This window comes from Ovis canadensis, chromosome 22, assembly GCF_042477335.2.
Source record: "Ovis canadensis isolate MfBH-ARS-UI-01 breed Bighorn chromosome 22, ARS-UI_OviCan_v2, whole genome shotgun sequence".
Classification (NCBI taxonomy): Eukaryota; Metazoa; Chordata; class Mammalia; order Artiodactyla; family Bovidae; genus Ovis; species Ovis canadensis.
The window spans coordinates 9,284,445-9,424,567 of NC_091266.1; positions in this window are offsets into that span (position 1 = coordinate 9,284,445).

Genomic DNA, 140,123 nt, shown 5'->3' on the forward strand with positions numbered 1-140,123 from the left:
TCAGCGGAAATGGGCCTCATCTCGCCAGGAGGGCAAAACCTCCTGGATTTTCTCGAGTTGCGGCAGGTGCTCTCGACTTACGACGGGGACCTCAGGGACCCGCTCTGGTGGCCTCAGGAAAGGCCAGTCCCCATGCGAGTTCCTCGGGGGCCTCTCGGGATTCCTCTCCCGTCGATGCCGGGGCCTAAGACCTTGTGTGGAGTCGGGGCCGGAACCTGAGGATTCCTCTCCAGTGCTGACATGGATCTTGGGGTACTTCTGGAGTCTCCCCAGGGGAGTCAGTCCTCGTCTCGAATGCGGGCATGCACTTGCGCTTTCCTCCAGAGCGGTAGCAGCAGTGTCACGCAGTCCGCCTCATGGACAAAGGATCTATGGTTTTCCCTCGAGTCTTTCCCACGAGGCTTTCCCACGAGGCTTTCCCACAGGGCTGTCCCACGTGCACACGTGGTGGGAGTCGATCCTCGGCTTGAACGTCAAGGCAGTGCATGGAAAACAGGTTCCTCTGGAATGGACTGACACATCTGGGGGACTCTTGGAATGGTGGCACGACCCTGGAGTTCCTCTCGCCTTTCCTGTGGAGAGCGCCTCCTCTTGAGATGCGACGGGAACGCCGGGAATTCTTTCCCTACGAAACAGGGAAAGGATCCCTCATCTCGAGCTAGGAGGCGGAAACGGGGCTTCCCTGGATGTGTGCGGGACCCACGTGCTTCTTCTCGAGTGGAGACGGGTATGTCGGGGAACTTCTTGAGTTGCAGCAAGGGTGTGAAGGACCCTTTGGAAGTTCCAGTGGTTAGACGTGATTAGCCTCGAGAACCCTCAGCGGAAATGGGCCTCATCTCGCCTGGAGGGCAAAACCTCCTGGATTTTCTCGAGTTGCGGCAGGTGCTCTCGACTTACGACGGGGACCTCAGGGACCCGCTCTGGTGGCCTCAGGAAAGGCCAGTCCCCATGCGAGTTCCTCGGGGGCCTCTCGGGATTCCTCTCCCGTCGATGCCGGGGCCTAAGACCTTGTGTGAAGTCGGGGCCGGAACCTGAGGATTCCTCTCCAGTGCTGACATGGATCTAGGGGTACTTCTGGAGTCTCCCCAGGGGAGTCAGTCCTCGTCTCGAATGCGGGCATGCACTTGCGCTTTCCTCCAGAGCGGTAGCAGCAGTGTCACACAGTCCGCCGCGTGGATCAAAGGATCTATGGTTTTCCCTCGAGTCTTTCCCACGAGGCTTTCCCACGAGGCTTTCCCACAGGGCTGTCCCACGTGCACACGTGGTGGGAGTCGATCCTCGGCTTGAACGTCAAGGCAGTGCAGGGAAAACAGGTTCCTCTGGAATGGACTGACACATCTGGGGGTCTCTTGGAATGGTGGCATGACCCTGGAGTTCCTCTCGCCTTTCCTGTGGAGAGCGCCTCCTCTTGAGATGCGACGGGAACGCCGGGAATTCTTTCCCTACGAAACAGGGAAAGGATCCCTCATCTCGAGCTAGGAGGCAGAAACGGGGCTCCCCTGGATGTGTGCGGGACACCACGTGCTTCCTCTCGAGTGCAGACGGTTATGTCGGGGAACTTCTTGAGTTGCAGCAAGGGTGTGAAGGACCCTTTGGAAGTTCCAATGGTTAGATGTGATTGGCCTCGAGAAGCCTCAGCGGAAATGGGCCTCATCTGGCCTGGAGGGCAAAACCTCCTGGATTTTCTCCAGTTCCGGCAGGTGCTCCCGACTTAAGACGGGGACCTCAGGGACCCGCTCTGGTGGCCTCAGGAAAGGCCAGTCCCGATGCGAGTTCCTCGGGGGCCTCTCGGGATTCCTCTCCCGTCGATGCCGGGGCCTAAGACCTTGTGTGGAGTCGGGGCCGGAACCTGAGGATTCCTCTCCAGTGCTGACATGGATCTTGGGGTACTTCTGGAGTCTCCCCAGGGGAGTCAGTCCTCGTCTCGAATGCGGGAATGCCCTTGCGCTTTCCTCCAGAGCGGTAGAAGCAGTGTCACGCAGTCCGCCGCGTGGATCAAAGGATCTATGGTTTTCCCTCGAGTCTTTCCCACGAGGCTTTCCCACGAGGCTTTCCCACAGGGCTGTCCCACGTGCACACGTGGTGGGAGTCGATCCTCGGATTGAACGTCAAGGCAGTGCAGGGAAAACAGGTTCCTCTGGAATGGACTGACACATCTGGGGGACTCTTGGAATGGTGGCACGACCCTGGAGTTCCTCTCGCCTTTCCTGTGGAGAGCGCCTCCTCTTGAGATGCGACGGGAACGCCGGGAAATCTTTCCCTACGAAACAGGGAAAGGATCACTCATCTCGAGGTAGGAGGCGAAACGGGGCTCCCCTGGATGTGTGCGGGACACCACGTACTTCCTCTCGAGTGGAGACGGGTATGTCGGGGAACTTCTTGAGTTGCAGCAAGGGTGTGAAGGACCCTTTGGAAGTTCAAGTGGTTAGAAGTGATTGGCCTCGAGAAGCCTCAGCGTAAATGGGCCTCATCTCGCCTGGAGGGCAAAACCTCCTGGATTTTCTCGAGTTGCGGCAGGTGCTCTCGACTTACGACGGGGACCTCAGGGACCCGCTCTGGTGGCCTCAGGAAAGGCCAGTCCCGATGCGAGTTCCTCGGGGGCCTCTCGGGATTCCTCTCCCGTCGATGGCGGGGCCTAAGTCCTTGTGTGGAGTCGGGCCCGGAACCTGAGGATTCCTCTCCAGTGCTGACATGGATCTTGGGGTACTTCTGGAGTCTCCCCAGGGGAGTCAGTCCTCGTCTCGAATGCGGGCATGCACTTGCGCTTTCCTCCAGAGCGGTAGCAGCAGTGTCACGCAGTCCGCCGCGTGGATCAAAGGATCTATGGTTTTCCCTCGAGTCTTTCCCACGAGGCTTTCCCACGAGGCTTTCCCACAGGGCTGTCCCACGTGCACACGTGGTGGGAGTCGATCCTCGGCTTGAACGTCAAGGCAGTGCAGGGAAAACAGGTTCCTCTGGAATGGACTGATACATCTGGGGGACTCTTGGAATGGTGGCATGACCCTGGAGTTCCTCTCGCCTTTCCTGTGGAGAGCGCCTCCTCTTGAGATGCGACGGGAACGCCGGGTATTCTTTCCCTACGAAACAGGGAAAGGATCCCTCATCTCGAGCTAGGAGGCGGAAACGGGGCTCCCCTGGATGTGTGCGGGACCCCAAGTGCTTCCTCTCGAGTGGAGACGGGTATGTCGGGTAACTTCTTGAGTTGCAGCAATGGTGTGAAGGACCCTTTGGAAGTTCCAGCGGTTAGATGTTATTGGCCTCGAGAAGCCTCAGCGGAAATGGGCCTCATCTCGCCAAGAGGGCAAAACCTCCTGGATTTTCTCGAGTTGCGGCAGGTGCTCTCGACTTACGACGGGGACCTCAGGGACCCGCTCTGGTGGCCTCAGGAAAGGCCAGTCCCCATGCGAGTTCCTCGGGGGCCTCTCGGGATTCCTCTCCCGTCGATGCCGGGGCCTAAGACCTTGTGTGGAGTCGGGGCCGGAACCTGAGGATTCCTCTCCAGTGCTGACATGGATCTTGGGGTACTTCTGGAGTCTCCCCAGGGGAGTCAGTCCTCGTCTCGAATGCGGGCATGCACTTGCGCTTTCCTCCAGAGCGGTAGCAGCAGTGTCACGCAGTCCGCCGCGTGGATCAAAGGATCTATGGTTTTCCCTCGAGTCTTTCCCACGAGGCTTTCCCACGAGGCTTTCCCACAGGGCTGTCCCACGTGCACACGTGGTGGGAGTCGATCCTCGGCTTGAACGTCAAGGCAGTGCAGGGAAAACAGGTTCCTCTGGAATGGACTGACACATCTGGGGGACTCTTGGAATGGTGTCACGACCCTGGAGTTCCTCTCGCCTTTCCTGTGGAGAGCGCCTCCTCTTGAGATGCGACGGGAACGCCGGGAATTCTTTCCCTACGAAACAGGGAAAGGATCCCTCATCTCGAGCTAGGAGGCGGAAACGGTGCTCCCCTGGATGTGTGCGGGACACCACGTGCTTCCTCTCGAGTGCAGACGGGTATGTCGGGGAACTTCTTGAGTTGCAGCAAGGGTGTGAAGGACCCTTTGGAAGTTCCAGTGGTTAGACGTGATTGGCCTCGAGAAGCCTCAGCGGAAATGGGCCTCATCTCGCCTGGAGGGCAAAACCTCCTGGATTTTCTCGAGTTGCGGCAGGTGCTCTCGACTTACGCCGGGGACCTCAGGGAACCGCTCTGGTGGCCTCAGGAAAGGCCCGTCCCCATGCGAGTTCCTCGGGGTCTCTCGGGATTCCTCTCCCGTCGATGCAGGGGCCTAAGACCTTGTGTGGAGTCGGGGCCGGAACCTGAGGATTCCTCTCCAGTGCTGACATGGATCTTGGGGTACTTCTGGAGTCTCCCCAGGGGAGTCAGTACTCGTCTCGAATGCGAGCATGCACTTGCGCTTTCCTCCAGAGCGGTAGCAGCAGTGTCACCCAGTCCGCCGCGTGGATCAAAGGATCTATGGTTTTCCCTCGAGTCTTTCCCACGAGGCTTTCCCACGAGGCTTTCCCACAGGGCTGTCCCACGTGCACACGTGGTGGGAGTCGATCCTCGGCTTGAACGTCAAGGCAGTGCAGGGAAAACAGTTTCCTCTGGAACGGACTGACACATCTGGGGGACTCTTGGAATGGTGGCACGACCCTGGAGTTCCTCTCGCCTTTCCTGTGGAGAGCGCCTCCTCTTGAGATGCGACTGGAACGCCGGGAATTCTTTCCCTACGAAACAGGGAAAGGATCCCTCATCTCGAGCTAGGAGGCGGAAACGGGGCTCCCCTGGATGTGTGCGGGACACCACGTGCTTCCTCTCGAGTGCAGACGGGTATGTCGGGGAACTTCTTGAGTTGCAGCAAGGGTGTGAAGGACCCTTTGGAAGTTCCAGTGGTTAGATGTGATTGGCCTCGAGAAGCCTCTGCGGAAATGGGCCTCATCTCGCCTGGAGGGCAAAACCTCCTGGATTTTCTCGAGTTGCGGCAGGTGCTCTCGACTTACGACGGGGACCTCAGGGACCCGCTCTGGTGGCCTCAGGAAAGGCCAGTCCCCATGCGAGTTCCTCGGGGCCCTCTCGTGATTCCCCTCCCGTCGATGCCGGGGCCTAAGACCTTGTGTAGAGTCGGGGCCGGAACCTGAGGATTCCTCTCCAGTGCTGACATGGATCTTGGGGTACTTCTGGAGTCTCCCCAGGGGAGTCAGTCCTCGTCTCGAATGCGGGCATGCACTTGCGCTTTCCTCCAGAGCGGTAGCAGCAGTGTCACGCAGTCCGCCGCGTGGATCAAAGGATCTATGGTTTTCCCTCGAGTCTTTCCCACGAGGCTTTCCCACGAGGCTTTCCCACAGGGCTGTCCCACGTTCACACGTGGTGGGAGTAGATCCTCGGCTTGAACGTCAAGGCAGTGCAGGGAAAACAGGTTCCTCTGGAATGGACTGACACATCTGGGGGACTCTTGGAATGGTGGCACGACCCTGGAGTTCCTCTCGCCTTTCCTGTGGAGAGCGCCTCCTCTTGAGATGCGACGAGAACGCCGGGAATTCTTTCCCTACGAAACAGGGAAAGGATCCCTCATCTCGAGCTAGGAGGCGGAAACGGGGCTCCCCTGGATGTGTGCGGGACACCACGTGCTTCCTCTCGAGTGCAGACGGGTATGTCGGGGAACTTCTTGAGTTGCAGCAAGGGTGTGAAAGAACCTTTGGAAGTTCCAGTGGTTAGACGTGATTGGCCTCGAGAAGCCTCAGCGGAAATGGGCCTCATCTCGCCTGGAGGGCAAAACCTCCTGGATTTTCTCGAGTTGCGGCAGGTGCTCTCGACTTACGACGGGGACCTCAGGGAACCGCTCTGGTGGCCTCAGGAAAGGCCCGTCCCCATGCGAGTTCCTCGGGGGCCTCTCGGGATTCCTCTCCCGTCGATGCCGGGGCCTAAGACCTTGTGTGGAGTCGGGGCCGGAACCTGAGGATTCCTCTCCAGTGCTGACATGGATCTTGGGGTATTTCTGGAGTCTCCCCAGGGGAGTCAGTCCTCGTCTCGAATGCGGGCATGCACTTGCGCTTTCCTCCAGAGCGGTAGCAGCAGTGTCACGCAGTCCGCCGCATGGATCAAAGGATCTATGGTTTTCCCTCGAGTCTTTCCCACGAGGCTTTCCCACGAGGCTTTCCCACAGGGCTGTCCCACGTGCACACGTGGTGGGAGTCGATCCTCGGCTTGAACGTCAAGGCAGTGCAGGGAAAACAGGTTCCTCTGGAATGGACTGACTCATCTGGGAGACTCTTGGAATGGTGGCACGACCCTGGAGGACCTCTCGCCTTTCCTGTGGAGAGCGCCTCCTCTTGAGATGCGACGGGAACGCCGGGAATTCTTTCCCTACGAAACAGGGAAAGGATCCCTCATCTCGAGATAGGAGGCGGAAACGGCGCTCCCCTGGATGTGTGCGGGACCCCAAGTGCTTCCTCTCGAGTTCAGACGGGTATGTCGGGGAACTTCTTGAGTTGCAGCAAGGGTGTGAAGGACCCTTTGGAAGTTCCAGTGGTTAGATGTGATTGGCCTCGAGAAGCCTCAGCGGAAATGGGCCTCATCTCGCCTGGAGGGCAAAACCTCCTGGATTTTCTCGAGTTGCGGCAGGTGCTCTCGACTTACGACGGGGACCTCAGAGACCCGCTCTGGTGGCCTCAGGAAAGGCCAGTCCCCATGCGAGTTCCTCGGGGGCCTCTAGGGATTCCTCTCCCGTCGATGCCGGGGCCTAAGACCTTGTGTGGAGTCGGGGCCGGAACCTGAGGATTCCTCTCCAGTGCTGACATGGATCTTGGGGTACTTCTGGAGTCTCCCCAGGGGAGTCAGTCCTCGTCTCGAATGCGGGCATGCACTTGCGCTTTCCTCCAGAACGGTAGCAGCAGTGTCACGCAGTCCGCCGCGTGGATCAAAGGATCTATGGTTTTCCCTCGAGTCTTTCCCACGAGGCTTTCCCAGGAGGCTTTCCCACAGGGCTGTCCCAAGTGCACACGTGGTGGGAGTCGATCCTCGGCTTGAACGTCAAGGCAGTGCAGGGAAAACAGGTTCCTCTGGAATGGACTGACACATCTGGGTGACTCTTGGAATGGTGTCACGACCCTGGAGTTCCTCTCGCATTTCCTGTGGAGAGCGCCTCCTCTTGAGATGCGACTGGAACGCCGGGAATTCTTTCCCTACGAAACAGGGAAAGGATCCCTCATCTCGAGCTAGGAGGCGGAAACGGGGCTCCCCTGGATGTGTGCGGGACACCACGTGCTTCCTCTCGAGTGGAGACGGGTATGTCGGGGAGCTTCTTGAGTTGCAGCAAGGGTGTGAAGGACCCTTTGGAAGTTCCAGTGGTTAGACGTGATTGGCCTCGAGAAGCCTCAGCGGAAATGGGCCTCATCTCGCCTGGAGGGCAAAACCTCCTGGATTTTCTCGAGTTGCGGCAGGTGCTCTCGACTTACGACGGGGACCTCAGGGAACCGCTCTGGTGGCCTCAGGAAAGGCCCGTCCCCATGCGAGTTCCTCGGGGGCCTCTCGGGATTCCTCTCCCGTCGATGCAGGGGCCTAAGACCTTGTGTGGAGTCGGGGCCGGAACCTGAGGATTCCTCTCCAGTGCTGACATGGATCTTGGGGTACTTCTGGAGTCTCCCCAGGGGAGTCAGTCCTCGTCTCGAATGCGGGCATGCACTTGCGCTTTCCTCCAGAGCGGTAGCAGCAGTGTCACGCAGTCCGCCGCGTGGATCAAAGGATCTATGGTTTTCCCTCGAGTCTTTCCCACGAGGCTTTCCCACGAGGCTTTCCCACAGGGCTGTCCCACGTGCACACGTGGTGGGAGTCGATCCTCGGCTTGAACGTCCAGGCAGTGCAGGGAAAACAGGTTCCTCTGGAACGGACTGACACATCTGGGGGACTCTTGGAATGGTGGCACGACCCTGGAGTTCCTCTCGCCTTTCCTGTGGAGAGCGCCTCCTCTTGAGATGCGACTGGAACGCCGGGAATTCTTTCCCTACGAAACAGGGAAAGGATCCCTCATCTCGAGCTAGGAGGCGGAAACGGGGCTCCCCTGGATGTGTGCGGGACACCACGTGCTTCCTCTCGAGTGCAGACGGGTATGTCGGGGAACTTCTTGAGTTGCAGCAAGGGTGTGAAGGACCCTTTGGAAGTTCCAGTGGTTAGATGTGATTGGTCTCGAGAAGCCTCAGCGGAAATGGGCCTCATCTCGCCTGGAGGGCAAAACCTCCTGGATTTTCTCGAGTTGCGGCAGGTGCTCTCGACTTACGACGGGGACCTCAGGGACCCGCTCTGGTGGCCTCAGGAAAGGCCAGTCCCCATGCGAGTTCCTCGGGGGCCTCTCGGGATTCCTCTCCCGTCGATGCCGGGGCCTAAGACCTTGTGTGGAGTCGGGGCCGGAACCTGAGGATTCCTCTCCAGTGCTGACATGGATCTTGGGGTACTTCTGGAGTCTCCCCAGGGGAGTCAGTCCTCGTCTCGAATGCGAGCATGCACTTGCGCTTTCCTCCAGAGCGGTAGCATCAGTGTCACGCAGTCCGCCGCGTGGATCAAAGGATCTATGGTTTTCCCTCGAGTCCTTCCCACGAGGCTTCCCCAGGAGGCTTTCCCACAGGGCTGTCCCACGTGCAGACGTGGTGGGACTCGATCATCGGCTTGAACGTCAAGGCAGTGCAGGGAAAACAGGTTCCTCTGGAATGGACTGACACATCTGGGGGACTCTTGGAATGGTGGCACGACCCTGGAGTTCCTCTTGCCTTTCCTGTGGAGAGCGCCTCCTCTTGAGATGCGACGGGAACGCCGGGAATTCTTTCCCTACGAAACAGGGAAAGGATCCCTCATCTCGAGCTAGGAGGCGGAAACGGGGCTCCCCTGGATGTGTGTGGGACCCCACGTGCTTCCTCTCGAGTGGAGACGGGTATGTCGGGGAACTTCTTGAGTTGCAGCAATGGTGTGAAGGACCCTTTGGAAGTTCCAGTGGTTAGATTTGATTGGCCTCGAGAAGCCTCAGCGGAAAAGGTCCTCATCTCGCCTGGAGGGCAAAACCTCCTGGATTTTCTCGAGTTGCGGCAGGTGCTCTCGACTTACGACGGGGACCTGAGGGACCCTCTCTGGTGGCCTCAGGAAAGGCCAGTCCCCATGCGAGTTCCTCGGGGGCCTCTCGGGATTCCTCTCCCGTCAATGCCGGGGCCTAAGACCTTGTGTGGAGTCGGGGCCGGAACCTGAGGATTCCTCTCCAGTGCTGACATGGATCTTGGGCTACTTCTGGAGTCTCCCCAGGGGAGTCAGTCCTCGTCTCGAATGCGAGCATGCACTTGCGCTTTCCTCCAGAGCGGTAGCATCAGTGTCACGCAGTCCGCCGCGTGGATCAAAGGATCTATGGTTTTCCCTCGAGTCCTTCCCACGAGGCTTTCCCAGGAGGCTTTCGCACAGGGCTGTCCCACGTGCAAAAGTGGTGGGACTCGATCATCGGCTTGAACGTCAAGGCAGTGCAGGGAAAACAGGTTCCTCTGGAATGGACTGACACATCTGGGGGACTCTTGGAATGGTGGCACGACCCTGGAGTTCCTCTTGCCTTTCCTGTGGAGAGCGCCTCCTCTTGAGATGCGAGGGGAACGCTGGGAATTCTTTCCCTACGAAACAGGGAAAGGATCCCTCATCTCGAGCTAGGAGGTGGAAACGGGGCTCCCCTGGATGTGTGCGGGACACCACGTGCTTCCTCTCGAGTGGAGACGGGTATGTCGGGGAACTTCTTGCGTTGCAACAAGGGTGTGAAGGACCCTTTGGAAGTTCCAGTGGTTAGACGTGATTGGCCTCGAGAAGCCTCAGCGGAAATGGGCCTCATCTCGCCTGGAGGGCAAAACCTCCTGGATTTTCTCGAGTTGCGGCAGGTGCTCTCGACTTACGACGGGGACCTCAGGGACCCGCTCTGGTGGCCTCAGGAAAGGCCAGTCACCATGCGAGTTCCTCGGGGGCCTCTCGGGATTCCTCTCCCGTCGATGCCGGGGCCTAAGACCTTGTGTGGAGTCGGGGCCGGAACCTGAGGATTCCTCTCCAGTGCTGACATGGATCTTGGGGTACTTCTGGAGTCTCCCCAGGGGAGTCAGTCCTCGTCTCGAATGCGGGCATGCACTTGCCCTTTCCTCCAGAGCGGTAGCAGCAGTGTCACGCAGTCCGCCGCGTGGATCAAAGGATCTATGGTTTTCCCTCAAGTCTTTCCCACGAGGCTTTCCCACGAGGCTTTCCCACAGGGCTGTCCCACGTGCACACGTGGTGGGAATCGATCTTCGGCTTGAACGTCAAGGCAGTGCAGGGAAAACAGGTTCCTCTGGAATGGACTGACACATCTGGGGGACTTTTGGAATGGTGGCATGACCCTGGAGTTCCTCTCGCCTTTCCTGTGGAGAGCGCCACCTCTTGAGATGCGACGGGAACGCCGGGAATTCTTTCCCTACGAAGCAGGGAAAGGATCCCACATCTCGAACTAGGAGGCGGAAACGGGGCTCCCCTGGATGTGTGTGGGACACCACGTGCTTCCTCTCGAGTGCAGACGGGTATGTCGGGGAACTTCTTGAGTTGCAGCAAGGGTGTGAAGGACCCTTTGGAAGTTCCAGTGTTTAGATATGATTAGCCTCGAGAAGCCTCAGCGGAAATGAGCCTCATCTCGCCTGGAGGGCAAAACCTCCTGGATTTTCTCGAGTTGCGGCAGGTGATCTCGACTTTCGACGGGGACCTCTGGGACCCGCTCTGGTGGCCTCAGGAAAAGCCAGTCCCCATGCGAGTTCCTCGGGGGCCTCTCGGATTCCCTCTCCCGTTGATGCCGGGGCCTAAGACCTTGTGTGGAGTCGGGGCCGGAACCTGAGGATTCCTCTCCAGTGCTGACATGGATCTTGGTGTACTTCTGGAGTCTCCCCAGGGGAGTCAGTCCTCATCTCGAATGCGGGCATGCACTTGCGCTTTCCTCCAGAGCGGTAGCAGCAGTGTCACGCAGTCCGCCGCGTGGATCAAAGGATCTATGGTTTTCCCTCGAGTCTTTCCCACGAGGCTTTCCCACGAGGCTTTCCCACAGGGCTGTCCCACCTGCACACGTGGTGGTAGTCGATCCTCGGCTTGAACGTCAAGGCAGTGCAGGGAAAACAGGTTCCTCTGTAATGGACTGACACATCTGGGGGTCTCTTGGAATGGTGGCACGACCCTGGAGTTCCTCTCGCCTTTCCTGTGGAGAGCGCCTCCTCTGGAAATGCGACGGGAACGCCGGGAATTCTTTCCCTACGAAACAGGGAAAGGATCCCTCATCTCGAGCTAGGAGGCGGAAACGGGGCTCCCCTGGATGTGTGCGGGACCCCACGTGCTTCCCCTCGAGTGGAGACGGGTATGTCGGGGAACTTCTTGAGTTGCAGCAAGGGTGTGAAGGACCCTTTGGAAGTTCCAGTGGTTAGACGTGATTAGCCTCGAGAAGCCTCAGCGGAAATGGGCCTCATCTCGCCTGGAGGGCAAAACCTCCTGGATTTTCTCGAGTTGCCGCAGGTGCTCTCGACTTACGACGGGGACCTCAGGGACCCGCTCTGGTGGCCTCAGGAAAGGCCAGTCCCCATGCGAGTTCCTCGGGGGCCTCTCGGGATTCCTCTCCCGTCGATGCCGTGGCCTAAGACCTTGTGTGGAGTCGGGGCCGGAACCTGAGGATTCCTCTCCAGTGCTGACATGGATCTTGGGGTACTTCTGGAGTCTCCCCAGGGGAGTCAGTCCTCGTCTCGAATGCGGGCATGCACTTGCGCTTTCCTCCAGAGCGGTAGCAGCAGTGTCACGCAGTCCGCCGCGTGGATCAAAGGATCTATGGTTTTCCCTCGAGTCTTTCCCACGAGGCTTTCCCACGAGGCTTTCCCACAGGGCTGTCCCACGTGCACACGTGGTGGGAGTCGATCCTCGGCTTGAACGTCAAGGCAGTGCAGGGAAAACAGGTTCCTCTGGAATGGACTGACACATCTGGGGGACTCTTGGAATGGTGTCTCGACACTGGAGTTCCTATCGCCTTTCCTGTGGAGAGCGCCTCCTCTTGAGATGCGACGGGAACGTCGGGAATTCTTTCCCTACGAAACAGGGAGAGGATCCCTCGTCTCGAGCTAGGAGGCGGAAACGGGGCTCCCCTGGATGTGTGCGGGACCCACGTGCTTCCTCTGGAGTGGAGACGGGTATGTCGGGGAACTTCTTGAGTTGCAGCAAGGGTGTGAAGGACCCTTTGGAAGTTCCAGTGGTTAGACGTGATTAGCCTCGAGAAGCCTCAGCGGAAATGGGCCTCATCTCGCCCGGAGGGCAAAACCTCCTGGATTTTCTCGAGTTGCGGCAGGTGCTCTCGACTTACGACGGGGACCTCAGGGACCCTCTCTGGTGGCCTCAGGAAAGGCCAGTCCCCATGCGAGTTCCTCCGGGGCCTCTCGGGATTCCTCTCCCGTCGATGCCGGGGCCTAAGACCTTGTGTGGAGTCGGGACCGGAACCTGAGGATTCCTCTCCAGTGCTGACATGGATCTTGGGGTACTTATGGAGTCTCCCCAGGGGAGTCAGACCTCATCTCGAATGCGGACATGCACTTGCGTTTTCCTCCAGAGCGGTAGCAGCAGTGTCACCCAGTCCGCCGCGTGGATCAAAGGATCTATGGTTTTCCCTCGAGTCTTTCCCACGAGGCTTTCCCACGAGGCTTTCCCACAGGGCTGTCCCACGTGCACACGTGGTGGGAGTCGATCCTCGGCTTGAACGTCAAGGCAGTGCAGGGAAAACAGGTTCCTCTGGAATGGACTGACATATCTGGGGGACTCTTGGAATGGTGTCTCGACCCTGGAGTTCCTTTCGCCTTTCCTGTGGAGAGCGCCTCCTCTTGAGATGCGACGGGAACGCCGGGAATTCTTTCCCTACGAAACAGGGAAAGGATCCCTCATCTCGAGCTAGGAGGCGGAAATGGGGCTCCCCTGGATGTGTGTGGGACACCACGTGCTTCCTCTCGAGTGGAGACGGGTATGTCGGGGAACTTCTTGAGTTGCAGCTATGGTGTGAAGGACCCTTTGGAAGTTCCAGTTGTTAGATGTGATTGGCCTTGAGAAGCCTCAGCGGAAATGGGCCTCATCTCGCCTGGAGGGCAAAACCTCCTGGATTTTCTCGAGTTGCGGCAGGTGCTCTCGACTTACGACGGGGACCTCAGGGACCCGCTCTGGTGGCCTCAGGAAAGGCCAGTCCCCATGCGAGTTCCTCGGGGGCGTCTCGGGATTCCTCTCCCGTCGATGCCGGGGCCTAAGACCTTGTGTGGAGTCGGGGCCGGAACCTGAGGATTCCTCTCCAGTGCTGACATGGATCTTGGGCTACTTCTGGAGTCTCCCCAGGGGAGTCAGTCCTCGTCTCGAATGCGGGCATGCATTGCGCTTTCCTCCAGAGCGGTAGCAGCAGTGTCACGCATTCCCCGCGTGGATCAAAGGATCTATGGTTTTCCCTCGAGTCTTTCCCACGAGGCTTTCCCACGAGGCTTTCCCACAGGGCTGTCCCACGTGCACACGTGGTTGGAGTCGATCCTCGGCTTGAACGTCAAGGCAGTGCAGGGAAAACAGGTTCCTATGAATGGACTGACACATCTGGGGGACTCTTGGAATGGTGGCACGACCCTGGAGTTCCTCTCGCCTTTCCTGTGGAGAGCGCCTCCTCTTGAGATGCGACGGGAACGCTGGAAATTCTTTCCCTACGAAACAGGGAAAGGATCCCTCATCTCGAGCTAGGAGGCGGAAACGGGGCTCCTCTGGATGTGTACGGGACGCACGTGCTTCCTCTCGAGTGGAGACGGGTATGTCGGGGAACTTCTTGAGTTGCAGCAAGGGTGTGAAGGACCCTTTGGAAGTTCCAGTGGCTAGACGTGATTAGCCCCGAGAAGCCTCAGCGGAAATGGGCCTCATCTCGCCTGGCGGGCAAAACCTCCTGGATTTTCTCGAGTTGCGGAAGGTGCTCTCGACTTACGACGGGTACCTCAGGGACCCGCTCTGGTGGCCTCAGGAAAGGCCAGTCCCCATGCGAGTTCCTCGGGGGCCTCTCGGGATTCCTCTCACGTCGATGCCGGGGCCTAAGACCTTGTGTGGAGTCGGGGCCGGAACCTGAGGATTCCTCTCCAGTGCTGACATGGATCTTGGGGTACTTCTGGAGTCTCCCCAGGGGAGTCAGTCCTCGTCTCGTTTGCGAGCATGCATTGCGCTTTCCTCCAGAGCGGTAGCAGCAGTGTCACGCATTCCCCCCGTGGATCAAAGGATCTATGGTTTTCCCACGAGTCTTTCCCACGAGGCTTTCCCACGAGGCTTTCCCACAGGGCTGTCCCACGTGCACACGTGGTGGGAGTCGATCCTCGGCTTGAACGTCAAGGCAGTGCAGGGAAAACAGGTTCCTATGGAATGGACTGACACATCTGGGGGACTCTTGGAATGGCGGCACGACCCTGGAGTTCCTCTCGCCTTTCCTGTGGAGAGCGCCTCCTCTTGAGATGCGACGGGAACGCTGGAAATTCTTTCCCTACGAAAGAGGGAAAGGATCCCTCATCTCGAGCTAGGAGGCGAAAAGGGGCTCCTCTGGATGTGTACGGGACGCACGTGCTTCCTCTCGAGTGGAGACGGGTATGTCGGGGAACTTTTTGAGTTGCAGCAAGGGTGTGAAGGACCCTTTGGAAGTTCCACTGGTTAGACGTGATTAGCCTCGAGAAGCCTCAGCGGAAATGGGCCTCATCTCGCCTGGAGGGCAAAACCTCCTGGATTTTCTCGAGTTGCGGCAGGTGCTCTCGACTTACGACGGGGATCTCAGGGACCCGCTCTGGTGGCCTCAGGAAAGGCCAGTCCCCATGCGAGTTCCTCGGGGGCGTCTCGGGATTCCTCTCCCGTCGATGCCGGGGCCTAAGACCTTGTGTGGAGTCGGGGCCGGAACCTGAGGATTCCTCTCCATTGCTGACATGGATCTTGGGGTACTTCTGGAGTCTCCCCAGGGGAGTCAGTCCTCGTCTCGAATGCGGGCATGCACTTGCGCTTTCCTCCAGAGCGGTAGCAGCAGTGTCACGCAGTCCGCCGCGTGGATCAAAGGATCTATGGTTTTCCCTCGAGTCTTTCCCACGAGGCTTTCCCTCGAGCCTTTCCCACAGGGCTGTCCCACGTGCACACGTGGTGGGAGTCGATCCTCGGCTTGAACGTCAAGGCAGTGCAGGGAAAACAGGTTTCTCTGGAATGGACTGACACATCTGGGGGACTCTTGTAATGGTGGCATGACCCTGGAGTTCCTCTTGCCTTTCCTGTGGAGAGCGCCTCCTCTTGAGATGCGACGGGAACGCCGGGAATTCTTTCCCTACGAAACAGGGAAAGGATCCCTCATCTCGAGCTAGGAAGCGGAAACGGGGCTCCCCTGGATGTGTGCGGGACGCACGTGCTTCCTCTCCAGTGGAGACGGGTATGTCGGGGAACTTCTTGAGTTGCAGCAAGGGTGTGAAGGACCCTTTGGAAGTTCCAGTGGTTAGACGTGATTAGCCTCGAGAAGCCTCAGCGGAAATGGGCCTCATCTCGCCTGGAGGGCAAAACCTCGTGGATTTTCTCGAGTTGCGGCAGGTGCTCTCGACTTACGACGGGGACCTCAGCGACCCGCTCTGGTGGCCTCAGGAAAGGCCAGTCCCCATGCGAGTTCCTCGGGGGCCTCTCGGGATTCCTCTCCCGTCGATGCCGGGGCCCAAGACCTTGTGTGGAGTCGGGGCCGGAACCTGAGGATTCCTCTCCAGTGCTGACATGGATCTTGGGGTACTTCTGGAGTCTCCCCAGGGGAGTCAGTCCTCGTCTCGTTTGCGGGCATGCATTGCGCTTTCCTCCAGAGCGGTAGCAGCAGTGTCACGCAGTCCGCCGCGTGGATCAAGGATCTATGGTTTTCCCTCGAGTCTTTCCCACGAGGCTTTCCCACGAGGCTTTCCCACAGGGCTATCCCACGTGCACAAGTGGTGGGAGTCGTTCCTCGGCTTGAACGTCAAGGCAGTGCAGGGAAAACAGGTTCCTCTGGAATGGACTGACACATCTGGGGGACTCTTGGAATGGTGTCACGACCCTGGAGTTCCTCTCGCCTTTCCTGTGGAGAGCGCCTCCTCTTGAGATGCGACTGGAACGCCGGGAATTCTTTCCCTACGAAACAGGGAAAGGATCCCTCATCTCGAGCTAGGAGGCGGAAACGGGGCTCCCCTGGATGTGTGCGGGACCCCACGTGCTTCCTCTCGAGTGGAGACGGGTATGTCGGGGAACTTCTTGCGTTGCAGCAAGGGTGAGAAGGACCCTTTGGATATTCCAGTGGTTAGACGTGATTAGCCTCGAGAAGCCTCAGCGGAAATGGGCCTCATCTCGCCTGGAGGGCAAAACCTCGTGGATTTTCTCGAGTTGCGGCAGGTGCTCTCGACTTACGACGGGGACCTCAGGGACCCGCTCTGGTGGCCTCAGGAAAGGCCAGTCCCCATGCGAGTTCCTCGGGGGCCTCTCGGGATTCCTCTCCCGTCGATGCCGGGGCCTAAGACCTTGTGTGGAGTCGGGGCCGGAACCTGAGGATTCCTCTCCAGTGCTGACATGGATCTTGGGGTACTTCTGGAGTCTCCCCAGGGGAGTCAGTCCTCGTCTCGAATGCGGGCATGCACTTGCGCTTTCCTCCAGAGCGGTAGCAGCAGTGTCACGCAGTCCGCCGCGTGGATCTAAGGACGTTTGGTTTTCCCTCGAGTCTTTCCCACGAGGCTTTCCCACGAGTCTGTCCCACGTGCAAACGTGGTGGGAGTCGATCCTCGGCTTGAACGTCAAGGCAGTGCAGGGAAAACAGGTTCCTCTGGAATGGACTGACACATCTGGGGGACTCTTGGAATGGTGTCACCACCCTGGAGTTCCTCTTGCATTTCCTGTGGAGAGCGCCTCCTCTTGAGATGCGACGGGAACGCCGGGAATTCTTTCCCTACGAAACAGGGAAAGGATCCCTCATCTCGAGCTAGGAGGCGGAAACGGGGCTCCCCTGGATGTGTGCGGGACACCACGTGCTTCCCCTCGAGTGCAGACGGGTATGTCGGGGAACTTCTTGAGTTGCAGCAATGGTGTGAAGGACCCTTTGGCAGTTCCAGTGGTTAGATGTGATTGGCCTCGAGAAGCCTCAGCGGAAATGGGCCTCATCTCGCCTGGAGGGCAAAACCTCCTGGATTTTCTCGAGTTGCGGCAGGTGCTCTCGACTTACGACGGGGACCTCAGGGAACCGCTCTGGTGGCCTCAGGAAAGACCAGTCCCCATGCGAGTTCCTCGGGGGCCTCTCGGGATTCCTCTCCCGTCGATGCCGGGGCCTAAGACCTTGTGTGGAGTCGGGGCCGGAACCTGAGGATTCCTCTCCAGTGCTGACATGGATCTTGGGGTACTTCTGGAGTCTCCCCAGGGGAGTCAGTCCTCGTCTCGAATGCGGGCATGCATTGCGCTTTCCTCCAGAGCGGTAGCAGCAGTGTCACGCAGTCCGCCGAGTGGATTAAAGGATCTATGGTTTTCCCTCGAGTCTTTCCCACGAGGCTTTCCCACGAGGCTTTCCCACAGGGCTGTCCCACGTGCTCACGTGGTGGGAGTCGATCCTCGGCTTGAACGTCAAGGCAGTGCAGGGAAAACAGGTTCCTCTGGAATGGACTGACTCATCTGGGGGACTCTTGGAATGGTGGCACGAACCTGGAGTTCCTCTCGCCTTTCCTGTGGAGAGGGCCTCCTCTTGAGTTGCGACGGGAACGCCGGGAATTCTTTCCCTACGAAACAGGGAAAGGATCCCTCATCTCGAGCTAGGAGGCGGAAACTGTGCTCCCCTGGATGTGTGCAGGACACCACGTGCTTCCTCTCGAGTGCAGATGGGTATGTCGGGGAACTTCTTGAGTGGCAGCAATGGTGTGAAGGACCCTTTGGAAGTTCCAGTGGTTAGATGTGATTGGCCTCGAGAAGCCTCAGCGGGAATGGGCCTCATCTCGCCTGGAGGGCAAAACCTCCTGGATTTTCTCGAGTTGCGGCAGGTGCTCTCGACTTACGACGGGGACCTCAGGGAACCGCTCTGGTGGCCTCAGGAAAGGCCAGTCCCCATGCGAGTTCCTCGGGCGCCTCTCGGGATTCCTCTCCCGTCGATGCCGGGGCCTAAGACCTTGTGTGGAGTCGGGGCCGGAACCTGAGGATTCCTCTCCAGTGCTGACATGGATCTTGGGGTACTTCTGGAGTCTCCCCAGGGGAGTCAGTCCTCGTCTCGAATGCGGGCATGCACTTGCGCTTTCCTCCAGAGCGGTAGCAGCAGTGTCACGCAGTCCGCCGCGTGGATCAAAGGATCTATGGTTTTCCCTCGAGTCTTTCCCACGAGGCTTTCCCACGAGGCTTTCCCACAGGGCTGTCTCAAGTGCACACGTGGTGGGAGTCGATTCTCAGCTTGAACGTCAAGGCAGTGCAGGGAAAACAGGTTCCTCTGGAATGGACTGACACATCTGGGGGACTCTTGGAATGGTGGCACGACCCTTCAGTTCCTCTCGCCTTTCCTGTGGAGAGCGCCTCCTCTTGAGATGCGACGGGAACGCCGGGAATTCTTTCCCTACGAAACTGGGAAAGGTTCCCTCATCTCGAGCTAGGAGGCGGAAACGGGGCTCCCCTGGATGTGTGCGGGACCCCACGTGCTTCCTCTCGAGTGGAGACGGGTATGTCGGGGAACTTCTTGAGTTGCAGCAAGGGTGTGAAGGACCCTTTGGAAGTTCCAGTGGTTAGACGTGATTAGCCTCGAGAAGCCTCAGCTTAAATGGGCCTCATCTCGCCTGGAGAGCAAAACCTCCTGGATTTTCTCGAGTTGCGGCAGGAGCTCTCGACTTTCGACGGGGACCTCGGGGACCCCCTCAGGTGGCCTCAGGAAAGGCCAGTCCCCATGCGAGTTCCTCGGGGGCCTCTCGGGATTCCTCTCCCGTCGATGCCGGGGCCTAAGACCTTGTGTGGAGTCGGGGCCGGAACCTGAGGATTCCTCTCCAGTGCTGACATGGATCTTGGGCTACTTATGGAGTCTCCCCAGGGGAGTCAGTCCTCTTCTCGAATGCGGGCATGCAATTGAGCTTTCCTCCAGAGCGGTAGCAGCAGTGTCACGCAGTCCGCCGCGTGGATCAAAGGATCTATGGTTTTCCCTCGAGTCTTTCCCACGAGGCTTTCCCACGAGGCTTTCCCACAGGGCTGTCCCACGTGCACACGTGGTGTGAGTCTATCCTCGGCTTGAACGTCAAGGCAGTGCAGGGAAAACAGGTTCCTCTGGAATGGACTGACACATCTGGGGGAGTCTTGGAATGGTGGCACGACCCTGGAGTTCCTCTCGCCTTTCCTGTGGAGAGAGCCTCCTATTGAGATGCGACGGGAAGGCCGGGAATTCTTTCCCTACGAAACAGGGAAATGATCCCTCATCTCGAGCTAGGAGGCGGAAACGGGGCTCCCCTGGATGTGTGCGGGAACCTCGGGCTTCCTATCGAGTGGAGACGGGTATGTCGGGGAACTTCTTGAGTTGCAGCAAGGGTGTGAAGCACCCTTTGAAAGTTCCAGTGGTTAGATGTGATTAGCCGCGAGAAGCCTCAGCTTAAATGGGCCTCATCTCGCCTGGAGAGCAAAACCTCCTGGATTTTCTCGAGTTGCGACAGGAGCTCTCGACTTTCGACGGGGACCTCGGGGACCCGCTCTGGTGGCCTCAGGAAAGGCCAGTCCCTATGCGAGTTCCTCGGGGGCCTCTCGGGATTCCTCTCCCGTCGATGCCGGGGCCTACGACCTTGTGTGGAGTCGGGGCCGGAACCTGAGTATTCCTCTCCAGTGATGACATGGATCTTGGGGTACTTCTGGAGTCTCCCCAGGGGAGTCAGTGCTCGTCTCGAATGCGGGCATGCACTTGCGCTTTCCTCCAGAGCGGTAGCAGCAGTGTCACGCAGTCCGCCGCGTGGATCAAAGGATCTATGGTTTTCCCTCGAGTCTTTCCCACGAGGCTTTCCCACGAGGCTTTCACACAGGGCTGTCCCCCGTGCACACGTGGTGGGAGTCGATCCTCGGCTTGAACGTCAAGGCAGTGCAGGGAAAACAGGTTCCTCTGGAATGGACTGACACATGTGGGGGACTCTTGGAATGGTGGCACGACCCTGGAGTTCCTCTCCCCTTTCCTGTGGAGAGCGCCTCCTCTTGAGATGCGACGGGAACGCCGGGAATTCTTTCCCTACGAAACAGGGAAAGGATCCCTCATCTCGAGTTAGGAGGCGGAAACGAGGCTCCCCTGGATGTGTGCGGGACCCTCGTGCTTCCTCTCGAGTGGAGACGGGTATGTCGGGGAACTTCTTGAGTTGCAGCAAGGGTGTGAAGGACCCTTTGGAAGTTCCAGTGGTTAGATGTGATTAGCCTCGAGAAGCCTCAGCGGAAATGGGCCTCATCTCGCCTGGAGGGCAAAACCTCCTGGATTTTCTCGAGTTGCGGCAGGTGCTCTCGACTTACGACGGGGACCTCAGGGACCTGCTCTGGTGGCCTCAGGAAAGGCCAGTCCCCATGCGAGATCCTAGGGGGCCTCTCGGGATTCCTCTCCCGTCGATGCCGGGGCCTAAGACCTTGTGTGGAGTTGGGGTGGGAACCTCAGGATTCCTCTCCAGTGCTGACATGGATCTTGGGGTACTTCTGGAGTCTCCCCAGGGGAGTCAGTCCTCGTCTCGAATGCGGGCATGCACTTGCACTTTCTTCCAGAGCGGTAGCAGCAGTGTCACGCAGTCCGCCGCGTGGATCAAAGGATCTATGGTTTTCCCTCGAGTCTTTCCCACGAGGCTTTCCCACGAGGCTTTCCCACAGGGATGTCCCACGTGCACACGTGGTGGGAGTCGATCCTCGGCTTGAACGTCGAAGCAGTGCAGGGAAAACAGGTTCCTCTGGAATGGACTGACACATCTGGGGGACTCTTGGAATGGTGGCACGACCCTGGAGTTCCTCTCGCCTTTCCTGTGGAGAGCGCCTCCTCTTGAGATGCGACGGGAACGCCGGGAATTCTTTCCCTACGAAACAGGGAAAGGATCCCTCATCTCGAGGTAGGAGGCGGAAACGGGGCTCCCCTGGATGTGTGCGGGACCCTCGTGCTTCCTCTCGAGTGGAGACGGGTATGTCGGGGAACTTCTTGAGTTTCAGCAAGGGTGTGAAGGACCCTTTGGAAGTTCCAGTGGTTAGATGTGATTAGCCTCGAGAAGCCTCAGCGGAAATGGGTCTCATCTCGCCTGGAGGGCAAAACCTCCTGGATTTTCTCGAGTTGCGGCATGTGCTCTCGACTTACGACGGGGACCACGGGGACCCGCTCAGGTGGCCTCAGGAAAGGCCAGTCCCCATGCGAGTTCCTCGGGGGCCTCTCGGGATTCCTCTCCCGTCGATGCCGGGGCCTAAGACCTTGTGTGGAGTCGGGGCCGGAACCTGAGGATTCCTCTCCAGTGCTGACATGGATCTTGGGCTACTTATGGAGTCTCCCCAGGGGAGTCAGTCCTCTTCTCGAATGCGGGCATGCAATTGCGCTTTCCTCCAGAGCGGTAGCAGCAGTGTCACGCAGTCCGCCGCGTGGATCAAAGGATCTATGGTTTTCCCTCGAGTCTTTCCCACGAGGCGTTCCCACAGGGCTGTTCCACGTGCACACGTGGTGGGAGTCGATCCTCGGCATGAACGTCAAGGCAGTGCAGGGAAAACAGGTTTCTCTGGAATGGACTGACACATCTGGGGGACTCTTGGAATGGTGGCACGACCCTGGAGTTCCTCTCGCCTTTCCTGTGGAGAGCGCCTCCTCTTGAGATGCGATGGGAACGCCGGGAATTCTTTCCCTACGAAACAGGGAAAGGATCCCTCATTTCGAGCTAGGAGGCGAAAACGGGGCTCCCCTGGATATGTGCAGGACCCTCGTGCTTCCTCTCGAGTGGAGACGGGTATGTCGGGGAACTTCTTGAGTTGCAGCATGGGTGTGAAGGACCCTTTGGATGTTCCAGTGGTTAGATGTGATTAGCCTCGAGAAGCCTCATCGGAAATGGGCCACGTCTCGCCTGGAGGGCAAAACCTCCTGGATTTTCTCGAATTGCGGCAGGGGCCCTCGACTTACGACGGGGAACTCGGGGACCCGCTCTGGTGGCCTCAGGAAAGGCCAGTCCCCATGCGAGTTCCTCGGGGGCCTCTCGGGATTCCTCTCCCGTCGATGCCGGGGCCTAAGACCTTGTGTGGAGTCGGGGCCGGAACCTGAGGATTCCTCTCCAGTGCTGACATGGATCTTGGGGTACTTCTGGAGTCTCCCCAGGGGAGTCAGTGCTCGTCTCGAATGCGGGCATGCACTTGCGCTTTCCTCCAGAGCGGTAGCAGCAGTGTCACGCAGTCCGCCGCGTGGATCAACAGATCTATGGTTTTCCCTCGAGTCTTTCCCACGAGGCTTTCCCACGAGGCTTTTCCACGAGGCTTTCCCACAGGGCTGTCCCACGTGCACACGTGGTGGGAGTCGATCCTCGGCTTGAACGTCAAGGCAGTGCAGGGAAAACAGGTTCCTCTGGAATGGACTGACACATCTGGGGGTCTCTTGGAATGGTGGCACGACCCTGGAGTTCCTCTCGCCTTTCCTGTGGAGAGCGCCTCCTCTTGAGATGCGACGGGAACGCCGGGAATTCTTTCCCTACGAAACAGGGAAAGGATCCCTCATCTCGAGGTAGGAGGCGGAAACGGGGCTCCCCTGGATGTGTGCGGGACCCTCGTGCTTCCTCTCGAGTGGAGACGGGTATGTCGGGGAACTTCTTGAGTTGCAGCAAGGGTGTGAAGGACCCTTTGGAAGTTCCAGTGGTTAGATGTGATTAGCCTCGAGAAGCCTCAGCGGAAATGGGCCTCATCTCGCCTGGAGGGCAAAACCTCCTGGATTTTCTCGAGTGGCGGCATGTGCTCTCGACTTACGACGGGGACCTCGGGGACCCGCTCAGGTGGCCTCAGGAAAGGCCAGTCCCCATGCGAGTTCCTCGGGGGCCTCTCGGGATTCCTCTCCCGTCGATGCCGGGGCCTAAGACCTTGTGTGGAGTCGGGGCCGGAACCTGAGGATTCCTCTCCAGTGCTGACATTGATCTTGGGCTACTTATGGAGTCTCCCCAGGGGAGTCAGTCCTCTTCTCGAATGCGGGCATGCAATTGCGCTTTCCTCCAGAGCGGTAGCAGCAGTGTCATGCAGTCCGCCGCGTGGATCAAAGGATCTATGGTTTTCCCACGAGTCTTTCCCACGAGGCTTTTCCACGAGGCTTTCCCACAGGGCTGTCCCACGTGCACACGTGGTGGGAGTCGATCCTCGGCTTGAACGTCAAGGCAGTGCAGGGAAAACAGGTTCCTCTGGAATGGACTGACACATCTGGGGGTCTCTTGGAATGGTGGCACGACCCTGCAGTTCCTCTCGCCTTTCCTGTGGAGAGCGCCCCTTCTTGAGATGCGATGGGAACGCCGGGAATTCTTTCCCTACGAAACAGGGAAAGGATCCCTCATCTCAAGCTAGGAGGCGGAAACGGGGATCCCCTGGAAGTGTGTGGGACCCTCGTGCTTCCTCTCGAGTGGAGACGGTTATGTCGGGGAACTTCTTGAGTTGCAGCAAGGGTGTGAAGGACCCTTTGGAAGTTCCAGGGGTTAGATGTGATTAGCCTAGAGAAGCCTCAGCAGAAATGGGCCTCATCTCGCCTGGAGGGCAAAAACTCCTGGATTTTCTCGAGTTGCGGCAGGTGCCCTTGACTTACGAAGGGGACCTAAGGGACCCGCTCTGGTGGCCTCAGGAAAGGCCAGTCCCCATGCGAGTTCCTTGGGGGCCTCTCGGGATTCCTCTCTCGTCGATGCCGGGGCCTAAGACCTTGTGTGGAGTCGTGTCCGGAACGTGAGGATTCCTCTCCAGTGCTGACATGGATCTTGGGGTACTTCTGGAGTCTCCCCAGGGGAGTCAGTCCTCGTCTCGAATGCGGGCATGCACTTGCGCTTTCCTCCAGAGCGGTATCAGCAGTGTCACGCAGTCCGCCGCGTGGATCAAAGGATCTATGGTTTTCCCTCGAGTCTTTCCCACGAGGCTTTCCCACAGGGCTGTCCCACGTGCACACGTCGTGGGAGTCGATCCTCGGCTTGAACGTCAAGGCAGTGCAGGGAAAACAGGTTCCTCTGGATGGACTGACACATCTGGGGTACTCTTGGAATGGTGGCACGACCCTGGAGTTCCTCTCGCCTTTCCTGTGGAGAGCGCCTCCTCTTGAGAGGCGACGGGAACGCCGGGAATTCTTTCCCTACGAAACAGGGAAAGGATCCCTCATCTCGAGCTAGGAGGCGGAAACGGGGCTCCCCTGGATGTGTGCGGGACCCCACGTGCTTCCTCTCGAGTGGAGACGTTTATGTCGGGGAACTTCTTGAGTTGCAGCAAGGGTGTGAAGGACCCTTTGGAAGTTCCAGTGGTTAGATGTGATTAGCCTCGAGAAGCCTCAGCGGAAATGGGCCTCATCTCGCCTGGAGGGCAAAACCTCCTGGATTTTCTCGAGTTGCGGCAGGTGCTCTCGACTTACGACTGGGACCTCAGGGACCCGCTCTGGTGGCATCAGGAAAGGCCAGTCCCCATGCGAGTTCCTCAGGGGCCTCTCGGGGTTCCACTCCCGTCGATGCCGGGGCCTAAGACCTTGTGTGGAGTCGGGGCCGGAACCTGAGGATTCCTCTCCAGTGCTGACATGGATCTTGGGGTACTTCTGGAGTCTCCCCAGGGGAGTCAGTGCTCGTCTCGAATGCGGGCATGCACTTGCGCTTTCCTCCAGAGCGGTAGCAGCAGTGTCACGCAGTCCGCCGCGTGGATCAAAGGATCTATGGTTTTCACTCGAGTCTTTCCCACGAGGCTTTCCCACGAGGCTTTCACACAGGGCTGTCCCCCGTGCACACGTGGTGGGAGTCGATCCTCGGCTTGAACGTCAAGGCAGTGCAGGGAAAACAGGTTCCTCTGGAATGGACTGACACATGTGGGGGACTCTTGGAATGGTGGCACGACCCTGGAGTTCCTCTCGCCTTTCCTGTGGAGAGCGCCTCCTCTTGAGATGCGACGGGAACTCCGGGAATTCTTTCCCTACGAAACAGGGAAAGGATCCCTCATCTCGAGTTAGGAGGCGGAAACGAGGCTCCCCTGGATGTGTGCGGGACGCTCGTGCTTCCTCTCGAGTGGAGACGGGTATGTCGGGGAACTTCTTGAGTTGCAGCAAGGGTGTGAAGGACCCTTTGGAAGTTCCAGTGGTTAGATGTGATTAGCCTCGAGAAGCCTCAGCGGAAATGGGCCTCATCTCGCCTGGAGGGCAAAACCTCCTGGATTTTCTCGAGTTGCGGCAGGTGCTCTCGACTTACGACGGGGACCTCAGGGACCTGCTCTGGTGGCCTCAGGAAAGGCCAGTCCCCATGCGAGATCCTAGGGGGCCTCTCGGGATTCCTCTCCCGTCGATGCCGGGGCCTAAGACCTTGTGTGGAGTTGGGGCGGGAACCTCAGGATTCCTCTCCAGTGCTGACATGGATCTTGGGGTACTTCTGGAGTCTCCCCAGGGGAGTCAGTCCTCGTCTCGAATGCGGGCATGCACTTGCGCTTTCTTCCAGAGCGGTAGCAGCAGTGTCACGCAGTCCGCCGCGTGGATCAAAGGATCTATGGTTTTCCCTCGAATCTTTCCCACGAGGCTTTCCCACGAGGCTTTCCCACAGGGCTGTCCCACGTGCACACGTGGTGGGAGTCGATCCTCGGCTTGAACGTCGAAGCAGTGCAGGGAAAACAGGTTCCTCTGGAATGGACTGACACATCTGGGGGACTCTTGGAATGGTGGCACGACCCTGGAGTTCCTCTCGCCTTTCCTGTGGAGAGCGCCTCCTCTTGAGATGCGACGGGAACGCCGGGAATTCTTTCCCTACGAAACAGGGAAAGGATCCCTCATCTCGAGGTAGGAGGCGGAAACGGGGCTCCCCTGGATGTGTGCGGGACCCTCGTGCTTCCTCTCGAGTGGAGACGGGTATGTCGGGGAACTTCTTGAGTTGCAGCAAGGGTGTGAAGGACCCTTTGGAAGTTCCAGTGGTTAGATGTGATTAGCCTCGAGAAGCCTCAGCGGAAATGGGCCTCATCTCGCCTGGAGGGCAAAACCTCCTGGATTTTCTCGAGTTGCGGCATGTGCTCTCGACTTACGACGGGGACCACGGGGACCCGCTCAGGTGGCCACAGGAGAGGCCAGTCCCCATGCGAGTTCCTCGGGGGCCTCTCGGGATTCCTCTCCCGTCGATGCCGGGGCCTAAGACCTTGTGTGGAGTCGGGGCCAGAACCTGAGGATTCCTCTCCAGTGCTGACATGGATCTTGGGCTACTTATGGAGTCTCCCCAGGGGAGTCAGTCCTCTTCTCGAATGCGGGCATGCAATTGCGCTTTCCTCCAGAGCGGTAGCAGCAGTGTCACGCAGTCCGCCGCGTGGATCAAAGGATCTAGGGTTTTCCCTCGAGTCTTTCCCACGAGGCGATCCCACAGGGCTGTTCCACGTGCACACGTGGTGGGAGTCGATCCTCGGCTTGAACGTCAAGGCAGTGCAGGGAAAACAGGTTTCTCTGGAATGGACTGACACATCTGGGGGACTCTTGGAATGGTGGCACGACCCTGGAGTTCCTCTCGCCTTTCCTGTGGAGAGCGCCTCCTCTTGAGATGCGATGGGAACGCCGGGAATTCTTTCCCTACGAAACAGGGAAAGGATCCCTCATTTCGAGCTAGGAGGCGAAAACGGGGCTCCCCTGGATATGTGCAGGACCCTCGTGCTTCCTCTCGAGTGGAGACGGGTATGTCGGGGAACTTCTTGAGTTGCAGCATGGGTGTGAAGGACCCTTTGGATGTTCCAGTGGTTAGATGTGATTAGCCTCGAGAAGCCTCAGCGGAAATGGGCCACGTCTCGCCTGGAGGGCAAAACCTCCTGGATTTTCTCGAATTGCGGCAGGGGCCCTCGACTTACGACGGGGAACTCGGGGACCCGCTCTGGTGGCCTCAGGAAAGGCCAGTCCCCATGCGAGTTCCTCGGGGGCCTCTCGGGATTCCTCTCCCGTCGATGCCGGGGCCTAAGACCTTGTGTGGAGTCGGGGCCGGAACCTGAGGATTCCTCTCCAGTGCTGACATGGATCTTGGGGTACTTCTGGAGTCTCCCCAGGGGAGTCAGTGCTCGTCTCGAATGCGGGCATGCACTTGCGCTTTCCTCCAGAGCGGTAGCAGCAGTGTCACGCAGTCCGCCGCGTGGATCAAAGGATCTATGGTTTTCCCTCGAGTCTTTCCCACGAGGCTTTCCCACGAGGCTTTTCCACGAGGCTTTCCCACAGGGCTGTCCCACGTGCACACGTTGTGGGAGTCGATCCTCGGCTTGAACGTCAAGGCAGTGCAGGGAAAACAGGTTCCTCTGGAATGGACTGACACATCTGGGGGTCTCTTGGAATGGTGGCACGACCCTGGAGTTCCTCTCGCCTTTCCTGTGGAGAGCGCCCCCTCTTGAGATGCGACGGGAACGCCGGGAATTCTTTCCCTACGAAACAGGGAAAGGATCCCTCATCTCGAGCTAGGAGGCGGAAACTGGGCTCCCCTGGATATGTGCGGGACCCCACGTGCTTCCTCTCGTGTGGAGACGGTTATGTCGCGGAACTGCTTGAGTTGCAGCATGGGTGTGAAGGACCCTTTGGAAGTTCCAGTGGTTAGATGTGATTAGCCTCGAGAAGCCTCAGCGGAAATGGGCCTCATCTCGCCTGGAGGGCATAACCTCCTGGATTTTCTCGAGTTGCGGCAGGTGATCTCGAGTTACGACGGGGACCTCAGGGAACCGCTCTGGTGGCCTCAGGAAAGGCCAGTCCCTATGCGAGTTCCTCGGGGGCCTCTCGGGATTCCTCTCCCGTCGATGCCGGGGCCTACGACCTTGTGTGGAGTCGGGGCCGGAACCTGAGGATTCCTCTCCAGTGATGACATGGATCTTGGGGTACTTCTGGAGTCTCCCCAGGGGAGTCAGTGCTCGTCTCGAATGCGGGCATGCACTTGTGCTTTCCTCCAGAGCGGTAGCAGCAGTGTCACGCAGTCCGCCGCGTGGATCAAAGGATCTATGGTTTTCCCTCGAGTCTTTCCCACGAGGCTTTCCCACGAGGCTTTCACACAGGGCTGTCCCCCGTGCACACGTGGTGGGAGTCGATCCTCGGCTTGAACGTCAAGGCAGTGCAGGGAAAACAGGTTCCTCTGGAATGGACTGACACATGTGGGGGACTCTTGGAATGGTGGCACGACCCTGGAGTTCCTCTCGCCTTTCCTGTGGAGAGCGCCTCCTCTTGAGATGCGACGGGAACGCCGGGAATTCTTTCCCTACGAAACAAGGAAAGGATCCCTCATCTCGAGTTAGGAGGCGGAAACGAGGCTCCCCTGGATGTGTGCGGGACCCTCGTGCTTCCTCTCGAGTGGAGACGGGTATGTCGGGGAACTTCTTGAGTTGCAGCAAGGGTGTGAAGGACCCTTTGGAAGTTCCAGTGGTTAGATGTGATTAGCCTCGAGAAGCCTCAGCGGAAATGGGCCTCATCTCGCCTGGAGGGCAAAACCTCCTGGATTTTCTCGAGTTGCGGCAGGTGCTCTCGACTTACGACGGGGACCTCAGGGACCCGCTCTGGTGGCCTCAGGAAAGGCCAGTCCCCATGCGAGTTCCTCGGGGGCCTCTCGGGATTCCTCTCCCGTCGATGCCGGGGCCTAAGACCTTGTGTGGAGTCGGGGCCGGAACCTGAGGATTCCTCTCCAGTGCTGACATGGATCTTGGGGTACTTCTGGAGTCTCCCCAGGGGAGTCAGTGCTCGTCTCGAATGCGGGCATGCACTTGCGCTTTCCTCCAGAGCGGTAGCAGCAGTGTCACGCAGTCCGCCGCGTGGATCAAAGGATCTATGGTTTTCCCTCGAGTCTTTCCCACGAGGCTTTCCCACGAGGCTTTTCCACGAGGCTTTCCCACAGGGCTGTCCCACGTGCACACGTTGTGGGAGTCGATCCTCGGCTTGAACGTCAAGGCAGTGCAGGGAAAACAGGTTCCTCTGGAATGGACTGACACATCTGGGGGTCTCTTGGAATGGTGGCACGACCCTGGAGTTCCTCTCGCCTTTCCTGTGGAGAGCGCCCCCTCTTGAGATGCGACGGGAACGCCGGGAATTCTTTCCCTACGAAACAGGGAAAGGATCCCTCATCTCGAGCTTGGAGGCGGAAACTGGGCTCCCCTGGATATGTGCGGGACCCCACGTGCTTCCTCTCGTGTGGAGACGGTTATGTCGCGGAACTGCTTGAGTTGCAGCATGGGTGTGAAGGACCCTTTGGAAGTTCCAGTGGTTAGATGTGATTAGCCTCGAGAAGCCTCAGCGGAAATGGGCCTCATCTCGCCTGGAGGGCATAACCTCCTGGATTTTCTCGAGTTGCGGCAGGTGATCTCGAGTTACGACGGGGACCTCAGGGAACCGCTCTGGTGGCCTCAGGAAAGGCCAGTCCCTATGCGAGTTCCTCGGGGGCCTCTCTGGATTCCTCTCCCGTCGATGCCGGGGCCTACGACCTTGTGTGGAGTCGGGGCCGGAACCTGAGGATTCCTCTCCAGTGATGACATGGATCTTGGGGTACTTCTGGAGTCTCCCCAGGGGAGTCAGTGCTCGTCTCGAATGCGGGCATGCACTTGTGCTTTCCTCCAGAGCGGTAGCAGCAGTGTCACGCAGTCCGCCGCGTGGATCAAAGGATCTATGGTTTTCCCTCGAGTCTTTCCCACGAGGCTTTTCCACGAGGCTTTCCCACAGGGCTGTCCCACGTGCACACGTGGTGGGAGTCGATCCTCGGCTTGAACGTCAAGGCAGTGCAGGGAAAACAGGTTCCTCTGGAATGGACTGACACATCTGGGGGTCTCTTGGAATGGTGGCACGACCCTGCAGTTCCTCTCGCCTTTCCTGTGGAGAGCGCCCCTTCTTGAGATGCGACGGGAACGCCGGGAATTCTTTCCCTACGAAACAGGGAAAGGATCCCTCATCTCAAGCTAGGAGGCGGAAACGGGGATCCCCTGGAAGTGTGTGGGACCCTCGTGCTTCCTCTCGAGTGGAGACGGTTATGTCGGGGAACTTCTTGAGTTGCAGCAAGGGTGTGAAGGACCCTTTGGAAGTTCCAGGGGTTAGATGTGATTAGCCTAGAGAAGCCTCAGCAGAAATGGGCCTCATCTCGCCTGGAGGGCAAAAACTCCTGGATTTTCTCGAGTTGCGGCAGGTGCCCTCGACTTACGAAGGGGACCTAAGGGACCCGCTCTGGTGGCCTCAGGAAAGGCCAGTCCCCATGCGAGTTCCTTGGGGGCCTCTCGGGATTCCTCTCTCGTCGATGCCGGGGCCTAAGACCTTGTGTGGAGTCGTGTCCGGAACGTGAGGATTCCTCTCCAGTGCTGACATGGATCTTGGGGTACTTCTGGAGTCTCCCCAGGGGAGTCAGTCCTCGTCTCGAATGCGGGCATGCACTTGCGCTTTCCTCCAGAGCGGTAGCAGCAGTGTCACGCAGTCCGCCGCGTGGATCAAAGGATCTATGGTTTTCCCTCGAGTCTTTCCCACGAGGCTTTCCCACAGGGCTGTCCCACGTGCACACGTCGTGGGAGTCGATCCTCGGCTTGAACGTCAAGGCAGTGCAGGGAAAACAGGTTCCTCTGGATGGACTGACACATCTGGGGTACTCTTGGAATGGTGGCACGACCCTGGAGTTCCTCTCGCCTTTCCTGTGGAGAGCGCCTCCTCTTGAGATGCGACGGGAACGCCGGGAATTCTTTCCCTACGAAACAGGGAAAGGATCCCTCATCTCGAGCTAGGAGGCGGAAACGGGGCTCCCCTGGATGTCTGCGGGACCCCACGTGTTTCCTCTCGAGTGGAGACGTTTATGTCGGGGAACTTCTTGAGTTGCAGCAAGGGTGTGAAGGACCCTTTGGAAGTTCCAGTGGTTAGATGTGATTAGCCTCGAGAAGCCTCAGCGGAAATGGGCCTCATCTCGCCTGGAGGGCAAAACCTCCTGGATTTTCTCGAGTTGCGGCAGGTGCTCTCGACTTACGACTGGGACCTCAGGGACCCGCTCTGGTGGCATCAGGAAAGGCCAGTCCCCATGCGAGTTCCTCAGGGGGCTCTCGGGATTCCTCTCCCGTCGATGCTGGGGCCTAAGACCTTGTGTGGAGTCGGGGCCGGAACCTGAGAATTCCTCTCCAGTACTGACATGGATCTTGGGCTACTTCTGGAGTCTCCCCAGGGGAGTCAGTCCTCGTCTCGAATGCGGGCATGCACTTGCGCTTTCCTCCAGAGCGGTAGCAGCAGTGTCACGCAGTCCGCCGCGTGGATCAAAGGATCTATGGTTTTCCCTCGAGTCTTTCCCACGATTCTTTCCCACGAGGCTTTCCCACAGGGCTGTCCCACGTGAACACGTGGTGGGAGTCGATCCTCGGCTTGAACGTCAAGGCAGTGCAGGGAAAACAGTTTCCTCTGGAATGGACTGACACATCTGGGGGACTCTTGGAATGGTGGCACGACCCTGGAGTTCCTCTCGCCTTTACTGTGGAGAGCGCCTCCTCTTGAGATGCGACGGGAACGCCGGGAATTCTTTCCCTACGAAACAGGGAAAGGATCCCTCATCTCGAGCCAGGAGGCGGAAACGGGGCTCCCCTGGATGTGTGCGGGACCCTCGTGCTTCCTCTCTAGTGGAGACGGGTATGTCGGGGAACTTCTTGAGTTGCAGCAAGGGTGTGAAGGACCCTTTGCAAGTTCCAGAGGTTAGATGTGATTAGCCTCGAGAAGCCTCAGCGGAAATGGGCCACATCTCGCCTGGAGGGCAAAACCTCCTGGATTTTCTCGAGTTGCGGCAGGTGCTCTCGACTTACGACGGGGACCTCAGGGACCCGCTCTGGTGGCCTCAGGAAAGGCCAGTCCCCATGCGAGTTCCTCGGGGGCCTCTCGGGATTCCTCTCCCGTCGATGCCGGGGCCTAAGACCTTGTGTGGAGTCGGGGCCGGAACCTGAGGATTCCTCTCCAGTGCTGACATGGATCTTGGGCTACTTCTGGAGTCTCCCCAGGGGAGTCAGTCCTCTTCTCGAATGCGGGCATGCAATTGCGCTTTCCTCCAGAGCGGTAGCAGCAGTGTCATGCAGTCCGCCGCGTGGATCAAAGGATCTATGGTTTTCCCTCGAGTCTTTCCCACGAGGCTTTCCCACAGGGCTGTTCCACGTGCACACGTGGTGGGAGTCGATCCTCGGCTTGAACGTCAAGGCAGTGCAGGGAAAACAGGTTCCTCTGGAATGGACTGACACATCTGGGGGACTCTTGGAATGGTGGCACGACCCTGGAGTTCCTCTCGCCTTTCCTGTGGAGAGCGCCTCCTCTTGAGATGGGATGGGAACGCCGGGAATTCTTTCCCTACGAAACAGGGAAAGGATCCCTCATTTCGAGCGAGGAGGCGAAAACGGGGCTCCCCTGGATATGTGCGGGACCCTCGTGCTTCCTCTCGAGTGGAGACGGGTATGTCGGGGAACTTCTTGAGTTGCAGCATGGGTGTGAAGGACCTTTGGATGTTCCAGTGGTTAGATGTGATTAGCCTCGAGAAGCCTCAGCGGAAATGGGCCACGTCTCGCCTGGAGGGCAAAACCTCCTGGATTTTCTCGAATTGCGGCAGGGGCCCTCGACTTACGACGGGGAACTCGGGGACCCGCTCTGGTGGCCTCAGGAAAGGCCTGTCCCCATGCGAGTTCCTCGGGGGCCTCTCGGGATTCCTCTCCCGTCGATGCCGGGGCCTAAGACCTTGTGTGGAGTCGGGGCCGGAACCTGAGGATTCCTCTCCAGTGCTGACATGGATCTTGGGGTACTTCTGGAGTCTCCCCAGGGGAGTCAGTCCTCGTCTCGAATGCCGGCATGCACTTGCGCTTTCCTCCAGAGCGGTAGCAGCCGTGTCACGCAGTCCGCCCCGTGGATCAAAGGATCTATGGTTTTCCCTCGAGTCTTTCCCACGAGGCTTTTCCACGAGGCTTTCCCACAGGGCTGTCCCACGTGCACACGTGGTGGGAGTCGATCCTCGGCTTGAACGTCAATGCAGTGCAGGGAAAACAGGTTCCTCTGGAATGGACTGACACATCTGGGGGTCTCTTGGAATGGTGGCACGACCCTGGAGTTCCTCTCGCCTTTCCTGTGGAGAGCGCCCCCTCTTGAGATGCGACGGGAACGCCGGGAATTCTTTCCCTACGAAACAGGGAAAGGATCCCTCATCTCGAGCTAGGAGGCGGAAACTGGGCTCCCCTGGATATGTGCGGGACCCCACGTGCTTCCTCTCGTGTGGAGACGGTTATGTCGCGGAACTGCTTGAGTTGCAGCATGGGTGTGAAGGACCCTTTGGAAGTTCCAGTGGTTAGATGTGATTAGCCTCGAGAAGACTCAGCGGAAATGGACCTCATCTCGCCTGGAGGGCAAAACCTCCTGGCTTTTCTCGAGTTGCGGCATGTGCTCTCGACTTACGACGGGGACCTCAGGGACCCGCTCTGGTGGCCTCAAGAAAGGCCAGTCCCGATGCGAGTTCCTGGGGGCCTCTCGGGATTCCTCTCCCGTCGATGCCGGGGCCTAAGACCTTGTGTGGAGTCGGGGCCGGAACCTGAGGATTCCTCTCCAGAGCTGACATGGATCTTGGGGTACTTCTGGAGTCTCCCCAGGGGAGTCAGTCCTGGTCTCGAATGCGGGCATGCACTTGCGCTTTCCTCCAGAGCGGTAGCAGCAATGTCACGCAGTCCGCCCCGTGGATCAAAGAATCTATGGTTTTCCCTCGAGTCTTTAACACGAGGCTTTCCCACGAGGCTTTCCCACAGGGCTGTCCCACGTGCACACGTGGTGTGAGTCGATCCTCGGCTTGAACGTCAAGGCAGTGCAGGGAAAACAGGTTCCTCTGGAATGGACTGACACATCTGGGGGACTCTTGGAATGGTGGCACGACCCTGGAGTTCCTCTCGCCTTTCCTGTGGAGAGAGCCTCCTATTGAGATGCGACGGGAACGCAGGGAATTCTTTCCCTACGAAACAGGGAAAGAATCCCTCATCTCGAGCTAGGAGGCGGAAACGGGGCTCCCCTGGATGTGTGCGGGACCTTGGTGCTTCCTTTCGAGTGGAGACGGGTATGTCGGTGAACTTCTTGAGTTGCAGCAAGGGTGTGAAGGACCCTTTGGAAGTTCCAGTGGTTAGATGTGATTAGCCTCGAGAAGCCTCAGCGGAAATCGGCCTCATTTCGCCTGGAGGGCAAAACCTCCTGGATTTTCTCGAGTTGCGGCAGGTGCTCTCGACTTACGACGGGGACCTCGGGGACCTGCTCTGGTGGCCTCAGGAAAGGCCAGTCCCCATGCGAGTTCCTCGGGGGCCTCTCGGGATTCCTCTCCCGTCGATGCCGGGGCCTAAGACCTTGTGTGGAGTCGGGGCCGGAACCTGAGGATTCCTCTCCAGTGCTGACATGGATCTTGGGCTACTTATGGAGTCTCCCCAGGGGAGTCAGTCCTCTTCTCGAATGCGGGCATGCAATTGCGCTTTCCTCCAGAGCGGTAGCAGCAGTGTCACGCAGTCCGCCGCGTGGATCAAAGGATCTATGGTTTTCCCTCGAGTCTTTCCCACGAGGCTTTCCCACAGGGCTGTTCCACGTGCACACGTGGTGGGAGTCGATCCTCGGCTTCAACGTCAAGGCAGTGCAGGGAAAACAGGTTCCTCTGGGATGGACTGACACATCTGGGGGACTCTTGGAATGGTGGCACGACCCTGGAGTTCCTCTCGCCTTTCCTGTGGAGAGCGCCTCCTCTTGAGATGGGATGGGAACGCCGGGAATTCTTTCCCTACGAAACAGGGAAAGGATCCCTCATCTCAACCTAGGAGGCGGAAACGGGGCTCCCCTGGATGTGTGCGGGACCCTCGTGCTTCCTCTCGAGTGGAGACGTGTATGTCGGGGAACTTCTTGAGTTGCAGCAAGGGTGTGAAGGACCCTTTGGAAGTTCCAGTGGTTAGATGTGATTAGCCTCGAGAAGACTCAGCGGAAATGGACCTCATCTCGCCTGGAGGGCAAAACCTCCTGGCTTTTCTCGAGTTGCGGCATGTGCTCTCGACTTACGACGGGGACCTCGGGGACCCGCTCTGGTGGCCTCAGGAAAGGCCAGTCCCCATGCGAGTTCCTCTGGGGCCTCTCGGGATTCCTCTCCCGTCGATGCCGGGGCCTAAGACCTTGTGTGGAGTCGGGGCCGGAACCTGAGGATTCCTCTCCAGAGCTGACATGGATCTTGGGGTACTTCTGGAGTCTCCCCAGGGGAGTCAGTCCTGGTCTCGAATGCGGGCATACACTTGCGCTTTCCTCCAGAGCGGTAGCAGCAGTGTCACGCAGTCCACCGCGTGGATCAAAGCATCTATGGTTTTCCCTCGAGTCTTTCCCACGAGGCTTTCCCACGAGGCTTTCCCACAGGCCTGTCCCACGTGCACACGTTGTGTGAGTCTATCCTCGGCTTGAACGTCAAGGCAGTGCAGGGAAAACAGGTTCCTCTGGGATGGACTGACACATCTGGGGGACTCTTGGAATGGTGGCACGACCCTGGAGTTCCTCTCGCCTTTCCTGTGGAGAGAGCCTCCTATTGAGATGCGACGGGAAGGCCGGGAATTCTTTCCCTACGAAACAGGGAAAGGATCCCTCATCTCGAGCTAGGAGGCGGAAACGGGGCTCCCCTGGATGTGTGCGGGACCCTCGGGATTCCTATCGAGTGGAGACGGGTATGTCGGGGAACTTCTTGAGTTGCAGCAAGGGTGTGAAGCACCCTTTGAAAGTTCCAGTGGTTAGATGTGATTAGCCTCGAGAAGCCTCAGCTTAAATGGGCCTCATCTCGCCTGGAGAGCAAAACCTCCTGGATTTTCTCGAGTTGCGGCAGGAGCTCTCGACTTTCGACGGGGACCTCGGGGACCCGCTCTGGTGGCCTCAGGAAAGGCCAGTCCCTATGCGAGTTCCTCGGGGGCCTCTCGGGATTCCTCTCCCGTCGATGCCAGGGCCTACGACCTTGTGTGGAGTCGGGGTCGGAACCTGAGGATTCCTCTCCAGTGATGACATGGATCTTGAGGTACTTCTGGAGTCTCCCAAGGGGAGTCAGTGCTCGTCTCGAATGCGGGCATGCACTTGCGCTTTCCTCCAGAGCGGTAGCAGCAGTGTCACGCAGTCCGCCGCGTGGATCAAAGGATCTATGGTTTTCCCTCGAGTCTTTCCCACGAGGCTTTCCCACAGGGCTGTTCCACGTGCACACGTGGTGGGAGTCGATCCTCGGCTTGAACGTCAAGGCAGTGCAGGGAAAACAGGTTCCTCTGGAATGGACTGACACATCTGGGGGACTCTTGGAATGGTGGCACGACCCTGGAGTTCCTCTCGCCTTTCCTGTGGAGAGCGACTCCTCTTGAGATGCGATGGGAACGCCGGGAATTCTTTCCCTACGAAACAGGGAAAGGATCCCTCATTTCGAGCGAGGAGGCGAAAACGGGGCTCCCCTGGATATGTGCGGGACCCTCGTGCTTCCTCTCGAGTGGAGACGGGTCTGTCGGGGAACTTCTTGAGTTGCAGCAAGGGTGTGAAGGACCCTTTGGAAGTTCCCGTGGTTAGATGTGATTAGCCTCGAGAAGCCTCAGCGGAAATGGGCCTCATCTCGCCTGGAGGGCAAAACCTCCTGGATTTTCTCGAGTTGCGGCAGGTGCTCTCGACTTACGACTGGGACCTCAGGGACCCGCTCTGGTGGCATCAGGAAAGGCCAGTCCCCATGCGAGTTCCTCAGGGGGCTCTCGGGATTCCTCTCCCATCGATGCTGGGGCCTAAGACCTTGTGTGGAATCGGGGCCGGAACCTGAGAATTCCTCTCCAGTACTGACATGGATCTTGGGCTACTTCTGGAGTCTCCCCAGGGGAGTTAGTCCTCGTCTCGAATGCGGGCATGCACTTGCGCTTTCCTCCAGAGCGGTAGCAGCAGTGTCACGCAGTCCGCCGCGTGGATCAAAGGATCTATGGTTTTCCCTCGAGTCTTTCCCACGATTCTTTCCCACGAGGCTTTCCCACAGGGCTGTCCCACGTGCACACGTGGTGGGAGTCGATCCTCGGCTTGAACGTCAAGGCAGTGCAGGGAAAACAGGTTCCTCTGGAATGCACTGACACATTTGGGGGACTCTTGGAATGGTGGCACGACCCTGGAGTTCCTCTCGCCTTTCCTGTGGAGAGCGCCTCCTCTTGAGATGCGACGGGAACGCCGGGAATTCTTTCCCTACGAAACAGGGAAAGGATCCCTCATCTCGAGCCAGGAGGCGGAAACGGGGCTCCCCTGGATGTGTGCGGGACCCTCGTGCTTCCTCTCTAGTGGAGACGGGTATGTCGGGGAACTTCTTGAGTTGCAGCAAGGGTGTGAAGGACCCTTTGCAAGTTCCAGAGGTTAGATGTGATTAGCCTCGAGAAGCCTCAGCGGAAATGGGCCACATCTCGCCTGGAGGGCAAAACCTCCTGGATTTTCTCGAATTGCGGCAGGTGCCCTCGACTTTCGACGGGGAACTCGGGGACCCGCTCTGGTGGCCTCAGGAAAGGCCAGTCCCCATGCGAGTTCCTCGGGGGCCTCTCGGGATTCCTCTCCCGTCCATGCCGGGGCCTAATACCTTGTGTGGATTCGGGGCCGGAACCTGAGGATTCCTCTCCAGTGCTGACATGGATCTTGGGGTACTTCTGGTGTCTCCCCAGGGGAGTCAGTCCTCGTGTCGAATGCGGGCATGCACTTGCGCTTTCCTCCAGAGCGGTAGCAGCAGTGTCACGCAGTCCGCCGCGTGGATCAAAGGATCTATGGTTTTCCCTCGAGTCTTTCCCACGAGGCCTTCCAACGAGGCTTTCCCACAGGGCTGTCCCACGTGCACACGTGGTGGGAGTCGATCCTCGGCTTGAACGTCAAGGCAGTGCAGGGAAAACAGGTTCCTCTGGAATGGACTGACACATCTGGGGGTCTCTTGGAATGGTGGCACGACCCTGGAGTTCCTCTCGCCTTTCCTGTGGAGAGCGCCCCCTCTTGAGATGCGACGGGAACGCCGGGAATTCTTTCCCTACGAAACAGGGAAAGGATCCCTCATCTCGAGCTAGGAGGCGGAAACTGGGCTCCCCTGGATATGTGCGGGACCCCACGTGCTTCCTCTCGTGTGGAGACGGTTATGTCGCGGAACTGCTTGAGTTGCAGCATGGGTGTGAAGGACCCTTTGGAAGTTCCAGTGGTTAGATGTGATTAGCCTCGAGAAGACTCAGCGGAAATGGACCTCATCTCGCCTGGAGGGCAAAACCTCCTGGCTTTTCTCGAGTTGCGGCATGTGCTCTCGACTTACGACGGGGACCTCAGGGACCCGCTCTGGTGGCCTCAAGAAAGGCCAGTCCCGATGCGAGTTCCTGGGGGCCTCTCGGGATTCCTCTCCCGTCGATGCCGGGGCCTAAGACCTTGTGTGGAGTCGGGGCCGGAACCTGAGGATTCCTCTCCAGAGCTGACATGGATCTTGGGGTACTTCTGGAGTCTCCCCAGGGGAGTCAGTCCTGGTCTCGAATGCGGGCATGCACTTGCGCTTTCCTCCAGAGCGGTAGCAGCAATGTCACGCAGTCCGCCGCGTGGATCAAAGAATCTATGGTTTTCCCTCGAGTCTTTAACACGAGGCTTTCCCACGAGGCTTTCCCACAGGGCTGTCCCACGTGCACACGTGGTGTGAGTCGATCCTCGGCTTGAACGTCAAGGCAGTGCAGGGAAAACAGGTTCCTCTGGAATGGACTCACACATCTGGGGGACTCTTGGAATGGTGGCACGACCCTGGAGTTCCTCTCGCCTTTCCTGTGGAGAGAGCCTCCTATTGAGATGCCACGGGAAGGCCGGGAATTCTTTCCCTACGAAACAGGGAAAGGATCCCTCATCTCGAGCTAGGCGGCGGAAACGGGGCTCCCCTGGATGTGTGCGGGACCCTCGGGCTTCCTCTCGAGTGGAGACGGGTATGTCGGGGAACTTCTTGAGTTGCAGCAAGGGTGTGAAGCACCCTTTGAAAGTTCCAGTGGTTAGATGTGATTAGCCTCGAGAAGCCTCAGCTTAAATGGGCCTCATCTCGCCTGGAGAGCAAAACCTCCTGGATTTTCTCGAGTTGCGGCAGGAGCTCTCAACATTCGACGGGGACCTCGGGGACCCGCTCTGGTGGCCTCAGGAAAGGCCAGTCCCTATGCGAGTTCCTCGGGGGCCTCTCGGGATTCCTCTCCCGTCGATGCCGGGGCCTACGACCTTGTGTGGAGTCCGGGCCGGAACCTGAGGATTCCTCTCCAGTGATGACATGTATCTTGGGGTACTTCTGGAGTCTCCCCAGGGGAGTCAGTGCTCGTCTCGAATGCGGGCATGCACTTGCGCTTTCCTCCAGAGCGGTAGCAGCAGTGTCACGCAGTCCGCCGCGTGGATCAAAGGATCTATGGTTTTCACTCGAGTCTTTCCCACGAGGCTTTCCCACGAGGCTTTCACACAGGGCTGTCCCCCGTGCACACGTGGTGGGAGTCGATCCTCGGCTTGAACGTCAAGGCAGTGCAGGGAAAACAGGTTCCTCTGGAATGGACTGACACATGTGGGGGACTCTTGGAATGGTGGCACGACCCTGGAGTTCCTCTCGCCTTTCCTGTGGAGAGCGCCTCCTCTTGAGATGCGACGGGAACGCCGGGAATTCTTTCCCTACGAAACAAGGAAAGGATCCCTCATCTCGAGTTAGGAGGCGGAAACGAGGCTCCCCTGGATGTGTGCGGGACCCTCGTGCTTCCTCTCGAGTGGAGACGGGTATGTCGGCGAACTTCTTGAGTTGCAGCAAGGGTGTGAAGGACCCTTTGGAAGTTCCAGTGGTTAGATGTGATTAGCCTCGAGAAGCCTCAGCGGAAATGGGCCTCATCTCGCCTGGAGGGCAAAACCTCCTGGATTTTCTCGAGTTGCGGCAGGTGCTCTCGACTTACGACGGGGACCTCAGGGACCTGCTCTGGTGGCCTCAGGAAAGGCCAGTCCCCATGCGAGTTCCTCGGGGGCCTCTCGGGATTCCTCTCCCGTCGATGCCGGGGTCTAAGACCTTTTGTGGAGTCGGGGCCGGAATCTGAGGATTCCTCTCCAGTGCTGACATGGATCTTGGGGTACTTCTGGAGTCTCCCCAGGGGAGTCAGTCCTCGTCTCGAATGCGGGCATGCACTTGCGCTTTCCTCCAGAGCGGTAGCAGCAGTGTCACGCAGTCCACCACGTGGATTAAAGGATCTATGGTTTTCCCTCGAGACTTTCCCACGAGGCTTTCCCACGAGGCTTTCCCACAGGGCTGTCCCACGTGCACACGTGGTGGGAGTCGATCCTCGGCTTGAACGTCAAGGCAGTACAGGGAAAACAGGTTCCTCTGGAATGGAATGACACATCTGGGGGACTGTTGGAATGGTGGCACGACCCTGGAGTTCCTCTCGCCTTTCCTGTGGAGAGCGCCTCCTCTTGAGATGCGACGGGAACGCAGGGAATTCTTTCCCTACGAAACAGGGAAAGAATCCCTCATCTCGAGCTAGGAGGCGGAAACGGGGCTCCCCTGGATGTGTGCGGGACCTTGGTGCTTCCTTTCGAGTGGAGACGGGTATGTCGGTGAACTTCTTGAGTTGCAGCAAGGGTGTGAAGGACCCTTTGGAAGTTCCAGTGGTTAGATGTGATTAGCCTCGAGAAGCCTCAGCGGAAATCGGCCTCATTTCGCCTGGAGGGCAAAACCTCCTGGATTTTCTCGAGTTGCGGCAGGTGCTCTCGACTTACGACGGGGACCTCGGGGACCTGCTCTGGTGGCCTCAGGAAAGGCCAGTCCCCATGCGAGTTCCTCGGGGGCCTCTCGGGATTCCTCTCCCGTCGATGCCGGGGCCTAAGACCTTGTGTGGAGTCGGGGCCAGAACCTGAGGATTCCTCTCCAGTGCTGACATGGATCTTGGGCTACTTATGGAGTCTCCCCAGGGGAGTCAGTCCTCTTCTCGAATGCGGGCATGCAATTGCGCTTTCCTCCAGAGCGGTAGCAGCAGTGTCACGCAGTCCGCCGCGTGGATCAAAGGATCTATGGTTTTCCCTCGAGTCTTTCCCACGAGGCTTTCCCACAGGGCTGTTCCACGTGCACACGTGGTGGGAGTCGATCCTCGGCTTCAACGTCAAGGCAGTGCAGGGAAAACAGGTTCCTCTGGGATGGACTGACACATCTGGGGGACTCTTGGAATGGTGGCACGACCCTGGAGTTCCTCTCGCCTTTCCTGTGGAGAGCGCCTCCTCTTGAGATGGGATGGGAACGCCGGGAATTCTTTCCCTACGAAACAGGGAAAGGATCCCTCATCTCAACCTAGGAGGCGGAAACGGGGCTCCCCTGGATGTGTGCGGGACCCTCGTGCTTCCTCTCGAGTGGAGACGTGTATGTCGGGGAACTTCTTGAGTTGCAGCAAGGGTGTGAAGGACCCTTTGGAAGTTCCAGTGGTTAGATGTGATTAGCCTCGAGAAGACTCAGCGGAAATGGACCTCATCTCGCCTGGAGGGCAAAACCTCCTGGCTTTTCTCGAGTTGCGGCATGTGCTCTCGACTTACGACGGGGACCTCGGGGACCCGCTCTGGTGGCCTCAGGAAAGGCCAGTCCCCATGCGAGTTCCTCGGGGGCCTCTCGGGATTCCTCTCCCGTCGATGCCGGGGCCTAAGACCTTGTGTGGAGTCGGGGCCGGAACCTGAGGATTCCTCTCCAGAGCTGACATGGATCTTGGGGTACTTCTGGAGTCTCCCCAGGGGAGTCAGTCCTGGTCTCGAATGCGGGCATACACTTGCGCTTTCCTCCAGAGCGGTAGCAGCAGTGTCACGCAGTCCACCGCGTGGATCAAAGGATCTATGGTTTTCCCTCGAGTCTTTCCCACGAGGCTTTCCCACGAGGCTTTCCCACAGGCCTGTCCCACGTGCACACGTTGTGTGAGTCTATCCTCGGCTTGAACGTCAAGGCAGTGCAGGGAAAACAGGTTCCTCTGGGATGGACTGACACATCTGGGGGACTCTTGGAATGGTGGCACGACCCTGGAGTTCCTCTCGCCTTTCCTGTGGAGAGAGCCTCCTATTGAGATGCGACGGGAAGGCCGGGAATTCTTTCCCTACGAAACAGGGAAAGGATCCCTCATCTCGAGCTAGGAGGCGGAAACGGGGCTCCCCTGGATGTGTGCGGGACCCTCGGGATTCCTATCGAGTGGAGACGGGTATGTCGGGGAACTTCTTGAGTTGCAGCAAGGGTGTGAAGCACCCTTTGAAAGTTCCAGTGGTTAGATGTGATTAGCCTCGAGAAGCCTCAGCTTAAATGGGCCTCATCTCGCCTGGAGAGCAAAACCTCCTGGATTTTCTCGAGTTGCGGCAGGAGCTCTCGACTTTCGACGGGGACCTCGGGGACCCGCTCTGGTGGCCTCAGGAAAGGCCAGTCCCTATGCGAGTTCCTCGGGGGCCTCTCGGGATTCCTCTCCCGTCGATGTCAGGGCCTACGACCTTGTGTGGAGTCGGGGTCGGAACCTGAGGATTCCTCTCCAGTGATGACATGGATCTTGAGGTACTTCTGGAGTCTCCCAAGGGGAGTCAGTGCTCGTCTCGAATGCGGGCATGCACTTGCGCTTTCCTCCAGAGCGGTAGCAGCAGTGTCACGCAGTCCGCCGCGTGGATCAAAGGATCTATGGTTTTCCCTCGAGTCTTTCCCACGAGGCTTTCCCACAGGGCTGTTCCACGTGCACACGTGGTGGGAGTCGATCCTCGGCTTGAACGTCAAGGCAGTGCAGGGAAAACAGGTTCCTCTGGAATGGACTGACACATCTGGGGGACTCTTGGAATGGTGGCACGACCCTGGAGTTCCTCTCGCCTTTCCTGTGGAGAGCGACTCCTCTTGAGATGCGATGGGAACGCCGGGAATTCTTTCCCTACGAAACAGGGAAAGGATCCCTCATTTCGAGCGAGGAGGCGAAAACGGGGCTCCCCTGGATATGTGCGGGACCCTCGTGCTTCCTCTCGAGTGGAGACGGGTATGTCGGGGAACTTCTTGAGTTGCAGCAAGGGTGTGAAGGACCCTTTGGAAGTTCCAGTGGTTAGATGTGATTAGCCTCGAGAAGCCTCAGCGGAAATGGGCCTCATCTCGCCTGGAGGGCAAAACCTCCTGGATTTTCTCGAGTTGCGGCAGGTGCTCTCGACTTACGACTGGGACCTCAGGGACCCGCTCTGGTGGCATCAGGAAAGGCCAGTCCCCATGCGAGTTCCTCAGGGGGCTCTCGGGATTCCTCTCCCGTCGATGCCGGGGCCTAAGACCTTGTGTGGAGTCGGGGCCGGAACCTGAGGATTCCTCTCCAGTTCTGACATGGATCTTGGGCTACTTCTGGAGTCTCCGGAGGGGAGTCAGTCCTCTTCTCGAATGCGGGCATGCACTTGTGCTTTCCTCCAGAGCAGTATCAGCAGTGTCACGCAGTCCGCCGCGTGGATCAAAGGATCTATGATTTTCCCTCGAGTCTTTCCCACGAGGCTTTCCCACAGGGCTGTTCCACGTGCACACGTGGTGGGAGTCGATCCTCGGCTTGAACGTCAAGGCAGTACAGGGAAAACAGGTTCCTCTGGAATGGACTGACACATCTGGGGGACTCTTGGAATGGTGGCACGACCCTGGAGTTCCTCTCGCCTTTCCTGTGGAGAGCGCCTCCTCTTGAGATGCGATGGGAACGCCGGGAATTCTTTCCCTACGAAACAGGGAAAGGATCCCTCATCTCGAGCTAGGAGGCGGAAACGGGGCTCCCCTGGATGTGTGCGGGACCCTCGTGCTTCCTCTCGAGTAGAGACGGGTATGTCGGGGAACTTCTTGAGTTGCAGCAAGGGTGTGAAGGACCCTTTGGAAGTTCCAGAGGTTAGATGTGATTAGCCTCGAGAAGCCTCAGCGGAAATGGGCCACATTTCGCCTGGAGGGCAAAACCTCCTGAATTTTCTCGAATTGCGGCAGGTGCCCTCGACATTCGACGGGGAACTCGGGGACCCGCTCTGGTGGCCTCAGGAAAGGCCAGTCCCCATTCGAGTTCCTCGGGGGCCTCTCGGGATTCCTCTCCCGTCGATGCCGGGGCCTAAGACCTTGTGTGGAGTCGGGGCCGGAACCTGAGGATTCCTCTCCAGTGCTGACATGGATCTTGGGCTACTTCTGGAGTCTCCCCAGTGGAGTCAGTCCTCGTCTCGAATGCGGGCATACACTTGCGCATTCCTCCAGGTTGGTAGCAGCAGTGTCACACAGTCCGCCTCGTGGAGCAAAGGATCTATGGTTTTCCCTCGAGACTTTCCCACGAGGCTTTCCCACGAGGCTTTCCCACAGGGCTGTCCCCCGTGCACACGTGGTGGGAGTCGATCCTCGGCTTGAACGTCAAGGCAGTGCAGGGAAAACAGTTTCCTCTGGAATGGACTGACACATCTGTGGGACTCTTGGAATGGTGACACGACCCTGGAGTTCCTCTCGCCTTTCCTGTGGAGAGCGCCTCCTCTTGAGATGCGACGGGAACGCCGGGAATTCTTTCCCTACGAAACAGGGAAAGGATCCCTCATCTCGAGCCAGGAGGCGGAAACGGGGCTCCCCTGGATGTGTGCGGGAACCTCGTGCTTCCTCTCGAGTGGAGACGTTTATGTCGGGGAACTTCTTGAGTTGCAGCAAGGGTGTGAAGGACCCTTTGGAAGTTCCAGTGGTTAGATGTGATTAGCCTCGAGAAGACTCAGCGGAAATGGGCCTCATCTCGCCTGGAGGGCAAAACCTCCTGGATTTTCTCGAGTTGCGGCATGTGCTCTCGACTTACGACGGGGACCTCGGGGACCCGCTCTGGTGGCCTCAGGAAAGGCCAGTCCCCATGCGAGTTCCTCGGGGGCCTCTCGGGATTCCTCTCCCGTCGATGCCGGGGCCTAAGACCTTGTGTGGAGTCGGGGCCGGAGCCTGAGGATTCCTCTCCAGTGCTGACATGGATCTTGGGCTACTTCTGGAGTCTCCCCAGGGGAGTCATTCCTCTTCTCGAATGCGGGCATGCACTTGTGCTTTCCTCCAGAGCGGTAGCAGCAGTGTCACGCAGTCCGCCACGTGGATCAAAGGATCTATGATTTTCCCTCGAGTCTTTCCCACGAGGCTTTCCCACAGGGCTGTTCCACGTGCACACGTGGTGGGAGTCGATCCTCGGCTTCAACGTCAAGGCAGTGCAGGGAAAACAGGTTCCTCTGGAATGGACTGACACATCTGGGGGACTCTTGGAATGGTGGCACGACCCTGGAGTTCCTCTCGCCTTTCCTGTGGAGAGCGACTCCTCTTGAGATGCGATGGGAACGCCGGGAATTCTTTCCCTAGGAAACAGGGAAAGGATTCATCATCTCGAGCTAGGAGGCGGAAACGGGGCTCCCCTGGATGTGTGCGGGACCCTCGTGCTTCCTCTCGAGTGGAGACGGGTATGTCGGGGAACTTCTTGAGTTGCCGCAAGGGTGTGAAGGACCCTTTGGAAGTTCCAGAGGTTAGATGTGATTAGCCTCGAGAAGCCTCAGCGGAAATGGGCCACATCTCGCCTGGAGGGCAAAACCTCCTGGATTTTCTCGAATTGCGGCAGGTGCCCTCGACTTTCGATGAGGGACTCGGGGACCCGCTCTGGTGGCCTCAGGAAAGGCCAGTCCCCATGCGAGTTCCTCGGGGGCCTCTCGGGATTCCTCTCCCGTCGATGCCGGGGCCTAAGACCTTGTGTGGAGTCGGGGCCGGAACCTGAGGATTAATCTCCAGTGCTGACATGGATCTTGGGCTACTTCTGGAGTCTCCCCAGGGGAGTCAGTCCTCGTCTCGAATGCGGGCATGCACTTGCGCTTTCCTCCAGAGCGGTAGCAGCAGTGTCACGCAGTCTGCCGCGTGGAGCAAAGGATCTATGGTTTTCCCTTGAGTCTTCCCACGAGGCTTTCCCAAGAGGCTTTCCCACAGGGCTGTCCCACGTGCACACGTGGTGGGAGTCGATCCTCGGCTTGAACGTCAAGGCAGTGCAGGGAAAACAGGTTCCTCTGGAATGGAATGACACATCTGGGGGACTCTTGGAATGGTGGCACGACCCTGGAGTTCCTCTCGCCTTTCCTGTGGAGAGCGCCTCCTCTTGAGATGCGACGGGAACGCCGGGAATTCTTTCCCTACGAAACAGGGAAAGGATCCCTCATCTCGAGCTAGGAGGCGGAAACGGGGCTCCCCTGGATGTGTGCGGGACCTTGGTGCTTCCTCTCGAGTGGAGACGTGTATGTCGGGGAACTTCTTGAGTTGCAGCAATGGTGTGATGGACCCTTTGGAAGTTCCAGTGGTTAGATGTGATTAGCCTCGAGAAGCCTCAGCGGAAATGGGCCTCATTTCGCCTGGAGGGCAAAACCTCCTGGATTTTCTCGAGTTGCGGCAGGTGCTCTCGACTAACGACGGGGACCTCGAGGACCCGCTCTGGTGGCCTCAGGAAAGGCCAGTCCCCATGCGAGTTCCTCGGGGCCCTCTCGGGATTCCTCTCCCGTCCATGCCGGGGCCTAATACCTTGTGTGGATTCGGGGCCGGAACCTGAGGATTCCTCTCCAGTGCTGACATGGATCTTGGGGTACTTCTGGAGTCTCCCCAGGGGAGTCAGTCCTCGTGTCGAATGCGGGCATGCACTTGCCCTTTCCTCCAGAGCGGTAGCAGCAGTGTCACGCAGTCCGCCGCGTGGATCAAAGGATCTATGGTTTTCCCTCGAGTCTTTCCAACGAGGCCTTCCCACGAGGCTTTCCCACAGGGCTGTCGCACGTGCACACGTGGTGGGAGTCGATCCTCGGCTTGAACGTCAAGGCAGTGCAGGGAAAACAGGTTCCTCTGGAATGGACTGACACATCTGGGGGACTCTTGGAATGGTGGCACGACCCTGGAGTTCCTCTCGCCTTTCCTGTGGAGAGCGACTCCTCTTGAGATGCGATGGGAACGCCGGGAATTCTTTCCCTACGAAACAGGGAAAGGATCCCTCATTTCGAGCGAGGAGGCGAAAACGGGGCTCCCCTGGATATGTGCGGGACCCTCGTGCTTCCTCTCGAGTGGAGACGGGTATGTCGGGGACCTTCTTGAGTTGCAGCAAGGGTGTGAAGGACCCTTTGGAAGTTCCAGTGGTTAGATGTGATTAGCCTCGAGAAGCCTCAGCGGAAATGGGCCTCATCTCGCCTGGAGGGCAAAACCTCCTGGATTTTCTCGAGTTGCGGCAGGTGCTCTCGACTTACGACTGGGACCTCAGGGACCCGCTCTGGTGGCATCAGGAAAGGCCAGTCCCCATGCGAGTTCCTCAGGGGGCTCTCGGGATTCCTCTCCCATCGATGCTGGGGCCTAAGACCTTGTGTGGAATCGGGGCCGGAACCTGAGAATTCCTCTCCAGTACTGACATGGATCTTGGGCTACTTCTGGAGTCTCCCCAGGGGAGTTAGTCCTCGTCTCGAATGCGGGCATGCACTTGTGCTTTCCTCCAGAGCGGTAGCAGCAGTGTCACGCAGTCCGCCGCGTGGATCAAAGGATCTATGGTTTTCCCTCGAGTCTTTCCCACGATTCTTTCCCACGAGGCTTTCCCACAGGGCTGTCCCACGTGCACACGTGGTGGGAGTCGATCCTCGGCTTGAACGTCAAGGCAGTGCAGGGAAAACAGGTTCCTCTGGAATGCACTGACACATCTGGGGGACTCTTGGAATGGTGGCACGACCCTGGAGTTCCTCTCGCCTTTCCTGTGGAGAGCGCCTCCTCTTGAGATGCGACGGGAACGCCGGGAATTCTTTCCCTACGAAACAGGGAAAGGATCGCTCATCTCGAGCCAGGAGGCGGAAACGGGGCTCCCCTGGATGTGTGCGGGACCCTCGTGCTTCCTCTCTAGTGGAGACGGGTATGTCGGGGAAGTTCTTGAGTTGCAGCAAGGGTGTGAAGGACCCTTTGCAAGTTCCAGAGGTTAGATGTGATTAGCCTCGAGAAGCCTCAGCGGAAATGGGCCACATCTCGCCTGGAGGGCAAAACCTCCTGGATTTTCTCGAATTGCGGCAGGTGCCCTCGACTTTCGACGGGGAACTCGGGGACCCGCTCTGGTGGCCTCAGGAAAGGCCAGTCCCCATGCGAGTTCCTCGGGGGCCTCTCGGGATTCCTCTCCCGTCGATGCCGGGGCCTAAGACCTTGTGTGGAGTCGGGGCCGGAGCCTGAGGATTCCTCTCCAGTGCTGACATGGATCTTGGGGTACTTCTGGAGTCTCCCCAGGGGAGTCATTCCTCTTCTCGAATGCGGGCATGCACTTGTGCTTTCCTCCAGAGCGGTAGCAGCAGTGTCACGCAGTCCGCCGCGTGGATCAAAGGATCTATGATTTTCCCTCGAGTCTTTCCCACGAGGCTTTCCCACAGGGCTGTTCCACGTGCACACGTGGTGGGAGTCGATCCTCGGCTTCAACGTCAAGGCAGTGCAGGGAAAACAGGTTCCTCTGGAATGGACTGACACATCTGGGGGACTCTTGGAATGGTGGCACGACCCTGGAGTTCCTCTCGCCTTTCCTGTGGAGAGCGACTCCTCTTGAGATGCGATGGGAACGCCGGGAATTCTTTCCCTAGGAAACAGGGAAAGGATCCATCATCTCGAGCTAGGAGGCGGAAACGGGGCTCCCCTGGATGTGTGCGGGACCCTCGTGCTTCCTCTCGAGTGGAGACGGGTATGTCGGGGAACTTCTTGAGTTGCCGCAAGGGTGTGAAGGACCCTTTGGAAGTTCCAGAGGTTAGATGTGATTAGCCTCGAGAAGCCTCAGCGGAAATGGGCCACATCTCGCCTGGAGGGCAAAACCTCCTGGATTTTCTCGAATTGCGGCAGGTGCCCTCGACTTTCGATGAGGGACTCGGGGACCCGCTCTGGTGGCCTCAGGAAAGGCCAGTCCCCATGCGAGTTCCTCGGGGGCCTCTCGGGATTCCTCTCCCGTCGATGCCGGGGCCTAAGACCTTGTGTGGAGTCGGGGCCGGAACCTGAGGATTAATCTCCAGTGCTGACATGGATCTTGGGCTAATTCTGGAGTCTCCCCAGGGGAGTCAGTCCTCGTCTCGAATGCGGGCATGCACTTGCGCTCTCCTCCAGAGCGGTAGCAGCAGTGTCACGCAGTCTGCCGCGTGGAGCAAAGGATCTATGGTTTTCCCTTGAGTCTACCCACGAGGCTTTCCCAAGAGGCTTTCCCACAGGGCTGTCCCACGTGCACACGTGGTGGGAGTCGATCCTCGGCTTGAACGTCAAGGCAGTGCAGGGAAAACAGGTTCCTCTGGAATGGAATGACACATCTGGGGGACTCTTGGAATGGTGGCACGACCCTGGAGTTCCTCTCGCCTTTCCTGTGGAGAGCGCCTCCTCTTGAGATGCGACGGGAACGCCGGGAATTCTTTCCCTACGAAACAGGGAAAGGATCCCTCATCTCGAGCTAGGAGGCGGAAACGGGGCTCCCCTGGATGTGTGCGGGACCTTGGTGCTTCCTCTCGAGTGGAGACGTGTATGTCGGGGAACTTCTTGAGTTGCAGCAATGGTGTGATGGACCCTTTGGAAGTTCCAGTGGTTAGATGTGATTAGCCTCGAGAAGCCTCAGCGGAAATGGGCCTCATTTCGCCTGGAGGGCAAAACCTCCTGGATTTTCTCGAGTTGCGGCAGGTGCTCTCGACTAACGACGGGGACCTCGAGGACCCGCTCTGGTGGCCTCAGGAAAGGCCAGTCCCCATGCGAGTTCCTCGGGGCCCTCTCGGGATTCCTCTCCCGTCCATGCCGGGGCCTAATACCTTGTGTGGATTCGGGGCCGGAACCTGAGGATTCCTCTCCAGTGCTGACATGGATCTTGGGGTACTTCTGGAGTCTCCCCAGGGGAGTCAGTCCTCGTGTCGAATGCGGGCATGCACTTGCCCTTTCCTCCAGAGCGGTAGCAGCAGTGTCACGCAGTCCGCCGCGTGGATCAAAGGATCTATGGTTTTCCCTCGAGTCTTTCCAACGAGGCCTTCCCACGAGGCTTTCCCACAGGGCTGTCGCACGTGCACACGTGGTGGGAGTCGATCCTCGGCTTGAACGTCAAGGCAGTGCAGGGAAAACAGGTTCCTCTGGAATGGACTGACACATCTGGGGGACTCTTGGAATGGTGGCACGACCCTGGAGTTCCTCTCGCCTTTCCTGTGGAGAGCGACTCCTCTTGAGATGCGATGGGAACGCCGGGAATTCTTTCCCTACGAAACAGGGAAAGGATCCCTCATTTCGAGCGAGGAGGTGAAAACGGGGCTCCCCTGGATATGTGCGGGACCCTCGTGCTTCCTCTCGAGTGGAGACGGGTATGTCGGGGAACTTCTTGAGTTGCAGCAAGGGTGTGAAGGACCCTTTGGAAGTTCCAGTGGTTAGATGTGATTAGCCTCGAGAAGCCTCAGCGGAAATGGGCCTCATCTCGCCTGGAGGGCAAAACCTCCTGGATTTTCTCGAGTTGCGGCAGGTGCTCTCGACTTACGACTGGGACCTCAGGGACCCGCTCTGGTGGCATCAGGAAAGGCCAGTCCCCATGCGAGTTCCTCAGGGGGCTCTCGGGATTCCTCTCCCATCGATGCTGGGGCCTAAGACCTTGTGTGGAATCGGGGCCGGAACCTGAGAATTCCTCTCCAGTACTGACATGGATCTTGGGCTACTTCTGGAGTCTCCCCAGGGGAGTTAGTCCTCGTCTCGAATGCGGGCATGCACTTGCGCTTTCCTCCAGAGCGGTAGCAGCAGTGTCACGCAGTCCGCCGCGTGGATCAAAGGATCTATGGTTTTCCCTCGAGTCTTTCCCACGATTCTTTCCCACGAGGCTTTCCCACAGGGCTGTCCCACGTGCACACGTGGTGGGAGTCGATCCTCGGCTTGAACGTCAAGGCAGTGCAGGGAAAACAGGTTCCTCTGGAATGCACTGACACATCTGGGGGACTCTTGGAATGGTGGCACGACCCTGGAGTTCCTCTCGCCTTTCCTGTGGAGAGCGCCTCCTCTTGAGATGCGACGGGAACGCCGGGAATTCTTTCCCTACGAAACAGGGAAAGGATCGCTCATCTCGAGCCAGGAGGCGGAAACGGGGCTCCCCTGGATGTGTGCGGGACCCTCGTGCTTCCTCTCTAGTGGAGACGGGTATGTCGGGGAAGTTCTTGAGTTGCAGCAAGGGTGTGAAGGACCCTTTGCAAGTTCCAGAGGTTAGATGTGATTAGCCTCGAGAAGCCTCAGCGGAAATGGGCCACATCTCGCCTGGAGGGCAAAACCTCCTGGATTTTCTCGAATTGCGGCAGGTGCCCTCGACTTTCGACGGGGAACTCGGGGACCCGCTCTGGTGGCCTCAGGAAAGGCCAGTCCCCATGCGAGTTCCTCGGGGGCCTCTCGGGATTCCTCTCCCGTCGATGCCGGGGCCTAAGACCTTGTGTGGAGTCGGGGCCGGAGCCTGAGGATTCCTCTCCAGTGCTGACATGGATCTTGGGGTACTTCTGGAGTCTCCCCAGGGGAGTCATTCCTCTTCTCGAATGCGGGCATGCACTTGTGCTTTCCTCCAGAGCGGTAGCAGCAGTGTCACGCAGTCCGCCGCGTGGATCAAAGGATCTATGATTTTCCCTCGAGTCTTTCCCACGAGGCTTTCCCACAGGGCTGTTCCACGTGCACACGTGGTGGGAGTCGATCCTCGGCTTCAACGTCAAGGCAGTGCAGGGAAAACAGGTTCCTCTGGAATGGACTGACACATCTGGGGGACTCTTGGAATGGTGGCACGACCCTGGAGTTCCTCTCGCCTTTCCTGTGGAGAGCGACTCCTCTTGAGATGCGATGGGAACGCCGGGAATTCTTTCCCTAGGAAACAGGGAAAGGATCCATCATCTCGAGCTAGGAGGCGGAAACGGGGCTCCCCTGGATGTGTGCGGGACCCTCGTGCTTCCTCTCGAGTGGAGACGGGTATGTCGGGGAACTTCTTGAGTTGCCGCAAGGGTGTGAAGGACCCTTTGGAAGTTCCAGAGGTTAGATGTGATTAGCCTCGAGAAGCCTCAGCGGAAATGGGCCACATCTCGCCTGGAGGGCAAAACCTCCTGGATTTTCTCGAATTGCGGCAGGTGCCCTCGACTTTCGATGAGGGACTCGGGGACCCGCTCTGGTGGCCTCAGGAAAGGCCAGTCCCCATGCGAGTTCCTCGGGGGCCTCTCGGGATTCCTCTCCCGTCGATGCCGGGGCCTAAGACCTTGTGTGGAGTCGGGGCCGGAACCTGAGGATTAATCTCCAGTGCTGACATGGATCTTGGGCTACTTCTGGAGTCTCCCCAGGGGAGTCAGTCCTCGTCTCGAATGCGGGCATGCACTTGCGCTTTCCTCCAGAGCGGTAGCAGCAGTGTCACGCAGTCTGCCGCGTGGAGCAAAGGATCTATGGTTTTCCCTTGAGTCTTCCCACAAGGCTTTCCCAAGAGGCTTTCCCACAGGGCTGTCCCACGTGCACACGTGGTGGGAGTCGATCCTCGGCTTGAACGTCAAGGCAGTGCAGGGAAAACAGGTTCCTCTGGAATGGAATGACACATCTGGGGGACTCTTGGAATGGTGGCACGACCCTGGAGTTCCTCTCGCCTTTCCTGTGGAGAGCGCCACCTCTTGAGATGCGACGGGAACGCCGGGAATTCTTTCCCTACGAAACAGGGAAAGGATCCCTCATCTCGAGCTAGGAGGCGGAAACGGGGCTCCCCTGGATGTGTGCGGGACCTTGGTGCTTCCTCTCGAGTGGAGACGTGTATGTCGGGGAACTTCTTGAGTTGCAGCAATGGTGTGATGGACCCTTTGGAAGTTCCAGTGGTTAGATGTGATTAGCCTCGAGAAGCCTCAGCGGAAATGGGCCTCATTTCGCCTGGAGGGCAAAACCTCCTGGATTTTCTCGAGTTGCGGCAGGTGCTCTCGACTAACGACGGGGACCTCGAGGACCCGCTCTGGTGGCCTCAGGAAAGGCCAGTCCCCATGCGAGTTCCTCGGGGCCCTCTCGGGATTCCTCTCCCGTCCATGCCGGGGCCTAATACCTTGTGTGGATTCGGGGCCGGAACCTGAGGATTCCTCTCCAGTGCTGACATGGATCTTGGGGTACTTCTGGAGTCTCCCCAGGGGAGTCAGTCCTCGTGTCGAATGCGGGCATGCACTTGCCCTTTCCTCCAGAGCGGTAGCAGCAGTGTCACGCAGTCCGCCGCGTGGATCAAAGGATCTATGGTTTTCCCTCGAGTCTTTCCAACGAGGCCTTCCCACGAGGCTTTCCCACAGGGCTGTCGCACGTGCACACGTGGTGGGAGTCGATCCTCGGCTTGAACGTCAAGGCACTGCAGGTAAAACAGGTTCCTCTGGAATGGACTGACACATCTGAGTGACTCTTGGAATGGTGGCACGACCCTGGAGTTCCTCTCGCCTTTCCTGTGGAGAGCGCCTCCTCTTGAGATGCGACGGGAACGCCGGGAATTCTTTCCCTACGAAACAGGGAAAGGATCCCTCATCTCGAGCTAGGCGGCGGAAACGGGGCTCCCCTGGATGTGTGCGGGACCCTCGTGCTTCCTCTCGAGTGGAGACGGGTATGTCGGGGAACTTCTTGAGTTGCAGCAAGGGTGTGAAGGACCCTTTGGAATTTCCAGTGGTTAGATGTGATTAGCCTCGAGAAGCCTCAGCGGAAATGGGCCTCATCTCGCCTGGAGGGCAAAACCTCCTGGATTTTCTCGAGTTGCGGCATGTGCTCTCGACTTACGACGGGGACCTCGGGGACCCGCTCTGGTGGCCTCAGGAAAGGCCAGTCCCCATGCGAGTTCCTCGGGGGCCTCTCGGGATTCCTCTCCCGTCGATGCCGGGGCCTAAGATCTTGTGTGGAGTCGGGGCCGGAACCTGAGGATTCCTCTCCAGTGCTGACATGGATCTTGGGCTACTTCTGGAGTCTCTGCAGGGGAGTCAGTCCTCTTCTGGAAAGCGGGCATGCACTTGTGCTTTCCTCCATAGCGGTAGCAGCAGTGTCACGCAGTCCGCCGCGTGGATCAAAGGATCTATGATTTTCCCTCGAGTCTTTCCCACGAGGCTTTCCCACAGGGCTGTTCCATGTGCACACGTGGTGGGAGTCGATCCTCGGCTTGAACGTCAAGGCAGTGCAGGGAAAACAGGTTCCTCTGGAATGGACTGACACATCTGGGGGACTCTTGGAATGGTGGCACGACCCTGGAGTTCCTCTCTCCTTTCCTGTGGAGAGCGCCTCCTCTTGAGATGCGATGGGAACGCCGGGAATTCTTTCCCTACGAAACAGGGAAAGGATCCCTCATCTCGAGCTAGGAGGCGGAAACGGGGCTCCCCTGGATGTGTGCGGGACCCTGGTGCTTCCTCTCGAGTGGAGACGGGTATGTCGTGGAACTTCTTGAGTTGCAGCAAGGGTGTGAAGGACCCTTTGGAAGTTCCAGAGGTTAGATGTGATTAGCCTCGAGAAGCCTCAGCGGAAATGGGCCACATCTCGCCTGGAGGGCAAAACCTCCTGGATTTTCTCGAATTGAGGCAGGTGCCCTCGACTTTCGACGGGGAACTCGGGAACCCGCTCTGGTGGCCTCAGGAAAGGCCAGTCCCCATGCGAGTTCCTCGGGGGCCTCTCGGGATTCCTCTCCCGTCGATGCCGGGGCCTAAGACCTTGTGTGGAGTTGGGGCCGGAACCTGAGGATTCCTCTCCAGTGCTGACATGGATCTTGGGGTACTTCTGGAGTCTCCCCAGGGGAGTCAGTCCTCGTGTCGAATGCGGGCATGCACTTGCGCTTTCCTCCAGAGCGGTAGCAGCAGTGTCACGCAGTCCGCCGCGTGGATCAAAGGATCTATGGTTTTCCCTCGAGTCTTTCCAACGAGGCCTTCCCACGAGGCTTTCCCACAGGGCTGTCCCACGTGCACACGTGGTTGGAGTCGATCCTCGGCTTGAACGTCAAGGCAGTGCAGGGAAAACAGGTTCCTCTGGAATGGACTGACACATCTGGGGGACTCTTGGAATGGTGGCACGACCCTGGAGTTCCTCTCGCCTTTCCTGTGGAGAGCGCCTCCTCTTGAGATGCGACGGGAACGCCGGGAATTCTTTCCCTACGAAACAGGGAAAGGATCCCTCATCTCGAGCTAGGAGGCGGAAACGGGGCTCCCCTGGATGTGTGCGGGACCTTGGTGCTTCCTCTCGAGTGGAGACGGGTATGTCGGGGAACTTCTTGAGTTGCAGCAAGGGTGTGATGGACCCTTTGGAAGTTCCAGTGGTTAGATGTGATTAGCCTCGAGAAGCCTCAGCGGAAATGGGCCTCATTTCGCCTGGAGGGCAAAACCTCCTGGATTTTCTCGAGTTGCGGCAGGTGCTCTCGACTAACGACGGGGACCTCAGGGACCCGCTCTGGTGGCCTCAGGAAAGGCCAGTCCCCATGCGAGTTCCTCGGGGGCCTCTCGGGATTCCTCTCCCGTCGATGCCGGGGCCTAAGACCTTGTGTGGAGTTGGGGCCGGAACCTGAGGATTCCTCTCCAGTGCTGACATGGATCTTGGGGTACTTCTGGAGTCTCCCCAGGGGAGTCAGTCCTCGTGTCGAATGCGGGCATGCACTTGCGCTTTCCTCCAGAGCGGTAGCAGCAGTGTCACGCAGTCCGCCGCGTGGATCAAAGGATCTATGGTTTTCCCTCGAGTCTTTCCAACGAGGCCTTCCCACGAGGCTTTCCCACAGGGCTGTCCCACGTGCACACGTTGTGGGAGTCGATCCTCGGCTTGAACGTCAAGGCAGTGCAGGGAAAACAGGTTCCTCTGGAATGGACTGACACATCTGAGTGACTCTTGGAATGGTGGCACGACCCTGGAGTTCCTCTCGCCTTTCCTGTGGAGAGCGACTCCTCTTGAGATGCGACGGGAACGCGGGGAATTCTTTCCCTACGAAACAGGGAAAGGATCCCTCATCTCGAGCTAGGAGGCGGAAACGGGTCTCCCTGGATGTGTGCGGGACCCTCGTGCTTCCTCTCGAGTGGAGACGGGTATGTCGGGGAACTTCTTGAGTTGCAGCAAGGGTGTGAAGGACCCTTTGGAAGTTCCAGTGGTTAGATGTGATTAGCCTCGAGAAGACTCAGCGGAAATGGGCCTCATCTCTCCTGGAGGGCAAAACCTCCTGGATTTTCTCGAATTGCGGCCTGTGCTCTCGACTTACGACGGGGACCTCGGGGACCCGCTCTGGTGGCCTCAGGAAAGGCCAGTCCCCATGCCAGTTCCTCGGGGGCCTCTCGGGATTCCTCTCCCGTCGATGCCGGGGCCTAAGACCTTGTGTGGAGTCGGGGCCCGAACCTGAGGATTCGTCTCCAGTGCTGACATGGATCCTGGGGTACTTCTGGAGTCTCCCCAGGGGAGTCAGTCCTCGTCTCGAATGCGGACATGCACTTGCGCTTTCCTCCAGAGCGGTAGCAGCAGAGTCACGCAGTCCGCCGCGTGGATCAAAGGATCTATGGTTTTCCCTCGAGTCTTTCCCACGAGGCTTTCCCACGAGGCTTTCCCACAGGGCTGTCCCACGTGCACACGTGGTGGGAGTCGATCCTCGGCTTGAACGTCAAGGCAGTGCAGGGAAAACAGATTCCTCTGGAATGGACTGACACATCTGGGGGACTCTTGGAATGGTGGCACGACTCTGGAGTTCCTCTCGCCTTTCCTGTGGAGAGCGCCTTCTCTTGAGATGCGACGGGAACGCCGGGAATTCTTTCCCTACGAAAGAGGGAAAGGATCCCTCATCTCAAGCTAGGAGGCGGAAACGGGGCTCCCCTGGATGTGTGCGGGACCCTCGTGCTTCCTCTCGAGTGGAGATGGGTATGTCGGGGAACTTCTTGAGTTGCAGCAAGGGTGTGAAGGACCCTTTGGAAGTTCCAGTGGTTAGATGTGATTAGCCTCGAGAAACCTCAGCGGAAATGGGACTCATCTCGCCTGGAGGGCAAAACCTCCTGGATTTTCTCAAGTTGCGGCAGGTGCTCTCGACTTACGATGGGGACCTCGGGGACCCGCTATGGTGGCCTCAGAAAAGGCCAGTCCCCATGCGAGTTCCTCGGGGGGCTCTCGGGATTCCTCTCCCGTCGATGCTGGGGCCTAAGACCTTGTGTGGAGTCGGGGTCGGAACCTGAGAATTCCTCTCCAGTGCTGACATGGATCTTGGGCTACTTCTGGAGTCTCCCCAGGGGAGTCAGTCCTCGTCTCGAATGCGGGCATTCACTTGCTCTTTCCTCCAGAGCGGTAGCAGCCGAGTCATGCAGTCCGCCGCGTGGATCAAAGGATCTATGGTTTTCCCTCGAGTCTTTCCCACGAGGCTTTCCCACGAGGCTTTCCCACAGGGCTGTCCCACGTGCACACGTGGTGGGAGTCGATCCTCGGCTTGAACGTCAAGGCAGTGCAGGGAAAACAGGTTCCTCTGGAATGGACTGACACATCTGGGGGACTCTTGGAATGGTGGCACGACCCTGGAGTTCCTCTCGCCTTTCCTGTGGAGAGCGCCTCCTCTTGAGATGCGACGGGAACGCAGGGAATTCTTTCCCTATGAAACAGGGAAAGGATCCCTCATCTCGAGCTAGGAGGCGGATACGGGGATCCCCTGGATGTGTGCGGGAACATCGTGCTTCCTCTCGAGTGGAGACGTTTATGTCGGGGAACTTCTTGAGTTGCAGTAAGGGTGTGAAGGACCCTTTGGAAGTTCCAGTGGTTAGATGTGACTAGCCTCGAGAAGCCTCAGCGGTAATGGGCCTCATCTCGCCTGGAGGGCAAAACTTCGTGGATTTTCTCGAGTTGCGGCAGGTGCTCTCGACTTACGACGGGGACATCAGGGACCCTCTCTGGTGGCCTCAGGAAAGGCCAGTCCCCAAGCGAGTTCCTCGGGGGCCTCTCGGGATTCCTCTCCCGTCGATGCCGGGGCCTAAGACCTTGTGTGGAGTCGGGGCCGGAAACTGAGGATTCCTTTGCAGTGCTGACATGGATCTTGGGGTACTTCTGGAGTCTCCCCAGGGGAGTCAGTCCTCGTCTCGAATGCGGGCATGCACTTGCGCTTTCCTCCTGAGCGGTAACAGCAGTGTCACGCAATCCGCCGCGTGGATCAAAGGATCTATGGATTTCCCTCGAGTCTTTCCCACGAGGCTTTCCCACGAGGCTTTCCCACAGGGCTGTCCCACGTGCACACGTGGTGGGAGTCGATCCTCGGCTTGAACGTCAAGGCAGTGCAAGGAAAACAGGTTCCTCTGGAATGGACTGACACATCTGGGGGACTCTTGGAATGGTGGCACGACCCTGGAGTTCCTCTCGCCTTTCCTGTGGAGAGCGCCTCCTCTTGAAATGCGACGGGAACGCCGGGAATTCTTTCCCTCCGAAACAGGGAAAGGATCACTCACCTCGAGCTAGGAGGCAGAAACGGGGCTCACCTGGATGTGTGCGGGACCCACGTGCTTCCTCTCGAGTGGAGACGGGTATGTCGGGGAACTTCTTGTGTTGCAGCAAGGGTGTGAAGGACCCTTTGGAAGTTCCAGTGGTTAGACGTGATTAGCCTCGAGAAGCCTCAGCGGAAATGGGCCTCTTCTCGCCTGGAGGGCAAAACCTCCTGGATTTTCTCGAGTTGCGGCAGGTTCTCTCGACTTACGACTGGGACCTCAGGGACCCGCTCTGGTGGCCTCAGGAAAGGCCAGTCCCCATGCGAGTTCCTCAGGGGGCTCTCGGGATTCCTCTCCCGTCCATGCCGGGGCCTAAGACCTTGTGTGGAGTCGGGGCCGGAACCTGAGGATTCCTCTCCAGTGCTGACATGGATCTTGTGGTACTTCTGGAGTCTCCCCAGGGGAGTCAGTCCTCGTCTCGAATGCGGGCATGCATTTGCGCTTTCCTCCAGAGCGGTAGCAGCACTGTCACGCAGTCCGCGGCGTGGATCAAAGGATCTATGGTTTTCCCTCGAGTCTTTCCCACGAGGCTTTCCCACGAGGCTTTCCCACAGGGCTGTCCCACGTGCACACGTGGTGGGAGTCGATCCTCGGCTTGAACGTCAAGGCAGTGTAGGGAAAACAGGTTCCTCTGGAATGGACTGACACATCTGGGGGACTCTTGGAATGGTGGCACGACCCTGGAGTTCTCGCCTTTCCTGTGGAGAGCGCCTCCTCTTGAGATGCGACGGGAACGCCAGGAATTCTTTCCCTATGAAACAGGGAAAGGATCCCTCATCTCGAGCTAGGAGGCGGAAACGGGGCTCCCCTGGATGTGTGCGGGAACCTCGTGCTTCCTCTCGAGTAGAGACGTTTATGTCGGGGAACTTCTTGAGTTGCAGCAAGGGTGTGAAGGACCCTTTGGAAGTTCCAGTGGTTAGATTTGATTAACCTCGAGAAGCCTCAGCGGAAATGGGCCTCATCTCGCCTGGAGGGCAAAACCTCCTGGACTTTCTCGAGTTGCGGCAGGTGCTCTCGACTTACGACGGGGACCTCAGGGACCCGCTCTGGTGGCCTCAGGAAAGGCCAGTCCCCATGCGAGTTCCTCGGGGGCCTCTCGGGATTCCTCTCCCGTCGATGCCGGGGCCTAAGACCTTGTGTGGAGTCGGGGCCGGAACCTGAGGATTCCTCTCCAGTGCTGACATGGATCTTGGAGTACTTCTGGAGTCTCCCCAGGGGAGTCAGTCCTTGTCGCGAATGCGGGCATGCACTTGCGCTTTCCTCCAGAGCGGTAGCAGCAGTGTCACGCAGTCCGCCGCGTGGATCAAAGGATCTATGATTTTCCCTCGAGTCTTTCCCACGAGGCTTTCCCACAGGGCTGTTCCACGTGCACACGTGGTGGGAGTCGATCCTCGGCTTGAACGTCAAGGCAGTACAGGGAAAACAGGTTCCTCTGGAATGGACTGACACATCTGGGGGACTCTTGGAATGGTGGCACGACCCTGGAGTTCCTCTCGCCTTTCCTGTGGAGAGCGCCTCCTCTTGAGATGCGATGGGAACGCCGGGAATTCTTTCCCTACGAAACAGGGAAAGGATCCCTCATCTCGAGCTAGGAGGCGGAAACGGGGCTCCCCTGGATGTGTGCGGGACCCTCGTGCTTCCTCTCGAGTAGAGACGGGTATGTCGGGGAACTTCTTGAGTTGCAGCAAGGGTGTGAAGGACCCTTTGGAAGTTCCAGAGGTTAGATGTGATTAGCCTCGAGAAGCCTCAGCGGAAATGGGCCACATTTCGCCTGGAGGGCAAAACCTCCTGAATTTTCTCGAATTGCGGCAGGTGCCCTCGACATTCGACGGGGAACTCGGGGACCCGCTCTGGTGGCCTCAGGAAAGGCCAGTCCCCATTCGAGTTCCTCGGGGGCCTCTCGGGATTCCTCTCCCGTCGATGCCGGGGCCTAAGACCTTGTGTGGAGTCGGGGCCGGAACCTGAGGATTCCTCTCCAGTGCTGACATGGATCTTGGGCTACTTCTGGAGTCTCCCCAGGGGAGTCAGTCCTCGTCTCGAATGCGGGCATACACTTGCGCATTCCTCCAGGTTGGTAGCAGCAGTGTCACACAGTCCGCCTCGTGGAGCAAAGGATCTATGGTTTTCCCTCGAGACTTTCCCACGAGGCTTTCCCACGAGGCTTTCCCACAGGGCTGTCCCCCGTGCACACGTGGTGGGAGTCGATCCTCGGCTTGAACGTCAAGGCAGTGCAGGGAAAACAGTTTCCTCTGGAATGGACTGACACATCTGTGGGACTCTTGGAATGGTGACACGACCCTGGAGTTCCTCTCGCCTTTCCTGTGGAGAGCGCCTCCTCTTGAGATGCGACGGGAACGCCGGGAATTCTTTCCCTACGAAACAGGGAAAGGATCCCTCATCTCGAGCTAGGAGGCGGAAACGGGGCTCCCCTGGATGTGTGCGGGAACCTCGTGCTTCCTCTCGAGTGGAGACGTTTATGTCGGGGAACTTCTTGAGTTGCAGCAAGGGTGTGAAGGACCCTTTGGAAGTTCCAGTGGTTAGATGTGATTAGCCTCGAGAAGACTCAGCGGAAATGGGCCTCATCTCGCCTGGAGGGCAAAACCTCCTGGATTTTCTCGAGTTGCGGCATGTGCTCTCGACTTACGACGGGGACCTCGGGGACCCGCTCTGGTGGCCTCAGGAAAGGCCAGTCCCCATGCGAGTTCCTCGGGGGCCTCTCGGGATTCCTCTCCCGTCGATGCCGGGGCCTAAGACCTTGTGTGGAGTCGGGGCCGGAGCCTGAGGATTCCTCTCCAGTGCTGACATGGATCTTGGGCTACTTCTGGAGTCTCCCCAGGGGAGTCATTCCTCTTCTCGAATGCGGGCATGCACTTGTGCTTTCCTCCAGAGCGGTAGCAGCAGTGTCACGCAGTCCGCCGCGTGGATCAAAGGATCTATGATTTTCCCTCGAGTCTTTCCCACGAGGCTTTCCCACAGGGCTGTTCCACGTGCACACGTGGTGGGAGTCGATCCTCGGCTTCAACGTCAAGGCAGTGCAGGGAAAACAGGTTCCTCTGGAATGGACTGACACATCTGGGGGACTCTTGGAATGGTGGCACGACCCTGGAGTTCCTCTCGCCTTTCCTGTGGAGAGCGACTCCTCTTGAGATGCGATGGGAATGCCGGGAATTCTTTCCCTAGGAAACAGGGAAAGGATCCATCATCTCGAGCTAGGAGGCGGAAACGGGGCTCCCCTGGATGTGTGCGGGACCCTCGTGCTTCCTCTCGAGTGGAGACGGGTATGTCGGGGAACTTCTTGAGTTGCCGCAAGGGTGTGAAGGACCCTTTGGAAGTTCCAGAGGTTAGATGTGATTAGCCTCGAGAAGCCTCAGCGGAAATGGGCCACATCTCGCCTGGAGGGCAAAACCTCCTGGATTTTCTCGAATTGCGGCAGGTGCCCTCGACTTTCGATGAGGGACTCGGGGACCCGCTCTGGTGGCCTCAGGAAAGGCCAGTCCCCATGCGAGTTCCTCGGGGGCCTCTCGGGATTCCTCTCCCGTCGATGCCGGGGCCTAAGACCTTGTGTGGAGTCGGGGCCGGAACCTGAGGATTAATCTCCAGTGCTGACATGGATCTTGGGCTACTTCTGGAGTCTCCCCAGGGGAGTCAGTCCTCGTCTCGAATGCGGGCATGCACTTGCGCTTTCCTCCAGAGCGGTAGCAGCAGTGTCACGCAGTCTGCCGCGTGGAGCAAAGGATCTATGGTTTTCCCTTGAGTCTTCCCACGAGGCTTTCCCAAGAGGCTTTCCCACAGGGCTGTCCCACGTGCACACGTGGTGGGAGTCGATCCTCGGCTTGAACGTCAAGGCAGTGCAGGGAAAACAGGTTCCTCTGGAATGGAATGACACATCTGGGGGACTCTTGGAATGGTGGCACGACCCTGGAGTTCCTCTCGCCTTTCCTGTGGAGAGCGCCTCCTCTTGAGATGCGACGGGAACGCCGGGAATTCTTTCCCTACGAAACAGGGAAAGGATCCCTCATCTCGAGCTAGGAGGCGGAAACGGGGCTCCCCTGGATGTGTGCGGGACCTTGGTGCTTCCTCTCGAGTGGAGACGTGTATGTCGGGGAACTTCTTGAGTTGCAGCAATGGTGTGATGGACCCTTTGGAAGTTCCAGTGGTTAGATGAGATTAGCCTCGAGAAGCCTCAGCGGAAATGGGCCTCATTTCGCCTGGAGGGCAAAACCTCCTGGATTTTCTCGAGTTGCGGCAGGTGCTCTCGACTAACGACGGGGACCTCGAGGACCCGCTCTGGTGGCCTCAGGAAAGGCCAGTCCCCATGCGAGTTCCTCGGGGCCCTCTCGGGATTCCTCTCCCGTCCATGCCGGGGCCTAATACCTTGTGTGGATTCGGGGCCGGAACCTGAGGATTCCTCTCCAGTGCTGACATGGATCTTGGGGTACTTCTGGAGTCTCCCCAGGGGAGTCAGTCCTCGTGTCGAATGCGGGCATGCACTTGCCCTTTCCTCCAGAGCGGTAGCAGCAGTGTCACGCAGTCCGCCGCGTGGATCAAAGGATCTATGGTTTTCCCTCGAGTCTTTCCAACGAGGCCTTCCCACGAGGCTTTCCCACAGGGCTGTCGCACGTGCACACGTGGTGGGAGTCGATCCTCGGCTTGAACGTCAAGGCACTGCAGGTAAAACAGGTTCCTCTGGAATGGACTGACACATCTGAGTGACTCTTGGAATGGTGGCACGACCCTGGAGTTCCTCTCGCCTTTCCTGTGGAGAGCGCCTCCTCTTGAGATGCGACGGGAACGCCGGGAATTCTTTCCCTACGAAACAGGGAAAGGATCCCTCATCTCGAGCTAGGCGGCGGAAACGGGGCTCCCCTGGATGTGTGCGGGACCCTCGTGCTTCCTCTCGAGTGGAGACGGGTATGTCGGGGAACTTCTTGAATTGCAGCAAGGGTGTGAAGGACCCTTTGGAATTTCCAGTGGTTAGATGTGATTAGCCTCGAGAAGCCTCAGCGGAAATGGGCCTCATCTCGCCTGGAGGGCAAAACCTCCTGGATTTTCTCGAGTTGCGGCATGTGCTCTCGACTTACGACGGGGACCTCGGGGACCCGCTCTGGTGGCCTCAGGAAAGGCCAGTCCCCATGCGAGTTCCTCGGGGGCCTCTCGGGATTCCTCTCCCGTCGATGCCGGGGCCTAAGATCTTGTGTGGAGTCGGGGCCGGAACCTGAGGATTCCTCTCCAGTGCTGACATGGATCTTGGGCTACTTCTGGAGTCTCTGCAGGGGAGTCAGTCCTCTTCTGGAAAGCGGGCATGCACTTGTGCTTTCCTCCATAGCGGTAGCAGCAGTGTCACGCAGTCCGCCGCGTGGATCAAAGGATCTATGATTTTCCCTCGAGTCTTTCCCACGAGGCTTTCCCACAGGGCTGTTCCATGTGCACACGTGGTGGGAGTCGATCCTCGGCTTGAACGTCAAGGCAGTGCAGGGAAAACAGGTTCCTCTGGAATGGACTGACACATCTGGGGGACTCTTGGAATGGTGGCACGACCCTGGAGTTCCTCTCTCCTTTCCTGTGGAGAGCGCCTCCTCTTTAGATGCGATGGGAACGCCGGGAATTCTTTCCCTACGAAACAGGGAAAGGATCCCTCATCTCGAGCTAGGAGGCGGAAACGGGGCTCCCCTGGATGTGTGCGGGACCCTGGTGCTTCCTCTCGAGTGGAGACGGGTATGTCGTGGAACTTCTTGAGTTGCAGCAAGGGTGTGAAGGACCCTTTGGAAGTTCCAGAGGTTAGATGTGATTAGCCTCGAGAAGCCTCAGCGGAAATGGGCCACATCTCGCCTGGAGGGCAAAACCTCCTGGATTTTCTCGAATTGAGGCAGGTGCCCTCGACTTTCGACGGGGAACTCGGGAACCCGCTCTGGTGGCCTCAGGAAAGGCCAGTCCCCATGCGAGTTCCTCGGGGGCCTCTCGGGATTCCTCTCCCGTCGATGCCGGGGCCTTAGACCTTGTGTGGAGTCGGGGCCGGAACCTGAGGATTCCTCTCCAGTGCTGACATGGATCTTGGGCTACTTCTGGAGTCTCCCCAGGGGAGTCAGTCCTCGTCTCGAATGCGGGCATGCACTTGCGCTTTCCTCCAGAGCGGTAGTAGCAGTGTCACGCAGTCCGCCGCGTGGAGCAAAGGATCTATGGTTTTCCCTCGAGACTTTCCCACGAGGCTTTCCCACGAGGCTTTCCCACAGGGCTGTCCCACGTGCACACGTGGTTGGAGTCGATCCTCGGCTTGAACGTCAAGGCAGTGCAGGGAAAACAGGTTCCTCTGGAATGGACTGACACATCTGGGGGACTCTTGGAATGGTGGCACGACCCTGGAGTTCCTCTCGCCTTTCCTGTGGAGAGCGCCTCCTCTTGAGATGCGACGGGAACGCCGGGAATTCTTTCCCTACGAAACAGGGAAAGGATCCCTCATCTCGAGCTAGGAGGCGGAAACGGGGCTCCCCTGGATGTGTGCGGGACCTTGGTGCTTCCTCTCGAGTGGAGACGGGTATGTCGGGGAACTTCTTGAGTTGCAGCAAGGGTGTGATGGACCCTTTGGAAGTTCCAGTGGTTAGATGTGATTAGCCTCGAGAAGCCTCAGCGGAAATGGGCCTCATTTCGCCTGGAGGGCAAAACCTCCTGGATTTTCTCGAGTTGCGGCAGGTGCTCTCGACTAACGACGGGGACCTCAGGGACCCGCTCTGGTGGCCTCAGGAAAGGCCAGTCCCCATGCGAGTTCCTCGGGGGCCTCTCGGGATTCCTCTCCCGTCGATGCCGGGGCCTAAGACCTTGTGTGGAGTTGGGGCCGGAACCTGAGGATTCCTCTCCAGTGCTGACATGGATCTTGGGGTACTTCTGGAGTCTCCCCAGGGGAGTCAGTCCTCGTGTCGAATGCGGGCATGCACTTGCGCTTTCCTCCAGAGCGGTAGCAGCAGTGTCACGCAGTCCGCCGCGTGGATCAAAGGATCTATGGTTTTCCCTCGAGTCTTTCCAACGAGGCCTTCCCACGAGGCTTTCCCACAGGGCTGTCCCACGTGCACACGTTGTGGGAGTCGATCCTCGGCTTGAACGTCAAGGCAGTGCAGGGAAAACAGGTTCCTCTGGAATGGACTGACACATCTGAGTGACTCTTGGAATGGTGGCACGACCCTGGAGTTCCTCTCGCCTTTCCTGTGGAGAGCGACTCCTCTTGAGATGCGACGGGAACGCGGGGAATTCTTTCCCTACGAAACAGGGAAAGGATCCCTCATCTCGAGCTAGGAGGCGGAAACGGGGCTCCCCTGGATGTGTGCGGGACCCTCGTGCTTCCTCTCGAGTGGAGACGGGTATGTCGGGGAACTTCTTGAGTTGCAGCAAGGGTGTGAAGGACCCTTTGGAAGTTCCAGTGGTTAGATGTGATTAGCCTCGAGAAGACTCAGCGGAAATGGGCCTCATCTCTCCTGGAGGGCAAAACCTCCTGGATTTTCTCGAATTGCGGCCTGTGCTCTCGACTTACGACGGGGACCTCGGGGACCCGCTCTGGTGGCCTCAGGAAAGGCCAGTCCCCATGCCAGTTCCTCGGGGGCCTCTCGGGATTCCTCTCCCGTCGATGCCGGGGCCTAAGACCTTGTGTGGAGTCGGGGCCCGAACCTGAGGATTCGTCTCCAGTGCTGACATGGATCCTGGGGTACTTCTGGAGTCTCCCCAGGGGAGTCAGTCCTCGTCTCGAATGCGGACATGCACTTGCGCTTTCCTCCAGAGCGGTAGCAGCAGAGTCACGCAGTCCGCCGCGTGGATCAAAGGATCTATGGTTTTCCCTCGAGTCTTTCCCACGAGGCTTTCCCACGAGGCTTTCCCACAGGGCTGTCCCACGTGCACACGTGGTGGGAGTCGATCCTCGGCTTGAACGTCAAGGCAGTGCAGGGAAAACAGATTCCTCTGGAATGGACTGACACATCTGGGGGACTCTTGGAATGGTGGCACGACTCTGGAGTTCCTCTCGCCTTTCCTGTGGAGAGCGCCTTCTCTTGAGATGCGACGGGAACGCCGGGAATTCTTTCCCTACGAAAGAGGGAAAGGATCCCTCATCTCAAGCTAGGAGGCGGAAACGGGGCTCCCCTGGATGTGTGCGGGACCCTCGTGCTTCCTCTCGAGTGGAGATGGGTATGTCGGGGAACTTCTTGAGTTGCAGCAAGGGTGTGAAGGACCCTTTGGAAGTTCCAGTGGTTAGATGTGATTAGCCTCGAGAAACCTCAGCGGAAATGGGACTCATCTCGCCTGGAGGGCAAAACCTCCTGGATTTTCTCAAGTTGCGGCAGGTGCTCTCGACTTACGATGGGGACCTCGGGGACCCGCTATGGTGGCCTCAGAAAAGGCCAGTCCCCATGCGAGTTCCTCGGGGGGCTCTCGGGATTCCTCTCCCGTCGATGCTGGGGCCTAAGACCTTGTGTGGAGTCGGGGTCGGAACCTGAGAATTCCTCTCCAGTGCTGACATGGATCTTGGGCTACTTCTGGAGTCTCCCCAGGGGAGTCAGTCCTCGTCTCGAATGCGGGCATTCACTTGCTCTTTCCTCCAGAGCGGTAGCAGCAGAGTCATGCAGTCCGCCGCGTGGATCAAAGGATCTATGGTTTTCCCTCGAGTCTTTCCCACGAGGCTTTCCCACGAGGCTTTCCCACAGGGCTGTCCCACGTGCACACGTGGTGGGAGTCGATCCTCGGCTTGAACGTCAAGGCAGTGCAGGGAAAACAGGTTCCTCTGGAATGGACTGACACATCTGGGGGACTCTTGGAATGGTGGCACGACCCTGGAGTTCCTCTCGCCTTTCCTGTGGAGAGCGCCTCCTCTTGAGATGCGACGGGAACGCAGGGAATTCTTTCCCTATGAAACAGGGAAAGGATCCCTCATCTCGAGCTAGGAGGCGGATACGGGGATCCCCTGGATGTGTGCGGGAACATCGTGCTTCCTCTCGAGTGGAGACGTTTATGTCGGGGAACTTCTTGAGTTGCAGCAAGGGTGTGAAGGACCCTTTGGAAGTTCCAGTGGTTAGATGTGACTAGCCTCGAGAAGCCTCAGCGGTAATGGGCCTCATCTCGCCTGGAGGGCAAAACTTCGTGGATTTTCTCGAGTTGCGGCAGGTGCTCTCGACTTACGACGGGGACCTCAGGGACCCTCTCTGGTGGCCTCAGGAAAGGCCAGTCCCCAAGCGAGTTCCTCGGGGGCCTCTCGGGATTCCTCTCCCGTCGATGCCGGGGCCTAAGACCTTGTGTGGAGTCGGGGCCGGAAACTGAGGATTCCTTTGCAGTGCTGACATGGATCTTGGGGTACTTCTGGAGTCTCCCCAGGGGAGTCAGTCCTCGTCTCGAATGCGGGCATGCACTTGCGCTTTCCTCCTGAGCGGTAACAGCAGTGTCACGCAATCCGCCGCGTGGATCAAAGGATCTATGGATTTCCCTCGAGTCTTTCCCACGAGGCTTTCCCACGAGGCTTTCCCACAGGGCTGTCCCACGTGCACACGTGGTGGGAGTCGATCCTCGGCTTGAACGTCAAGGCAGTGCAAGGAAAACAGGTTCCTCTGGAATGGACTGACACATCTGGGGGACTCTTGGAATGGTGGCACGACCCTGGAGTTCCTCTCGCCTTTCCTGTGGAGAGCGCCTCCTCTTGAAATGCGACGGGAACGCCGGGAATTCTTTCCCTCCGAAACAGGGAAAGGATCACTCACCTCGAGCTAGGAGGCAGAAACGGGGCTCACCTGGATGTGTGCGGGACCCCACGTGCTTCCTCTCGAGTGGAGACGGGTATGTCGGGGAACTTCTTGTGTTGCAGCAAGGGTGTGAAGGACCCTTTGGAAGTTCCAGTGGTTAGACGTGATTAGCCTCGAGAAGCCTCAGCGGAAATGGGCCTCTTCTCGCCTGGAGGGCAAAACCTCCTGGATTTTCTCGAGTTGCGGCAGGTTCTCTCGACTTACGACTGGGACCTCAGGGACCCGCTCTGGTGGCCTCAGGAAAGGCCAGTCCCCATGCGAGTTCCTCAGGGGGCTCTCGGGATTCCTCTCCCGTCCATGCCGGGGCCTAAGACCTTGTGTGGAGTCGGGGCCGGAACCTGAGGATTCCTCTCCAGTGCTGACATGGATCTTGTGGTACTTCTGGAGTCTCCCCAGGGGAGTCAGTCCTCGTCTCGAATGCGGTCATGCACTTGCTCTTTCCTCCAGAGCGGTAGCAGCAGTGTCACGCAGTCCGCCGCGTGGATCAAAGGATCTATGGTTTTCCCTCGAGTCTTTCCCACGAGGCTTTCCCACGAGGCTTTCCCACAGGGCTGTCCCACGTGCACACGTGGTGGGAGTCGATCCTCGGCTTGAACGTCAAGGCAGTGCAGGGAAAACAGGTTCCTCTGGAATGGACTGACACATCTGGGGGACTCTTGGAATGGTGGCACGACCCTGGAGTTCCTCTCACCTTTCCTGTGGAGAGCGCCTCCTCTTGAGATGCGCCGGGAACGCTGGGAATTCTTTCCCTACGAAACAGTTAAAGGATCCCTCATCTCGAGCTAGGAGGCGGAAACGGGTCTCCCCTGGATGTGTGCGGGACCCCACGTGCTTCCTCTCGAGTGGAGACGGGTATGTCGGGGAACTTCTTGAGGTGCAGCAATGGTGTGAAGGACCCTTTGGAAGTTCCAGTGGTTAGATGTGATTGGCCTCGAGAAGCCTCAGCGGAAATGGGCCTCATCTCGCCTGGAGGGCAAAACCTCCTGGATTTTCTCGAGTTGCGGCAGGTGCTCTCGACTTACGACGGGGACCTCAGGGACCCGCTCTGGTGGCCTCAGGAAAGTCCAGTCCCCATGCGAGTTCCTCGGGGGCCTCTCGGGATTCCTCTCCCGGCGATGCCGGGGCCTAAGACCTTGTGTGGAGTCGGGGCCGGTACCTGAGGATTCCTCTCCAGTGCTGACATGGATGTTGGGGTACTTCTGGAGTCTCCCCAGGGGAGTCAGTCCTCGTCTCGAATGCGGGCATGCCCTTGCGCTTTCCTCCAGAGCGGTAGCAGCAGTGTCACTCAGTCCGCCGCGTGGATCAAAGGATCTATGGTTTTCCCTCGAGTCTTTTCCATGAGGCTTTCCCACGAGGCTTTCCCACAGGGCTGTCCCACGTGCACACGTGGTGGGAGTCGATCCTCGGCTTGAACGTCAAGGCAGTGCAGGGAAAAAAGGTTCCTCTGGAATGGACTGACACATCTGTGGGACTCTTGGAATGGTGTCACGACCCTGGAGTTCCTCTCGCCTTTCCTGTGGAGAGCGCCTCCTCTTGAGATGCGACGGGAACGCCGGGAATTCGTTCCCTACGAAACAGGGAAAGGATCCCTCATCTCGAGCTAGGAGACGGAAACGGAGCTCCCCTGGATGTGGGCGGGACACCACGTGCTTCCTCTCGAGTGGAGACGGGTATGTCGGGGAACTTCTGGAGTTGCAGCAATGGTGTGAAGGACCCTTTGGAAGTTCCAGTGGTTAGACGTGATTAGCCTCGAGAAGCCTCAGCGGAAATGGGCCTCATCTCGCCTGGAGGGCAAAACCTCCTGGATTTTCTCGAGTTGCGGCAGGTGCTCTCGACTTACGACGGGGATCTCAGGAACCCGCTCTGGTGGCCTCAGGAAAGGCCAGTCCCCATGCGAGTTCCTCGGGGGCCTCTCGGGATTCCTCTCCCTTCGATACCAGGGCCTAAGACCTTGTGTGGAGTCGGGGCCGGAACCTGAGGATTCCTCTCCAGTGCTGACATGGATCTTGGGGTACTTCTGGAGTCTCCCCAGGGGAGTCAGTCCTCGTCTCGAATGCGGGCATGCACTTGCGCTTTCCTCCAGAGCGGTAGCAGCAGTGTCACGTAGTCCGCCGCGTTGATCAAAGGATCTATGGTTTTCCCTCGAGTATTTCCCACGAGGCTTTCCCACGAGGCTTTCCCACAGGGCTGTCTCACGTGCACACGTGGTGGGAGTCGATCCTCGGCTTGAACGTCAAGGCAGTTCAGGGAAAACAGGTTCCTCTGGAATGGACTGAGACATCTGGGGGACTCTTGGAATGGTGGCACGACCCTTCAGTTCCTCTCGCCTTTCCTGTGGAGAGCGCCTCCTCTTGAGATGCGACGGGAACGCCGGGAATTCTTTCCCTACGAAACAGGGAAAGGATCCCTCATCTCGAGCTAGGAGGCGGAAACGGGTCTCCCCTGGATGTGTGCGGGACCCACGTGCTTCCTCTCGAGTGGAGACGGGTATGTCGGGGAACTTCTTGAGTTGCAGCAAGGGTGTGAAGGACCCTTTGGAAGTTCCAGTGGTTAGACGTGATTAGCCTCGAGAAGCCTCAGCGGAAATGGGCCTCATCGCGCATGGAGGGCAAAACCTCCTGGATTTTCTCGAGTTGCGGCAGGTGCTCTCGACTTACGACGGGGACCTCACGGACCCGCTCTGGTGGCCTGAGGAAAGTCCAGTCCCCATGCGAGTTCCTCTGGGGCCTCTCGGGATTCCTCTCCCGTCGATGCCGGGGCCTAAGACCTTGTGTGGAGTCGGGGCCGGAACCTGAGGATTCCTCTCCAGTGCTGACATGGATCTTGGGGTACTTCTGGAGTCTCCCCAGGGGAGTCAGTCTTCGTCTCGAATGCGGGCATGCACTTGCGCTTTCCTCCAGAGCGGTAGCAGCAGTGTCACGCAGTCCGCCGCGTGGATCAAAGGATCTATGGTTTTCCCTCGAGTCTTTCCCACGAGGCTTTCCCACAGGGCTGTCCCACGTGCACACGTGGTGGGAGTCGATCCTCGGCTTGAACGTCAAGGCAGTGCAGGGAAAACAGGTTCCTCTGGAATTGATTGACACATCTGGGGGACTCTTGGAATGGTGGCACGACCCTTCAGTTCCTCTCGCCTTTCCTGTGGAGAGCGCCTCCTCTTGAGATGCGACGGGAACGCCGGGAATTCTTTTCCTACGAAACAGGGAAAGGATCCCGCATCTCGAGCTAGGAGGCGGAAACGGGTCTCCCATGGATGTGTGCGGGACCCACGTGCTTCCTCTCGAGTGGAGACGGGTATGTCGGGGAAATTCTTGAGTTGCAGCAAGGGTGTGAAGGACCCTTTGGAAGTTCCAGTGGTTAGACGTGATTAGCCTCGAGAAGCCTCAGCGGAAATGGGCCTCATCGCGCCTGGAGGGCAAAACCTCCTGGATTTTCTCGAGTTGCGGCAGGTGCTCTCGACTTACGACGGGGACATCAGGGACCCGCTCTGGTGGCCTCAGGAAAGGCCAGTCCCCATGCGAGTTCCTCGGGGGCCTCTGGGGATTCCTCTCCCGTCGATGCCGGGGCCTAAGACCTTGTGTGGAGTCGGGGCCAGAACCTGAGGATTCCTCTCCAGTGCTGACATGGATCTTGGGGTACTTCTGGAGTCTCCCCATGGGAGTCAGTCCTCGTCTCGAATGCGGGCATGCACTTGCGATTTCCTCCAGAGCGGTAGCAGCAGTGTCACGCAGTCCTCCGCGTGGATCAAAGGATCTATGGTTTTCCCTCGAGTCTTTCCCACGAGGCTTTCCCACGAGGCTTTCCCACAGGGCTGTCCCACGTACACACGTGGTGAGAGTCGATCCTCTGCTTGAACGTCAAGGCAGTGCAGGGAAAACAGGTTCCTCTGGAATGGACTGACACATCTGGGGGACTCTTGGAATGGTGGCACGACCCTGGAGTTCCTCTCGCCTTTCCTGTGGAGAGCGCCTCCTCTTGAGATGCGACGGGAATGCCGGGAATTCTTTTCCTACGAAACAGGGAAAGGATCCCTCATCTCGAGCTAGGAGGCGGAAACGGGGCTCCCCTGGATGTGTGCGGGACCCACGTGCTTCCTCTCGTGTGGAGACGGGTATGTCGGGGAACTTCTTGAGTTGCAGCAAGGGTGTGAAGGACCCTTTGGAAGTTCCAGTGGTTAGACGTGATTAGCCTCGAGAAGCCTCAGCGGAAATGGGCCTCATCTCGCCTAGAGGGCAAAACCTCCTGGATTTTCTCGAGTTGCGGCTGGTGCTCTCGACTTACGACGGGGACCTCAGGGACCCGCTCTGGTGGCCTCAGGAAAGGCCAGTCCCCATGCGAGTTCCTCGGGGGCCTCTCGGGATTCCTCTCCCGTCGATGCCGGGGCCTAAGACCTTGTGTGGAGTCGGGGCCGGAACCTGAGGATTCCACTCCAGTGCTGACATGGATCTTGGGGTACTTCTGGAGTCTCCCCAGGGGAGTCAGTCCTCGTCTCGAATGCGGTCATGCACTTGCTCTTTCCTCCAGAGCGGTAGCAGCAGTGTCACGCAGTCCGCCGCGTGGATCAAAGGATCTATGGTTTTCCCTCGAGTCTTTCCCACGAGGCTTTCCCACGAGGCTTTCCCACAGGGCTGTCCCACGTGCACACGTGGTGGGAGTCGATCCTCGGCTTGAACGTCAAGGCAGTGCAGGGAAAACAGGTTCCTCTGGAATGGACTGACACATCTGGGGGACTCTTGGAATGGTGGCACGACCCTGGAGTTCCTCTCACCTTTCCTGTGGAGAGCGCCTCCTCTTGAGATGCGCCGGGAACGCTGGGAATTCTTTCCCTACGAAACAGGGAAAGGATCCCTTATCTCGAGCTAGGAGGCGGAAACCGGGCTCCCCTGGATGTGTGCGGGACCCCACGTGCTTCCTCTCGAGTGGAGACGGGTATGTCGGGGAACTTCTTGAGTTGCAGAAATGGTGTGAAGGACCCTTTGGAAGTTCCAGTGGTTAGATGTGATTGGCCTCGAGAAGCCTCAGCGGAAATGGGCCTCATCTCGCCTGGAGGGCAAAACCTCCTGGATTTTCTCGAGTTGCCGCAGGTGCTCTCGACTTAAGACGGGGACCTCAGGGACCAGCTCTGGTGGCCTCAGGAAAGGCCAGTCCCCATGCGAGTTCCTCGGGGGCGTCACGGGATTCCTCTCCCGTCGATGCCGGGGCCTAAGACCTTGTGTGGAGTCGGGGCCGGAACCTGAGGATTCCTCTCCAGTGCTGACATGGATCTTGGGGTACTTCTGGAGTCTCCCCAGGGGAGTCAGTCCTCGTCTCGAATGCGGGCATGCACTTGCGCTTTCCTCCAGAGCGGTAGCAGCAGTGTCACGCAGTCCGCCACGTGGATCAAAGGATCTATGGTTTTCCCTCGAGTCTTTCCCACGAGGCTTTCCCACGAGGCTTTCCCACAGGGCTGTCCCAAGTGCACACGTGGTGGGAGTCGATCCTCGGCTTGAACGTCAAGGCAGTGCAGGGAAAACAGGTTCCTCTGGAATGGACTGACACATCTGGGGGACTCTTGGAATGGTGGCACGACCCTTCAGTTCCTCTCGCCTTTCCTGTGGAGAGCGCCTCCTCTTGAGATGCGACGGGAACGCCGGGAATTCTTTTCCTACGAAACAGGGAAAGGATCCCTCATCTCGAGCTAGGAGGCGGAAACGGGGCTCCCCTGGATGTGTGCGGGACCCACGTGCTTCCTCTCGAGTGGAGACGTGTATGTCGGGGAACTTCTTGAGTTTCAACAAGGGTGTGAAGGACCCTTTGGAAGTTCCAGTGGTTAGACGTGATTAGCCTCGAGAAGCCTCAGCGGAAATGGGCCTCATCGCGCCTGGAGGGCAAAACCTCCTGGATTTTATCGAGTTGCGGCAGGTGCTCTCGACTTACGACGGGGACCTCAGGGACACGCTCTGGTGGCATCAGGAAAGGCCAGTCCCCATGCTAGTTCCTCGGGGGCCTCTCGGGATTCCTCTCCCGTCGATGCCGGGGCCTAAGACCTTGTGTGGAGTCGGGGCCGGAACCTGAGGATTCCTCTCCAGTGCTGACATGGATCTTGGGGTACTTCTGGAGTCTCCCCAGGGGAGTCAGTCCTCGTCTCGAATGCGGGCATGCACTTGCGCTTTCCTCCAGAGCGGTAGCAGCAGTGTCACGCAGTCCGCCGCGTGGATCAAAGGATCTATGGTTTTCCCTCGAGTCTTTCCCACGAGGCTTTCCCACGAGGCTTTCCCACAGGGCTGTCCCACGTGCACAAGTGGTGGGAGTCGATCCTTGGCTTGAAAGTCAAGGCAGTGCAGGGAAACAGGTTCCTCTGGAATGGACTGACACATCTGGGGGACTCTTGGAATGGTGGCACGACCCTGGAGTTCCTCTCGCCTTTCCTGTGGAGAGCGCCTCCTCTTGAGATGCGACGGGAACGCCGGGAATTCGTTCCCTACGAAACAGGGAAAGGATCCCTCATCTCGAGCTAGGAGACGGAAACGGAGCTCCCCTGGATGTGGGCGGGACACCACGTGCTTCCTCTCGAGTGGAGACGGGTATGTCGGGGAACTTCTTGAGTTGCAGCAATGGTGTGAAGGACCCTTTGGAAGTTCCAGTGGTTAGACGTAATTAGCCTCGAGAAGCCTCAGCAGAAATGGGCCTCATCTCGCCTGGAGGGCAAAACCTCCTGGATTTTCTCGAGTTGCGGCAGGTGCTCTCGACTTACGACGGGGATCTCAGGAACCCGCTCTGGTGGCCTCAGGAAAGGCCAGTCCCCATGCGAGTTCCTCGGGGGCCTCTCGGGATTCCTCTCCCTTCGATACCAGGGCCTAAGACCTTGTGTGGAGTCGGGGCCGGAACCTGAGGATTCCTCTCCAGTGCTGACATGGATCTTGGGGTACTTCTGGAGTCTCCCCAGGGGAGTCAGTCCTCGTCTCGAATGCGGGCATGCACTTGCGCTTTCCTCCAGAGCGGTAGCAGCAGTGTCACGTAGTCCGCCGCGTTGATCAAAGGATCTATGGTTTTCCCTCGAGTATTTCCCACGAGGCTTTCCCACGAGGCTTTCCCACAGGGCTGTCCCACGTGCACACGTGGTGGGAGTCGATCCTCGGCTTGAACGTCAAGGCAGTTCAGGGAAAACAGGTTCCTCTGGAATGGACTGAGACATCTGGGGGACTCTTGGAATGGTGGCACGACCCTTCAGTTCCTCTCGCCTTTCCTGTGGAGAGCGCCTCCTCTTGAGATGCGACGGGAACGCCGGGAATTCTTTCCCTACGAAACAGGGAAAGGATCCCTCATCTCGAGCTAGGAGGCGGAAACGGGGCTCCCCTGGATGTGTGCGGGACCCACGTGCTTCCTCTCGAGTGGAGACGGGTATGTCGGGGAACTTCTTGAGTTGCAGCAAGGGTGTGAAGGACCCTTTGGAAGTTCCAGTGGTTAGACGTGATTAGCCTCGAGAAGCCTCAGCGGAAATGGGCCTCATCGCGCATGGAGGGCTAAACCTCCTTGATTTTCTCGAGTTGCGGCAGGTGCTCTCGACTTACGACGGGGACCTCACGGACCCGCTCTGGTGGCCTGAGGAAAGTCCAGTCCCCATGCGAGTTCCTCGGGGGCCTCTCGGGATTCCTCTCCCGTCGATGCCGGGGCCTAAGACCTTGTGTGGAGTCGGGGCCGGAACCTGAGGATTCCTCTCCAGTGCTGACATGGATCTTGGGGTACTTCTGGAGTCTCCCCAGGGGAGTCAGTCTTCGTCTCGAATGCGGGCATGCACTTGCGCTTTCCTCCAGAGCGGTAGCAGCAGTGTCACGCAGTCCGCCGCGTGGATCAAAGGATCTATGGTTTTCCCTCGAGTCTTTCCCACGAGGCTTTCCCACAGGGCTGTCCCACGTGCACACGTGGTGGGAGTCGATCCTCGGCTTGAACGTCAAGGCAGTGCAGGGAAAACAGGTTCCTCTGGAATTGACTGACACATCTGGGGGACTCTTGGAATGGTGGCACGACCCTTCAGGTCCTCTCGCCTTTCCTGTGGAGAGCGCCTCCTCTTGAGATGCGACGGGAACGCCGGGAATTCTTTTCCTACGAAACAGGGAAAGGATCCCGCATCTCGAGCTAGGAGGCGGAAACGGGTCTCCCATGGATGTGTGCGGGACCCACGTGCTTCCTCTCGAGTGGAGACGGGTATGTCGGGGAAATTCTTGAGTTGCAGCAAGGGTGTGAAGGACCCTTTGGAAGTTCCAGTGGTTAGACGTGATTAGTCTCGAGAAGCCTCAGCGGAAATGGGCCTCATCGCGCCTGGAGGGCAAAACCTCCTGGATTTTATCGAGTTGCGGCAGGTGCTCTCGACTTACGACGGGGACCTCAGGGACCCGCTCTGGTGGCCTCAGGAAAGGCCAGTCCCCATGCGAGTTCCTCGGGGGCCTCTGGGGATTCCTCTCCCATCGATGCCGGGGCCTAAGACCTTGTGTGGAGTCGGGGCCGGAACCTGAGGATTCCTCTCCAGTGCTGACATGGATCTTGGGGTACTTCTGGAGTCTCCCCATGGGAATCAGTCCTCGTCTCGAATGCGGGCATGCACTTGCGCTTTCCTCCAGAGCGGTAGCAGCAGTGTCACGCAGTCCGCCGCGTGGATCAAAGGATCTATGGTTTTCCCTCGAGTCTTTCCCACGAGGCTTTCCCACGAGGCTTTCCCACAGGGCTGTCCCACGTGCACACGTGGTGGGAGTCGATCCTCGGCTTGAACGTCAAGGCAGTGCAGGGAAAACAGGTTCCTCTGGAATGGACTGACACATCTGGGGGACTCTTGGAATGGTGGCACGACCCTGGAGTTCCTCTCACCTTTCCTGTGAAGAGCGCCTCCTCTTGAGATGCGCCGGGAACGCCGGGAATTCTTTCCCTACGAAACAGGGAAAGGATCCCTCATCTCGAGCTAGGAGGCGGAAACGGGGCTCCCCTGGATGTGTGCGGGACACCACGTGCTTCCTCTCGAGTGGAGACGGGTATGTCGGGGAAGTTCTTAAGTTGCAGCAAGGGTGTGAAGGACCCTTTGGAAGTTCCAGTGGTTAGATGTGATTGGCCTCGAGAAGCCTCAGCGGAAATGGGCCTCATCTCGCCTGGAGGGCAAAACCTCCTGGATTTTCCCGAGTTGCGGCAGGTGCTCTCGACTTACGACGGGGACCTCAGGGACCCGCTCTGGTGGCCTCAGGAAAGGCCATTCCCCATGCGAGTTCCTCGGGGGCCTCTCGGGATTCCTCTCCCGTCGATGCCGGGGCCTAAGACCTTGTGTGGAGTCGGGGCCGGAACCTGAGGATTCCTCTCCAGTGCTGACATGGATCTTGGGGTACTTCTGGAGTCTCCCCAGGGGAGTCAGTCCTCGTCTCGAATGCGGGCATCCACTTGCGCTTTCCTCCAGAGCGGTAGCAATAGTGTCACGCAGTCCGCCGCGTGGATCAAAGGATCTATGGTTTTCCCTCGAGTCTTTCCCACGAGGCTTTCCCACGAGTCTTTCCCACAGGGCTGTCCCACGTGCACACGTGGTGGGAGTCGATCCTCGGCTTGAACGTCAAGGCAGTGCAGGGAAAACAGGTTCCTCTGGAATGGACTGACACATCTGGGGGACTCTTGGAATGGTGTCAGGACCCTGGAGTTCCTCTCGCCTTTCCTGTGGAGAGCGCCTCCTCTTGAGATGCGACGGGAACGCCGGGAATTCTTTCCCTACGAAACAGGGAAAGGATCCCTCATCTCGAGCTAGGAGGCGGAAACGGGGCTCCCCTGGATGTGTGCGGGACCCCACGTGCTTCCTCTCGAGTGGAGACGGGTATGTCGGGGAACTTCTTGAGTTGCAGCAATGGTGTGAAGGACCCTTTGGAAGTTCCAGTGGTTAGATGTGATTGGCCTCGAGAAGCCTCAGCGGAAATGGGCCTCATCTGGCCTGGAGGGCAAAACCTCCTGGATTTTCTCGAGTTGCGGCAGGTGCTCTCGACTTAAGACGGGGACCACAGGGACCCGCTCTGGTGGCCTCAGGAAAGACCAGTCCCCATGCGAGTTCCTCGGGGGCCTCTCGGGATTCCTCTCCCGTCGATGCTGGTGCCTAAGACCTTGTGTGGAGTCGGGGCCGGAGCCTGAGGATTCCTCTCCAGTGCTGACATGGATCTTGGGGTACTTCTGGAGTCTCCCCAGGGGAGTCAGTCCTCGTCTCGAATGCGGGCATGCACTTGCGCTTTCCTCCAGAGCGGTAGCAGCAGTGTCACGCAGTCCGCCGCGTGGATCAAAGGATCTATGGTTTTCCCTCGAGTCTTTCCCACGAGGCTTTCCCACGAGGCTTTCCCACAGGGCTGTCCCACGTGCACACGTGGTGGGAGTCGATCCTCTGCTTGAACGTCAAGGCAGTGCAGGGAAAACAGGTTCCTCTGTAATGGACTGACACATCTGGGGGTCTCTTGGAATGGTGGCACGACCCTGGAGTTCCTCTCGCCTTTCCTGTGGAGAGCGCCTCCTCTTGAGATGCGACGGGAACGCCGGGAATTCTTTCGCTACGAAACAGGGAAAGGATCCCTCATCTCGAGCTAGCAGGCGGAAACGGGGCTCCCCTGGATGTTTGCGGGACCCACGTGCTTCCTCTCGAGTGGAGACGGGTATGTCGGGGAACTTCGTGAGGTGCAGCAATGGTGTGAAGGACCCTTTGGAAGTTCCAGTGGTTAGATGTGATTGGCCTCGAGAAGCCTCAGGGGAAATGGGCCTCATCTCGCCTGAAGGGCAAAACCTCGTGGATTTTCTCGAGTTGCGGCAGGTGCTCTCGACTTACGACGGGGACCTTAGGGACCCGCTCTGGTGGCCTCAGGAAAGTCCAGTCCCCATGCGAGTTCCTCGGGGGCCTCTCGGGATTCCTCTCCCGTCGATGCCGGGGCCTAAGACCTTGTGTGGAGTCGGGGCCGGAACCTGAGGATTCCTCTCCAGTGCTGACATGGATCTTGGGGTACTTCTGGAGTCTCCCCAGGGGAGTCAGTCCTCGTCTCGAATGCGGGCATGCACTTGCGCTTTCCTCAAGAGCGGTAGCAGCAGTGTCACGCAGTCCGCCGCGTGGATCAAAGGATCTATGGTTTTCCCTCGAGTCTTTTCCCCGAGGCTTTCCCACGCGTCTTTCCCACAGGGCTGTCCCACGTACACACGTGGTGGGAGTCGATCCTTGGCTTGAAAGTCAAGGCAGTGCAGGGAAACAGGTTCCTCTGGAATGGACTGACACATCTGGGGGACTCTTGGAATGGTGGCACGACCCTGGAGTTCCTCTCGCCTTTCCTGTGGAGAGCGCCTCCTCTTGAGATGCGACGGGAACGCCGGGAATTCGTTCCCTACGAAACAGGGAAAGGATCCCTCATCTCGAGCTAGGAGACGGAAACGGAGCTCCCCTGGATGTGGGCGGGACACCACGTGCTTCCTCTCGAGTGGAGACGGGTATGTCGGGGAACTTCTTGAGTTGCAGCAATGGTGTGAAGGACCCTTTGGAAGTTCCAGTGGTTAGACATAATTAGCCTCGAGAAGCCTCAGCAGAAATGGGCCTCATCTCGCCTGGAGGGCAAAACCTCCTGGATTTTCTCGAGTTGTGGCAGGTGCTCTCGACTTACGACGGGGATCTCAGGAACCCGCTCTGGTGGCCTCAGGAAAGGCCAGTCCCCATGCGAGTTCCTCGGGGGCCTCTCGGGATTCCTCTCCCTTCGATACCAGGGCCTAAGACCTTGTGTGGAGTCGGGGCCGGAACTTGAGGATTCCTCTCCAGTGCTGACATGGATCTTGGGGTACTTCTGGAGTCTCCCCAGGGGAGTCAGTCTTCGTCTCGAATGCGGGCATGCACTTGCGCTTTCCTCCAGAGCGGTAGCAGCAGTGTCACGCAGTCCGCCGCGTGGATCAAAGGATCGATGATTTTCCCTCGAGTCTTTCCCACGAGGCTTTCCCACAGGGCTGTCCCACGTGCACACGTGGTGGGAGTCGATCCTCGGCTTGAACGTCAAGGCAGTGCAGGGAAAACAGGTTCCTCTGGAATTGACTGACACATCTGGGGGACTCTTGGAATGGTGGCACGACCCTTCAGTTCCTCTCGCCTTTCCTGTGGAGAGCGCCTCCTCTTGAGATGCGACGGGAACGCAGGGAATTCTTTTCCTAGGAAACAGGGAAAGGATCCCGCATCTCGAGCTAGGAGGCGGAAACGGGTCTCCCATGGATGTGTGCGGGACCCACATGCTTCCTCTCGAGTGGAGACGGGTATGTCGGGGAAATTCTTGAGTTGCAGCAAGGGTGTGAAGGACCCTTTGGAAGTTCCAGTGGTTAGACGTGATTGGCCTCGAGAAGCCTCAGCGGAAATGGGCCTCATCTCACCTGGAGGGCAAAACCTCCTGGATTTTCTCGAGTTGCCGCAGGTGCTCTCGACTTAAGACGGGGACCTCAGGGACCAGCTCTGGTGGCCTCAGGAAAGGCCAGTCCCCATGCGAGTTCCTCGGGGGCCTCTCGGGATTCCTCTCCCGTCGATGCCGGTGCCTAAGACCTTGTGTGGAGTCGGGGCCGGAACCTGAGGATTCCTCTCCAGTGCTGACATGGATCTTGGGGTACTTCTGGAGTCTCCCCAGGGGAGTCAGTCCTCGTCTCGAATGCGGGCATGCACTTGCGCTTTCCTCCAGAGCGGTAGCAGCAGTGTCACGCAGTCCGCCACGTGGATCAAAGGATCTATGGTTTTCCCTCGAGTCTTTCCCACGAGGCTTTCCCACGAGGCTTTCCCACAGGGCTGTCCCAAGTGCACACGTGGTGGGAGTCGATCCTCGGCTTGAACGTCAAGGCAGTGCAGGGAAAACAGGTTCCTCTGGAATGGACTGACACATCTGGGGGACTCTTGGAATGGTGGCACGACCCTTCAGTTCCTCTCGCCTTTCCTGTGGAGAGCGCCTCCTCTTGAGATGCGACGGGAACGCCGGGAATTCTTTTCCTACGAAACAGGGAAAGGATCCCTCATCTCGAGCTAGTAGGCGGAAACGGGGCTCCCCTGGATGTGTGCGGGACCCACGTGCTTCCTCTCGAGTGGAGACGTGTATGTCGGGGAACTTCTTGAGTTGCAACAAGGGTGTGAAGGACCCTTTGGAAGTTCCAGTGGTTAGACGTGATTAGCCTCGAGAAGCCTCAGCGGAAATGGGCCTCATCGCGCCTGGAGGGCAAAACCTCCTGGATTTTCTCGAGTTGCGGCAGGTGCTCTCGACTTACGACGGGGACCTCAGGGACCCGCTCTGGTGGCCTCAGGAAAGGCCAGTCCCCATGCGAGTTCCTCGGGGGCCTCTCGGGATTCCTCTCCCGTCGATGCCGGGGCCTAAGACCTTGTGTGGAGTCGGGGCCGGAACCTGAGGATTCCTCTCCAGTGCTGACATGGATCTTGGGGTACTTCTGGAGTCTCCCCAGGGGAGTCAGTCCTCGTCTCGAATGCGGGCATCCACTTGCGCTTTCCTCCAGAGCGGTAGCAATAGTGTCACGCAGTCCGCCGCGTGGATCAAAGGATCTATGGTTTTCCCTCGAGTCTTTCCCACGAGGCTTTCCCACGAGGCTTTCCCACAGGGCTGTCCCACGTGCACACGTGGTGGGAGTCGATCCTCGGCTTGAACGTCAAGGCAGTGCAGGGAAAACAGGTTCCTCTGGAATGGACTGACACATCTGGGGGACTCTTGGAATGGTGTCAGGACCCTGGAGTTCCTCTCGCCTTTCCTGTGGAGAGCGCCTCCTCTTGAGATGCGACGGGAACGCCGGGAATTCTTTCCCTACGAAACAGGGAAAGGATCCCTCATCTCGAGCTAGCAGGCGGAAACGGGGCTCCCCTGGATGTGTGCGGGACCCACGTGCTTCCTCTCGAGTGGAGACGGGTATGTCGGGGAACTTCTTGAGTTGCAGCAAGGGTGTGAAGGACCCTTTGGAAGTTCCAGTGGTTAGACGTGATTAGCCTCGAGAAGCCTCAGCGGAAATGGGCCTCATCTCGCCTGGAGGGCAAAACCGCCTGGATTTTCTCGAGTTGCGGCAGGTGCTCTCGACTTACGATGGGGACCTCAGGGACCCGCTCTGGTGGCCTCAGGAAAGGCCAGTACCCATGCGAGTTCCTCGGGGGCGTCTCGGGATTCCTCTCCCGTCGATGCCGGGGCCTAAGGCCTTGTGTTTAGTCGGGCCCGGAACCTGAGGATTCCTCTCCAGTGCTGACATGGATCTTGGGGTACTTCTGGAGTCTCCCCAGGGGAGTCAGTCCTCGTCTCGAATGCGGGCATGCACTTGCGCTTTCCTCCAGAGCGGTAGCAGCAGTGTCACGCAGTCCGCCGCGTGGATCAAAGGATCTATGGTTTTCCCTCGAGTCTTTCCCACGAGTCTTTCCCACGAGGCTTTCCCACAGGGCTGTCCCAAGTGCACACTTGGTGGGAGTCGATCCTCGGCTTGAACGTCAAGGCAGTGCAGGGAAAACAGGTTCCTCTGGAATGGACTGACACATCTGGGGGACTCTTGGAATGGTGGCACGACCCTTCAGTTCCTCTCGCATTTCCTGTGGAGAGCGCCTCCTCTTGAGATGCGACGGGAACGCCGGGAATACTTTCCCTACGAAACAGGGAAAGAATCCCTCATCTCGAGCTAGGAGGCGGAAACGGGGCTCCCCTGGATGTGTGCGGGACCCCACGTGCTTCCATTCGTGTGGAGACGGGTATGTCGGGGAACTTCTTGAGTTGCAGCAATGGTGTGAAGGACCCTTTGGAAGTTCCAGTGGTTAGATGTGATTGGCCTCGAGAAGCCTCAGCGGAAATGGGCCTCATCTCGCCTGGAGGGCAAAACCTCCTGGATTTTCTCGAGTTGCGGCAGGTGCTCTCGACTTACGACGGGGACCTCAGGGACCCGCTCTGGTGGCCTCAGGAAAGGCCAGTCCCCATGCGAGTTCCTCGGGGGCGTCTCGGGATTCCTCTCCCGTCGATGCCGGGGCCTAAGACCTTGTGTGGAGTCGGGGCCGGAACCTGAGGATTCCTCTCCAGTGCTGACATGGATCTTGGGGTACTTCTGGAGTCTCCCCAGGGGAGTCAGTCCTCGTCTCGAATGCGGGCATGCACTTGCGCTTTCCTCCAGAGCGGTAGCAGCAGTGTCACGCAGTCCGCCGCGTGGATCAAAAGATCTATGGTTTTCTCTCGAGTCTTTCCCACGAGGCTATCCCACGAGGCTTTCCCACAGGGCTGTCCCACGTGCACACGTGGTGGGAGTCGATCCTCTGCTTGAACGTCAAGGCAGTGCAGGGAAAACTGGTTCCTCTGGAATGGACTGACACATCTGGGGGACTCTTGGAATGGTGGCACGACCCTGGAGTTCCTCTCGCCTTTCCTGTGAAGAGCGCCTCCTCTTGAGATGCGACGGGAACGCCGGGAATTCTTTCCCTACCAAACAGGGAAAGGATCCCTCATCTCGAGCTAGGAAGCGGAAACGGGGCTCCCCTGGATGTGTGCGGGACCCACGTGCTTCCTCTCGAGTGGAGACGGGTATGTCGGGGAACTTCTTGAGTTGCAGCAAGGGTGTGAAGGACCCTTTGGAAGTTCCAGTGGTTAGAGGTGATTAGCCTCGAGAAGCCTCAGCGGAAATGGGCCTCATATCGCCTGGAGGGCAAAACCTCCTGGATTTTCTCGAGTTGCGGCAGGTGCTCTCGACTTACGACGGGGACCTCAGGGACCCGCTCTGGTGACCTCAGGAAAGGCCAGTCCCCATGCGAGTTCCTCGGGGGCCTCTCGGGATTCCTCTCCCGTCGATGCCGGGGCCTAAGACCTTGTGTGGAGTCGGGTCCGGAAACTGAGGATTCCTCTCCAGTGCTGACATGGATCTTGGGGTACTTCTGGAGTCTCCCCAGGGGAGTCAGTCCTCGTCTCGAATGCGGGCATGCACTTGCGCTTTCCTCCAGAGCGGTAGCAGCAGTGTCACGCAGTCCGCCGCGTGGATCAAAGGATCTATGGTTTTCCCTCGAGTCTTTCCCACGAGGCTTTCCCACGAGGCTTTCCCACAGGGCTGTCCCACGTGCACACGTGGTGGGAGTCGATCCTCGGCTTGAACGTCAAGGCAGTGCAGGGAAAACAGGTTCCTCTGGAATGGACTGACACATCTGGGGGACTCTTGGAATGGTGGCACGACCCTGGAGTTCCTCTCGCCTTTCCTGTGGAGAGCGCCTCCTCTTGAGATGCGACGGGAACGCCGGGAATTCTTTCCCTACGAAACAGGGAAAGGATCCCTCATCTCGAGCTAGGAGGCGGAAACGGGGCTCCCCTGGATGTGTGCGGGACCCCACGTGCTTCCTCTCGAGTGGAGACGGGTATGTCGGGGAAGTTCTTGAGTTGCAGCAAGGGTGTGAATGACCCTTTGGAAGTTCCAGTGGTTAGACGTGATTAGCCTCGAGAAGCCTCAGCGGAAATGGGCCTCATCTCGCCTGGAGGGCAAAACCTCCTGGATTTTCTCGAGTTGCGGCAGGTGCTCTCGACTTACGACGGGGACCTCAGGGACCCGCTCTGGTGGCCTCAGGAAAGGCCAGTCCCCATGCGAGTTCCTCGGGGGCCTCTCGGGATTCCTCTCCCGTCGATGCCGGGGCCTAAGACCTTGTGTGGAGTCGGGGCCGGAACCTGAGGATTCCTCTCCAGTGCTGACATGGATCTTGGGGTACTTCTGGAGTCTCCCCAGGGGAGTCAGTCCTCGTCTCGAATGTGGGCATGCACTTGCGCTTTCCTCCAGAGCGGTAGCAGCAGTGTCACGCAGTCCGCCGCGTGGATCAAAGGATCTATGGTTTTCCCTCGAGTCTTTCCCACGAGGCTTTCCCACGAGGCTTTCCCACAGGGCTGTCCCACGTGCACACGTGGTGGGAGTCGATCCTCGGCTTGAACGTCAAGGCAGTGCAGGGAAAACAGGTTCCTCTGAAATGGACTGACACATCTGGAGGACTCTTGGAATGGTGTCACGACCCTGGAGTTCCTCTCGCCTTTCCTGTGGAGAGAGCCTCCTCTTGAGATGCGACGGGAACTCCGGGAATTCCTTCCCTACGAAACAGGGAAAGGATCCCTCATCTCGAGCTAGGAGGCGGAAACGGGGCTCCCCTGGATGTGTGCGGGACCCACGTGCTTCCTCTCGAGTGGAGACGGGTATGTCGGGGAACTTCTTGAGTTGCAGCAAGGGTGTGAAGGACCCATTGGAAGTTCCAGTGGTTAGACGTGATTAGCCTCGAGAAGCCTCAGCGGAAATGGGCCTCATCTCGCCTGGAGGGCAAAACCTCCTGGATTTTCTCGAGTTGCGGCAGGTGCTCTCGACTTACGACGGGGACCTCAGGGACCCGCTCTGGTGGCCTCAGGGAAGGCCAGTCCCCATGCGAGTTCCTCGTGGGCCTCTGGGGATTCCTGTCCCGTCGATGCCGGGGCCTAAGACCTTGTGTGGAGTCGGGGCCGGAACCTGAGGATTCCTCTCCAGTGCTGACATGGATCTTGGGGTACTTCTGGAGTCTCCCCAGGGGAGTCAGTCCTAGTCTCGAATGCGGGCATGCACTTGTGCTTTCCTCCAGAGCGGTAGCAGCAGTGTCACGTAGTCCGCCGCGTGGATCAAAGGATCTATGTTTTTCCCTCGAGTCTTTTTCACGAGGCTTTCCCACGAGGCTTTCCCACAGGGCTGTCCCACGTGCACACGTGGTGGGAGTCGATCTTTGGCTTGAACGTCAAGGCAGTGCAGGGAAAACAGATTCCTCTGGAATGGAGTGACACATCTGGGGGACTCGTGGAATGGTGGCACGACCCTGGAGTTCCTCTCGCCTTTCCTGTGGAGAGCGCCTCCTCTTGAGATGCGACGGGAACGCCGGGAATTCTTTCCTAACGAAACAGGGAAAGGATCCCTCATCTCGAGCTAGGAGGCGGAAACGGGGCTCCCCTGGATGTGTGCGGGACCCACGTGCTTCCTCTCGAGTGGAGACGGGTATGTCGGGGAACTTCTTGAGTTGCAGCAAGGGTGTGAAGGACCCTTTGGAAGTTCCAGTGGTTAGACGTGATTAGCCTCGAGAAGCCTCAGCGGAAATGGGCCTCATCTCGCCTGGAGGGCAAAACCGCCTGGATTTTCTCGAGTTGCGGCAGGTGCTCTCGACTTACGACGGGGACCTCAGGGACCCGCTCTGGTGGCCTCAGGAAAGGCCAGTCCCCATGCGAGTTCCTCGGGGGCCTCTCGGGATTCCTCTCCCCTCGATGCCGGGGCCTAAGACCTTGTGTGGAGTCGGGGCCGGAACCTGAGGATTCCTCTCCAGTGCTGACATGGATCTTGGGGTACTTCTGGAGTCTCCCCATGGGAGTCAGTCCTCGTCTCGTATGCGGGCATGCACTTGTGCTTTCCTCCAGAGCGGTAGCAGCAGTGTCACGCAGTCCGCCGCGTGGATCAAAGGATCTATGGTTTTCCCTCGAGTCTTTCCCACGAGGCTTTCCCACGAGGCTTTCCCACAGGGCTGTCCCACGTGCACACGTGGTGGGAGTCGATCCTCGGCTTGAACGTCAAGGCAGTTCAGGGAAAACAGGTTCCTCTGGAATGGACTGACACATCTGGGGGACTCTTGGAATAGTGGCATGAACCTGGAGTTCCTCTCGCCTTTCCTGTGGAGAGCGGCTCCTCTTGAGATGCGACGGGAACGCCGGGAATTCTTTCCCTACGAAACAGGGAAAGGATCCCTCATCTCGAGCTAGGAGGCGGAAACGGGGCTCCCCTGGATGTGTGCGGGACCCCACGTGCTTCCTCTCGAGTGGAGACGGGTATGTCGGGGAACTTCTTGAGTTGCAGCAATGGTGTGAAGGACCCTTTGGAAGTTCCAGTGGTTAGATGTGATTGGCCTCGAGAAGCCTCAGCGGAAATGGGCCTCATCTCGCCTGGAGGGCAAAACCTCCTGGATTTTCTCGAGTTGCGGCAGGTGCTCTCGACTTACGACTGGGACCTCAGGGACCCGCTCTGGTGGCCTCAGGAAAGGCCAGTCCCCATGCGAGTTCCTCGGGGGCCTCTCGGGATTCCTCTCCCGTCGATGCCGGGGCCTAAGACCTTGTGTGGAGTCGGGGCCGGAACCTGAGGATTCCTCTCCAGTGCTGACATGGATCTTGGGGTACTTCTGGAGTCTCCCCAGGGGAGTTAGTCCTCGTCTCGAATGCGGGCATGCACTTGCGCTTTCCTCCAGAGCGGTAGCAGCAGTGTCACGCAGTCCGCCGCGTGGATCAAAGGATCTATGGTTTTCCCTCGAGTCTTTCCCACGAGGCTTTCACACGAGGCTTTCCCACAGGGCTGTCCCACGTGCACACGTGGTGGGAGTCGATCCTCGGCTTGAACGTCAAGGCAGTGCTGGGAAAACAGGTTCCTCTGGAATGGACTGACACATCTGGGGGACTCTTGGAATGGTGGCACGACCCTTCAGTTCCTCTCGCCTTTCCTGTGGAGAGCGCCTCCTCTTGAGATGCGACGGGAACGCCGGGAATTCTTTCCCTACGAAACAGGGAAAGGATCCCTCATCTCGAGCTAGGAGGCGGAAACGGGGCTCCCCTGAATGTGTGCGGGACCCACGTGCTTCCTCTCGAGTGGAGACGGGTATGTCGGAGAACTTCTTGAGTTGCAGCCAGGGTGTGAAGGACCCTTTGGAAGTTCCAGTGGTTAGATGTCATTGGCCTCGAGAAGCCTCAGCGGAAATTGGCCTCATCTCGCCTGGAGGGCAAAACCTCCTGGATTTTCTCGAGTTGCGGCAGGTGCTCTCGACTTACGACGGGGACCTCAGGGACCCGCTCTGGTGGCCTCAGGAAAGGCCAGTCCCCATGCGAGTTCCTCGGGGGCCACTCGGGATTCCTCTCCCGTCGATGCCGGGGCCTAAGACCTTGTGTGGAGTCGGGGCCGGAACCTGAGGATTCCTCTCCAGTGCTGACATGGATCTTGGGGTACTTCTGGAGTCTCCCCATGGGAGTTAGTCCTCGTCTCGAATGCGGGCATGCACTTGCGCTTTCCTCCAGAGCGGTAGCAGCAGTGTCACGCAGTCCGCCGCGTGGATCAAAGGATCTATGGTTTTCCCTCGAGTGTTTCCCACGAGGCTTTCCCACGAGGCTTTCCCACAGGGCTGTCCCACGTGCACACGTTGTGGGAGTCGATCCTCGGCTTGAACGTCAAGGCAGTGCAGGGAAAACAGGTTCCTCTGGAATGGACTGACACATCTGGGGGACTCTTGGAATGGTGGCACGACCCTGGAGTTCCTCTCGCCTTTCCTTTGGAGAGCGCCTCCTCTTGAGATGCGACGGGAACGCCGAGAATTCTTTCCCTACCAAACAGGGAAAGGATCCCTCATCTCGAGCTAGGAAGCGGAAACGGGGCTCCCCTGGATGTGTGCGGGACCCACGTGCTTCCTCTCGAGTGGAGACGGGTATGTCGGGGAACTTCTTGAGTTGCAGCAAGGGTGTGAAGGACCCTTTGGAAGTTCCAGTGGTTAGAGGTGATTAGCCTCGAGAAGCCTCAGCGGAAATGGGCCTCATCTCGCCTGGAGGGCAAAACCTCCTGGATTTTCTCGAGTTGCGGCAGGTGCTCTCGACTTACGACGGGGACCTCAGGGACCCGCTCTGGTGACCTCAGGAAAGGCCAGTCCCCATGCGAGTTCCTCGGGGGCCTCTCGGGATTCCTCTCCCGTCGATGCCGGGGCCTAAGACCTTGTGTGGAGTCGGGGCCGGAACCTGAGGATTCCTCTCCAGTGCTGACATGGATCTTGGGGTACTTCTGGAGTCTCCCCAGGGGAGTCAGTCCTCGTCTCGAATGCGGGCATGCACTTGCGCTTTCCTCCAGAGCGGTAGCAGCAGTGTCACGCAGTCCGCCGCGTGGATCAAAGGATCTATGGTTTTCCCTCAAGTCTTTCCCACGAGGCTTTCCCACGAGGCTTTCCCACAGGGCTGTCCCACGTGCACACGTGGTGGGAGTCGATCCTCGGCTTGAACGTCAAGGAAGTGCAGGGAAAACAGGTTCCTCTGGAATGGACTGACACATCTGGGGGACTCTTGGAATGGTGGCACGACCCTGGAGTTCCTCTCGCCTTTCCTGTGGAGAGCGCCTCCTCTTGAGATGCGACGGGAACGCCGGGAATTCTTTCCCTACGATACAGGGAAAGGATCCCTCATCTCGAGCTAGGAGGCGGAAACGGGGCTCCCCTGGATGTGTGCGGGACCCACGTGCTTCCTCTCGAGTGGAGACGGGTATGTCGGGGAACTTCTTGAGTTGCAGCAAGGGTGTGAAGGACCCTTTGGAAGTTCCAGTGGTTAGACGTGATTAGCCTCGAGAAGCCTCAGCGGAAATGGGCCTCATCTCGCGTGGAGGGCAAAACCGCCTGGATTTTCTCGAGTTGCGGCAGGTGCTCTCGACTTACGACGGGGACCTCAGGGACCCGCTCTGGTGGCCTCAGGAAAGGCCAGTCCCCATGCGAGTTCCTCGGGGGCCTCTCGGGATACCTCTCCCGTCGATGCCGGGGCCTAAGACTTTGTGTGGAGTCGGGGCCGGAACCTGAGGATTCCTCTCCAGTGCTGACATGGATCTTGGGGTACTTCTGGAGTCTCCCCAGGGGAGTCAGTCCTCGTCTCGAATGCGGGCATGCACTTGTGCTTTCCTCCAGAGCGGTAGCAGCAGTGTCACGCAGTCCGCCGCGTGGATCAAAGGATCTATAGTTTTCCCTCGAGTCTTTCCCATGAGGCTTTCCCACGAGGCTTTCCCACAGGGCTGTCCCACGTGCACACGTGGTGGGAGTAGATCCTCGGCTTGAACGTCAAGGCAGTGCAGGGAAAACAGGTTCCTCTGGAATGGACTGACACATCTGGGGGACTCTTGGAATGGTGTCACGACCCTGGAGTTCCTCTCGCCTTTCCTGTGGAGAGCGCCTCCTCTTGAGATGCGACTGGAACGCCGGGAATTCTTTCCCTACGAGAAAGGGAAGGATCCCTCATCTCGAGCTATTAGGCTGAAACGGGGCTCCCCTGGATGTGTGAGGGACCCCACGTGCTTCCTCTCGAGTGGAGACGGGTATGTCGGGGATCTTCTTGAGTTTCAGCAATGGTGTGAAAGACCCTTTGGAAGTTCCAGTGGTTAGATGTGATTGACCTCGAGAAGCCTCAGCGGAAATGGGCCTCATCTCGCCTGGAGGGCAAAACCTCCTGGATTTTCTCGAGTTGCGGCAGGTGCTCTCGACTTACGACGGGGAACTCAGCGAACCGCTCTGGTGGCCTCAGGAAAGGCTAGTCCCCATGCGAGTTCCTCGGGGGCCTCTCGGGATTCCTCTCCTGTCGATGCCGGGACCTAAGACCTTGTGTGGAGTCGGGGCCGGAACCTGAGGATTCCTCTCCAGTGCTGACATGGATCTTGGGGTACTTCTGGAGTCTCCCCAGGGGAGTCAGTCCTCGTCTCGAATGCGGGCATGCAATTGCGCTTTCCTCCAGAGCGGTAGCAGCAGTGTCACGCAGTCCGCCACGTGGATCAACGGATCTATGGTTTTCCCTCGAGTCTTTCCCACGAGGCTTTCCCACGAGGCTTTCCCACAGGGCTGTCCCACGTGCACACGTGGTGGGAGTCGATCCTCGGCTAGAACGTCAATGCAGTGCAGGGAAAACAGGTTTCTCTGGAATGGACTGACACATCTGGGGGACTCTTGGAATGGTGTCACGACCCTGGAGTTCCTCTCGCCTTTCCTGTGGAGAGCGCCTCCTCTTGAGATGGGACGGAAACGCCGGGAATTCTTTCCCTATGAAACAGGGAAAGGATCCCTCATCTCGAGCTAGGAGGCGGAAACGGGGCTCCCCTGGATGTGTGCGGGACCCCACGTGCTTCCTCTCGAGTGGAGACGGGTATGTCGGGGACCTTCTTGAGTTGCAGCAAGGGTGTGAAGGACCCTTTGAAAGTTCCAGTGGTTAGACGTGATTAGCCTCGAGAAGCCTCAGCGGAAATGGGCCTCATATCGCCTGGAGGGCAAAACCGCCTGGATTTTCTCGAGTTGCGGCAGGTGCTCTCGACTTACGACGGGGACCTCAGGGACCCGCTCTGGTGGCCTCAGGAAAGGCCAGTCCCCATGCGAGTTCCTCGGGGGCCTCTCGGGATTCCTCTCCCGTCGATGCCGGGGCCTAAGACCTTGTGTGGAGTCGGGGCCGGAACCTGAGGATTCCTCTCCAGTGCTGACATGGATCTTGGGGTACTTCTGGAGTCTCCCCAGGGGAGTCAGTCCTCGTCTCGAATGCGGGCATGCACTTGCGCTTTCCTCCAGAGCGGTAGCAGCAGTGTCACGCAGTCCGCCGCGTGGATCAAAGGATCTATGGTTTTCCCTCGAGTCTTTCCCATGAGGCTTTCCCACGAGGCTTTCCCACAGGGCTGTCCCACGTGCACAAGTGGTGGGACTCGATCCTCGGCTTGAACGTCAAGGTAGTGCAGGGAAAAAAGGTTTCTCTGGAATGGACTGACACATCTGGGGGACTCTTGGAATGGTGTCTCGACCCTGGAGTTCCTCTCGCCTTTCCTGTGAAGAGAGCCTCCTCTTGAGATGCGACGGGAACGCCGGGAATTCTTTCCCTACGAAACAGGGAAAGGATCCCTCATCTCGAGCTAGGAGGCGGAAAAGGGGCTCCCCTGGATGTGTGCGGGACCCCACGTGCTTCCTCTCGAGTGGAGACGGGTATGTCGGGGACGTTCTTGAGTTGCAGCAAGGGTGTGAAGGACCCTTTGGAAGTTCCAGTGGTTAGATGTGATTGGCCTCGAGAAGCCTCAGCGGAAATGGGCCTCATCTTGCCTGGAGGGCAAAACCGCCTGGATTTTCTCGAGATGCGGCAGGTGCTCTCGACTTACGACTGGGACCTCAGGGACCCGCTCTGGTGGCCGCAGGAAAGGCCAGTCCCCATGCGAGTTCCTCGGGGGCCTCTCGGGATTCCTCTCCCGTCGATGCCGGGGCCTAAGATCTTGTGTGAAGTCGGGGCTGGAACCTGAGGATTCCTCTCCAGTGCTGACATGGATCTTGGGGTAATTCTGGAGTCTCCCCAGGGGAGTCAGTCTTCGTCTCGAATGCGGGCATGCACTTGCGCTTTCCTCCATAGCGGTAGCAGCAGTGTCACGCAGTCCGCCGCGTGGATCAAAGGATCTATGGTTTTCCCTCGAGTCTTTCCCACGAGGCTTTCCCACGAGGCTTTCCCACAGGGCTGTCCCACGTGCACACGTGGTGGGACTCGATCCTCGGCTTGAACGTCAAGGCAGTGCAGGGAAAACAGGTTCCTCTGGAATGGACTGACACATCTGGGGGACTCTTGGAATGGTGGCAAGACCCTGGAGTTCCTCTCCCCTTTCCTGTGGAGAGCGCCTCCTCTTGAGATACGACGGGAACGCCGGGAATTCTTTCCCTACGTAACAGGGAAAGGATCCCTCATCTCGAGCTAGGAGGCGGAAACGGGGCTCCCCTGGATGTGTGCGGACCCCAGGTGCTTCCTCTCGAGTGGAGATGGGTATGTTGGGGAACTTCTTGAGTTGCAGCAAGGGTGTGAAGGACCCTTTGGAAGTTCCAATGGTTAGATGTGATTGGCCTCGAGAAGCCTCAGCAGAAATGGGCCTCATCTCGCCTGGAGGGCAAAATCGCCTGGATTTTCTCGAGTTGCGGCAGGTGCTCTCGACTTACGACGAGGACCTCAGGGACCCGCTCTGGTGGCCTCAGGAAAGGCCAGTCCCCATGCGAGTTCCTCTGGGGATTCCTCTCCCGTCGATGCCGGGGCTTAAGACCTTGTGTGGAGTCGGGGCCGGAACCTGAGGATTCCTCTCCAGTGCTGACATGGATCTTGGGGGTACTTCTGGAGTCTCCCCAGGGGAGTCAGTCCTCGTCTCGAATGCGGGCATGCACTTGCGCTTTCCTCCAGAGCGGTAGCAGCAGTGTCACGCAGTCCGCCGCATGGATCAAAGGATCTATGGTTTTCCCTCGAGTCTTTCCCACGAGGCTTTCCCACGAGGCTTACCCATAGGGCTGTCCCACGTGCACACGTGGTGGGAGTCGATCCTTGGCTTGAACATCAAGGCAGTGCAGGGAAAACAGGTTCCTCTGGAATGGACTGACACATCTTGGGGACTCTTGCAATGGTGGCACGACCCTGGAGTTCCTCTCGCCTTTCCTGTGGAGAGCGCCTCCTCTTGAGATGCGACGGGAACGCCGGGAATTCTTTCCCTACGAAACAGGGAAAGGATCCCTCATCTCGAGGTAGGAGGCGGAAACGGGGCTCCCCTGGATGTGTGCGGGGCACCACGTGCTTCCTCTCGAGTGGAGACTGGTATGTCGGGGAACTTCTTGAGTTGCAGCAAGGGTGTGAAGGACCCTTTGGAAGTTCCAGTGGTTAGATGTGACTGGCCTCGAGAAGCCTCAGCGGAAATGGGCCTCATCTCGCCTGGAGGGCAAAACCTCCTGGATTTTCTCGAGTTGCGGCAGGTGCTCTCGACTTACGACGGGGACCTCAGGGACCCGCTCTGGTGGCCTCAGGAAAGGCCAGTCCCCATGCGAGTTCCTCGGGGGCGTCTCGGGATTCCTCTCCCGTCGATGCCGGGGCCTAAGACCTTGTGTGGAGTCGGGGCCGGAACGTGAGGATTCCTCTCCAGTGCTGACATGGATCTTGGGGTACTTCTGGAGTCTCCCCAGGGGAGTCAGTCCTCGTCTCGAATGCGGGCATGCACTTGCGCTTTCCTCCAGAGCGTTAGCAGCGGTGTCACGCAGTCCGCCGCGTGGATCAAAGGATCTATGGTTTTCCCTCGAGTCTTTCCCACGAGGCTTTCCCACGAGGCATTCCCACAGGGCTGTCCCACGTGCACACGTGGTGGGAGTCGATCCTCGGCTTGAACGTCAAGGCAGTGCAGGGAAAATAGGTTCCTCTGGAATGGACTGACACATCTGGGGGTCTCTTGGAATGGTGGCACGACCCTGGAGTTCCTCTCGCCTTTCCTGTGGAGAGCGCCTCCTCTTGAGATGCGACGGGAACGCCGGGAATTCTTTCCCTACGAAACAGGGAAAGGATCCCTCATCTCGAGCTAGGAGGCGGAAACTGGTCTCCCCTGGATGTGTGCGGGACCCCAAGTGCTTCCTCTCGAGTGGAGACGGGTATGTCGGGGAACTTCTTGAGTTGCAGCAAGGGTGTGAAGGACCCTTTGGAAGTTCCAGTGGTTAGATGTGATTGGCCTCGAGAAGCCTCAGCGGAAATGGGCCTCATCTCGCCTGGAGGGCAAAACCTCCTTGATTTTCTCGAGTTGCGGCAGGTGCTCTCGACTTACGACGGGGACCTCAGGGACCCGCTCTGGTGGCCTCAGGAAAGGCCAGTCCCCATGAGAGTTCCTCGGGGGCCTCTCGGGATTCCTCTCCCGTCTATGCCGGGGCCTAAGACCTTGTGTGGAGTCGGGGCCGGAATCTGAGGATTCCTCTCCAGTGCTGACATGGACCTTGGGGTACTTCTGGAGTCTCCCCAGGGGAGTCAGTCCTCGTCTCGAATGCGGGCATGCACTTGCGCTTTCCTCCAGAGCGTTAGCAGCAGTGTCACGCAGTCTGCCGCGTGGATCAAAGGATCTATGTTTTTCCCTCGAGTCTTTCCCACGAGGCTTTCCCACGAGGCTTTCCCACAGGGCTGTCCCACGTGCATACGTGGTGGGAGTCGATCCTCGCCTTGAACGTCAAGGCAGTGCAGGGAAAACAGGTTCCTCTGGAATGGACTGACACATCTGGGGGACTATTGGAATGGTGTCACGACCCTGGAGTTCCTTTCGCCTCTCCTGTGGAGAGTGCTTCCTCTTGAGATGCGACGGGAACGTCGGGAATTCTTTCCCTACGAAACAGGGAAAGGATCCCTCATCTCGAGCTAGGAGGCGGAAACGGGGCTCCCCTGGATGTGGGCGGGACACCACGTGCTTCCTCTCGAGTGCAGACGGGTATGTCGGGGACGTTCTTGAGTTGCAGCAAGGGTGTGAAGGACCCTTTGGAAGTTCCAGTGGTTAGATGTGATTAGCCTCGAGAAGCCTCAGCGGAAATGGGCCTCATCTTGCCTGGAGGGCAAAACCTCCTGGATTTTCTCGAGTTGCGGCAGGTGCTCTCGACTTACGATGGGGACCTCAGGGACCCGCTCTGGTGGCCTCAGGAAAGGCCAGTCCCCATGCGAGTTCCTCGGGGGCGTCTCGGGATTCCTCTCCCGTCGATGCCAGGTCCTAAGACCTTGTGTGGAGTCGGGACCGGAACCTGAGGATTCCTCCCCAGTGCTTACATGGATCTTGGGGTACTTCTGGAGTCTCCCCAGGGGAGTCAGTCCTCGTCTCGAATGCGGGCATGCACTTGCGCTTTCCTCCAGAGCGGTAGCAGCAGTGTCACGCAGTCCGCCGCGTGTATCAAAGGATCTATGGTTTTCCCTCGAGTCTTTCCCACGAGGCTTTCCCACGAGGCTTTCCCACAGGGCTGTCCCACGTGCACACGTGGTGGGAGTCGATCCTCGGCTTGAACGTCAAGGCAGTGCAGGGAAAATAGGTTCCTCTGGAATGGACTGACACATCTGGGGGACTCTTGGAATGGTGGCACGACCCTGGAGTTCCTCTCGCCTTTCCTGTGGAGAGCGCCTCCTCTTGAGATGCGACGGGAACGCCGGGAATTCTTTCCCTACGAAACAGGGAAAGGATCCCTCATCTCGAGCTAGGAGGCGGAAACGGGGCTCCCCTGGATGTGTGCGGGACCCCAAGTGCTTCCTCTCGAGTGGAGACGGGTATGTCGGGGAACTTCTTAAGTTGCAGGAAGGGTGTGAAGGACCCTTTGGAAGTTCCAGTGGTTAGATGTGATTGGCCTCGAGAAGCCTCAGCGGAAATGGGCCTCATCTCGCCTGGAGGGCAAAACCTCCTTGATTTTCTCGAGTTGCGGCAGGTGCTCTCGACTTACGACGGGGACCTCAGGGACCCGCTCTGGTGGCCTCAGGAAAGGCCAGTCCCCATGCGAGTTCCTCGGAGGCCTCTCGGGATTCCTCTCCCGTCTATGCCGGGGCCTAAGACCTTGTGTGGAGTCGGGGCCGGAATCTGAGGATTCCTCTCCAGTGCTGACATGGACCTTGGGGTACTTCTGGAGTCTCCCCAGGGGAGTCAGTCCTCGTCTCGAATGCGGGCATGCACTTGCGCTTTCCTCCAGAGCGGTAGCAGCAGTGTCACGCAGTCCGCCACGTGGATCAAAGATCTATGGTTTTCCCTCGAGTCTTTCCCACGAGGCTTTCCCACGAGGCTTTCCCACAGGGCTGTCCCATGTGCACACGTGGTGGGAGTCGATCCTCGGCTTGAACGTCAAGGCAGTGCAGGGAAAACAGGTTCCTCTGGAATGGACTGACACATCTGGGGGACTCTTGGAATGGTGGTATGACCATGGATTTCCTCTCGCCTTTCCTGTGGAGAGCGCCTCCTCTTGAGATGCGACGGGATCGCCGGGAATTCTTTCCCTACGAAACAGGGAAAGGATCCCTCATCTCGAGATAGGAGGCGGAAACGGGCCTCCCCTGGATGTGTGAGGGACACCACGTGCTTCCTCTCGAGTGCAGACGGGTATGTCGGGGAACTTCTTGAGTTGCAGCAAGGGTGTGAAGGACCCTTTGGAAGTTCCAGTGGTTAGATGTGATTGGCCTCGAGAAGCCTCAGCGGAAATGGGCCTCATCTCGCCTGGAGGGCAAAACCTCCTGGATTTTCTCGAGTTGCGGCAGGTGCTCTCGACTTACGACGGGGACCTCGGGGACCCGCTCTTGTGGCCTCAGGAAAGGCCAGTCCCCATGCGAGTTCCTCGGGGGCCTCTCGGGATTCCTCTCCCGTCGATGCCGGGGCCTAAGACCTTGTGTGGAGTCGGGGCCGGAACCTGAGGATTCCTCTCCAGTGCTGACATGGATCTTGGGGTACTTCTGGAGTCTCCCCAGGGGAGTCAGTCCTCGTCTCGAATGCGGGCATGCACTTGCGCTTTCCTCCAGAGGGGTAGCAGCAGTGTCACGCAGTCCACCGCCTGGATCAAAGGATCTATGGTTTTCCCTCGAGTCTTTCCCACGAGGCTTTCCCACGAGGGTTTCCCACAGGGCTGTCTCACGTGCACACGTGTGGGAGTCGATCCTCGGCTTGAACCTCAAGGCAGTGCAGGGAAAACAGGTTCCTCTGGAATGGACTGACACATCTGGGGGACTCTTGAAATGGTGGCACGACCCTGGAGTTCCTCTCGCCTTTCCTGTGGAGAGCGCCTCCTCTTGAGATGCGACGGGAACGCCGGGAATTCTTTCCCTACGAAACAGGGAAAGGATCCCTCATCTCGAGCTAGGAGGCGGAAACGGGGCTCCCCTGGATGTGTGCGGGACCCCACGTGCTTCCTCTCGAGTGGAGACGGGTATGTCGGGGAACTTCTTGAGTTACAGCAAGGGTGTGAAGGACCCTTTGGAAGTTCCAGTGGTTAGAAGTGATTGGCCTCGAGAAGCCTCAGCGGAAATGGGCCTCATCTCGCCTGGAGGGCAAAACCGCCTGGATTTTCTCGAGTTGCGGCAGGTGCTCTCGACTTACGACGGGGACCTCAGGGACCCGCTCTGGTGGCCTCAGGAAAGGCCAGTCCCCATGCGAGTTCCTCTGGGGATTCCTCTCCCGTCGATGCCGGGGCCTAAGACCTTGTGTGGAGTCGGGGCCGGAACCTGAGGATTCCTCTCCAGTGCTGACATGGATCTTGGGGTACTTCTGGAGTCTCCCCAGGGGAGTCAGTCCTCGTCTCGAATGCGGGCATGCACTTGCGCTTTCCTCCAGAGCGGTAGCAGCAGTGTCACGCAGTCCGCCGCGTGGATCAAAGGATCTATGGTTTTCCCTCGAGTCTTTCCCACGAGGCTATCCCACGAGGCTTTCCCACAGGGCTGTCTCACGTGCACACGTGGTGGGAGTCGATCCTCGCCTTGAACGTCAAGGCAGTGCAGGAAAAACAGGTTCCTCTGTAATGGACTGACACATCTGGGGGTCTCTTGGAATGGTGGCACGACCCTGGAGTTCTTCTCCCCTTTCCTGTGGAGAGCGCTTCCTCTTGAGATGCGACGGGATCGCCGGGAATTCTTTCCCTACGAAACAGGGAAAGGATCCCTCATCTCGAGCTAGGAGGCGGAAACGGGGCTCCCCTGGATGTGTGTGGGACCCCACGTGCTTCCTCTTGAGTGGAGACGGGTATGTCGGGGAACTTCTTGAGTTGCAGCAAGGGTGTGAAGGACCCTTTGGAAGTTCCAGTGGTTAGACGTGATTAGCCTCGAGAACCCTCAGCGGAAATGGGCCTCATCTCGCCTGGAGGGCAAAACCTCGTGGATTTTCTCGAGTTGCGGCAGGTGCTCTCGACTTACGACGGGGACCTCAGGGACGCGCTCTGGTGGCCTCCGGAAAGGCCAGTCCCCATGCGAGTTCCTCGGGGGCCTCTGGGGATTCCTCTCCCGTCGATGCCGGGGCCTAAGACCTTGTGTGGAGTCGGGGCCGGAACCTGAGGATTCCTCTCCAGTGCTGACATGGATCTTGGGGTACTTCTGGAGTCTCCCCAGGGGAGTCAGTCCTTGTCTCGAATGCGGGAATGCACTTGCGCTTTCCTCCAGAGCGGTAGCAGCAGTGTCACGCAGTCCGTCGCGTGGATCAAAGGATCTATGGTTTTCCCTCGAGTCTTTCCACGAGGCTTTCCCACCAGGCTTTCCCACAGGGCTGTCCCACGTGCACACGTGGTGGGAGTCGATCCTCGGCTTGAACGTCAAGGCAGTGCAGGGAAAACAGGTTCCTCTGGAATGGACTGACACATCTGGGGGACTCTTGGAATGGTGGCACGACCCTGGAGTTCCTCTCGCCTTTCCTGTGGAGAGCGCCTCCTCTTGAGATGCGACGGGAACGCCGGGAATTCTTTCCCTACGAAACAGGGAAAGGATCCCTCATCTCGAGCTAGGAGGCGGAAACGGGGCTCCCCTGGATGTGTGCGGGACCCTCGTGCTTCCTCTCGAGTGGAGACGGGTATGTCGGGGAACTTCTTGAGTTGCAGCAAGGGTGTGAAGGACCCTTTGGAAGTTCCAGTGGTTAGACGTGATTAGCCTCGAGAAGCCTCAGCGGAAATGGGCCTCATCTCGCCTGGAGGGCAAAACCGCCTGGATTTTCTCGAGTTGCGGCAGGTGCTCTCGACTTACGACGGGGACCTCAGGGACCCGCTCTGGTGGCCTCAGGAAAGGCCAGTCCCCATGCGAGTTCCTCGGGGGCCTCTCGGGATTCCTCTCCCGTCGATGCCGGGGTCTAAGACCTTGTGTGGAGTCGGGGCCGGAACCTGAGGATTCCTCTCCAGTGCTGACATGGATCTTGGGGTACTTCTGGAGTCTCCCCAGGGGAGTCAGTCCTCGTCTCGAATGCGGGCATGCACTTGCGCTTTCCTCCAGAGCGGTAGCAGCAGTGTCACGCAGTCCGCCGCGGGGATCAGAGGATCTATGGTTTTCCCTCGAGTCTTTCCCACGAGGCTTTCCCACGAGGCTTTCCCACAGGGCTGTCCCACGTGCACACGTGGTGGGAGTCGATCCTCGGCTTGAACGTCAAGGCAGTACAGGGAAAACAGGTTCCTCTGGAATGGACTGACACATCTGGGGGACTCTTTGAATGGTGGTATGACCCTGGATTTCCTCTCGCCTTTCCTGTGGAGAGCGCCTCCTCTTGAGATGCGACGGGAACGCCGGGAATTCTTTCCCTACGAAACAGGGAAAGGATCCCTCATCTCGAGATAGGAGGCGGAAACGGGCCTCCCCTGGATGTGTGCGGGACACCACGTGCTTCCTCTCGAGTGGAGACGGGTATGTCGGGGAACTTCTTGATTTGCAGCAAGGGTGTGAAGGACCCTTTGGAAGTTCCAGTGGTTAGATGTGATTGGCCTCGAGAAGCCTCAGCGGAAATGGGCCTCATCTCGCCTGGAGGGCAAAACCTCCTGGATTTTCTCTAGTTGCGGCAGGTGCTCTCGACTTACGACGGGGACCTCAGGGACCCGCTCTGGTGGCCTCAGGAAAGGCCAGTCCCCATGCGAGTTCCTCGGGGGCCTCTGGGGATTCCTCTCCCGTCGATGCCGGGGCCTAAGTCCTTGTGTGGAGTCGTGGCCGGAACCTGAGGATTCCTCTCCAGTGCTGACATTGATCTTGGGGTACTTCTGGAGTCTCCCCAGGGGAGTCAGTCCTCGTCTCGAATGCGGGCATGCACTTGCGCTTTCCTCCAGAGCGGTAGCAGCAGTGTCACGCAGTCCGCCGCGTGGATCAAAGGATCTATGGTTTTCCCTCGAGTCTTTCCCACGAGGTTTTCCCACGAGGCTTTCCAACAGGGCTGTCCCACGTGCACACGTGGTGGGAGTCGATCCTCGGCTTGAACGTCAAGGCAGTGCAGGGAAAACAGGTTCCTCTGGAATGGACTGACACATCTGGGGGACTCTTGGAATGGTGGCATGACCCTGGATTTCCTCTCGCCTTTCCTGTGGAGAGCGCCTCCTCTTGAGATGCGACGGGAACGCCGGGAATTCTTTCCCTACGAAACAGGGAAAGGATCCCTCATCTCGAGATAGGAGGCGGAAACGGGCCTCCCCTGGATGTGTGCGGGACACCACGTGCTTCCTCTCGAGTGCAGACGGGTATGTCGGGGAACTTCTTGAGTTGCAGCAAGGGTGTGAAGGACCCTTTGGAAGTTCCAGTGGTTAGATGTGATTGGCCTCGAGAAGCCTCAGCGGAAATGGGCCTCATCTCGCCTGGAGGGCAAAACCTCCTGGATTTTCTCGAGTTGCGGCAGGTGCTCTCGACTTACGATGGGGACCTCAGGGACCCGCTCTTGTGGCCTCAGGAAAGGCCAGTCCCCATGCGAGTTCCTCGGGGGCCTCTCGGGATTCCTCTCCCGTCGATGCCGGGGCCTAAGACCTTGTGTGGAGTCAGGGCCGGAACCTGAGGATTCCTTTCCAGTGCTGACATGGATCTTGGGGTACTTCTGGAGTCTCCCCAGGGGAGTCAGTCCTCGTCTCGAATGCGGGCATGCACTTGCGCTTTCCTCCAGAGGGGTAGCAGCAGTGTCACGCAGTCCGCCGCGTGAATCAACGGATATATGGTTTTCCCTCGAGTCTTTCCCACGAGGCTTTCCCACGAGGCTTTCCCACAGGGCTGTCCCACGTGCACACGTGGTGGGACTCGATCCTCGGCTTGAACGTCTAGGCAGTGCAGGGAAAACAGGTTCCTCTGGAATGGACTGACACATCTGGGGGACTCTTGGAATGGTGTCACGACCCTGGAGTTCCTCTCGCCTTTCCTGTGGAGAGCACCTCCTCTTGAGATGCGACGGGAACGCCGGGAATTCTTTCCCTACGAAACAGGGAAAGGATCTTTCATCTCGAGCTAGGAGGCGGAAACGGGGCTCCCCTGGATGTGTGCGGGACCCCACGTGCTTCCTCTCGAGTGGAGACGGGTATGTCGGGGAACTTCTTGAGTTGCAGCAATGGTGTGAAGGACCCTTTGGAAGTTCCAGTGGTTAGATGTTATTGGCCTCGAGAAGCCTCAGCGGAAATGGGCCTCATCTGGCCTGGAGGGCAAAACCTCCTGGATTTTCTCGAGTTGCGGCAGGTGCTCTCGACTTACGACAGGGACTTCAGGGACCCGCTCTGGTGGCCTCAGGAAAGGCCTGTCCCCATGCGAGTTCCTCGGGGGCGTCTCGGGATTCCTCTCCCCTCGATGCCGGGGCCTAAGACCTTGTGTGGAGTCAGGGCCGGAACCTGAGGATTCCTCTCCAGTGCTGACATGGATCTTGGGGTACTTCTGGAGTCTCCCCAGGGGAGTCAGTCCTCGTCTCGAATGCGGGCATGCACTTGCACTTTCCTCCAGAGCGGTAGCAGCAGTGTCACGCAGTCCGCCGCGTGGATCAAAGGATCTATGGTTTTCCCTCGAGTCTTTCCCACGAGGCTTTCCCACGAGGCTTTCCCACAGGGCTGTCCCACGTGCACACGTGGTGGGAGTTGATCCTCAGCTTGAACGTCAAGGCAGTGCAGGGAAAACAGGTTCCTCTGGAATGGACTGACACATCTGGGGGTCTCTTGGAATGGTGGCACGATCCTGGAGTTCCTCTCCCCTTTCCTGTGGAGAGCGCCTCCTCTTGAGATGCGACGGGAACGCCGGGAATTCTTTCCCTACGAAACAGGGAAAGGATCCCTCATCTCGAGCTAGGAGGCGCAAACGGGGCTCCCCTGGATGTGTGCGGGACCCCACGTGCTTCCTCTCGAGTGGAGACAGGTATGTTGGGGAAGTTCTTGAGTTGCAGCAAGGGTGTGAAAGACCCTTTGGAAGTTCCAGTGGTTAGACGTGATTGGCCTCGAGAAGCCTTAGCGGAAATCAGCCTCATCTCGCCTGGAGGGCAAAACCTCCTGGATTTTCTCGAGTTGCGGCAGGTGCTCTCGACTTAGGACGGGGACCTCAGGGACCCGCTCTGGTGGCCTCAGGAAAGGCCAGTCCCCATGCGAGTTCCTCGGGGTCCTCTCGGGATTCCTCTCCCGTCGATGCCGGGGCCTAAGACCTTGTGTGGAGACGGGGCCGGAACCTGAGGATTCCTTTCTTGTGCTGACATGGATCTTGGTGTACTTCTGGAGTCTCCCCAGGGGAGTCAGTCCTCGTCTCGAATGCGGGCATGCACTTGCGCTTTCCTCCAGAGCGGTAGCAGCAGTGTCACGCAGTCCGCCGCGTGGATCAAAGGATCTATTGTTTTCCCTCGAGTCTTTCCCACGAGGCTTTCCCACGAGGCTTTCCAACAGGGCTGTCCCAATGCACACGTGGTGGGAGTCGATCGTCTTCTTGAACGTCAAGGCAGTGCAGGGAAAACAGGTTCCTCTGGAATGGACTGACACATCTGGGGGACTCTTGGAATGGTGGTATGACCCTGGATTTCCTCTCGCCTTTCCTGTGGAGAGCGCCTCCTCTTGAGATGCGACGCGAACGCCGGGAATTCTTTCCCTACGAAACGGGGAAAGGATCCCTCATCTCGAGATAGGAGGCGGAAACGGGCCTCCCCTGGATGTGTGCGGGACACCACGTGCTTCCTCTCGAGTGCAGACGGGTATGTCGGGGAACTTCTTGAGTTGCAGCAAGGGTGTGAAGGACCCTTTGGAAGTTCCAGTGGTTAGATGTGATTGGCCTCGAGAAGCCTCAGCGGAAATGGGCCTCATCTCGCCTGGAGGGCAAAACCTCCTGGATTTTCTCGAGTTGCGGCAGGTGCTCTCGACTTACGACGGGGACCTCAGGGACCCTTCTTGTGGCCTCAGGAAAGGCCAGTCCCCATGCGAGTTCCTCGGGGTCCTCTCGGGATTCCTCTCCCGTCGATGCCGGGGCCTAAGACCTTGTGTGGAGTCGGGGCCGGAATGTGAGGATTCCTCTCCAGTGCTGACATGGATCTTGTGGTACTTCTGGAGTCTCCCCAGGGGAGTCAGTCCTCGTCTCGAATGCGGGCATGCACTTGCGCTTTCCTCCAGAGGGGTAGCAGCAGTGTCACGCCGTCCGCCGCGTGGATCAACGGATATATGGTTTTCCCTCGAGTCTTTCCCACGAGTCTTTCCCACGAGGCTTTCCCACAGGGCTGTCCCACGTGCACACGTGGTGGGACTCGATCCTCGGCTTGAACGTCAAGGCAGTGCAGGGAAAACAGGTTCCTCTGGAATGGACTGACACATCTGGGGGACTCGTGGAAAGGTGGCACGACCCTGGAGTTCCTCTCGCCTTTCCTGTGGAGAGCGCCTCCTCTTGAGATGCGACGGGAACGCCGGGAATTCTTTCCCTACGAAACAGGGAAAGGATCCCTCATCTCGAGCTAGGAGGCGCAAACGGGGCTCCCCTGGATGTGTGCGGGACCCCACGTGCTTCCTCTCGAGTGGAGACGGGTATGTTGGGGAAGTTCTTGAGTTGCAGCAAGGGTGTGAAAGACCCTTTGGAAGTTCCAGTGGTTAGACGTGATTGGCCTCGAGAAGCCTCAGCGGAAATGGGCCTCATCTCGCCTGGAGGGCAAAACCTCCTGGATTTTCTCGAGTTGCGGCAGGTGCTCTCGACTTACGACGGGGACCTCAGGGACCCGCTCTGGTGGCCTCAGGAAAGGCCAGTCCCCATGCGAGTTCCTCGGGGGCCTCTCGGGATTCCTCTCCCGTCGATGCCGGGGCCTAAGACCTTGTGTGGAGTCGGGGCCGGAACCTGAGGATTCCTCTCCAGTGCTGACATGGATCTTGGGGTACTTCTGGAGTCTCCCCAGGGGAGTCAGTCCTCGTCTCGAATGCGGGCATGCACTTGCGCTTTCCTCCAGAGCGGTAGCAGCAGTGTCACGCAGTCCGCCGCGTGGATCAAAGGATCTATGGTTTTCCCTCGAGTCTTTCCCACGAGGCTTTCCCACGAGGCTTTCCCACAGGGCTGTCCCACGTGCACACGTGGTGGGAGTCGATCCTCGGCTTGAACGTCAAGGCAGTGCAGGGAAAACAGGTTCCTCTGGAATGGACTGACACATCTGGGGGACTCTTGGAATGGTGGCATGACCCTGGAGTTCCTCTCGCCTTTCCTGTGGAGAGCGCCTCCTCTTGAGATGCGACGGGAACGCCGGGAATTCTTTCCCTACCAAACAGGGAAAGGATCCCTCATCTCGAGCTAGGAGGCGGAAACGAGGCTCCCCTGGATGTGTGTGGGACACCACGTGCTTCCTCTCGAGTGGAGACGGGTATGTCGGGGAACTTCTTGAGTTGCAGCAATGGTGTGAAGGACCCTTTGGAAGTTCCAGTGGTTAGATGTGATTGGCCTCGAGAAGCCTCAGCGGAAATGGGCCTCATCTGGCCTGGAGGGCAAAACCTCCTGGATTTTCTCGAGTTGCGGCAGGTGCTCTCGACTTACGACGGGGACCTCAGGGAACCGCTCTGGTGGCCTCAGGCAAGGCCAGTCCCCATGCGAGGTCCTCGGGGGCGTCTCAGGATTCCTCTCCCGTCGATGCCGGGGCCTAAGACCTTGTGTGGAGTCGGGGCCGGAACCTCAGGATTCCTCTCCAGTGCTTACATGGATCTGGGGTACTTCTGGAGTCTCTCCTGGGGAGTCAGTCCTCGTCTCGAATGCGGGCATGCATTGCGCTTTCCTCCAGAGCGGTAGCAGCAGTGTCACGCAGTCCGCCGCGTGGATCAAAGGATCTATGGTTTTCCCTCGAGTCATTCCCACGAGGCTTTCCCACGAGGCTTTCCCACAGGGCTGTCCCACGTGCACACGTGGTGGGAGTCGATCCTTGGCTTGAACGCCAAGGCAGTGCAGGGAAAACAGTTTCCTCTGGAATGGACTGACACATCTGGGGGACTCTTGGAATGGTGGCACGACCCTGGAGTTCCTCTCGCCTTTCCTGTGGAGAGCGCCTCCTCTTGAGATGCGACGGGAACGCCGGGAATTCTTTCCCTACGAAACAGGGAAGGGATCCCTCATCTCGAGCTAGGAGGCGGAAACGGGGCTCCCCTGGATGTGTGCGGGACACCACGTGCTTCCATTCGAGTGGAGACGGGTATGTCGGGGAACTTCTTGAGTTGCAGCAAGGGTGTGAAGGACCGTTTGGAAGTTCCAGTGTTTAGACGTGATTAGCCTAGAGAAGCCTCAGCGGAAATGGGCCTCATCTCGCCTGGAGGGCAAAACCTCCTGGATTTTCTCGAGTTGCGGCAGGTGATCTCGACTTACGACGTGGACCTCAGGGACCCGCTCTGGTGGCCTCAGGAAAAGCCAGTCCCCATGCGAGTTCCTCGGGGGCCTCTCGGGATCCCTCTCCCGTCGATGCCGGGGCCTAAGTCCTTCTGTGGAGTCGGGGCCGGAACCTGAGGATTCCTCTCCAGTGCTGACATGGATCTTGGGGTACTTCTGGAGTCTCCCCTGGGGAGTCAGTCCTCGTCTCGAATGCGGGCATGCACTTGCGCTTTCCTCCAGAGCGGTAGCAGCAGTGTCACGCAGTCCGCCGCGTGGATCAAAGGATCTATGGTTTTCCCTCGAGTCTTTCCCACGAGGCTTTCCCACGAGGCTTTCCCACAGGGCTGTCCCACGTGCACACGTGGTGGGAGTCGATCCTCGGCTTGAACGTCAAGGCAGTGCAGGGAAAACAGGTTCCTCTGGAATGGACTGACACATCTGGGGGACTCTTGGAATGGTGGCATGACCCTGGAGTTCCTCTCGCCTTTCCTGTGGAGAGCGCCTCCTCTTGAGATGCGACGGGAACGCCGGGAATTCTTTTCCTACCAAACAGGGAAAGGATCCTTCATCTCGAGCTAGGAGGCGGAAACGAGGCTCCCCTGGATGTGTGTGGGACACCACGTGCTTCCTCTCGAGTGGAGACGGGTATGTCGGGGAACTTCTTGAGTTGCAGCAATGGTGTGAAGGACCCTTTGGAAGTTCCAGTGGTTAGATGTGATTGGCCTCGAGAAGCCTCAGCGGAAATGGGCCTCATCTGGCCTGGAGGGCAAAACCTCCTGGATTTTCTCGAGTTGCGGCAGGTGCTCTCGACTTACGACGGGGACCTCAGGGAACCGCTCTGGTGGCCTCAGGCAAGGCCAGTCCCCATGCGAGGTCCTCGGGGGCGTCTCAGGATTCCTCTCCCGTCGATGCCGGGGCCTAAGACCTTGTGTGGAGTCGGGGCCGGAACCTGAGGATTCCTCTCCAGTGCTTACATGGATCTGGGGTACTTCTGGAGTCTCCCCTGGGGAGTCAGTCCTCGTCTCGAATGCGGGCATGCATTGCGCTTTCCTCCAGAGCGGTAGCAGCAGTGTCACGCAGTCCGCCGCGTGGATCAACGGATCTATGGTTTTCCCTCGAGTCATTCCCACGAGGCTGTCCCACGAGGCTTTCCCACAGGGCTGTCCCACGTGCACACGTGGTGGGAGTCGATCCTTGGCTTGAACGCCAAGGCAGTGCAGGGAAAACAGTTTCCTCTGGAATGGACTGACACATCTGGGGGACTCTTGGAATGGTGGCACGACCCTGGAGTTCCTCTCGCCTTTCCTGTGGAGAGCGCCTCCTCTTGAGATGCGACGGGAACGCCGGGAATTCTTTCCCTACGAAACAGGGAAGGGATCCCTCATCTCGAGCTAGGAGGCGGAAACGGGGCTCCCCTGGATGTGTGCGGGACACCACGTGCTTCCATTCGAGTAGAGACGGGTATGTCGGGGAACTTCTTGAGTTGCAGCAAGGGTGTGAAGGACCGTTTGGAAGTTCCAGTGTTTAGACGTGATTAGCCTAGAGAAGCCTCAGCGGAAATGGGCCTCATCTCGCCTGGAGGGCAAAACCTCCTGGATTTTCTCGAGTTGCGGCAGGTGATCTCGACTTACGACGTGGACCTCAGGGACCCGCTCTGGTGGCCTCAGGAAAAGCCAGTCCCCATGCGAGTTCCTCGGGGGCCTCTCGGGATCCCTCTCCCGTCGATGCCGGGGCCTAAGTCCTTCTGTGGAGTCGGGGCCGGAACCTGAGGATTCCTCTCCAGTGCTGACATGGATCTTGGGGTACTTCTGGAGTCTCCCCAGGGGAGTCAGTCCTCGTCTCGAATGCGGGCATGCACTTGCGCTTTCCTCCAGAGCGGTAGCAGCAGTGTCACGCAGCCCGCCGCGTGGATCAGAGGATCTATGCTTTTCCCTCGAGTCCTTCCCACGAGGCTTTCCCACGAGGCTTTCCCACAGGGCTGTCCCACGTGCACACGTGGTGGGAGTCGATCCTCGGCTTGAACATCAAGGCAGTGCAGGGAAAACAGGTTCTTCTGTAATGGACTGACACATCTGGGGGTCTCTTGGAATGGTGGCACGACCCTGGATTTCCTCTCCCCTTTCCTGTGGAGAGCGCCTCCTCTTGAGATTTGACGGGAACGCCAGGAATTCTTTCCCTACGAAACAGGGAAAGGATCCCTCATCTCGAACTAGGAGGCGGAAACGGGGCTCCCCTGGATGTGTGCGGGACCCCACGTGCTTCCTCTCGAGTGGAGACGGGTATGTCGGGGAAGTTCTTGAGTTGCAGCAAGGGTGTGAAGGTCCCTTTGGATGTTCCAGTGGTTAGACGTGATTAGCCTCGAGAAGCCTCAGCGGAAATGGGCCTCATCTCGCCTGGAGGGCAAAACCTCCTGGATTTTCTCGAGTTGCGGCAGGTGCTCTCGACTCACGACGGGGACCTCAGGGACACGCTCTGGTGGCCTCAGGAAAGGCCAGTCCCCATGCGAGTTCCTCGGGGGCCTCTGGGGATTCCTTTCCCATCGATGCCGGGGCCTAAGTCCTTGTGTGGAGTCGGGGCCGGAACCTGAGGATTCCTCTCCAGTGCTGACATGGATCTTGGGGTACTTCAGGAGTCTCCCCAGGGGAGTCAGTCTTCGTCTCGAATGCGGGCATGCACTTGCGCTTTCCTCCAGAGCGGTAGCAGCAGTGTCACTCAGTCCGCCTCGTGGATCAAAGGATCTATGGTTTTCCCTCGAGTCTTTTCCACGAGGCTTTCCCACGAGGCTTTCCCACAGGACTGTCCCACGTGCACACGTGGTGGGAGTCGATCCTTGGCTTGAACGTCAAGTCAGTGCAGGGAAAACAGGTTCCTCTGGAATGGACTGACACATCTGGGGGACTCTTGGAATGGTGGCACGACCCTGGAGTTCCTCTCGCCTTTCCTGTGGAGAGCACCTCGTCTTGAGATGCGACGGGAACGCCGGGAATTCTTTCCCTACGAAACAGGGAAAGGATCCCTCATCTCGAGCTAGGAGTCGGAAACGGAGCTCCCCTGGATGTGGGCGGGACCCCACGTGCTTCCTCTCGAGTGGAGACGGGTATGTCGGGGAACTTCTTGAGTTGCAGCAAGGGTGTGAAGAACCCTTTGGAAATTCCAGTGGTTAGATGTGATTGGCCTCGAAAAGCCTCAGCGGAAATGGGCCTCATCTCGCCTGGAGGGCAAAACCTCCTGGATTTTCTCGAGTTGCGGCAGGTGCTCTCGACTTACGACGGGGACCTCAGGGACCCGCTCTGGTGGCCTCAGGAAAGGCCAGTCCCCATGCGAGTTCCTCGGGGGCCTCTGGGGATTCCTATCCCGTCGATGCCGGGGCCTAAGTCCTTGTGTGGAGTCGGGGCCGGAACCTGAGTATTCCTCTCCAGTGCTGACATGGATCTTGGGGTACTTCTGGAGTCTCCCCAAGGGAGTCAGTCTTCGTCTCAAATGCGGGCATGCACTTGCGCTTTCCTCCAGAGCGGTAGCAGCAGTGTCACGCAGTCCGCCTCGTGGATCAAAGGATCTATGGTTTTCCCTCGAGTCTTTTCCACGAGGCTTTCCCACGAGGCTTTCCCACAGGGCTGTCCCACGTGCACACGTGGTGGGACTCGATCCTCGGCTTGAACGTCAAGGCAGTGCAGGGAAAACAGGTTCCTCTGGAATGGACTGACACATCTGGGGGACTCTTGGAATGATGTCACGACCCTGGAGTTCCTCTCGCCTTTCCTGTGGAGAGCGCCTCCTCTTGAGATGCGACGGGAACGCCGGGAATTCTTTCCTAACGAAACAGGGAAAGGATCCCTCATCTCGAGCTAGGAGGCGGAAACGGGGCTCCCCTGGATGTGTGCGGGACCCCACGTGCTTCCTCTCGAGTGGAGACGGGTATGTCGGGGAACTTCTTGAGTTGCAGCAAGGGTGTGAAGGACCCTTTGGATGTTCCAGTGGTTAGACGTGATTAGCCTGGAGAAGCCTCAGCGGAAATGGGCCTCATCTCGCCTGCAGGGCAAAACCTCCTGGATTTTCTCGAGTTGCGGCAGGTGCTCTCGACTTACGACGGGGACCTCAGGGAACCGCTCTGGTGGCCTCAGGAAAGGCCAGTCCCCATGCGAGTTCCTCGGGGGCCTCTGGGGATTCCTCTCCCGTCAATGCCGGGGCATAAGTCCTTGTGTGGAGTCGGGGCCGGAACCTGAGGATTCCTCTCCAGTGCTGACATGGATCTTGGGGTACTTCTGGAGTCTCCCCAGGGGAGTCAGTCTTCGTCTCGAATGCGGGCATGCACTTGCGCTTTCCTCCAGAGCGGTAGCAGCAGTGTCACGCAGTCCGCCTCGTGGATCAAAGGATCTATGGTTTTCCCTCGAGTCTTTTCCACGAGGCTTTCCCACGAGGCTTTCCCACAGGACTGTCCCACGTGCACACGTGGTGGGAGTCGATCCTTGGCTTGAACGTCAAGGCAGTGCAGGGAAAACAGGTTCCTCTGGAATGGACTGACACATCTGGGGGTCTCTTGGAATGGTGGCACGACCCTGGAGTTCCTCTCGCCTTTCCTGTGGAGAGCGCCTCCTCTTGAGATGCGACGGGAACGCAGGGAATTCTTTCCCTACGAAACAGGGAAAGGATCCCTCATCTCGAGCTAGGAGGTGGAAACGGGGCTCCCCTGGATGTGTGCGGGATCCCACGTGCTTCCTCTCGAGTGGAGACGGGTATGTCGGGGAACTTCTTGAGTTGCAGCAATGGTGTGAAGGATCCTTTGGAAGTTCCAGTGGTTAGATGTGATTGGCCTCGAGAAGCCTCAGCAGAAAAGGGCCTCATCTCGCCTGGAGGGCAAAACCTCCTGGATTTTCTCGAGTTGCAGCAGGTGCTCTCGACTTACGACGGGGACCTCAGGGACCCGCTCTGGTGGCCTCAGGAAAGGCCAGTCCCCATGCGAGTTCCTCGGGGGCGTCTCGGGATTCCTCTCCCGTCGATGCCGGGTCCTAAGACCTTGTGTGGAGTCGGGCCGGAACCTGAGGATTCCTCTCCAGTGCTGACATGTATCTTGGGGTATTTCTGGAGTCTCCCCAGGGGAGTCAGTCCTCGTCTCGAATGCGGGCATGCACTTGCGCTTTCCTCCAGAGCGGTAGCAGCAGTGTCACGCAGTCTGCCGCGTGGATCAAAGGATCTATGGTTTTCCCTCGAGTCTTTCCCACGAGGCTTTCCCACGAGGCTTTCCCACAGGGCTGTCCCACGTGCACACGTGGTGGGAGTCGATCCTCGGCTTGAACGTCAAGGCAGTGCAGGGAAAACAGGTTCCTCTGGAATGGACTGACACATCTGGGGGACTCTTGGAATGGTGGCATGACCCTGGAGTTCCTCTCGCCTTTCCTGTGGAGAGCGCCTCCTCTTGAGATGCGACGGGAACGCCGGGAATTCTTTCCCTACGAAACAGGGAAATGATCCCTCATCTCGAGCTAGTAGGCGGAAACGGGGCTCCCCTGGATGTGTGTGGGACACCACGTGCTTCCTCTCGAGTGGAGACGGGTATGTCGGGGAACTTCTTGAGTTGCAGCAAGGGTGTGAAGGACCCTTTGGAAGTTCCAGTGGTTACATGTGATTGGCCTCGAGAAGCCTCAGTGGAAATGGGCCTCATCTCGCCTGAAGGGCAAAACCTCCTGGATTTTCTCGAGTTGCGGCAGGTGCTCTCGACTTACAACGGGGACCTCAGGGAACCGCTCTGGTGGCCTCAGGAAAGGCCAGTCCCCATGCGAGTTCCTCGGGGGCCTCTCGGGATTCCTCTCCCGTCTATGCCGGGGCCTAAGACCTTGTGTGGAGTCGGGGCCGGAACCTGTGGATTCCTCTCCAGTACTGACATGGATCTTGGGGTACTTCTGGAGTCACCCCAGGGGAGTCAGTCCTCGTCTCGAATGCGGGCATGCACTTGCGCTTTCCTCCAGAGCGGTAGCAGCAGTGTCACGCAGTCCGCCGCGTGGATCAAAGGATCTATGGTTTTCCCTCGAGTCTTTCCCACGAGGCTTTCCCACAGGGCTGTTCCACGTGCACACGTGGTGGGAGTCGATCCTCGGCTTCAACGTCAAGGCAGTGCAGGGAAAACAGGTTCCTCTGGAATGGACTGACACATCTGGGGGACTCTTGAAATGGTGGCACGACCCTGGAGTTCCTCTCGCCTTTCCTGTGGAGAGCGCCTCCTCTTGAGATGCGACGGGAACGCCGGGAATTCTTTCCCTACGAAACAGGGAAAGGATCCCTCATCTCGAGCTAGGAGGCGGAAACGGGGCTCCCCTGGATGTGTGCGGGACCCCACGTGCTTCCTCTCGAGTGGAGACGGGTATGTCGGGGAACTTCTTGAGTTGCAGCAAGGGTGTGAAGGACCCTTTGGAAGTTCCAGTGGTTAGAAGTGATTGGCCTCGAGAAGCCTCAGTGGAAATGGGCCTCATCTCGCCTGGAGGGAAAAACCGCCTGGATTTACTCGAGTTGCGGCAGGTGCTCTCGACTTACGACGGGGACCTCAGGGACCCGCTCTGGTGGCCTCAGGAAAGGCCAGTCCCCATGCGAGTTCCTCTGGGGATTCCTCTCCCGTCGATGCCGGGGCCTAAGACCTTGTGTGGAGTCGGGGCCGGAACCTGAGGATTCCTTTCCAGTGCTGACATGGATCTTGGGGTAATTCTGGAGTCTCCCCAGGGGATTCAGTCCTCGTCTCGAATGCGGGCATGCACTTGCGCTTTCCTCCAGAGCGGTAGCAGCAGTGTCACCCAGTCCGCCGCGTGGATCAAAGGATCCATGGTTTTCCCTCGAGTCTTTCCCACGAGGCTTTCCCACGAGGCTTTCCCACAGGGCTGACCCACGTGCACACGTGGTGGGAGTCGATCCTTGGCTTGAACGTCAAGGCAGTGCAGGGAAAACAGGTTCCTCTGGAATGGACTGACACATCTGGGGGTCTCTTGGAATGGTGGCACGACCCTATAGTTCCTCTCGCCTTTCCTGTGGAGAGCGCCTCCTCTTGAGATGCGACGGGAACGCCGGGAATTCTTTCCCTACGAAACAGGGAAAGGATCCCTCATCTCGAGCTAGGAGGCGGAAACGGGGCTTCCCTGGATGTGTGCGGGACCCACGTGCTTCCTCTCGAGTGGAGACGGGTATGTCGGGAAACTTCTTGAGTTGCAGCAATGGTGTGAAGGACCCTTTGGAAGTTCCAGTGGTTAGACGTGATTAGCCTCGAGAACCCTCAGCGGAAATGGGCCTCATCTCGCCTGGAGGGCAAAACCTCCTGGATTTTCTCGAGTTGCGGCAGGTGCTCTCGACTTACGACGGGGACCTCAGGGACCCGCTCTGGTGGCCTCAGGAAAGGCCAGTCCCCATGCGAGTTCCTCGGGGGCCTCTCGGGATTCCTCTCCCGTCGATGCCGGGGCCTAAGACCTTGTGTGGAGTCGGGGCCGGAACCTGAGGATTCCTCTCCAGTGCTGACATGGATCTAGGGGTACTTCTGGAGTCTCCCCAGGGGAGTCAGTCCTCGTCTCGAATGCGGGCATGCACTTGCGCTTTCCTCCAGAGCGGTAGCAGCAGTGTCACGCAGTCCGCCGCGTGGATCAAAGGATCTATGGTTTTCCCTCGAGTCTTTCCCACGAGGCTTTCCCACGAGGCTTTCCCACAGGGCTGTCCCACGTGCACACGTGGTGGGAGTCGATCCTCGGCTTAAACGTCAAGGCAGTGCAGGGAAAACAGGTTCCTCTGGAATGGACTGACACATCTGGGGGACTCTTGGAATGGTGGCATGACCCTGGAGTTCCTCTCGCCTTTCCTGTGGAGAGCGCCTCCTCTTGAGATGCGACGGGAACGCCGGGAATTCTTTCCCTACGAAACAGGGAAAGGATCCCTCATCTCGAGCTAGGAGGCAGAAACGGAGCTCCCCTGGATGTGTGCGGGACACCTCGTGCTTCCTCTCGAGTGCAGACGGGTATGTCGGGGAACTTCTTGAGTTGCCGCAAGGGTGTGAAGGACCCTTTGGAAGTTCCAGTGGTTAGATGTGATTGGCCTCGAGAAGCCTCAGCGGAAATGGGCCTCATCTGGCCTGGAGGGCAAAACCTCCTGGATTTTCTCCAGTTCCGGCAGGTGCTCTCGACTTACGACGGGGAACACAGGGACCCGCTCTGGTGGCCTCAGGAAAGGCCAGTCCCCATGCGAGTTCCTCGGGGGCCTCTGGGGATTCCTCTCCCGTCGATGCCGGGGCTTAAGACCTTGTGTGGAGTCGGGGCCGGAACCTGAGGATTCCTCTCCAGTGCTGACATGGATCTTGGGGTACTTCTGGAGTCTCCCCAGGGGAGTCAGTCCTCGTCTCGAATGCGGGCATGCACTTGCGCTTTCCTCCAGAGCGGTAGCAGCAGTGTCACGCAGTCCGCCGCGTGGATCAAAGGATCTATGGTTTTCCCTCGAGTCTTTCCCAGGAGGCTTTCCCACGAGGCTTTCCCACAGGGCTGTCTCACGTGCACACGTGGTGGGAGTCGATCCTCGGCTTAAACGTCAAGGCAGTGCAGGGAAAACAGGTTCCTCTGTAATGGACTGACACATCTGGGGGTCTCTTGGAATGGTGGCACGACCCTGGAGTTCCTCTCCCCTTTCCTGCGGAGAGCGCTTCCTCTTGAGATGCGACGGGATCGCCGGGAATTCTTTCCCTACGAAACAGGGAAAGGATCCCTCATCTCGAGCTAGGAGGCGGAAACGGGGCTCCCCTGGATGTGTGCGGGAACCCACGTGCTTCCTCTCGAGTGGAGACGGGTATGTCGGGGAAGTTCTTGAGTTGCAGCAAGGGTGTGAAGGACCCTTTGGAAGTTCCAGTGGTTAGACGTGATTAGCCTCGAGAAGCCTCAGCGGAAATGGGCCTCATCTCGCCTGGAGGGCAAATCCTCCTGGATTTTCTCGAGTTGCGGCAGGTGCTCTCGACTTACGACGGGGACCTCAGGGACCCGCTCTGGTGGCCTCAGGAAAGGCCAGTCCCCATGCGAGTTCCTCGGGGGCCTCTCGGGATTCCTCTCCCGTCGATGCCGGGGCCTAAGACCTTGTGTGGAGTCGGGGCCGGAACCTGAGGATTCCTCTCCAGTGCTGACATGGATCTTGGGGTACTTCTGGAGTCTCCCCAGGGGAGTCAGTCCTCGTGTCGAATGCGGGCATGCACTTGCGCTTTCCTCCAGAGCGGTAGCAGCAGTGTCACGCAGTCCGCCGCGTGGATCAAAGGATCTATGGTTTTCCCTCGAGTCTTTCCCACGAGGCTTTCCCACGAGGCTTTCCCACAGGGCTGTCCCACGTGCACACGTGGTGGGAGTCGATCCTCGGCTTGAACGTCAAGGCAGTGCAGGGAAAACAGGTTCCTCTGGAATGGACTGACACATCTGGGGGACTCTTGGAATGGTGGCACGACCCTGGAGTTCCTCTCGCCTTTCCTGTGGAGAGCGCCTCCTCTTGAGATGCGACGGGAACGCCGGGAATTCTTTCCCTACGAAACAGGGAAAGGATCCCTCATCTCGAGCTAGGAGGCGGAAACGGGGCTCCCCTGGATGTGTGCGGGACCCCACGTGCTTCCTCTCAAGTGGAGACGGGTATGTCGGGGAACTTCTTGAGTTGCAGCAAGGGTGTGAAGGACCCTTTGGAAGTTCCAGTGGTTAGACGTGATTAGCCTCGAGAAGCCTCAGCGGAAATGGACCTCATCTCGCCTGGAGGGCAAAACCTCCTGGATTTTCTCGAGTTACGGCAGGTGCTCTCGACTTACGACGGGGACCTCAGGGACCCGCTCTGGTGGCCTCAGGAAAGGCCAGTCCCCATGCGAGTTCCTCGGGGGCCTCTCGGGATTCCTCTACCGTCGATGCCGGGGCCTAAGACCCTGTGTGGAGTCGGGGCCGGAACCTGAGGATTCCTCTCCAGTGCTGACATGGATCTTGCCGTACTTCTGGAGTCTCCCCAGGGGAGTCAGTCCTCATCTAGAATGCGGGCATGCACTTACGCTTTCCTCCAGAGCGGTAGATGCAGTGTCACGCAGTCCGCCGCGTGGATCAAAGGATCTATAGTTTTCCCTCGAGTCTTTCCCACGAGGCTTTCCCACGAGGCTTTCCACAGGGCTGTCCCACGTGCACACGTGGTGGGACTCGATCCTCGGCTTGAACGTCAAGGCAGTGCAGGGAAAACAGGTTCCTCTGGAATGGACTGACACATCTGGGGGACTCTTGGAATGGTGGCACGACCCTGGAGTTCCTCTCGCCTTTCCTGTGGAGAGCGCCTCCTCTTGAGATGCGACGGGAACGCCGGGAATTCTTTCCCTACGAAACAGGGAAAGGATCCCTCATCTCGAGCTAGGAGGCGGAAACGGGGCTCCCCTGGATGTGTGCGGGACCCCACGTGCTTCCTCTCAAGTGGAGACGGGTATGTCGGGGAACTTCTTGAGTTGCAGCAAGGGTGTGAAGGACCCTTTGGAAGTTCCAGTGGTTAGACGTGATTAGCCTCGAGAAGCCTCAGCGGAAATGGGCCTCATCTGGCCTGGAGGGCAAAACCTCCTGGATTTTCTCCAGTTCCGGCAGGTGCTCTCGACTTACGACGGGGAACACAGGGACCCGCTCTGGTGGCCTCAGGAAAGGCCAGTCCCCATGCGAGTTCCTCGGGGGCCTCTGGGGATTCCTCTCCCGTCGATGCCGGGGCTTAAGACCTTGTGTGGAGTCGGGGCCGGAACCTGAGGATTCCTCTCCAGTGCTGACATGGATCTTGCCGTACTTCTGGAGTCTCCCCAGGGGAGTCAGTCCTCATCTAGAATGCGGGCATGCACTTACGCTTTCCTCCAGAGCGGTAGATGCAGTGTCACGCAGTCCGCCGCGTGGATCAAAGGATCTATAGTTTTCCCTCGAGTCTTTCCCACGAGGCTTTCCCACGAGGCTTTCCACAGGGCTGTCCCACGTGCACACGTGGTGGGACTCGATCCTCGGCTTGAACGTCAAGGCAGTGCAGGGAAAACAGGTTCCTCTGGAATGGACTGACACATCTGGGGGACTCTTGGAATGGTGGCACGACCCTGGAGTTCCTCTCGCCTTTCCTGTGGAGAGCGCCTCCTCTTGAGATGCGACGGGAACGCCGGGAATTCTTTCCCTACGAAACAGGGAAAGGATCCCTCATCTCGAGCTAGGAGGCGGAAACGGGGCTCCCCTGGATGTGTGCGGGACCCCACGTGCTTCCTCTCAAGTGGAGACGGGTATGTCGGGGAACTTCTTGAGTTGCAGCAAGGGTGTGAAGGACCCTTTGGAAGTTCCAGTGGTTAGACGTGATTAGCCTCGAGAAGCCTCAGCGGAAATGGGCCTCATCTCGCCTGGAGGGCAAATCCTCCTGGATTTTCTCGAGTTGCGGCAGGTGCTCTCGACTTACGACGGGGACCTCAGGGACCCGCTCTGGTGGCCTCAGGAAAGGCCAGTCCCCATGCGAGTTCCTCGGGGGCCTCTCGGGATTCCTCTCCCGTCGATGCCGGGGCCTAAGACCTTGTGTGGAGTCGGGGCCGGAACCTGAGGATTCCTCTCCAGTGCTGACATGGATCTTGGGGTACTTCTGGAGTCTCCCCAGGGGAGTCAGTCCTCGTGTCGAATGCGGGCATGCACTTGCGCTTTCCTCCAGAGCGGTAGCAGCAGTGTCACGCAGTCCGCCGCGTGGATCAAAGGATCTATGGTTTTCCCTCGAGTCTTTCCCACGAGGCTTTCCCACAGGGCTGTCCCACGTGCACACGTGGTGGGAGTCGATCCTCGGCTTGAACGTCAAGGCAGTGCAGGGAAAACAGGTTCCTCTGGAATGGACTGACACATCTGGGGGACTCTTGGAATGGTGGCACGACCCTGGAGTTCCTCTCTCCTTTCCTGTGGAGAGCGCCTCCTCTTGAGATGCGACGGGAACGCCGGGAATTCTTTCCCTACGAAACAGGGAAAGGATCCCTCATCTCGAGCTAGGAGGCGGAAACGGGGCTCCCCTGGATGTGTGCGGGACCCCACGTGCTTCCTCTCAAGTGGAGACGGGTATGTCGGGGAACTTCTTGAGTTGCAGCAAGGGTGTGAAGGACCCTTTGGAAGTTCCAGTGGTTAGACGTGATTAGCCTCGAGAAGCCTCAGCGGAAATGGACCTCATCTCGCCTGGAGGGCAAAACCTCCTGGATTTTCTCGAGTTACGGCAGGTGCTCTCGACTTACGACGGGGACCTCAGGGACCCGCTCTGGTGGCCTCAGGAAAGGCCAGTCCCCATGCGAGTTCCTCGGGGGCCTCTCGGGATTCCTCTACCGTCGATGCCGGGGCCTAAGACCCTGTGTGGAGTCGGGGCCGGAACCTGAGGATTCCTCTCCAGTGCTGACATGGATCTTGCCGTACTTCTGGAGTCTCCCCAGGGGAGTCAGTCCTCATCTAGAATGCGGGCATGCACTTACGCTTTCCTCCAGAGCGGTAGATGCAGTGTCACGCAGTCCGCCGCGTGGATCAAAGGATCTATAGTTTTCCCTCGAGTCTTTCCCACGAGGCTTTCCCACGAGGCTTTCCACAGGGCTGTCCCACGTGCACACGTGGTGGGACTCGATCCTCGGCTTGAACGTCAAGGCAGTGCAGGGAAAACAGGTTCCTCTGGAATGGACTGACACATCTGGGGGACTCTTGGAATGGTGGCACGACCCTGGAGTTCCTCTCGCCTTTCCTGTGGAGAGCGCCTCCTCTTGAGATGCGACGGGAACGCCGGGAATTCTTTCCCTACGAAACAGGGAAAGGATCCCTCATCTCGAGCTAGGAGGCGGAAACGGGGCTCCCCTGGATGTGTGCGGGACCCCACGTGCTTCCTCTCAAGTGGAGACGGGTATGTCGGGGAACTTCTTGAGTTGCAGCAAGGGTGTGAAGGACCCTTTGGAAGTTCCAGTGGTTAGACGTGATTAGCCTCGAGAAGCCTCAGCGGAAATGGGCCTCATCTGGCCTGGAGGGCAAAACCTCCTGGATTTTCTCCAGTTCCGGCAGGTGCTCTCGACTTACGACGGGGAACACAGGGACCCGCTCTGGTGGCCTCAGGAAAGGCCAGTCCCCATGCGAGTTCCTCGGGGGCCTCTGGGGATTCCTCTCCCGTCGATGCCGGGGCTTAAGACCTTGTGTGGAGTCGGGGCCGGAACCTGAGGATTCCTCTCCAGTGCTGACATGGATCTTGCCGTACTTCTGGAGTCTCCCCAGGGGAGTCAGTCCTCATCTAGAATGCGGGCATGCACTTACGCTTTCCTCCAGAGCGGTAGATGCAGTGTCACGCAGTCCGCCGCGTGGATCAAAGGATCTATAGTTTTCCCTCGAGTCTTTCCCACGAGGCTTTCCCACGAGGCTTTCCACAGGGCTGTCCCACGTGCACACGTGGTGGGACTCGATCCTCGGCTTGAACGTCAAGGCAGTGCAGGGAAAACAGGTTCCTCTGGAATGGACTGACACATCTGGGGGACTCTTGGAATGGTGGCACGACCCTGGAGTTCCTCTCGCCTTTCCTGTGGAGAGCGCCTCCTCTTGAGATGCCACGGGAACGCCGGGAATTCTTTCCCTACGAAACAGGGAAAGGATCCCTCATCTCGAGCTAGGAGGCGGAAACGGGGCTCCCCTGGATGTGTGCGGGACCCCACGTGCTTCCTCTCAAGTGGAGACGGGTATGTCGGGGAACTTCTTGAGTTGCAGCAAGGGTGTGAATGACCCTTTGGAAGTTCCAGTGGTTAGACGTGATTAGCCTCGAGAAGCCTCAGCGGAAATGGGCCTCATCTGGCCTGGAGGGCAAAACCTCCTGGATTTTCTCCAGTTCCGGCAGGTGCTCTCGACTTACGACGGGGAACACAGGGACCCGCTCTGGTGGCCTCAGGAAAGGCCAGTCCCCATGCGAGTTCCTCGGGGGCCTCTGGGGATTCCTCTCCCGTCGATGCCGGGGCTTAAGACCTTGTGTGGAGTCGGGGCCGGAACCTGAGGATTCCTCTCCAGTGCTGACATGGATCTTGGGGTACTTCTGGAGTCTCCCCAGGGGAGTCAGTCCTCGTCTCGAATGCGGGCATGCACTTGCGCTTTCCTCCAGAGCGGTAGCAGCAGTGTCACGCAGTCCGCCGCGTGGATCAAAGGATCTATGGTTTTCCCTCGAGTCTTTCCCAGGAGGCTTTCCCACGAGGCTTTCCCACAGGGCTGTCTCACGTGCACACGTGGTGGGAGTCGATCCTCGGCTTAAACGTCAAGGCAGTGCAGGGAAAACAGGTTCCTCTGTAATGGACTGACACATCTGGGGGTCTCTTGGAATGGTGGCACGACCCTGGAGTTCCTCTCCCCTTTCCTGCGGAGAGCGCTTCCTCTTGAGATGCGACGGGATCGCCGGGAATTCTTTCCCTACGAAACAGGGAAAGGATCCCTCATCTCGAGCTAGGAGGCGGAAACGGGGCTCCCCTGGATGTGTGCGGGAACCCACGTGCTTCCTCTCGAGTGGAGACGGGTATGTCGGGGAAGTTCCTGAGTTGCAGCAAGGGTGTGAAGGACCCTTTGGAAGTTCCAGTGGTTAGACGTGATTAGCCTCGAGAAGCCTCAGTGGAAATGGGCCTCATCTCGCCTGGAGGGCAAATCCTCCTGGATTTTCTCGAGTTGCGGCAGGTGCTCTCGACTTACGACGGGGACCTCAGGGACCCGCTCTGGTGGCCTCAGGAAAGGCCAGTCCCCATGCGAGTTCCTCGGGGGCCTCTCGGGATTCCTCTCCCGTCGATGCCGGGGCCTAAGACCTTGTGTGGAGTCGGGGCCGGAACCTGAGGATTCCTCTCCAGTGCTGACATGGATCTTGGGGTACTTCTGGAGTCTCCCCAGGGGAGTCAGTCCTCGTGTCGAATGCGGGCATGCACTTGCGCTTTCCTCCAGAGCGGTAGCAGCAGTGTCACGCAGTCCGCCGCGTGGATCAAAGGATCTATGGTTTTCCCTCGAGTCTTTCCCACGAGGCTTTCCCACGAGGCTTTCCCACAGGGCTGTCCCACGTGCACACGTGGTGGGAGTCGATCCTCGGCTTGAACGTCAAGGCAGTGCAGGGAAAACAGGTTCCTCTGGAATGGACTGACACATCTGGGGGACTCTTGGAATGGTGTCACGACCCTGGAGTTCCTCTCGCCTTTCCTGTGGAGAGCGCCTCCTCTTGGGATGCGACGGGAACGCCGGGAATTCTTTCCCTACGAAACAGGGAAGGATCCCTCATCTCGAGCTAGGAGGCGGAAACGGGGCTCCCCTGGATGTGTGAGGGACCCCACGTGCTTCCTCTCGAGTGGAGACGGGTATGTCGGGGAACTTCTTGAGTTGCAGCAATGGTGTGAAGGACCCTTTGGAAGTTCCAGTGGTTAGATGTGATTGGCCTCGAGAAGCCTCAGCGGAAATGGGCCTCATCTCGCCTGGAGGGCAAAACCTCCTGGATTTTCTCGAGTTGCGGCAGGTGCTCTCGACTTACGACGGGGACCTCAGGAACCGCTCTGGCGGCCTCAGGAAAGGCCAGTCCCCATGCGAGTTCCTCGGGGGCCTCTAGGGATTCCTCTCCCGTCGATGCCAGGGCCTAAGACCTTGTGTGGAGTCGGGGCCGGAACCTGAGGATTCCTCTCCAGTGCTGACATGGATCTTGGGGTACTTCTGGAGTCTCCCCAGGGGAGTCAGTCCTCGTCTCGAATGCGGGCATGCACTTGCGCTTTCCTCCAGAGCGGTAGCAGCAGTGTCACGCAGTCCGCCGCGTGGATCAAAAGATCTATGGTTTTCCCTCGAGTCTTTCCCACGAGGCTTTCCCACAAGGCTTTCCCACAGGGCTGTCCCACGTGCACACGTGGTGGGAGTCGATCCTCGGCTTGAACGTCAAGGCAGTGCAGGGAAAACAGGTTCCTCTGGAATGGACTGACACATCTGGGGGACTCTTGGAATGGTCTCACGACCCTGGAGTTCCTCTCGCCTTTCCTGTGGAGAGCGCCTCCTCTTGAGATGCGACGGGAACGCCGGGAAATCTTTCCCTAGGAAACAGGGAAAGGATCACTCATCTCGAGGTAGGAGGCGAAACGGGGCTCCCCTGGATGTGTGCGGGACACCACGTGCTTCCTCTCGAGTGGAGACGGGTATGTCGGGGAACTTCTTGAGTTGCAGCAAGGGTGTGAAGGACCCTTTGGAAGTTCCAGTGGTTAGAAGTGATTGGCCTCGAGAAGCCTCAGCGGAAATGGGCCTCATCTCGCCTGGAGGGCAAAACCTCCTGGATTTTCTCGAGTTGCGGCAGGTTCTCTCGACTTACGACGGGGACCTCAGGGACCCGCTCTGGTGGCCTCAGGAAAGGCCAGTCCCGATGCGAGTTCCTCGGGGGCCTCTCGGGATTCCTCTCCCGTCGATGGCGGGGCCTAAGTCCTTGTGTGGAGTCGGGGCCGGAACCTGAGGATTCCTCTCCAGTGCTGACATGGATCTTGGGGTACTTCTGGAGTCTCCCCAGGGGAGTCAGTCCTCGTCTCGAATGCGGGCATGCACTTGCGCTTTCCTCCAGAGCGGTAGCAGCAGTGTCACGCAGTCCGCCGCGTGGATCAAAGGATCTATAGTTTTCCCTCGAGTCTTTCCCACGAGGCTTTCCAACGAGGCTTTCCCACAGGGCTGTCCCACGTGCACACGTGGTGGGAGTCGATCCTCGGCTTGAACGTCAAGGCAGTGCAGGGAAAACAGGTTCCTCTGGAATGGACTGACACATCTGGGGGACTCTTGGAATGGTGTCACGACCCTGGAGTTCCTCTCGCCTTTCCTGTGGACAGCGCCTCCTCTTGAGATGCGACGGGAAAGCCGGGAATTCTTTCCCTACGAAACAGGGAAAGATCCCTCATCTCGAGCTAGGAGGCGGAAACGGGGCTCCCCTGGATGTGTGAGGGACCCCACGTGCTTCCTCTCGAGTGGAGACGGGTACGTCGGGGAACTTCTTGAGTTGCAGCAATGGTGTGAAGGACCCTTTGGAAGTTCCAGTGGTTAGATGTGATTGGCCTCGAGAAGCCTCAGCGGAAATGGGCCTCATCTCGCCTGAAGGGCAAAACCTCCTGGATTTTCTCGAGTTGCGGCAGGTGCTCTCGACTTACGACGGGGACCTCAGGGACCCGCTCTGGTGGCCTCAGGAAAGGCCAGTCCCCATGCGAGTTCCTCGGGGGCCTCTCGGGATTCCTCTCCCGTCGATGGCGGGGCCTAAGTCCTTGTGTGGAGTCGGGGCCGGAACCTGAGGATTCCTCTCCAGTGCTGACATGGATCTTGGGGTCTTCTGGAGTCTCCCCAGGGGAGTCAGTCCTCGTCTCGAATGCGGGCATGCACTTGCGCTTTCCTCCAGAGCGGTAGCAGCAGTGTCACGCAGTCCGCCGCATGGATCAAAGGATCTATGGTTTTCCCTCGAGTCTTTCCCACGAGGCTTTCCCACGAGGCTTTCCCACAGGGCTGTCCAACGTGCACACGTGGTGGGAGTCGATCCTCGGCTTGAACGTCAAGGCAGTGCAGGGAAAACAGTTTCCTCTGGAATGGACTGACACATCTGGGGGACTCTTGGAATGGTGGCATGACCCTGGAGTTCCTCTCGCCTTTCCTGTGGAGAGCGCCTCCTCTTGAGATGCGACGGGAACGCCGGGAATTCTTTCCCTACGAAACAGGGAAAGGATCCCTCATCTCGAGCTAGGAGGCGGAAACGGGGCTCCCCTGGATGTGTGCGGGACACCACGTGCTTCCTCTCGAGTGGAGACGGGTATGTCGTTGAACTTCTTGAGTTGCAGCAAGGGTGTGAAGGACCCTTTGGAAGTTCCAGTGGTTAGAAGTGATTGGCCTCGAGAAGCCTCAGCGGAAATGGGCCTCATCTCGCCTGGAGGGCAAAACCTCCTGGATTTTCTCGAGTTGCGGCAGGTGCTCTCGACTTACGACGGGGACCTCAGGGACCCGCTCTGGTGGCCTCAGGAAAGGCCAGTCCCCATGCGAGTTCCTCGGGGGCCTCTCGGGATTCCTCTCCCGTCGATGGCGGGGCCTAAGTCCTTGTGTGGAGTCGGGGCCGGAACCTGAGGATTCCTCTCCAGTGCTGACATGGATCTTGGGGTACTTCTGGAGTCTCCCCAGGGGAGTCAGTCCTCGTCTCGAATGCGGGCATGCACTTGCGCTTTCCTCCAGAGCGGTAGCAGCAGTGTCACGCAGTCCGCCGCGTGGATTAAAGGATCTATAGTTTCCCTCGAGTCTTTCCCACGAGGCTTTCCAACGAGGCTTTCCCACAGGGCTGTCCCACGTGCACACGTGGTGGGAGTCGATCCTCGGCTTTAACGTCAAGGCAGTGCAGGGAAAACAGGTTCCTCTGGAATGGACTGACACATCTGGGGGACTCTTGGAATGGTGTCACGACCCTGGAGTTCCTCTCGCCTTTCCTGTGGAGAGCGCCTCCTCTTGAGATGCGACGGGATCGCCGGGAATTCTTTCCCTACGAAACAGGGAAAGATCCCTCATCTCGAGCTAGGAGGCGGAAACGGGGCTCCCCTGGATGTGTGAGGGACCCCACGTGCTTCCTCTCGAGTGGAGACGGGTACGTCGGGGAACTTCTTGAGTTGCAGCAATGGTGTGAAGGACCCTTTGGAAGTTCCAGTGGTTAGATGTGATTGGCCTCGAGAAGCCTCAGCGGAAATGGGCCTCATCTCGCCTGAAGGGCAAAACCTCCTGGATTTTCTCGAGTTGCGGCAGGTGCTCTCGACTTACGACGGGGACCTCAGGAACCGCTCTGGTGGCCTCAGGAAAGGCCAGTCCCCATGGGAGTTCCTCGGGGGCCTCTCGGGATTCCTCTCCCGTCGATGGCGGGGCCTAAGTCCTTGTGTGGAGTCGGGGCCGGAACCTGAGGATTCCTCTCCAGTGCTGACATGGATCTTGGGGTACTTCTGGAGTCTCCCCAGGGGAGTCAGTCCTCGTCTCGAATGCGGGCATGCACTTGCGCTTTCCTCCAGAGCGGTAGCAGCAGTGTCACGCAGTCCGCCGCGTGGATCAAAGGATCTATAGTTTTCCCTCGAGTCTTTCCCACGAGGCTTTCCAACGAGGCTTTCCCACAGGGCTGTCCCACGTGCACACTTGGTGGGAGTCGATCCTCGGCTTGAACGTCAAGGCAGTGCAGGGAAAACAGGTTCCTCTGGAATGGACTGACACATCTGGGGGACTCTTGGAATAGTGTCACGACCCTGGAGTTCCTCTCGCCTTTCCTGTGGATAGCGCCTCCTCTTGAGATGCGACGGGAACGCCAGGAATTCTTTCCCTACGAAACAGGGAAGGATCCCTCATCTCGAGCTAGGAGGCGGAAACGGGGCTCCTCTGGATGTGTGAGGGACCGCACGTGCTTCCTCTCGAGTGGAGACGGGTATGTCGGGGAACTTCTTGAGTTGCAGCAATGGTGTGAAGGACCCTTTGGAAGTTCCAGTGGTTAGATGTGATTGGCCTCGAGAAGCCTCAGCGGAAATGGGCCTCATCTCGCCTGAAGGGCAAAACCTCCTGGATTTTCTCGAGTTGCGGCAAGTGCTCTCGACTTACGACGGGGACCTCAGGAACCGCTCTGGTGGCCTCAGGAAAGGCCAGTCCCCATGCGAGTTCCTCGGGGGCGTCTCGGGATTCCTCTCCCGTCGATGCCGGGGCCTAAGACCTTGTGTGGAGTCGGGGCCGGAACCTGAGGATTCCTCTCCAGTGCTGACATGGATCTTGGGGTACTTCTGGAGTCTCCCCAGGGGAGTCAGTCCTCGTCTCGAATGCGGGCATGCACTTGCGCTTTCCTCCAGAGCGGTAGCACTAGTGTCACGCAGTCCGCCGCGTGGATCAAAGGATCTATGGTTTTCCCTCGAGTCTTTCCCACGAGGCTTTCCCACGAGGCTTTCCCACAGGGCTGTCCCACGTGCACACGTGGTGGGAGTCGATCCTCGGCTTGAACGTCAAGGCAGTGCAGGGAAAACAGGTTCCTCTGGAATGGACTGACACATCTGGGGGACTCTTGGAATGGTGGCATGACCCTGGAGTTCCTCTCGCCTTTCCTGTGGAGAGCGCCTCCTCTTGAGATGCGACGGGAACGCCGGGAATTCTTTCCCTACGAAACAGGGAAAGGATCCCTCATCTCGAGCTAGGAGGCGGAAACGGGGCTCCCCTGGATGTGTGCGGGACACCACGTGCTTCCTCTCGAGTGGAGACGGGTATGTCGGGGAACTTCTTGAGTTGCAGCATGGTGTGAAGGACCCTTTGGAAGTTCCACTGGTTAGATGTGATTGGCCTCGAGAAGCCTCAGCGGAAATGGGCCTCATCTCGCCTGGAGGGCAAAACCTCCTGGATTTTCGCGAGTTGCGGCAGGTGCTCTAGACTTACGACGGGGACCTCAGGGACCCGCTCTGGTGGCCTCAGGAAAGGCCAGTCCCGATGCGAGTTCCACGGGGCCCTCTCGTGATTCCTCTCCCGTCGATGCCGGGGCCTAAGACCTTGTCTGGAGTCGGGGCCGGAACCTGAGGATTCCTCTCCAGTGCTGACATGGATCTTGGGGTACTTCTGGAGTCTCCCCAGGGGAGTCAGTCCTCGTCTCGAATGCGGGCATGCACTTGCGCTTTCCTCCAGAGCGGTAGCAGCAGTGTCACGCAGTCTGCCGCGTGGATCAAAGGATCTATGGTTTTCCCTCGAGTCTTTCCCACGAGGCTTTCCCACGAGGCTTTCCCACAGGGCTGTCCCACGTGCACACGTGGTGGGAGTCGATCCTCGGCTTGAATGTCAAGGCAGTGCAGGGAAAACAGGTTCCTCTGGAATGGACTGACTCATCTGGGAGACTCTTGGAATGGTGGCACGACCCTGGAGGACCTCTCGCCTTTCCTATGGAGAGCGCCTCCTCTTGAGATGCGACGGGAACGCCGGGAATTCTTTCCCTACGAAACAGGGAAAGGATCCCTCATCTCGAGATAGGAGGCGGAAACGGCGCTCCCCTGGATGTGTGCGGGACCCCACGTGCTTCCTCTCGAGTGCAGACCGGTATGTCGGGGAACTTCTTGAGTTGCAGCAAGGGTGTGAAGGAACCTTTGGAAGTTCCAGTGGTTAGATGTGATTGGCCTCGAGAAGCCTCAGCGGAAATGGGCCTCATCTCGCCAAGAGGGCAAAACCTCCTGGATTTTCTCGAGTTGCGGCAGGTGCTCTCGACTTACGACGGGGACCTCAGGGACCCGCTCTGGTGGCCTCAGGAAAGGCCAGTCCCCATGCGAGTTCCTCGGGGGCGTCTCGGGATTCCTCTCCCGTCGATGCCGGGGCCTAAGACCTTGTGTGGAGTCGGGGCCGGAACCTGAGGATTCCTCTCCAGTGCTGACATGGATCTTGGGGTACTTCTGGGGTCTCCCCAGGGGAGTCAGTCCTCGTCTCGAATGCGGGCATGCACTTGCGCTTTCCTCCAGAGCGGTAGCAGCAGTGTCACGCAATCCGCCACGTGGATCAAAGGATCTATGGTTTTCCCTCGAGGCTTTCCCACGAGGCTTTCCCACAGGGCTGTCCCAAGTGCACACGTGGTGGGAGTCGATCCTCGGCTTGAACGCCAAGGCAGTGCAGGGAAAACAGGTTCCTCTGGAATGGACTGACACATCTGGGTGACTCTTGGAATGGTGTCACGACCCTGGAGTTACTCTCGCCTTTCCTGTGGAGAGCGCCTCCTCTTGAGATGCGACTGAAACGCCGGGAATTCTTTCCCTACGAAACAGTTAAAGGATCCCTCATCTCGAGCTAGGAGGCGGAAACGGGGCTCCCCTGGCTGTGTGCGGGACACCACGTGCTTCCTCTCGAGTGCAGACGGGTATGTCGGGGAACTTCTTGAGTTGCAGCAAGGGTGTGAAGGACCCTTTGGAAGTTCCAGTGGTTAGATGTGATTGGCCTCGAGAAGCCTCAGCGGAAATGGGCCTCATCTCGCCTGGAGGGCAAAACCTCCTGGATTTTCTCGAGTTGCGGCAGGTGCTCTCGACTTACGACGGGGACCTCAGGGAACCGCTCTGGTGGCCTCAGGAAAGGCCCGTCCCCATGCGAGTTCCTCGGGGGCCTCTCGGGATTCCTCTCCCGTCGATGCCGGGGCCTAAGACCTTGTGTGGAGTCGGGGCCGGAACCTGAGGATTCCTCTCCAGTGCTGACATGGATCTTGGGGTACTTCTGGAGTCTCCCCAGGGGAGTCAGTCCTCGTCTCGAATGCGGGCATGCACTTGCGCTTTCCTCCAGAGCGGTAGCAGCAGTGTCACGCAGTCCGCCGCGTGGATCAAAGGATCTATGGTTTTCCCTCGAGTCTTTCCCACGAGGCTTTCCCACGAGGCTTTCCCACAGGGCTGTCCCACGTGCACACGTGGTGGGAGTCGATCCTCGGCTTGAACGTCAAGGCAGTGCAGGGAAAACAGGTTCCTCTGGAATGGACTGACACATCTGGGGGACTCTTGGAATGGTGGCACGACCCTGAAGTTCCTCTCGCCTTTCCTGTGGAGAGCGCCTCCTCTTGAGATGCGACGAGAACGCCGGGAATTCTTTCCCTACGAAACAGGGAAAGGATCCCTCATCTCGAGCTAGGAGGCGGAAACGGGGCTCCCCTGGATGTGTGCGGGACACCACGTGCTTCCTCTCGAGTGCAGACGGGTATGTCGGGGAACTTCTTGAGTTGCAGCAAGGGTGTGAAGGACCCTTTGGAAGTTCCAGTGGTTAGACGTGATTGGCCTCGAGAAGCCTCAGCGGAAATGGGCCTCATCTCGCCTGGAGGGCAAAACCTCCTGGATTTTCTCGAGTTGCAGCAGGTGCTCTCGACTTACGATGGGGACCTCAGGGAACCGCTCTGGTGGCCTCAGGAAAGGCCAGTCCCCATGCGAGTTCCTCGGGGGCCTCTCGGGATTCCTCTCCCATCGATGCCGGGGCCTAAGACCTTGTGTGGAGTCGGGGCCGGAACCTGAGGATTCCTCTCCAGTGCTGACATGGATCTTGGGGTACTTCTGGAGTCTCCCCAGGGGAGTCAGTCCTCGTCTCGAATGCGGGCATGCACTTGCGCTTTCCTCCAGAGCGGTAGCAGCAGTGTCACGCAGTCCGCCGCGTGGATCAAAGGATCTATGGTTTTCCCTCGAGTCTTTCCCACGAGGCTTTCCTAGGAGGCTTTCCCACAGGGCTGTCCCACGTGCACACGTGGTGGGACTCGATCATCGGCTTGAACGTCAAGGCAGTGCAGGGAAAACTGGTTCCTCTGGAATGGACTGACACATCTGGGGGACTCTTGGAATGGTGGCACGACCCTGGAGTTCCTCTTGCCTTTCCTGTGGAGAGCACCTCCTCTTGAGATGCGACGGGAACGCCGGGAAATATTTCCCTACGAAACAGGGAAAGGATCCCTCATCTCGAGCTAGGAGGCCGAAATGGGGCTCCCCTGGATGTGTGCGGGACCCCACGTGCTTCCTCTCGAGTGGAGACGGGTATGTCGGGGAACTTCTTGAGTTGCAGCAATGGTGTGAAGGACCCTTTGGAAGTTCCAGTGGTTAGATGTGATTGGCCTCGAGAAGCCTCAGCGGAAAAGGTCCTCATCTCGCCTGGAGGGCAAAACCTCCTGGATTTTCTCGAGTTGTGGCAGGTGCTCTCGACTTACGACGGGGACCTCAGGGACCCGCTCTGGTGGCCTCAGGAAAGGCCAGTCCCCATGCGAGTTCCTCGGGGGCCTCTCGGGATTCCTCTCCCGTCGATGCCGGGGCCTAAGACCTTGTGTGGAGTCGGGGCCGGAACCTGAGGATTCCTCTCCAGTGCTGACATGGATCTTGGGGTACTTCTGGAGTCTCCCCAGGGGAGTCAGTCCTCGTCTCGAATGCGGGCATGCACTTGCGCTTTCCTCCAGAGCGGTAGCAGCAGTGTCACGCAGTCCGCCGCGTGGATCAAAGGATCTATGGTTTTCCCTCGAGTCTTTCCCACGAGGCTTTCCCACGAGGCTTTCCCACAGGGCTGTCCCACGTGCACACGTGGTGGGAGTCGATCCTCGGCTTGAACGTCAAGGCAGTGCAGGGAAAACAGGTTCCTCTGGAATGGACTGACACATCTGGGGGACTCTTGGAATGGTGGCACGACCCTGGAGTTCCTCTCGCCTTTCCTGTGAAGAGCGCCTCCTCTTGAGATGCGACTGGAACGCCGGGAATTCTTTCCCTTCGAAACAGGGAAAGGATCCCTCATCTCGAGCTAGGAGGCGGAAACGGGGCTCCCCTGGATGTGTGCGGGACACCACGTGCTTCCTCTCGAGTGCAGATGGGTATGTCGGGGAACTTCTTGAGTTGCAGCAAGGGTGTGAAGGACCCTTTGGAAGTTCCAGTGGTTAGATGTGATTGGCCTCGAGAAGCCTCAGCGGAAATGGGCCTCATCTCGCCTGGAGGGCAAAACCTCCTGGATATTCTCGAGTTGCGGCAGGTGCTCTCGACTTACGACGGGGACCTCAGGGACCCGCTCTGGTGGCCTCAGGAAAGGCCAGTCCCCATGCGAGTTCCTCGGGTGCGTCTCGGGATTCCTCTCCCGTCGATGCCGGGGCCTAAGACCTTGTGTGGAGTCGGGGCCGGAACCTGAGGATTCCTCTCCAGTGCTGACATGGATCTTGGGGTACTTCTGGAGTCTCCCCAGGGGAGTCAGTCCTCGTCTCGAATGCGGGCATGCACTTGCGCTTTCCTCCAGAGCGGTAGCAGCAGTGTCACGCAATCCGCCACGTGGATCAAAGGATCTATGATTTTCCCTCGAGGCTTTCCCACGAGGCTTTCCCACAGGGCTGTCCCAAGTGCACACGTGGTGGGAGTCGATCCTCGGCTTGAACGTCAAGGCAGTGCAGGGAAAACAGGTTCCTCTGGAATGGACTGACACATCTGGGTGACTCTTGAAATGGTGTCACGACCCTGGAGTTCCTCTCGCCTTTCCTGTGGAGAGCGCCTCCTCTTGAGATGCGACTGGAACGCCGGGAATTCTTTCCCTACGAAACAGGGAAAGGATCCCTCATCTCGAGCTAGGAGGCGGAAACGGGGCTCCCCTGGATGTGTGCGGGACACCACGTGCTTCCTCTCGAGTGCAGACGGGTATGTCGGGGAACTTCTTGAGTTGCAGCAAGGGTGTGAAGGACCCTTTGGAAGTTCCAGTGGTTAGATGTGATTGGCCTCGAGAAGCCTCAGCGGAAATGGGCCTCATCTCGCCTGGAGGGCAAAACCTCCTGGATTTTCTCGAGTTGCGGCAGGTGCTCTAGACTTACGACGGGGACTTCAGGGACCCGCTCTGGTGGCCTCAGGAAAGGCCAGTCCCGATGCGAGTTCCTCGGGGCCCTCTCGTGATTCCTCTCCCGTCGATGCCGGGGCCTAAGACCTTGTCTGGAGTCGGGGCCGGAACCTGAGGATTCCACTCCAGTGCTGACATGGATCTTGGGGTACTTCTGGAGTCTCCCCAGGGGAGTCAGTCCTCGTCTCGAATGCGGGCATGCACTTGCGCTTTCCTCCAGAGCGGTAGCAGCAGTGTCACGCAGTCCGCCGCGTGGATCAAAGGATCTATGGTTTTCCCTCGAGTCTTTCCCACGAGGCTTTCCCACGAGGCTTTCCCACAGGGCTGTCCCACGTGCACACGTGGTGGGAGTCGATCCTCGGCTTGAACGTCAAGGTAGTGCAGGGAAAACAGGTTCCTCTGGAATGGACTGACACATCTGGGGGACTCTTGGAATGGTGGCATGACCCTGGAGTTCCTCTCGCCTTTCCTGTGGAGAGCGCCTCCTCTTGAGATGCGACGAGAACGCCGGGAATTCTTTCCCTACGAAACAGGGAAAGGATCCCTCATCTCGAACTAGGAGGCGGAAACGGGGCTCCCCTGGATGTGTGCGGGACACCACGTGCTTCCTCTCGAGTGGAGACGGGTATGTCGGGGAACTTCTTGAGTTGCAGCAAGGGTGTGAAGGACCCTTTGGAAGTTCCAGTGGTTAGACGTGATTGGCCTCGAGAAGCCTCAGCGGAAATGGGCCTCATCTCGCCTGGAGGGCAAAACCTCCTGGATTTTCTCGAGTTGCGGCAGGTGCTCTCGACTTACGACGGGGACCTCAGGGAACCGCTCTGGTGGCCTCAGGAAAGGCCCGTCCCCATGCGAGTTCCTCGGGGGCCTCTCGGGATTCCTCTCCCGTCGATGCCGGGGCCTAAGACCTTGTGTGGAGTCGGGGCCGGAACCTGAGGATTCCTCTCCAGTGCTGACATGGATCTTGGGGTACTTCTGGAGTCTCCCCAGGGTTGTCAGTCCTCGTCTCGAATGCGGGCATGCACTTGCGCTTTCCTCCAGAGCGGTAGCAGCAGTGTCACGCAGTCCGCCGCATGGATCAAAGGATCTATGGTTTTCCCTCGAGTCTTTCCCACGAGGCTTTCCCACGAGGCTTTCCCACAGGGCTGTCCCACGTGCACACGTGGTGGGAGTCGATCCTCGGCTTGAACGTCAAGGCAGTGCAGGGAAAACAGGTTCCTCTGGAAAGGACTGACTCATCTGGGAGACTCTTGGAATGGTGGCACGACCCTGGAGGACCTCTCGCCTTTCCTGTGGAGAGCGCCTCCTCTTGAGATGCGACGGGAACGCCGGGAATTCTTTCCCTACGAAACAGGGAAAGGATCCCTCATCTCGAGCTAGGAGGCGGAAACGGGTCTCCCCTGGATGTGTGCGGGACCCCACGTACTTCCTCTCGAGTGCAGACGGGTATGTCGGGGAACTTCTTGAGTTGCAGCAAGGGTGTGAAGGAACCTTTGGAAGTTCCAGTGGTTAGATGTGATTGGCCTCGAGAAGCCTCAGCGGAAATGGGCCTAATCTCGCCTGGAGGGCAAAACCTCCTGGATTTTCTCGAGTTGCGGCAGGTGCTCTCGACTTACGACAGGGACCTCAGGGACCCGCTCTGGTGGCCTCAGGAAAGGCCAGTCCCCATGCGAGTTCCTCGGGGGCCTCTAGGGATTCCTCTCCCGTCGATGCCGGGGCCTAAGACCTTGTGTGAAGTCGGGGCCGGAACTTGAGGATTCCTCTCCAGTGCTGACATGGATCTTGGGGTACTTCTGGAGTCTCCCCAGGGGAGTCAGTCCTCGTCTCGAATGCGGGCATGCACTTGCGCTTTCCTCCAGAACGGTAGCAGCAGTGTCACGCAGTCCGCCGCATGGATCAAAGGATCTATGGTTTTCCCTCGAGTCTTTCCCGCGAGCGATTCCCACGAGGCTTTCCCACAGATCTGTCCCACGTGCACACGTGGTGGGAGTCGATCCTCGGCTTGAACGTCAAGGCAGTGCAGGGAAAACAGGTTCCTCTGGAATGGACTGATATATCTGGGGGACTCTTGGAATGGTGGCATGACCCTGGAGTTCCTCTCGCCTTTCCTGTGGAGAGCGCCTCCTCTTGAGATGCGACGGGAACGCCGGGAATTCTTTCCCTACGAAACAGGGAAAGGATCCCTCATCTCGAGCTAGGAGGCAGAAACGGGGCTCCCCTGGATGTGTGCGGGACCCCACGTGCTTCCTCTCGAGTGGAGACGGGTATGTCGGGGAACTTCTTGAGTTGCAGCAATGGTGTGAAGGACCCTTTGGAAGTTCCAGCGGTTAGATGTTATTGGCCTCGAGAAGCCTCAACGGAAATGGGCCTCATCTCGCCTGGAGGGCAAAACCTCCTGGATTTTCTCGAGTTGCGGCAGGTGCTCTCGACTTACGACGGGGACCTCAGGGACCCGCTCTGGTGGCCTCAGGAAAGGCCAGTCCCCATGCGAGTTCCTCGGGGGCGTCTCGGGATTCCTCTCCCGTCGATGCCGGGGCCTAAGACCTTGTGTGGAGTCGGGGCCGGAACCTGAGGATTCCTCTCCAGTGCTGACATGGATCTTGGGGTACTTCTGGAGTCTCCCCAGGGGAGTCAGTCCTCGTCTCGAATGCGGGCATGCACTTGCGCTTTCCTCCAGAGCGGTAGCAGCAGTGTCACGCAATCCGCCACGTGGATCAAAGGATCTATGGTTTTCCCTCGAGGCTTTCCCACGAGGCTTTCCCACAGGGCTGTCCCAAGTGCTCACGTGGTGGGAGTCGATCCTCGGCTTGAACGTCAAGGCAGTGCAGGGAAAACAGTTTCCTCTGGAATGGACTGACACATCTGGGTGACTCTTGGAATGGTGTCACGACCCTGGAGTTCCTCTCGCCTTTCCTGTGGAGAGCGCCTCCTCTTGAGGTGCGACGGGAACGCCGGGAATTCTTTCCCTACGAAACAGGGAAAGGATCCCTCATCTCGAGCTAGGAGGCGGAAACGGGGCTCCCCTGGATGTGTGCGGGACACCACGTGCTTCCTCTCGAGTGCAGACGGGTATGTCGGGGAACTTCTTGAGTTGCAGCAATGGTGTGAAGGACCCTTTGGAAGTTCCAGTGGTTAGATGTGATTGGCCTCGAGAAGCCTCAGCGAAAATGGGCCTCATCTCGCCTGGAGGGCAAAACCTCCTGGATTTTCTCGAGTTGCGGCAGGTGCTCTCGACTTACGACGGGGACCTCAGGGAACCGCTCTGGTGGCCTCAGGAAAGGCCCGTCCCCATGCGAGTTCCTCGGGGGCCTCTCGGGATTCCTCTCCCGTCGATGCCGGGGCCTAAGACCTTGTGTGGAGTCGGGGCCGGAACCTGAGGATTCCTCTCCAGTGCTGACATGGATCTTGGGGTACTTCTGGAGTCTCCCCAGGGGAGTCAATCCTCGTCTCGAATGCGGGCATGCACTTGCGCTTTCCTCCAGAGCGGTAGCAGCAGTGTCACGCAGTCCGCCGCGTGGATCAAAGGATCTATGGTTTTCCCTCGAGTCTTTCCCACGAGGCTTTCCCACGAGGCTTTCCCACAGGGCTGTCCCATGTGCACACGTGGTGGGAGTCGATCCTCGGCTTGAATGTCAAGGCAGTGCAGGGAAAACAGGTTCCTCTGGAATGGACTGACACATCTGGGGGTTTCTTGGAATGGTGTCACGACCCTGGAGTTCCTCTCGCCTTTCCTGTGGAGAGCGCCTCCTCTTGAGATGCGATGGGAACGCCGGGAATTCTTTCCCTACGAAACAGGGAAAGGATCCCTCATCTCGAGCTAGGAGGCGGAAACGTGGCTCCCCTGGATGTGTGCGGGACACCACGTGCTTCCTCTCGAGTGGAGACGGGTATGTCGGGGAACTTCTTGAGTTGCAGCAAGGGTGTGAAGGACCCTTTGGAAGTTCCAGTGGTTAGACGTGATTGGCCTCGAGAAGCCTCAGCGGAAATGGGCCTCATCTCGCCTGGAGGGCAAAACCTCCTGGATTTTCTCGAGTTGCGGCAGGTGCTCTCGACTTACGACGGACACCTCAGGGACCCGCTCTGGTGGCCTCAGGAAAGGCCAGTCCCCATGCGAGTTCCTCGGGGGCCTCTCGGGATTCCTCTCCCGTCGATGCCGGGGCCTAAGACCTTGTGTGGAGTCGGGGCCGGAACCTGAGGATTCCTCTCCAGTGCTGACATGGATCTTGGGGTACTTCTGGAGTCTCCCCAGGGGAGTCAGTCCTCGTCTCGAATGCGGGCATGCACTTGCGCTTTCCTCCAGAGCGGTAGCAGCAGTGTCACGCAGTCTGCCGCGTGGATCAAAGGATCTATTGTTTTCCCTCGAGTCTTTCCAACGAGGCTTTCCCACGAGGCTTTCCCACAGGGCTGTCCCACGTGCACACGTGGTGGGAGTCGATCCTCGGCTTGAACGTCAAGGCAGTGCAGGGAAAACAGGTTCATCTGGAATGGACTGACACATCTGGGGGACTCTTGGAATGGTGGCACGACCCTGGAGTTCCTCTCGCCTTTCCTGTGGAGAGCGCCTCCTCTTGAGATGCGACGGGAACGCCGGGAATTCTTTCCCTACGAAACAGGGAAAGGATCCCTCATCTCGAGCTAGGAGGCGGAAACGGGGCTCCCCTGGATGTGTGCGGGACACCACATGCTTCCTCTCGCGTGGAGACGGGTATGTCGGGTAACTTCTTGAGTTGCAGCAAGGGTGTGAAGGACCCTTTGGAAGTTCCAGTGGTTAGACGTGATTGGCCTCGAGAAGCCTCAGCGGAAATGGGCCTCATCTCGCCTGGAGGGCAAAACCTCCTGGATTTTCTCGAGTTGCGGCAGGTGCTCTCGACTTACGACAGGGACCTCAGGGACCCGCTCTGGTGGCCTCAGGAAAGGCCAGTCCCCATGCGAGTTCCTCGGGGGCCTCTCGGGATTCCTCTCCCGTCGATGCCGGGGCCTAAGACCTTGTGTGGAGTCGGGGCCGGAACCTGAGGATTCCTCTCCAGTGCTGACATGGATCTTGGGGTACTTCTGGAGTCTCCCCAGGGGAGTCAGTCCTCGTCTCGAATGCGGGCATGCACTTGCGCTTTCCTCCAGAGCGGTAGCAGCAGTGTCACGCAGTCCGCCGCGTGGATCAAAGGATCTATGGTTTTCCCTCGAGTCTTTCCCACGAGGCTTTCCCACGAGGCTTTCCCACAGGGCTGTCCCACGTGCACACGTGGTGGGAGTCGATCCTCGGCTTGAACGTCAAGGCAGTGCAGGGAAAACAGGTTCCTCTGGAATGGACTGACACATCTGGGGGACTCTTGGAATGGTGGCACGACCCTGGAGTTCCTCTTGCCTTTCCTGTGGAGAGCGCCTCCTCTTGAGATGCGACGGGAACGCCGGGAATTCTTTCCCTACGAAACAGGGAAAGGATCCCTCATCTCGAGCTAGGAGGCGGAAACGGGGCTCCCCTGGATGTGTGCGAGACCCCACGTGCTTCCTCTCGAGTGGAGACGGGTATGTCGGGGAACTTCTTGAGTTGCAGCAAGGGTGTGAAGGACCCTTTGGAAGTTTCAGTGGTTAGACGTGATTGGCCTCGAGAAGCCTCAGCGGAAATGGGCCTCATCTCGCCTGGAGGGCAAAACCTCCTGGATTTTCTCGAGTTGCGGCAGGTGCTCTCGACTTACGACGGGGACCTCAGGGACCCGCTCTGGTGGCCTCAGGAAAGGCCAGTCCCCATGCGAGTTCCTCGGTGGCCTCTCGGGATACCTCTCCCGTCGATGCCGGGGCCTAAGACCTTGTGTGGAGTCGGGGCCGGAACCTGAGGATTCCTCTCCAGTGCTGACATGGATCTTGGGGTAATTCTGGAGTCTCCCCAGGGGAGTCAGTCCTCGTCTCGAATGCGGGCATGCACTTGCGCTTTCCTCCAGAGCGGTAGCAGCAGTGTCACGCAGGCCGCCGCGTGGATCAAAGGATCTATGGTTTTCCCTCGAGTCTTTCCCACGAGTCTTTCCCACGAGGCTTTCCCACAGGGCTGTCCCACGTGCACACGTGGTGGGAGTCGATCCTCGGCTTGAACGTCAAGGCAGTGCAGGGAAAACAGGTTCCTCTGGAATGGACTGACACATCTGGGGGACTCTTGGAATGGTGTCACGACCCTGGAGTTCCTCTTGCCTTTCCTGTGGAGAGCGCCTCCTCTTGAGATGCGACGGGAACGCCCGGAATTCTTTCCCTACGAAACAGGGAAAGGATCCCTCATCTCGAGCTAGGAGGCGAAACGGGGCTCCCCTGGATGTGTGCGGGACACAACGTACTTCCTCTCTAGTGGAGACGGGTATGTCGGGGAACTTCTTGAGTTGCAGCAAGGGTGTGAAGGACCCTTTGGAAGTTCCAGTGGTTAGATGTGATTGGCCTCGAGAAGCCTCAGCGGAAATGGGCCTCATCTCGCCTGAAGGGCAAAACCTCCTGGATTTTCTCGAGTTGAGGCAAGTGCTCTCGACTTACGACGGGGACCTCAGGAACCGCTCTGGTGGCCTCAGGAAAGGCCAGTCCCCATGCGAGTTCCTCGGGGGCGTCTCGGGATTCCTCTCCCGTCGATGCCGGGGCCTAAGACCTTGTGTGGAGTCGGGGCCGGAACCTGAGGATTCCTCTCCAGTGCTGACATGGATCTTGGGGTACTTCTGGAGTCTCCCCAGGGGAGTCAGTCCTCGTCTCGAATGCGGGCATGCACTTGCGCTTTCCTCCAGAGGGGTAGCACTAGTGTCACGCAGTCCGCCGCGTGGATCAAAGGATCTATGGTTTTCCCTCGAGTCTTTCCCACGAGGCTTTCCCACGAGGCTTTCCCACAGGGCTGTCCCACGTGCACACGTGGTGGGAGTCGATCCTCGGCTTGAACGTCAAGGCAGTGCAGGGAAAACAGGTTCCTCTGGAATGGACTGACACATCTGGGGGACTCTTGGAATGGTGGCATGACCCTGGAGTTCCTCTCGCCTTTCCTGTGGAGAGCACCTCCTCTTGAGATGCGACGGGAACGCCGGGAATTCTTTCCCTACGAAACAGGGAAAGGATCCCTCATCTCGAGCTAGGAGGCGGAAACGGGGCTCCCCTGGATGTGTGCGGGACACCACGTGCTTCCTCTCGAGTGCAGACGGGTATGTCGGGGAACTTCTTGAGTTGCAGCAGGGTGTGAAGGACCCTTTGGAAGTTCCACTGGTTAGATGTGATTGGCCTCGAGAAACCTCAGCGGAAATGGGCCTCATCTCGCCTGGAGGGCAAAACCTCCTGGATTTTCTCGAGTTGCGGCAGGTGCTCTCGACTTACGACGGGGACCTCAGGGACCCGCTCTGGTGGCCTCAGGAAAGGCCAGTCCCCATGCGAGTTCCTCGGGGGCCTCTCGGGATTCCTCTCCCGTCGATGCCGGGGCCTAAGACCTTGTGTGGAGTCGGGGCCGGAACCTGAGGATTCCTCTCCAGTGCTGACATGGATCTTGGGGTACTTCTGGAGTCTCCCCAGGGGAGTCAGTCCTCGTCTCGAATGCGGGCATGCACTTGCGCTTTCCTCCAGAGCGGTAGCAGCAGTGTCACGCAGTCCGCCACGTGGATCAAAGGATCTATGGTTTTCCCTCGAGGCTTTCCCACGAGGCTTTCCCACAGGGCTGTCCCACGTGCACACGTGGTGGGAGTCGATCCTCGGCTTGAACGTCAAGGCAGTGCAGGGAAAACAGTTTCCTCTGGAATGGACTGACACATCTGGGGGACTCTTGGAATGGTGTCACGACCCTGGAGTTCCTCTCGCCTTTCCTGTGGAGAGCGCCTCCTCTTGAGATGCGACGGGAACGCCGGGAATTCTTTCCCTACGAAACAGGGAAAGGATCCCTCATCTCGAGCTCGGAGGCGGAAACGGGGCTCCCCTGGATGTGTGCGGGACACCACGTGCTTCCTCTCGAGTGCAGACGGGTATGTCGGGGAACTTCTTGAGTTGCAGCAAGGGTGTGAAGGACCCTTTGGAAGTTCCAGTGGTTAGATGTGATTGGCCTCGAGAAGCCTCAGCGGAAATGGGCCTCATCTCGCCTGGAGGGCAAAACCTCCTGGATTTTCTCGAGTTGCGGCAGGTGCTCTAGACTTACGACGGGGACCTCAGGGACCCGCTCTGGTGGCCTCAGGAAAGGCCAGTCCCCATGCGAGTTCCTCGGGGGCCTCTCGGGATTCCTCTCCCGTCGATGCCGGGGCCTAAGACCTTGTCTGGAGTCGGGGCCGGAACCTGAGGATTCCTCTCCAGTGCTGACATGGATCTTGGGGTACTTCTGGAGTCTCCCCAGGGGAGTCAGTCCTCGTCTCGAATGCGGCCATGCACTTGCGCTTTCCTCCAGAGCGGTAGCAGCAGTGTCACGCAGTCCGCCGCGTGGATCAAAGGATCTATGGTTTTCCCTCGAGTCTTTCCCACGAGGCTTTCCCACGAGGCTTTCCCACAGGGCTGTCCCACGTGCACACGTGGTGGGAGTCGATCCTCGGCTTGAACGTCAAGGCAGTGCAGGGTAAACAGGTTCCTCTGGAATGGACTGACACATCTGGGGGACTCTTGGAATGGTGGCATGACCCTGGAGTTCCTCTCGCCTTTCCTGTGGAGAGCGCCTCCTCTTGAGATGCGACGAGAACGCCGGGAATTCTTTCCCTACGAAACAGGGAAAGGATCCCTCATCTCGAGCTAGGAGGCGGAAACGGGGCTCCCCTGGATGTGTGCGGGACACCACGTGCTTCCTCTC